Source organism: Cebus imitator, unplaced genomic scaffold (assembly GCF_001604975.1).
Source record: "Cebus imitator isolate Cc_AM_T3 unplaced genomic scaffold, Cebus_imitator-1.0 Scaffold222, whole genome shotgun sequence".
Lineage (NCBI taxonomy): Eukaryota > Metazoa > Chordata > Mammalia > Primates > Cebidae > Cebus > Cebus imitator.
In genome coordinates, this window is record NW_016107537.1 from 2319842 (window position 1) to 2464020 (window position 144179).

At 44.7% G+C, this 144179-nt stretch overlaps 1 long non-coding RNA gene across 1 annotated transcript; it reads left to right on the top strand.

Moving 5' to 3' along the window:
* The first annotated feature begins 22704 nt into the window (after positions 1–22704).
* LOC108318654 lies at positions 22705–90085 on the top strand. Its single transcript, XR_001831220.2, has 2 exons — positions 22705–23033; positions 89778–90085. It is a non-coding gene; the product is annotated as an uncharacterized LOC108318654 (long non-coding RNA).
* The last annotated feature ends 54094 nt before the right edge of the window (positions 90086–144179 follow it).

Consider the following 144179-nt stretch of genomic DNA (forward strand, 5'->3'; position numbering starts at 1 on the left):
AGCTCCTGGGCTTCTTGAGGGGTAGAATTTTCTCTGAGCTCTCTGTAAGACCCCAGCCACAACCACTTAACTACTTAATGCATTCAAGCAAATCATATAAAATGCCCACACAGATTTTTCTCTGAATTTAAAACTGGATTTAGAGAATAGGTTAAGAAATATTGTCTTTGTCATGTGAGTCACTTTTGAGAGAATCATGTCCTCACTGTATGGTAATGCGGCAGATCCTGACCATGCATATTTAGTGTGTCCTTATGCTCTCCTGGGGAGACCATCCCATCAGGCTGTATATAGCCTGGAGCTGTCACCCATCTCCCTGCTCTGCCATGCACCCTCCTTCTTTCCTGTTCTTTCTGCTCCCCATGGCCAGCCCCTCCAGCCAACATACTTTCTATCTCTCTTTATTTTGCAAAATCCTTTCTCCTGTCACCTCCAACATAAACCTAGCATTCATCAGACAATCACATGTCGGCATAAAGCTCTTGAATTGACCTGCTTTAGATTAAAGCACAATATGGGTTTTATAGTTTGCCTCAGGTGACCATTTACATGTCTTGAATAATGAAAAACTGGACAGACTAAAATAAGAGACCTGTCTGCCTGTGACAGTAAAGAACAATCCCTCATTGCCTCTCACACAGCTGCAGTTGGGGTTCCCACCACCCTTTCTGCTGATTCTGAAATCAGTCCTAGTCCATAAATTATCAGGGAATTTGGTGGGTACTCTCTGTTTTCTTTTTTGAGACAGAGTCTCACTCTGTCACCCAGGCTGGAGTGCAGAGGTGTGATCTCGGCTCACTGCAACTTCTGCCTCCTGGGTTTAAGCAATCCTCCTCTCTCAGCCTCCTGAGTATCTGGGATTACAGGCGCACACCACCACGCTCAGCTAATTTTTGTATTTTTAGTAGATATGGAATTTCACCATGTTGGTCAGGCTGATTTCAAACTCCTGACCTCATGATCTACCCGCCTTAGCCTCCCAAAGTGCTGGGATTACAGGCGTGAGCCACCATGTCCTGCTGAGTTTTCTCTTTTAATGTCAGTCTGTTTATTTGATTTGTAGTTTCTGGCCTTAACACATCCTACTAATGTGTTGTTTAGTTGAGCACAATAATAAGTAGAACTTTTGTTTACTTTTGCACCAAAAAATAAACATTGAGTGCTATTAAAAACTTTTCTAACATAATAAGGTCTCCAATGAGGAATTTTCTTTCAGCAAATCATAAAACTGGGTCTGGAATTGCCAACCCATGTAAAATTACTGATTAACTAATTATAGTTATTTTTCCTTCATCTTTCCCATGTGCTTTGTTTGACACTTACTGAGGATACAGGTGCTGAAGACCAGCTGGATAAGACAGGCTCTGCCATGCATTAACTCAGCCACCCATTCATTTATTCACTCATCTGTTGAGCATCTGTTATGTGTCAGGCTCTATGCCAAACATTCTATTCAGGAGCCAATGTCTCAATGACTATAGTGCAAGCTAAGACATGCAATGGAATAGACTTAGAGAATAGATACCAAGTTGAATATTAACCCAAGTAAATTGTTGGAAAATATATTAGTTGTCTAAAATCAGCTTAAAACAATAAACATTTATTATCACAGTTTCTGTAGGTTCAGAATCTGGACATGGCTTAGCTTGATGTTTATGGCTCAAGACCTCTTGAGGTTTCAATAAAGGTGTTGGTCAGGGCTGCAGTCTCATCTGAAGGTTCAACTGGTTGGGGGTGTGGTATCTGTATCTATATGGCTATTGGCAGGTCTTGGTCTTCACTACACTGGAGCTCTTCAAAGGGTTGTCTCATGCCACAGAAGCTAGCTTTCCCCAGGGTGAACAATGTAAAAGAATGTGAGAGCTCTCAAGACAGATGCTATAGTTTTTTTTATAACTTAATCTTGGAAGTGATATTCCACACTTCTGCCATATCCTTTGTTAGAATCAAGTCAGTAAATCCAGCTCAGACTCAAGTGAAAAGATTCCACAAGAGTGTGAGTACCAGGAGGTAGGGAAATGGGGAGCCATCTGAGAGGCTGCCTAACACAGATGGCCTGTCAGTTAGGAATCGGGTTCAGCTGCTGTAACAGGCTTGACCTAAGTGGCTTAAACACAGAGGAGTTTTTTTTTTTTTTTTTCTAACGAGAAATCTGGAGGCAGTTGCTGGCCTTGGCTCAAAGGTTGAGAGCACTGTGGTTCTTGTAGCCTTTCACTTATGGCCCTAAGCTGCTGGAACTCTTGCCATCATGTCTGCATTCCAAGCAGCAGGACAACAAGAAAAGAAAGGGAGAAGAGAAAGAGGGCATCAGCCCACTGACTATCCTGTTCATCCCAGGAAGTACCGCTCAACAGGCTCAACTCTCATTTCCACAGCCATCTCTAGCTGCTCAGGAGTCTGAAAAAAGAAATCATGGGCACCATTATCCCCAAGTGCCCCACTGCCTCCAGCCGCTTTCCACCTTTCAGTTATAGCCATAAACATCCAATTAACCATAAACATTCAGCTAATTCATGTCCAGATTCTTGACCTGTAGAAACTGTGATAGTAAATCTTTGTTGTTTTAAGTCTATCTTAGATCACTAACATATCCTCTACCTAACAATTCGCTTGGGTTAATATTCAACTTAGTGTCTATTCTCAAGTCTTCTGTTGTATGTCTATGTTTGTACCCTTCTCATGGAAACATTGGCTCCTGATTAGAATTCTTGATTACCTTTCTTTTATACCACCAGGCCTGTTCCTCAAGCCAGTTTTGTGCTCTGCAAGACAGCAATACCTCTATTAATGGTTGTCCTTGTCTTTTATGAGTTCACGTGACTGGGTGGGGGAGGTTCAACACCCACACTAACACTGCCCACTGTCAAGTAAACAAGCCAACATTAGAGTCTCAGGGCTATTAATGGGAACACAGAAATCACAGTGAAACCTCCCAAGTACAGGTCAGGAATCTGGGTTTAAATGTTTGAAAGCAGTTTGAGGAAGTTCCCAGTGTGAAATGAACTTAAGGACTGGGTCATTCATATGTCCATTCAACATCTACCTTCTGCATATCTGGAGTGCACATGGCATTGCCTGGAGCCACTGCAGTGAATAAGAGAGATGAGAATCCAGACAACTCTGAGACCCAGCCCCACCTGCTTTCCTGGCTGGGGCTTAGGATGCAGTCACTTTCCATTAAAGTCAGAGTTGTGGAGTCCCATCTGCTTCGCTTCTGGATTCCCTACAGTGATGAGTGGTTAGAAGTCCAGGTTCCAGGGAAAGACTGGGTGTGGGTCCCTAATTTGTCACTTCTGTGTCCTTTTGTGTGATATTTCTGGGCATCAGTTTCCTAGTTTATAACATGGTTGCCTGTCAGAGGATTACATAGGAAGATACATATTGCTAGGAATAGTGCCAAGGACATAGGAATAGTGCCAAGGACATAGTAATAGCCCAACACTTCTTAACACGTAGATGATAGCTATGGAGTTGATGGTGATGATGACAATGATGTCAATGATGACAATGGTGATAATGATGGTTCAGTTTCTATTCTAAGGTTTCGTTATAGTTTCCTAACTTTGGGAGATATGCCTATCTGTATATATTACTGCATAGTCTCTTTCTCTTACTGTAGAGAAAACACCTTCACATTGCAGATGGACCACTTGGCCTTCCTATCTCTCAGGGTAAAGGAAACTCTGGAATTCCTTTTGACTGGTCCAGATGCCCAGAAAATTCTACAGACAAGTAGCACCCAACTTATGAGCATACATGTGGTCCAAAATATTCTTTTAAAATCAAAGCTGTCATTGCATTTTTTTCTAGAGGTAAGACGATGTAAATTGTGCACAGCACTGGTTGCCATACTTCACTCTTAACACAGCTGACCTTTAAACAGCATTAACAGTACCAACCCGAGTTCTGTGTCCTGGAGGAGATAAAAGAATAAGAAACGGGGAAAGAGAAACGATTGGAAGAAGACGGATGTGCTGAGGCCACCTTTTGAAATTGAGAAGTCTATGATCACTTGCACCTCTGCCCCATGGGTAGTGTCTACATCCTCAGTCCCTCTGCCATTCTTTTGCTGAAGCCATGCCCACCTTCACCTTACCATGGGTGCGGGGCAGTGAAGAAGCAGCTAGCTGACTAGGCTGAGCCATACCTGGACAGAGTGACTGCTAAGTCCTCGTGTCCCTGGAAGCATTTGCTCCTTCATAAGGAAATGCTTGGGACCTCAAACTGGGTTCTAATTGCCGACATTCAAGGGAGCTTACAAAAAGAGTCATTATTCAATAAACGATACCAAATACTTCAATATGTGCTCTGGAGACACAGTAGTAAACAAATAAGCAAAGCCCCTGCCCTGTCATTGCATTTCTGCAGAAAAGATATTTTGCTTCAGAGAAGCCAAATCACTTACCAGGAGCCTGGCCCCAAGTCTACGAGTCCACTCGGGTCAACACCATGGGCTGCCCAGTGGGCTGGGTCTGCTGTTCTCCTGGTCGCCGTCCGCAGGCTTTTTGAAACCTCCAGTGCACTCACCGTGTGGAAAGCAGGGGTGAAGGCTGCTGGGCAGCCTTTGTCTTGTCTGTGAGTTAGGATGACTCTTTTCTGGAAATTAAAGTGAGCAGTCCTGCTATCTTGCCATACAATCACTGGCTTAGTTTACTTTTTTATTCTGTGTCTGGATTTTTCCCCTGGGGGTGCTGCAGCAGTGAGCCTGCTTCCTTGGTTCAAAGCCAGTGTGTGTTTCTGCAAGAAAGAATTCTGGATCAGCAGGACCCTCTACTTAGCAGGCTGCAGGCTGACTCCTGGGAGGGAGCAGGCAGCCAAATAGTATTTGGCCTGTCCTTCCCCTCCATGACAGCCTTAGTTCTGGTTCCTGCTTGGTAGGCGAGGGGCAGGCCAGGACTTTGGAGGGAACCTGATAACTTGTCTTTGTGTGATTAAGGCTGGGTGGCAGAGCCCACTGAGAGCCACCTAAGCTTCTCTATAAGAATAGACCTTGGCTCTGGGTACCAGGGAGTTTTAATAATGTGGGTAAATGCTTATGTTGTCATGTTAAGTGAAATAAAGTAGAGTACAAAGTAATGTATACAGTATAACTACAACTATGTAAACAGAGAGAGCAGAAGGAGAGAGAGGAAAGTATTAATAGTGTGTGGCTTTGGAAGGTGGGATTAATATGCTCTACTCTTCTACACTTTCTAGGTTATCCCCAGGCAGCATTTATAACTTTTATAATCATACAAAAATAAACCTTATATCAAAATATGCACTGTTTCTTTTTTTTTTTTTTTTTTTTTGAGACGGAGTTTCACTCATGTTACCCAGGCTGGAGTGCAATGGCGCGATCTCGGCTCACCGCAACCTCTGCCTCCTGGGTTCAGGCAATTCTCCTGCCTCAGCCTCCTGAGTAGCTGGGATTACAGGCGTGCGCCACCATGCCCAGCTGATTTTTTGTATTTTTAGTAGAGACGAGGTTTCACTATGTTGACCAGGATGGTCTCGATCTCTCGACCTCGTGATCCACCCGCCTCGGCCTCCCAAAGTGCTGGGATTACAGGCTTGAGCCACCGCGCCCGGCGCACTGTTTCTTATCTTAACACTTTTCCTCAGCTTTAAGAATATCTGATAAAAGAAATTTATGTTACTCTAACCAGTAATTGCTATCATGGTTAATTTGTATTTTTTCACAATTAATAATACAAACATTAAACAGAAACTGGTGGGAGCAATTGTCTATTGGATAACCAGTGGGCGAAATTGCCCACAAAATGAAAACAAAGGAAAAACAATATGAAAATAAAACAAACAAATCCACAAACTACATCAGAAATGAAATTCCTCTTTGAGACATGCTGAAAAACATCCTGGGTAAAATCAAGGCATTTTGCAATTATTTTTCAAGTAAATATTGTACAGAAGGATGCAGTGATCAATGCTGCTCTCCTCCACTGCTTTGCAGGTTTGTCTAGAAACTTTAGTGACCAGAGAGGCGGACTGCAGGCTCAGGGATAACTCTCTTGTCAACAAGGAACTTAACAAGTTCAAGTTCCTTATTGCAGTTTCCTACTGTGAAAATGTGCGGTGGTACTGTGGGACACTGTTAGTGTCCTAGTCAGATTTTGAAAGATGTAAGAGAATAAGGAGGTTCACCAAATCACAAATTATGGTGGGGTTACAGCTACACTGCAGATTTTTACAATGTGGTACCCAGAGTTGATTAGGACGGAACCCATTGTATCAATTACACTTAGGGTTGGTTGCATATAGCAGAACCCTACAATAACACAGGCTCAAATACAACACATTTTATTCTTTCACATAAAAGAAATCCAGAGGATAGTGAGTCTGGTGTTACCCAGCTGCTGCCTATCCTTGCTAACTCAGGCCCCTTCACCTCTTCACCCTTCCATCCCCCAGTGGTGGCCACCCCCAGCTGCGAGGGCGATAACAAACATTATAGGAAGAATTATTTTGTGCCCAGCTGAAACTCAGGGGCTTGATTATCAGGGAAGAAGGGAGAACACATGTGGGGTTAGGCAACCAGCAGTCACTGCTGTGTCCATATTGAAATGTGTTGAATGTTCTGAGGTCTCCAGAGGGTACATGGCAGTCAGTCTCAGTAGTGTGCAATGTGGCCTTTCTAGACCCAGAGGCCTATAAACAGATAATAAAGCAATAAATTAGCTGCCTCACACAGCCCAGTACCCTGCAGTAGAACAGGGGCAGGATAATAGCAACAGCACCACGATTCCCAGAGGAGTAGACGGGAGGCACACAAGGACCCCAGCCCAGCAGTAAACCTTCTGAGCATGCAGGGGGAGGCCTTTCACCCAAATCTTCTGGTTTATCCCTGGAGAGCCTCCCTACCTACTGTTTTCTGGGGTCCCTAGCTTGTGCTCAGAGAAACCCTCTGGCCTCTCATGCTGGATAGCTGTTATGATATGGGATTAGGGACATGCCCTTAGTGGGGGCTGCACAGCTCCTCCTGCCCACTTGCTGCTGCTAAAGGTTGGAGGTTCCACAGTTGAACAGTCAAATGCTTTCAAAAAAATTTGAGATGTGGCAGGGCACAGTGGCTCATGGCTGTAATCCTAACAGTTTGGGAGGCTGAAGCAGGAGGATCCCTTGAGCCCAGGAGTTTGAGAACAGCCTGAACCGCACAGTGAGACCTCAGCTCTACAAAAAAATAAAAAATTAGGCAGACATGGTGGTACATGCCTGCAGTCCCAGCTCCTCAGGAGGCCAAGGTGGGAGGATTGCTTTAGCTCAGGTGGTCAAGGCTGCAGTGAGTCGTAAACTCACCAGTGCACTCCAGCTTGGATGACAGAGCCAAACACTGTCTCCAAAAGAAAAAAGAAGAAAAGTTGGGGGACAGTGAATTCAGGTAACATAAAATTGCCTTTAAAAATGAACAATTCAGTGGCATTTGTAACACCACAACATTGTACAACCACCACTTCTATCTGGTTCCAGAACATTTTCCTCACCCCTAAAGGAAACCGTGTACTCATTAAGCAATTATTTTCATCCCACCTCCCCCAGCTCCTGGCAACCGCTAAACTACTCTGTCTCTGAATGGACTTGCCTATTCTGGATATTTCATATAAATTGAATCAGATAGTGTGTGTTCAATTTGCATAATGTTTTCAAGGCTCATCCATGTTGTAGCATGTATTAATATTTCATTCTTTTTATGGCTGAATAATATTCCATTTTATGCATAAAATATATTTTTAACTCATGGTTTCTTTGACAACTCAGGATCCACAAAAACATAGTCAGCTTCTGATCTACGTGATTCTCATCAGCTCCCCAGCTGCAGTCACACTGAATTCTTGCCAAGACCTAGGCCTCAGACCTGCTTTATTTCTTTTCTTTTGTGCCCCTTCCCCTACTCTCATTTGATGGAATGGTGGCTACCTTGATTCTTCCTGGAACACAATATGGCAAAGGCCAGGCCTTGCGCTTCATCTCTTTCTGAGCCACTCAAAGGCCAGCACAGTCTCATCTCTTACTATTTGGAAATTATATGCAGTTGACTTATCTGAGTTTGCAAAGTCCTGAATTTCTGAACTCTATTCCTTTCCTAAGAATAACAACTCCATTGGTTTCTATACAGCATTGGTTGTACCACCAAGGGGAAAAATAAGTAAACCAAAAAAAAAAAAAAACCCAAAACCTCTGCCAACTAAACCATGTCATGCCATATAATGCAAGTGCCATTGCGATGTGAAAAAGAAATCTGCATCGCAGAGTTGATAACGTGCAGTAAAACAGTACCAACATGACTGGCTGACATTAGTTGAGGTCCTATGATGCATCAGGCGTTGTAAATCTTTTGAGAGAGATGTCACTATTATCTTTACTTTACAGAGGAGGCGGTGGGGGCAGAGTGAGGTTCACACCCAGCAGCCCTCGCTCAGAAGGCTTCTGCTTGAGTAGAATTTGCATTGGCCACATCTCATCTACTTGCCATTCATTCAGTCATCCAGTGACAAGTGTTTATGGTCTCCTGCAGGAGTGTGTGTGTGGGGAGGGTGGAAAATTTCCCTTTTGGTGTTTCAATCTAGTGGAGGGATAAAGTCTTGCAGCAAAATGTGAAAGAGACCATTCAAACATTTAGGGACTCAAGTGAATATAAAGGAGTTGCGGAAAGCTCCACTTAGGAGGTGACATTTGAATCAGATCTTCAAGACTAAGTAGGAATTTGCTTTTAAAGAGGGGTTGGAGGAGAAAGGACCAGGCTGGGGGTGAGGGAAGCACAGGTATAGGCAGGGTGAGAAAAAAGGGGGCTTTTGGTCTGAGACCCTGTGAGGAGGCAGCATGGACAAAGGGGCTGCAGGGAGCTTTGGGTTGGGAGAGGATGCAGCTGGAGGAGTCACTGATGTCACCTGGGTATTATTAATGTCAATAATAAGCTTATATAGAATGACCCGATCACTACAATAAACAGTCCTAACCATGGTACACTAATCAACATGACAGCATTGGAGAATTTATTCAAAGTCACTTGGGTCTAGAGGTGATCACTGTTTCCCCAGCCGAAACCCAAGGGCAGCCTCGCTTCTGGTACACACTCTCTCCCTCCCCTGGCTCATGTTCCTGTGTGACTACGTTCCTCCAGCTCATGACCCAAGGGAATGCAGACCATCTCTCTGCCAGTGTTGGAGACCAGATCCCATGGAAGGGCACTCCTGTCCATGTCCCCACTCTGTGGGGCCCCATGCCCTGGCAGACACTGCTAGTTGCCAACAGATACCCTTCTCCCCTTCTTGCTTAATTTAAAAAAACATTCTATTTCGGATGGCAATGTGTCAGTGAAAAGACCACATTTTCTAGTCTAGTCTGCAGCTACGAGAGCCCAAGTGACCTAGTTCTATATGTGGAACCATTATGTGGAATTTTCAGTAGGCTCTGTCGTGATGGGAAGGGGTGGTGTTCCACACTTTTCTATCCTCCCTCACTTCTTCCTACTGTCAAAATGGGGAATATGGACTTGCTGGCTGGAGTGCCAGCAGCCATCCTGGGCTATAAAGTCACTTTGAAGATAAAATCCAGGCTCCAGGATGGTGGATCAGGAAGACAGGGGCCCAATTTCCTAGTAACACTTTGAGGCTGCGCCATCGGCCTCTGCTTCCTATGCGAGGCTGCTTTTACATGAGAGAGAAAAGGAGTCCTAACTTAATGCCTTGCTGTTTTTTTCACAGAAATGTGCAGCCAGATCTAATGATAGGCGGTTTAGGGTGGAAAGCAGAGGAAGATGACAGAACCACAGGACCACATGAAGGGAAGGAGAGGGTCCCCCAGGAAAGCCTGCTGTTTGTTAGACAGAACGATAGCATACCCACTACAAGGAGCTGCTGTTTGCTGGGCACTGACTGAGGGCCTGGCCCTCTGTGAACCTCACCACCTGCATCATCTCACTTCATCCTCACGAGAGTGGGGGCACGAGGACTCTCTTATGACCACGGCTATTCTCAATTTACAAACGAGGAAACAAAGCCTCAGAAAGGGCTCTTTCTCAGGGCCACGAGTTGGGAGCTAGATTCCACTCTGGGTCTGTTTGGCTCAGGGACAAACCTTGAAACACAAAGACCCCGGGAAGCTGTGCAGATGTGAAAGCCGAAGTGGCCAAATCAGATCTGTGGTTTTGTGTCATCACAAAAGTGAAAGAAGCAGTTCACAGAAGGGAGTGGGGCATGCAGGGCAGAGGCAGGAAGGACAGGCGGACCCTGCGATGACAGGGGCTGCGCAGAGGTGGGCGATACCTGGGGTGGGAGAGTGTGTTGGCCCAAGTGCTGACCGGAGATGCTCCTCTCAGGCCCTCAGTAAGGCTGGCCGCTGTTAGGGATTTGACTCACTGGTTCCCATTGACAGCCACTATAGATGAATGCACTCTATCAAGTCCGTGTCTGATTAAATTCAAACAACTTGGGAGTAGTGCTCAGGAAGTCTGCTGATTTTTTTCAATACAGGTCAAGTTTTAAATTATGAACTTTTCAGAGGGCAAACTCAGATTGCTTAGTGTGCATGTGTCCTTGTAGTGTTTTTGAGGGAGTCATTAGGGGCATGGGAGAATGAAGCAAAAATTAAGAATCTATTAAAGAATCACTCAGCTAAGAATCAACATGGTATATCAGATTAGGCTCCATTTGATCTCATGGCAGTATGCATTAGACCAAAGTGTTATTTAGGTGTCAAGGATTTTGTTTTGCCAATTATCAAGCGTAAGAAGCTTCCCAGTTGCACCAAATCAAGGAAAACGATGAATCGACCTTTGCTTACAACAAAAAGAAACCATGTATAAGTTCCTCCTGTTAGGCAAAAATGAAGGATTTAAATTGCCTTGGTTCTTAATAATAGTTTTACTTTATGTTTTTCTTGCTAGTATTTCAAATACATGGTCCGTCTTCACCAAACTAGAGATAGCTTATATCAAGTAAAACATGTTTGCCTGGACTGAATGGTGTCATTGCACACTCACGGACCATGCACTCACCTAATTCCATGCTGTCCTGCCTTCCCCATTTATAGGATAACTGCAATACTCAGAAGCTGGTGGGTGGAGCCCAGGCCTCTATCATTCAGTTGCCATCACTGTACTTGGTGGGGCCTCAAAGGATGCTCCAGACCCCATTTTCCTGCTTCCCTTTTTGAAAGAGTTGTCTGTGGGTGCTACACCCACTCCCTGCAGCCAAGCGTCTGTGACTCACTCAAGGAGACTGCCGGGGCCATCCCCTTGGTCACCATGGCCTCCCTGTGACCAGGTCAGCGTATCCTTTTCTGTTCCTGTCTGACTTGACCTCTCAGCAGTGCTGTCAGGTGGACCTCTCCTGCCTTCTTGAAACCCTCACTCCTTGATTTCTGAGCAGTGATTTCCCTGGTTTTCTTCCAGTCTCACTGCCTGAGGATGCTGGGTTCCCTTCTCATCTCTCTCCACATGTTTTCTCTCTCTCATCCAGGTCAGGTCTTTTTAATTCCATCTGTAGGACATTAACTCTTGAATCTGCCTCTAACATTGACTTTTCTCCAGAATTCCAAGGCTACTCTACATCTCCACGTGGATATCTGATAGGTATGTCCAAATTAAGATGGCCTAAACAGAATCTGGGATTTCACACCGCCTGTCTCTGTAAGTGGCACTCCTCAGTTACTCAAACCAAAAATTGAAGAGTTATGCTTGATTCATCTGTCTCCATCACTGCCCTCAAACTCAATCCATCCAACAACTCTATCTCCAAAACATACTCAAACAGATCCTTTCTTTCCATCTCTGCTACACTCATCAGACCACAATGGAACCCACTGGACTCGCTTTTTTCCACCTGGTGCTATGCAAAGGCTCCAGCAGTAAGAGTTGTCTTAGCAGTAAGAGTTATCCTCAGGGGCTGGGCACGGTGGCACATGCCTGTAATTCCAGCACTTTGGGAGGCTGAGGCAGGTGGATTGCTTAACCCAGAAGTTTGAGACCAGCCTGGGAAATACAGTAAAACCCTGTCTTTACAAAAACTACAAAAATTAGCCAGGCGTGGTGGTGTGTGTCTGTAGTCCCAGCTACTTGAGAGGCTGAGGTGGGAGGATCGCTTGAGCCCAGGAGGTTGGGGTGCATTTCGTCATGACCATGCCGCTGAACTACAGCCTGCAACAGAGCAAAACCCTGTCTTAAAAAAAAAAAAAGTTATTCTCAGAAAACTCAAATCAGATCATGTCACTCTCCTGTTTAAAAGCCCCCAGTGTCTCCTCATCACGCCTGGCACAAAATTCAGACTCCTTCCTTGCCACCTTCTCCAGGCCCATCTTGTCTTCTCTTGCTGTTGCTTATTAAGCAGCAGCCATCCTGGGTTCTTTCCTGCTCCTTTTGTCTTGGGGTCTTGGTGTCAGCTGCTCCCTTGTCCTCAAATGCTGTTGGCTGGCTCCTGGTCATCATTCAGAACTCAGCTTAAATGGCACCTCTCCAGAGTAACCTTCCTAGATGACCTACCATCTCAAGCACTTCCCTCGTACCCTATGCTAATGTTTTGCACTGTTCATGTTGCTAGCTTGTACTTTTCTCGTGTACTTATTTTCTGCCTCATTCTCCTAGAACGTAAGCTTCATGAGAACAGGGATCTTTTGTGTCTTCTTCCTGCTGTGTCCCAGGACCTGAGTTGGCGCTTCGCATTTGGTGTGTGTTCATTAAAGATCTGTTGAATGCTTGAGTTCCAAACTGTCTTTTGCTCCATGTGTTCTGATATTCTCTTTATTATGGTCTGCTTTGTTGAGTAATGTGTTATGATAATCGAGGTTTATTCATAGGCACTGAGTTTCAAAAGATGATGCATATTTAGTGTATGATTCATTTATTTAAAATTCTAGACTTTTGAGTGCAGCCTATGACTCAAATACTGTATTGGTGGAAAAACTTTCAAATCATCAACCACACATATTTGGATTTTACCAGCTCCATGGCACATACAAAAAATAGCCAGTATTTAGAGATTGTTCTTATTAACATTCTAGACATTTGTGGATATTAATTTTTAATTCTCATATAATCCTATCAGTATGAAACTCTTATCCCCATTTTGTAAATTGGCTGAATCTGTTAGTTCTCTAATGCTGTGTAACAAATTCCTGCAAATGGAGTGGCTTTAAAACAAGCCCTATCTACGAGTTCACAGTTCTCTAATTATGGCCAGACTCCATCGGGTTCTCTGCTCAGAGTCACAAAAAATCAAGATGATCAAGGGGTAGGGCTCATGTCTGGAGGCTTTAGGAGAAAATCTACTTGCAAGCTTATCAGGGTCGTTGGAGAAATCCAGTTCCTTCTGGCTACTATACTGAGGTCTCTGTTTCATTGCTGGCTGACAGCTGTGGGTTACTCTTAGCACTTAAAGACTGCCTGAACTCCTGATACATGACCCTCTGCTGCTTTGGGTCTCTGACTTCCTCTTCTGCTTTCAACCAGAGAAAACGCTCTGCATTTTTTTTTTTTTTTTGAGACAGGGTCTTATTCTGTCACCCATGCTGGAGTGCAATGGAATGATCACAGCTCACTGCAGCCTCTCTGAGTAACTGGGACTATAGGCACACACCACTGTGCCTGGCTAAATTTTAAATGTTTTTATCGGCAGGGTCTCACTATGTTGCCCTGGCTGGTCTTGAGCTCCTAGACTCAAGTGATTCAGCCTCCCAAAGTGCTGGGATTACAGACATGAGCCACCACACCTGGCCAATGCCTTGCTTTTAAAGGGCTTACCTGTCTGGGTCAGGCCTACTCATCTATTCTCCTTATTTTATGGTCAATTGACTCAGACTTTATTATACTACAAAATCCCCTCACATTATTATCTATTAGTGTTTGACTAAAAAAACAGAGACAGGAATCTTGGGGAAGTATCTTTAGAATTCTGCCCACTGCACTGAGGTTCAGAGAAGTTAGGTGATTTCCAAGGTCATACAGCCAGCAGTGGAGGCCAGATTCAAATCAAGGCATTCTGGCCCCCAGAGTCTATGACCTTAAATAATACCCTACAAAGTGATGAGAATCCAGTGCTGCCTTGGAAATTCTGCTGGGCAGATTTTCTAACAATCTGATGTAGCCGTGCGGGTGAGAGGCACTGGGCTACTTTGTTCATAAGGACGAGAACTATCAATAGTGCCTCGTCCACTCACTCCCACCAGCTCTGATATAACTGAAGACAGACATGACCAAAAAAGTCGGGATTCTGCTTTTCAATGGTTGGGACCCATGGATGCTGCACTGTTTTCCACGAGTCAGCAGCACCATTTTCAGGTTTACACTGCCCCCAGAGCTTGGTTACCCCTCAAATCCTTTCATCATCAGCATGAGTGAAATCAATATGACTCTTGTTAACAAGAATATTATTATTTCACACATGATAATTAAGCCCAAAATGCAATCTGTGCTCACACATGACTTTAATTAGAACATCTTCTAGACAGCCATATCAAGTGTTTAGTTTTCTTTTCTTTTTTTGCCACTTGACTGTGACAGGGATCACTTTACAGCAACAATATTGTCAGTTCAAGTCCAGATTGGTACCTTTTGGGGTGAAGGGTAAAAGATGAGGAGCTAGGGTTGACTTTGATCAGTTCTAAGATACAACACCCCCGCCAGCCCACTCCTTTCCAGCTGTGCTGGCACAACACATCTTGTTCTTAGTGAATGAATCCAAGTCATCCAATGAAATGTGACTTATTTGAGTTGATGTTTCCATGAGATGTGTGTTTGGATCATTCAGAGGAAGAAAGCCACTTCTCTATGCCAGCCTGAGCTTTGGCTTCTTGGAAGGCCCTGTGCACGATGCCCAGGCTCCTTGTGACATGGTCGGGACTTAGAGCCCCAGCTCCCCATGGCCAAAGTTACTGGCCAACAGCCAGGAACAACTCTCTGCCCTGCCTTGGGCCATTCTTTCCTGGAGAACTGATGCCCAAGAGGCTGCTGGACCTTGCCATCGGCCATGATATTCTCAATTCTGAGGCTCCTTTATATTTTAATTCACAGGAAGAACAGATGTAAACTTGGAATTTGGATTCCTTTTGTACCTGTTACTTCCTAATTTGCCAGATGTTACCTTATCCCATGGTGTGAGTCAACAGAGATGAATGTTTAAAGCTGCAGTATACCTTTAAGGTCACTGGGTTCAGGGATTCCAATCCCAACATCCCTGGACATCTAAGGAGTCTAGAAGAGCACAGACAGGCTCTGTGCACAACATTTTTTGTATATACTTTTGCTGCTTTTCCTGGAGAGCAAGCTGTAGCTTTTATCAGATTCTCAAAGAGATCTTTAGATACCCAAGGTTAAGAACAGCTGAACCAATCTGACCATTTACAAATGCAGAAATAAGTGCCTCTTTGAGGATCTCAAATGGGTGACCAGCTAGTTTTGGTATGAAAAACTCGAGGGATAAGGACACTCAGGAGGTTTGGTGATGGATGGATGCAGTGGTGTGTTGGCAGTGACTTGTTCTGGGTTTTGGAACAAATTTACTCCTCTCTGCCCAACTCACTTTCAGTGACATCATGCTAGTACTTTGCAATTGGCAACTGGGGGAGAATTTGTACTATAGAAATCAGCAAATTCTACAAATTAGGATTTACTTTATTTATATTTGGAGAACTGGTTAACACTCGCCAGCACACCCCTGGATGGATGGATAGATGGATGGATGGATGGATGGTTGGATGGATGGTAGATGGAAGCAGTGAGAGCTAGAAGAGCTCATGGATTTCGGCTTTCACAACTAGAAGCATGGACATTCTGGGAATGCTTATGGAGACATGGAGGGAGGACCCCCAGCATCAGTCCGGGAGAATGATCCTTGTGTGCTGGGAGGTGAAGTATCTAAATAAGTGAGAAGAGAGGTGATTTGAGCTAGGAATCTTGGCAGATATCCCCAGGGCAGAGGCAGAGGAGAGGAGAAAAAAGAATCATCAGGGCCAGAGGGATCAGTGGAAAACTGCAGGCCTCATAGAAAGCAAGTGCCTTGCTTGAGCAGAATGATGCCTCATGAGTTTCTTAAAAAGGAAAAGGTAGGGGTAAGGGGCTGTTTATCTATTAATACTTCAGCCCACTCTCAGCACCCAAATAATAGGGTGGGTGCATCAAGTCTTGGTAGCTAGCTATATATTTAAAAATACTTGTAGGAGTTGTTTAATTTAGGACCTTATAAAGACAATAAAATGACTTATTGAGAGTCAATAAAATGACTTATTATCACTAAACCAACACCCTGTAATGAAAATATTTTTTAGCTCATATAGAAGGAAACACCAAACTATAATGACTATATAAATGGAGAGATATACCATGTTTATAGATTGGAAGACTTAACATAGTAAAGAAGTATATTCTACCCAAATTCATCTTTAGGTTTACTGCAATTCCTTTCAAAATTCAAGAGGGAACATTTTGTAGATACACATGAGCTGATACTAGAATTTATATAGAAAAAAATAACACAAGAATATCTAGAACAATTTTGAAAAAGAATAATAAAGTTGGAGAAATCATACCTGATTTTAAGACTTAACATATAGCTGTAGTAATTGAGATTGTGGTACTGGAAAAGGGATAGACTGGTAGATTAATGGAACAGAAAAGAAAGTCGAAATATAAATACACATAAATATGGCCAAGTGATTTTTTACAAAGTCCCAAAAGCAATTCAATGGATAGGCTTTTTAACAAATGGTGTTTTATTGGCTATCCTCAGTAAAAAAAAACACCCTCAATCTAAGCCTCATATATTGTGAAAAAACACAGAATTGATAATATGCCTAAACATAAAATGTAAAACTCTTAAAACTTTTAGAATAAAACAGGAGAAAAATCTTTATTACTAGGGTTAGGCAAATATTTTTTAGAAGACCTAAAGCACTATCCATAAAAGAAAGATAACATTAATTGGACTTCATCAAAATACTTTTATTATGCAAAATATATTGTTGAAGAGGATGAAAAGACCAGATATAGACTGGGAGAAAATATTTACAAATTACATATTTGATCTAAAAAGTTGTACCTAGAATGTATAAAGGTAGCTCTAACCTCAACAGTAAGAAAACAAAGAATCCAATTAAAGAATAGAGAAAAGATTGGGATAGACAGTTTGCCAAAGAGACCCAGATGGTAAATGAGCACATGAAAAGATGCTCAGCATCATTAGTCATTAGGGACATGCAAATTAAAGCTATGAGGAGATACCATGACACACACATTAGAGCAGCTAAACTAAAAATACTGACAATACCAGCAGGGGAAAGATGAGGATCAACTGGTCTCTCATGCATACATTGCTGGCTGAAATGCAAAATGGATCGTATGCTCACTTTGGAGAGAGTCTGACAGTTTCTTATAAGGGTAAACGTAGATTTACCACATCGCCCAACAGTAAATTACCTATTTTAGATAAAAGAAAAACGCACATCCATACAAAAATGTGTACATAAGTGTTTACAGCAGTTGTGTCTGTCATAGCCAATGTGGAAAACAAAACAAATTTCCCTCCACAGGTGAATGGATAAACAACCTGTGGTATAAACATACAATGGGATAGTTCTCAGAAATCAAAATAAATAAAATCCTACCACACCACCAAAGGGGGCCTTAGGTTTATCTGTAACGTTTTAAGGTTTTCGTACAGACTATTTTCATGTTCTGTTTGTTGATGAATTTTTAAAATTGATGTTTCTTCTTTTACAAAGCATGAAAACTAAAAGATCATACCTCCCTGCCTGGTCCATGTCCGGTCATGTAGATAGGCTCTCCCTCACCAAGGCCAACCCCTCTCCTTGAGCAATAGGTTCTAGCCTCCCTCCTACTCCACCAAATTCCTTCTCATTCTCTCTTGCATCATCAGCTTTTCTCTTTCTACTAAATTATATCTATCAGCAAGTACACAGATGGGCTATTAATTTCCCCATCTTAACAAATAAAGAAATCTCTCTTGACCCCATTTCCCCCTCCAGTTGTAGCCTTATTTCTAGAAAGCAGTGTCTGTTCTGTCTTCAGTTTCATTCCTTCTTTCTCTCCTCTCTCAATTCAGAGCTTTTCACACCCTCTTCTCCAACGAATCCTTTTTTGCCAAATCCACAGATGTTCTTCTGTCTCCACTTCACATGGCCTTTTAGCAGTGAATATGCAGGTGATCAGTCTCTCCTTTTTAAAGCGCCTTCTTCACTGGCCCGAAGGTGCCATAGTGTTCATGCTTCCCTCCCACCTCACCAGCCCTTACTTCCCCATCCCCAGCTTTGCTGGCTCCTCCTCATCCCCTGACCTCCTAAAACTGCAGAGCCCCAGGGTTCAGTTCTTGGTTTTTTCTCTACATTCATTTCAGTGATGAACTCATGCAATTTCCTAACTTTACAGACTACATTACCTCTAATTTAAGATGCCCTCAATTATAAGATGCACCATTAAGTTAAAGTTCCACTAAGGAAGAAAAAAGCACTGTCAATCAAACTTTCTTTTTTTTTTTTGAGATGGAGTCTTGCTCTGTCACCCAGGCTAGAGTGCAGTGACACAATCTTGGCTCACTGCAATCTCCACCTCCTGGGTTCAAGTGATTCTCCTGCCTCAGCCTTCTCATTAGCTGGGATTACAAGTACACACGGCCACGCCTGGCTAATTTTTGTGTTTTTAATAGAGATGGAGTTTCACCATGTTGGCCAGGCTGTTCTCAAACTCCTGACCTCATGATCCGCCCTCCTGGCCCTCTCAAAGTGCTGGGATTACAGGCGTGAACCACTGCGCCCTGGTGCCAATCAAACTATTATATCTTATCATCCCATTTCAGATGTCTCTTTGTTTTCAGAGTCCCTGAACTGCTCTGGGATGAGTGATGATGCTTCTCCTTCCCAGCACCCCTCTTGGGAAACAGGGTTCACACTCTTCCTTCTATCCCTTTCCTTCTGACTCTCTTCATCACGCAGCCTGTGGAATCCTTATACGATCTGGGAATGGTATCACCTGTTACTACACCCAGCTTTGCCACATATAGTTGTGCACATCACAACCTGTATGAATTTATTCCACTGGGTTGTGCAGTATGTAATCTGTACAACTATACATTGTTGCCTGACTTCACCCATTCTTCCAAGGCTTTTTTTCCTCTTTATAATATGGTCTTAGTCGATTTTTTGTTGCTACCATTGAGCACCTGACGCTGAGTAATTTATAAAAAAGAGAAATTTATTTTTTACAATTCTGGAGTGTGGGAAGTCCAATGTTCAGGGGCTGCACCTGGTGAGGACTCTCTGCAGAGTCCTGAGGTGGCTCAGGGCAACATGTGCTGAGAGGGCTCACCAGAGATGGCCAAAGTGACTTTCATATGAGACCCACCTTTGTGACAACCCATTAATTCATTAATTTATGCATGGGTCCATTCATGAGATCAGAGCCCTCATGACCCAATCATCTCCCAAAGGTCCCACCTCTCAATATTGCTGCATTGGGAACCAAGTTTCCAACACATGAACTTTTGAGGAACACATTTAAACTACAGCAAATGCCTTGTCCTGGACTTTTGAAACTTGAAAGCAAGAAAGAGACGCTTTAGTTCTGTGCATTCTTCTCTGTTGTTTCTTCCCAGAGGCAACCACTGTAGTCTTGGGCTTTTTGCTCCAGTTGAGCACCCCTGAGCTTACCTCTGTGGCTAGAAAAAACATGCCCTAACTGACATGGGCTGAGAGCCCATCTAGGAGCCATTCACAGTGGCAAGGGGTGGCCCTTGTTTTGCTTAGCCAATCAGAAGGCTCCCCTGGTTATGAGGGTGGAGTCCATCTTAACCAAATGTCAAGGCTGCTACCACTGGGGGAGGAATGGAATGAATGTGGGGGCACCCATTGGGTCTACTCCATAGGGTCAAGGGCAGGGATGGAGTTATTGGGATAAAAGAGACTCGGGCCTGTGCTTAAGTTCACAGACAGGGAGTAATTAAAGATATCGGAGGGAAGAGCCTAAGTGTGGTTAGGAGCAAAATCCTAGAGAACAAATGAGATGTGGGGGGAGGGTCTAGATTTGAAATGAGGGCATGAAACTTCTTCTGGATGGAGGATGATGAAGAGACCGGCTATGAAGGCGTTAGTGAAGGCAGGGATGTGAGCGCCTCTCACGGCCTTGTTGCCTCCAGGTGGGGGAGCAGTGCAGCTGGAGATATTGGTAGCATGGGCAGCTTCATGGTACTTTCTGGGAAGTGTCCAATGTATAATTTTAATTGGCTCTTTTCATTAAATAGAATTGATATTATTTTAAGAGCTAGGTCACTTGAAAATTAGGATTTTCATTCACTTCTCAAATGAAGAGAATGTGCCTTTGCCACATGTATGTCTGAGGAATTCGGAAGAATAAATCATGACTTCAGGGAATGTGTGTGCGAAGATGTTTAAAAAGTCACTTGTGGGACTTTGCCTGGCTTGGTGGTTAGGAATGTGGACTCTGAAATCAGGAGGCCTGGGCTCACATACAGGCTCTGCAACCTCAGGCAGGCTCCTGAACTCCTCTGTTTCTTTGCTAAAGTGTGGGCAGGATATCACTATTTTCGGTGTAGGCCTGCTGGAAGGATCAGAAGACTTAATACCTGTGTGTGTTTTGGAGTTACTGGCACATATTAGATAGGGTTACTGTGAGTCATCAGTATTTATAATTCTATGACATGCTGGAATGTACATTGTCTTTAGAAATGAAACTTGTTTGGTTTTCCTAATTTCATGAAACCTACATTTTTCCAGTGCTATTTTCTTTGGGGAAGGAGCATGTAGATGTTCAGTGTTTCAACGTGGTGATGTTTAAAATGCCATCATTGTTTCCTTTCTGGTGGAATAGTCAGAGCCAGCTTAAAGAGAATCTACTCCAGAAAATTCCATATTAGCAATTATGTAGGGGCTGGTGCTCATATGCCTTAATGAATGACTTATTTGTTAGTGTATTGGGAATGGCTTCCCCCTTCTCTCACGAGCACCTTTTCCCCTCCGCTTTCCAGCCCATTGCCAAATGAGAAGGACTGAAGTCAATTAGGAATTAAGATTTAGCGTTTATGGGATTATCTTCAAATGCAACACTGCCCTGGGGGGACACAGTTCCACCCACCCTTCATGGTGGCAGTTCAGATTGCTCCTTTGGGAGCAGGCCTGGCTGTGTCTCAGGCCCCAGAATGTTCCAGAAGGCTCCTGTAACAGTGCCACTGTGGAAGAAACCACTGCTAATGTGGCAGGAAAGTGTGGCCCTACTTGGAGCCCATGTTTTCTAACTATTTCAAATTTCTTTCATTCATTCCTAGTGTAATTTTTTGAAATTAATTTTTATTTTCAGTTCTCCCAGGAATTAACAAGTTGATTTAATAAAAGTCTTCACAAAGAAGGTAAAGGCTGGCGTTCCACATAGAGAACAAACACAGCAACCCACAGACTCTGCAGAGCTCCTGGTTAATGCATTCTTCTAGTGGGGCCACCACACCCTTGGGGCCTCAGACAAGCCTCTTGTGGATGACAGGGCTGGGCTGAAGACAGTCTCTGGGGCTGTGCCTCCTCCCAGTTCCCCACTCTCCTCCTAAAGGAAATGCACTGTGATGAATTGCACAATAAAGACATTCCTAAATACTGAAAAACTAGCAGGCTTTGAACTCTCCTGGGGGAAAAACCATAAAAAACAAAACTGCAAGGAATGAGACTATTTGGCCAAATGGCCAATATGCTACAACTTTCATAGAGAACTCACAGCACTTGGTGTTGCCAGATGGAAAAAATGCCCTGAATTTCACTATAAAAGATCTGAGATACGGAAAAGGAATAAGTATTTTTTCTCTAAGATGAATCTAGCTGTAAATGGAGACTGGGTCTCATGTCCCCAACAAAATATGTTTTCCTTATTTGCTCTAAACCTTTAGGAGTATCAGAATATAGCCTGCATAGCATCAGGTACTAAGCCAAAAAAGGCTTCAAGGGCATCATTTTTCATCTATGACCTTGCCCATATCACCCCCCCAGAAACCTTGAGTTGGCCGAATGCAATCACGGCAGCCTTTCGTGGCTCCTTGAGCAGCTGCTAAGCATCACATGGATTCTGCGCATTCTCAGTGCTTCTCATACTTTAAAAATGCTTGAAGCCGTGGGAGGCTGCCCAGCCCTCTGCATCATTCAAAAGAAAACCAGGAGGCAGCAACAACTCTTGATTCTTGCAGATAAACATTCTCCAACAACTGTTAAGAGTGAGATTGCTCTACCTTCATTTAATTCTTTGGTGCTTTACTATTTGAACCTAGCATATTCCTGAAGTGCGAGAGATGGATAGAAAAGATGTAAGCCGTATATACTTAAAAACAGGGCACCAACCTCCCTAACAGACAGCTTTGAAGAGATGATGATTTTAGCTCTCTGAATTGTTATGTCAGAGGAATATATGCAGAAGGAAAGAGGCACTGAAATAGGTTTTACCAGAGCAAAGTAAACCTGAACACTTACAACAACGAGAAATATCTCATCCTTCTTTCTACTCTGAACTGCCTTGAAAAGAGCAAGAATTTCACACACGAGCCTGTAGCACATTACAAAATCCTAGTATGCGTTTGAAATTCAAATGCACATAAAGTTCATGTATTTTATTTTCCATTTGTTCTCAAGACTCCTAAATAAAGCATTTCCCCTGTGTGGGCGATCCTTGGGTCCCATGTGGGGTCAGTGTTTGGGTCTCTCTGAGAGGATCAGGAAGGCTGCTCTTCCAGGAAGGGCTGCAGGGACCCTGGGAACCGGACCAGCCCAGCTCACAAGTATGAAGAGAATGTCGGGAGAGGAAGTGGTGGCTATGAGTCAGCATGAGTCATCTTGTTCCAATGAGAATGAAGGCTGAGGTGTGCGCCTTTTTTTTTCCTTCTTAGTCGTGTGGACATCACTGGGAATGGAGGGAAATGAATGACTGTATGGTTGCTGCTTTTTAAGTTTCAAACTGACATTCTAGGCAAGCGGTGCCCAAGCCCGTGCGTGTCTTCAGATCTTCACAGCACAGTTCCTGAGAAGGTGGAGCCACCAGCCTCTCCCTGGTGAGTATGCGTCTGTCATTTTTAGGGTCACTTCTGCAGTTTGCCTTGGAGTCTGAGCTATGGGAAAGGCTGCTGCGTCCTGGGGGGCACACTGCATTTCTTTCAGACTTTGAAGATCTGTCTTTTTAGAAAAGTGGCTGCCTGTGCCCTCAGGCCCACGGTTACTGCCGTGCAGTGTGACTGTCAGGAGGTGTTTCTCAGTTCGTTGTGAGGATGCAGATGCCGGTTGCACATTATGTTGTCTTGGAAGAGATTGCAGTGCTTGGCTGGAGAATAAGCTGCTCGGGACTCTGAGAAGCCGAGGTGAAGCTTAGAGATGGAAGTGGGTATACTTGTGCTAACCCAGGGGTGCTGAGGTTGGCTGAGCTTCCGCTTCGCAGGGTGGAGGAGAGGCAGCTCATGAGCCATTTCTGGCCCCGTGGTCTGAACTGCCCAATTTCAGTGCAAGAAATACCAGAGAGGCAGAACTTTGGCTGCCTTCTCTAAAAGCATTTGAATGATTGCAGGAGTTAGTTTACATCCCTTCCTTTTTCTTAACATTGAAAGTCACAAACTGTGGTAAAATCAGGAAGAATGTAAAAATGCTGGGGGCCAGTGCTGGGGGTGGGGGGCTGGGGAGGGCTGAGGAGGGGGCCGCTCAGTCTTTGAGCCTGACTTGACCTTGATAGGTATTTCTCAGGCTGTTAGTATTCCGATGAAGCTTAGCTTTACTGTCAAGTAAAATACAGGAAACACTTTTTTAAAATGTTGTTCTAGTTACTGTAAATGAAACGGTTAAAATGTCATAAATACCTTATGATAAACATTTTTCAAATTTGCTTAAAAAGCAGCACATCAGTAGGCAGGGCATGACAGGGAGCTTTTTCAGTACAGTCATTTGAGTGTGTGGGCTTCCTGGGTTAATAATGAGTCAGCACCCAATTTCTAAAATTGGAGCAGCTAAGAGAATGTTCAGCCTGCCCCTTAGTACAGCACGGTGGCTGGCCGGTCCCCGCAGGAAGGCTTGGCTGCTGGATCTTTGGTTAAAATCGACTTTGGATGCCTCCCTTGTGTAAGTGACCAGCTCCCAGCTTGGGTCCCAGCTCCTCTGGGCTGCGGCTGAGAGGGCCCTTCTGCTAAGGGATCTGTATCTAAGGCAGGAGTGCGCACATTTGGCTTCCAAACTTTGGCTGATGTTGACGATTTTTAGGTTGTCTTGAGGGAACAGGTTGAACACAGTTTTTGAAATGAAAAATGTAGTGTTTAAGGCTAGGGCCGCTGAGGGCTCAGGCTGCATCTGAAGCCTTGAGATGTTCTGCTCGCACGTCACCCTCGCTGAGGGATTGGGCGGGAGACTCGGTCACCGAGTGAACTTCAAAGTTGGCGCTCTGCATGTGACGCATAGAGCGTGGGAAGATTAAGTCAGCTTAAAATGAGAGAGCAAGGTTCCAAGGAAGAAAACCTCCCCAGAACCTTACTCTTTCATAGATAAAGGAAGACAAATATTGAGAAAATTTAAAAAATAACATGAAACCACTGAGCTGCAAAGCAGCAGCTCCAGGATTAGATGCAGCCCTGGTGAAGGCATCCCCCACCAGGCTCTGTCTGGCCCGCTCAAGACTGTTTTTCTGTGTGGAGATAACTGTGGGTGAGGTCTGTGCTCTCCGGATCTCAGGCCCTGCCACACCCTGATGCCACAAAGCTTGGAGAGTGCGATCAGAGGGAGGCTCAGAAGCTGGGCTGAGGGCCTGCCAGCCTTGTGGGGCTGCCGTGAGGACCCTGTGGGTTAGCATCCGCCTGGCCCCCAGAACAGGGCCTGGATGGAGAAAGACCTCCATCAACACTAACTCTGCTAGGCTGTCTTATTAATCTGCCCTCTGAAGGCGTTTGGGATTTTGGCTCTTGAGTCTGCCCTATGGCTTTTTCAAGAAAGATCCTGCAGATCCAACGTGGGCAGTGGTTGTTTCCAAGGCTGCTAAGAATCCCGGCACCAACTGGGAGCCTCTGCAAGTCAGGCACCAGGCGTTTCTAAGCCGGGAGAATGGCCCCGCTTGTCTCTCTTGGTGAGTCCTCTTCGTAAGCCCTCGAAGACCTGCCACCATCATGAAGATGGGAGCCTGTAAAAGGCAGACTACCTCAGACAGCGCCTCAGTGTGTTGTGGACACCAACACTCTCTCATGCTTGTTTCAGAGATGGCGCCGGGCCCCAGACACATCCTTATCACCGGGTCCCACGTCCTTCAATCCTTTAAAGGGTTTTGAGGTGGCTGATTTTTATCCTAGACATTGATCATGTTCTTTCATGCAGAATTCGGGCAGCTATGTGGACACTAGGAGTTGAGTCACCTCTTACCCATTAGAAACAAGCCTATGGCGGGGATGATACGATCACTCTGTCATCAAGAGATAAGGCCTTGGGCATCCCTGAATATAGAGCATTTATTAACATGATTTGTTGCTTGGTCATGTTTCCCCAGCTACCAGAAGGAGCTGATGGTTAAGTGTGGATACAGGCAGGGGGTACAGAGTGAAACCTAGGGTAGAAGCTGAGCACGCCTTTTAAAGGCCATCGAACTGCAAAAATGAAATGCAGACAGCAATGACAGCTGGAAGTTGGCCAGCGTCCTGTTGTCGTGGTGTCCTCAGCCTAGAGACTGGCCTGTGGCTCACTGGGCCTGTCCCCCATGCTCTACCTGTCTCAGCACCTGGGCCTGGTGTACCTGGTCTACCTCATGCCCAGTGTTTTCTGAAGTACCTGATGGGTGTTCCACCCTTGGTTGTTGTGTGGTGAGCTCATCCCCATGTTGGGCAAATTACTTCATTCCTTGGTGTCCCGCCTTCCTCATTGTAAAATGAGAATACTCATAGCCTGAATGTTATGAGTTCTTGTGAAGATTTTATGACGAGCACACAAGTTACAAGGAGACACAATAATTGTTACATACATACTCATTCATTCGGAAATATAACAGACAGCTTAGTATCTCTACCTGGGTCCCTCTGCCCTGTGGGAATCCATAAAGAACTGATTCTCATCCTCCGAAAGTGAGATCCCTCCTGTGTCATCAATTACATGGCATGTTCTGCACTCACAGGACATTTATTTATTAGGTAAATGGGAAATCCTCCTTGGTTCTCTCCAGGAAACCCTGGGGTTCTAGATGTCACCATCATCATCATCATTGTCATCCTCACTGACAGCATCACAATAAGAACTCTCATTGCATTCAGCCCCAACCATATGGTGGCAACTTTATGGACATTCCCTTTAACCTCCCCCCGCCCCAATATCCACCCTGGAAGATAGGAGGGATGGCAGGTTCCTTAACTCACTCACGGCCACGGGACTCTCCTGCAGGTATCAGGCACAGCAACTGCTTCAAAGAATGCACCGGTGACAGGGGAGCCCCTTGCACTCACTCAGGACAGGAGAATCAGGAAAAGCAGGAGATCTGCAGGGCTTTGTGTGTAATCCAACCAGGCTGACGCCACAAGCCAGGAAACCCAGGGCAGTTTGCCTCAGACCTACCCTGGAGTGGAAGCAGCTGGATTCTGTCCTCACTCTTCCTGTATAAAGCCAGCTAGAGTAAATTTCTAGTCATCTAGATTCTGGTTATTTGGAAATGATCACAATATCTGGAGATGACTCATATTGAAAAATATTAACTAAGATAAACTTAAAACTGAACCCAGGGTGAACATAACATGGCCCTTCCTCGTCAATTCTGAAGAAGATCATTGAGGTTTGTGCAGTGCCTCAGAAGCCAGATGCTCTCTTCCATTCCGTCAGGGTCCTGGCGGGTCCTGACGAAGTACTGCTGTGTCCTTTTGATCACTCCGCCTTCTCCGGTGTCAACCTGTTAACGTGAAGCATTGAATGCTTTTTATGTCTCCATTCTGATTGTTTAGGCTTTGAATGCTGAGAATGATTGGCACTTTGTTGGTCAATTGTTGACGGTGCTAACTTGTGGGGAGTTTTTTTCCTGCTACTTCCCCCTTTGCCATAATCCAGAGGACCTCCCTCTGCCCCCAGTGCTGTGGGCCTGGCTCAGAGCTGCTGGGCAAGGATTGGACTCCCTATAGGTTCTGGAGGGTTCTGACTAGATCACAGAGCTCAGGCAAGGAAAAGCCAATAATAGATCAGAAGGAAGTTAGGCCATCAGGAAGGAGGAGTGGGCAGGATGCTTGGTGGTCTCAGAGGATTCCTTCTGGTGAAAAAAAAATAGATGTTATTGTACTTTGTGTAATCAGAAAAGCTAAGGGTGATGGCAGATCTTATCCATTGTGGTTTTCCTGCCTATCTTTTGCTTTTGGGAGTGATTACCCTGCAAGCGAGGGTTTCTGCTACAGGGGCTTTTAGCTCTTCTCTTCATCCTGTCCTTTTTAAAATACATTGGACTAAAAAATCACAGGATTTTCAACTATGGCAGAAAATGTATTATCTTAGTTGTTATCACTGGACAAATCACTTACAGAGCGTGAGAGGAATGTTTCTATTAATTCAGCTAGATACAAAGGAAAATTTGTAAAATAGCAAGGGCTCCAAAAAGAGTCAGGCTTAATTTCTCTTACACAGAAAAAGGGTTCTGTTGTCCTTTCTGTCCTGTCCTCAAACAGGAAGCAGATTTTCTGGGACAAGGGTCAACAGGCAGCCAGTTCATCCATCTGCCTACTCTGCCATCCTTAGCACTGGCTTCCTCCCTCCAAGTTATCTTATGGCTTCAAGTAGGCTGCTGGAGCTCCTGCCATCACCTCTGCATTCCAGACAGAAGAGAGGAAGGAAGTGGGGGACAAAAGGCAAAGCCTCCTAGATGTCAGACTCCTTTCCTTGAATCCCCAGCTAACCCTTTCAGCTTAGCTTTTCATTCACCACCCTATCTGTAAAGGAGCTGGAGGAGAAAGATGGAGGAGTGAGACAAGGCCCTGAGATGATGCAGAGCAATGAACGCACAGGAGGGGACCCAGGTCGAAGATGAAATAGCATCAAACACCGTCCTTCCAAAACCCACTGCCTCCACATGAGCACTGATTATGCCAATAGATAAGTGGTATGTGACAGTTCCAGCTTCTCTGACCTTTGATAAGGTTGAGTTATGTGAATAGACTCCATGTCCTCGGAGATGAACCTGTTCTAAAAATTCTAAGCAACCAGCCATTTGGCTCATTGCTGGAAAGTACCCTGGCTTTTGAAGCCAAGTCGAGACCATTTCTTTGCTGCACTCAATGGACATGGTCTTGACTCAGGAAGAGTTGGCTTTGAGGGAAGGGGTGGGTCTTGAACCCAGTCACAGTGGAGATTCCTGGTGTGCTGCAGAAGGCGAGAGTAGCCCCATCTCCCTGTGCCGGTCTCCTGGGGGAATTCATGATGGCTTTACATAATTGAGCTTATATATGTTTCACTAGAAAGACAAAAATAGGTGAGACTTTGTCTGCCAATTCACCACCACCTCCTTGGGGTCTAAGAGCCAGGCTGTTGGTTCAAAGCTGGGCTCCTCTGTGTATTAACAGTGTGGCCCTCAGCTCATCCATAACACCTCTTTGTCCCAATTCCACATCTGAACGATGGGGCTGATAATCATAGACTCTGCCACATATGGTTCTGAGGATTAAGTGAGACCACATGGGCAAAGGATCCGGAACCATGCCTGGCCCTCAGTCAGCCCTCAGTCAACAGAATGGTGTTTGACTTGTTTTTGTTATTTTATTGAGTACATGATAAATATTGGTTAAATGCATGAATGAAAATAAATCCTACTTGATTTTAATACAAAAATCAGACAGGTGATTTCTAGCTCTTTAAGTTATCCTCCTCCAAGTTGTCCAAAGTCCTTGAAGCCACCATCTCCCTGGTACCCTTCCTGATGCTTCTGGTGTGGGCAATGTGGTTATTTCACAAGGCAGACCCTGGTTACAGAGGCGCTAAATGATTTGTCCCCAGGTCCACTCACAGGACAGAGTCCTGTGATCCAATATCTGTCTGGTTGTCTTCAGTGCTCTGTTGTAGAGACTTCTAGTATGCATTCTCTTCAGCTTCCTCTGTTGTCAACCACAACCCTGTGTTGTTAGGGACAACAGTGTACCCGGTTTAAAAATGTATTTCCTGGTCTCCTTTACAGATAGGGTGGGCAATGAAAGCTGTAGGCTGAAAGGGTTAGCTGGGGATTCTAGAAAAGCTCTCTAAAGGAGCCTGGCATCCAACTTACCTCCTTCCCCCCATCTGGAATGCAGAGGTGATGGCTGGAGCTCCAGCAGCCTTCATGAAGCCGTAAGACAATGTAAAGGAAGGAAACCAGAGCTATGGATGGCAGAGCAGGCACATGGTCACAGGCCTTTGGGTGACCAGATACTTTGCCTGGAGATTTGACTATTTTTAGAGCTGGATGCAGATGGAGGAGGGAAAAATATTCCTGCTGAAATTCAATCTGCAGGTGTGTTTGTGATGGTATCAGGGTCACCTTTGTGTGGAGCTGCCTTTCAGGTCTCTGGTATAGAGGGTAAGGGTCATGGTCTTGGGGTAACGTCCAGGGACCCCAGTGCTTTGGTCTTTGCAGAGTACTTTCTTATGAAAAAGCAGAGTGTGAATTCCCTGGCAGAAAGATAAATGTCATTCAGGCTGATTCATTATTATACATTCATTTTCATTTATTTGTGGTTTTCCTCTGATTTTAAAATAAATCAAAATTAAAACACTTTTGCAGGCCCCTAACAGTATCACAGGCTCCATGCACTGTGCCCAGTGTGCCCAGTGGACATGTACGCCCCAGAAGGGCAAAGAGAAACCACAGAAGGGCTTGTGCTGGGCAGCATAGGCTGGTCTCTCCAGGGGCGGCTCCGGAATTGTGGATTACCCAGAGCTGTGTGCCGAGAAATGTGGACCTAACTCTTGCCTCTGAGGACGGCAAGTAGGCTTGGTTTCATGTACTGTTGGTGAGCCTGACGTCTTCAAGGCTCACTCAAGCTTTGGAAATGACAAGCAGGATTTTAGAACAGGATTCTCTGTCCTGTCCCTGTTTTATTTTCATCCTCCTTATTCCCTCTGTAATAATGTGCTATCCTGGCTCAATGTATTTGTTTAGTGGGTATGAATTCCAGTCTGTAATGCTAAGGTATCAAATATGTGCCGTGTCTTTAATCTAGAAATCTCTAAATTATATTAAACCTGCTCCAAGCTCACCCTGCCCTACCTCACCCCCTCCACCTGGTTATTGGGAGATTCAGATTCTGTCATTACTGGGGATCCTTGCTTGTTGCAATGGTCCAGGTGTCGTCAAACAATCTTGGGTTTAGGTGATGCCAGGAAACCTGTGTGGGAGCATCCATTGTCTGCGGTGGCTGCTACCATTGCAACTTTGACCCCTGGAGCCTCAGTGCGCTGGGGGCTCTGGGAGCTGCTCAGGCCTGCTCCAGCTGGGTGAACCCCACACTGCTCATGATCTGTCCTCTAACCACAGGCTCTGCTGCTGCTGGAAATGTGTCACTGTTCTCCTGGCCACGGTGTGAGCTCCCAGTCTTAGCAACTGCATCAAGCAATATCTGATGGGGCACCCTCTGTGTGCCTTGTTCTGCTTGCTGCTGGCTGCTGCTGGGCCTCTCCCAGCCTGGGCCTCCTGTCTCAGTCCAAAGGCCAAAAGACGGCAGTGACAGTAGAGGAGGCAGAAACAGAAAACTCTCAGAGGACCAGGGGAAGTCACAAGGTGGCTTCCTGTGGCTTCCCAAACCTTCTAGCACAGCACTGTCAGATAGAACCTTCTACAAGAATGGGAAAGTTCTGTATCTGTGCTGGTTGAGGCAGTGGCCACAAGCCACATGTGGCTACTAAGCAGTTGAAATGTGGCTACTGTGACTAGGAACTAGATTGAAAGTTTTATCTAATTTCAATTAATTTTAATTTAAATGCCACAGCCTCATGTGGTGAGAAGCTACCAGGTTGGACAGCACACATGTGGAACACAGACTCCTGATCTGGGAGCTTTGAAAGATGAACTGTCACTCTGATGAGGTGGAGGGCCTGAATTGAGCCCTGTGTGGCACTCAGTAAGTGTTCAGAGGGGCTGGGGACCCCTCCAAGATGCACAGTCCCTGGGTCAGGAGCAGTGGCTAGTCAGGTCGGGGTCCTTGGCCTCTGCCACGAGTGGCCATTAGTGGAAGCCTCAATGTCTCCACCTCCAGTGGGCTCTCAGGCCTCACATGCCTGTGCCAGGGTAAGGGAGCCTGTTGAGGAGGACGCCCTGGCACCCAGAGCATCTCTGCTCTTTGTCGTGAGGGTTCCCTTGGGCTGGGGGCCTCAGATGCAGGGCACATGCAGCCAGCCTGTACAGCCTTGTGGCACTTGCATGTGAACTTTCCTGCATGGGGTCAGCAGCCTTATTCTTGTTTGTGTAAAGCCATTCCAGGAACTATAAATAGTTAGATTGGCATACAGAAGCCTCAGGCTTTGTTCTTATTAGTAGCCTACAAATTCCCCAAACTTTACTCTTTGGGTTTTTTAAGGGAAAAGCATTACACTATGTTCAGGCACAATTGACAAGAAACATACAAGCTGTGGGTGAAATAAGCAGACCCGGGACCCCAGGCCTGAGCCTCTTTTCTCTCCCATGCCCTGCCTGCTAAACTTACCTTCAGCACAAATGAGGTCCTTCTGTGTGTGGGATCACGGACTGAGACACGGGGTTGTCCCTTCCCTGAAGTCACCCCTCAAGTTCCCCACATGATTTTACTCCTGACTACTCCCCAGTTTGCTGTAGTTTGCTGGTCCATGTGATCTTGGAGGGGCTCACGAGGCACAGCGATGAAGCCACCACGAGGGCTGAGCCTCAGCTCAGCCAGCTGCTCACTGCACGCATGGCAAGTTACCTAACACCTGCTGACTTCAGTTTCCTCACCTGTAAACTAGGAATAGAGGAACAATGAGCACAGAGAGTTGTTCTGAGGATGAAAAAGTTCTTGCATGAAAAATTCTTAGGAAAATGCTGCACGTAGTAGGTATTCAATAGCATTAGCTATTTGGATTGGAATTAGTGGCTTTTTGCCATTTACTCCTGACCATAGGAATTGTTCTCTGGGCCCCAGGTCTCTATTCCAACAATGATCTCTCTCCTCCAGCTCTGGTATTGGAGGAGCACCGCAATCCTGCATCCGTGTTTCATTTGATGACACACAGGGGCAGCGTTAGGTGTAGCATAATGGACATCTAAGGGAAGAGGTTCAATTGTCTGTGTGTTTAGTTATTTATTCATTATTCAATTAATGTTAACTGAGGCCTGTCAGGACAGGTGGTAAGCAGTGCGGTTGTGAGGGGGGCTGTTAGGAGGGGAGACCCAGGTGCTTGTGTGCTCTCCTATATGAATATGGCAGCTAGTGCAAGGACATGAAGAGGTAATCAGGGACACTCTGAGGACGTTAAAAACTCTATTGATGTGGAATCAGAATCCCTGGGCCAGTCCTGCCTTCCTCTTGCTGGCTGTGTGGACACGATCGAGGGTCCTCTTTGATTCTCTGTGATGCATGGGCGAGGTGACCCACAGTGGTGGATGCTCAACCATCCAGCATGGAGTCATCATCATTACTTAGACCCTCTTCACTTGGAATCACCATTGTCAGTGTGAAGGGCACTTCTCACCATAGAAGCCCCTCTCTGTGAGCCCTCAGAGGGCTGTCTAATCCATAAGCCCTTTCCCTCCCTCAGACGCAGCCCAGTGCATCACTGCAAAGCGCCAACTAAGAAGACGATCTATACATTTTCCAGACCCTATTCTCTGGCACATCCATGTTTTGGACCTAGCTCTGCCCCCGAGGTCATATAAGCATAGCTGTGATGGGAAGGATGGTCATAATTCAACATGCTCATATATATCCATGGAGCACATATTCTGTCCCAGAAACTGCTGAATGCTTGCATGAGCCCCAGCTCCTTCCCCACCAAAGCCCTTCCAATTGCATGGGCCTCACCACTTGTGTTCAAGCTCTTCCTTCTCATGGTTCCTGGAAAGACTCTTTACATGCTGAGGCGTTTAGCTACCCTTGACCTTGTGCTGCCTTCCACAGCATCTACTTGGCCATTTCCAAAGTCCCTCTCCAGGTGGGCACAGTGACCTCCCTTGTCTGGTTTTTGGCATCCATACCCATCTGCTGGACCCGGGCACTGCACTTGCACTGAGCTGACCTCCCTGCCTCTCTGTGTGGGAACATGCTACAAAACCACATCTCTCTAATTCTGCATTTTTTTGTTGTTGTTTTTTAGAGACAAGATCTCACTCTGTCACTTAAGCTGGAGTGCAGTGAAGCAATCATAACTCACTGCAGTCTTGAACTTCTGAGTTCAAGTGACCCTTTACCTTAGCCTGCTGAGGAGTTGGGACTACAGGCATGTGCCACCATGCCTGGCTAACTTTAAAATACTTTTTGGTAGAGAAGGGGGTCTCTATGTTGTCCAGGGTGGTCTCAAACTTCTGTCCTCCAGTGATCCTCCTGCCTCTGCCTCTCAAAGTGCTGGGATCATTCTGAATATGAGGTGGTGACTTTTAAAAAAAAAAAAAGTTTTTATTTTTAAACCTAAGTAGAACTTTACGTTACCCTTGGTGTTGTCTTTTAGATTTAGTCCATGTATTCTCTAACATAAAACATGAGGCTTCGTGTCACCTACAACTTGGAGTGGTATCCCCTTTGCATCTTCACCAGAAGACCACTTGGATCAGTGAAGATCAAGAGCAGAGGCCTGTGACATCCACTAGCCATTGTCTTCACTGCTGCCACTATCCCAGTGCTCCCTTGCTGCACAAGTTTCACTGAGGGGGTAAAGGGGGTTATGAAATATATCATGTGTCTGTGATCGTGATCCCACAGACAAATGGGGCAGGTGGGATGATTTAGACACTCAGCCAGCCTTCTCCTGGCAGACGCCCGTCCTTCTCTGCTATTATGTCTTTCCTCCATCCTCAGGCACAGGGAGCTTTGAGTGAGGTTAGCTAACTTCAGGGCGGCTGTGAATTAGATACTGGCTGAAAGTTACCTCCAACACCCAGAGCATTTACATGCTCGGCTGTCAGGGATTGTTGTTTTCATTGTTTGTACATAGTCACACCCTCAGTTTATGGGGGAACGCATTTGATTCAATTCAGATATGCCTTTCCAGCTGGCCCTGCTGAGCCGGGCTTGACAGGCACATGGCTCATCTCATCTGCATTTGGCAGTCTCTTTGAAGTCCCCAGAAGTGCCTGCTCAGAGTCATTCTCTGGAGGAAAGAGGTGAGACACAGAATGAGTGCAGACTGCCACCCAGCCGCAGGAGAGGTGACTGCACACAGAGGTTCCTGGTAAGGAAATGACTCACCCGCCGACTGTCTCACCTGTCCGAAGTGTGTGTCACCTGCTCTGTGTTCACCCACTGGGCTCATCAGAGGGACACTTGGACAAAACAGGAATGGCCACTAGAGAGGGGAACAAATACTGCCCCCAAGTCCTCACACGCCCTTTAGAGTAACGCAGCCCCTCTCAGCACGTCCTCACTCCCACCTGCCCTCCACTTGCCAGAATTATCAGAATCTCCCAATTCTAATTTCTACCATTCTCTGTGAAAATGAAAAGTTAGTGGCAGGCAATGGACACCTTACTGAAGTAGAAATTGTTCTTCACATGTCAGAAAGTAGTCCCAGAGTAATCAATCTGGGAGTAATCTGAGCAAACTGATTCAAAAGATTCTTACAATCTCCCAGTCTTCTGCAGAAGTGGCACTGTTAGATCCTCATGTTTGAGATTCCAATTGCTACCTGATGCAGGACTTGCGAGAGATCAGTCATGCTGCTTACACTGTGTGCAGTGAATCTGTGTCATTCTGAAGGGCCTCCTAGAAGCAGCAGGGATTGGAGAATGTATGTCTTTTATCACAGTCATTCACATATCCACCCCATGGGGGTTGAGGACTATTAACTCATGTTGCAGATGAATAAACTGAGGCTTTTGAGAGTTTGAGGGTGCACAGCTTGAGGTAGAGTTGGAAGTCCCAGCATCATCCAAGACACCATGAATCTCCAGTGGCTTACACACATCCAGGTTTGCTGGATCCTACTTTCCAAGACCACGTGCAGATTAGGAGCCTTCAAACAAATTATTTCCAAGGGTGGACATCTTTCTTTGTAACCCCTACCCTGGCAATTCTCCATGACCTCAGGGAGTCCAGCCAGAAGCTCTGTGATGAGTCCTGGGAGCTCTCCTGCCAAGACAGGTTCTCTAGGTACTCATCTGGAAAAAGGCGCTCATGACAGGTGGTGCCAACCTTCCACGGATGCTTTTCAGCATCTCTTGAGATCAGCATACAGAATTTCTCTTCTACTCTGTAAATGTGATGAATGAGAGAATGGAATTTCCAGCTTGAATTTTTCTGAATAAGATCCAAAAATGAAACTGTATAAAAAGGTATCCAGGGAAAAGCGCACACCCATCCCCATCTCCCTTCCAGTTCCCTCCATAATTTTGTTCTCAGTTTCTTATATGTCCAGTCTGAGTTTCTTCATGCAAATATAGTAAGGAAAAAAATTGGGGGGCCTTTTTCTTTTTCTTCCTTATTTTCCACAAAAGCTAAAAAAATCTGTTTTGTTTTGTTTTGTTTGGAGACAGGGTCTCACTCTGTTGCCCAGGCTGGAGTACAGAGGCAAGATCAGGTTCACTGCAGCCTTGGCCTCCCCAGACTCAGGTGATCCTCCTCCCATCTCAGCCTTCTGAGTTGCTGAGATTACAAGCATGCACCACCATGCCTAGCTTTCTATTTTTTGTAGAGACAGGGTTTTGCTGTGTTGCCCAGGCTGGCTGGTCTCATCTCCTGGACATAAGCAATCTGCCTGCCTCAGCCTCACAATGGTTTTTTTGTTTTTTGCTTTTGTTTTTGTTTTTGTTTTTAGATGGAGTCTAGCCCTGTTGCCCAGGCTGGAGTGCAGTGGCACGATCTCGGCTCTCTGCAACTTCCACCTCCTGGGTTCAAGCAATTCTTCTGCCTCAGCCTCCTAAGTAGCTGGAATTACAGGTGCACACCACCATGCCAGGCTAATGTTTTGTATTTTTAGTAGAGACGGGGTTTCACCATCTTGGCCAGGCTAGTCTCAAACTCCTGACCTCATGATCCACTCGCCTCAGCCTCCCAAAGTGCTGGGATTACAGACATGAGCCACCGCATCCAGCCTCACAATGGTTTTTTAATGTCAAACCTCTTTTTGTGTTGAGAGGCATGGCTTGCATGTTTGAGTGCAGCTGCCTACCTTTGCAGCTGTAAATGTCAGGGATCCAGGAGGGCTCGCTGGGCCTCTCCTCCTCCCCTGTTGGGTGGGTAGGGCCCTGAGCTTAGCCAGGCATCCCCAGGTGAAGTGTGGATTGAATGGAGGGGCAGGACCTGGCCCTTAGGGAATGTGCTGTGTGTGGTCTTCCATTCCCAGCAAAGCCCCAGGAGGCCAGAGCAGGGAGTTGCCATCCTCAGGGGTTCAGAATGGGGAGTCTCCATCCTCAGGGTCAGCCGTGGTTTCAGTTTCAAATTGAGCTCCCAGGGGCCGAGGCTCCATTCCCCAGGGGGACAATCTGATAGCCAGAAATGAGAGCAGTGACTTGGATGCTGTGTGCTTCAGGAGGGTCCCAGTCCCTCAGAGTCACTTGGACACCAGATTGTATTTACAAAACAGATGGATGAGGAAATGGAGATGGGTCCTCAAAAGAATTAATCTTAGATTTTATTTACTTATTTAAAAATTTTAAATTTTTCCCAAATACCCTTTCCAAGTCAAGCATTTGTTTTAAAAACAAGCCTAGCGAAGGCAAATGCTGTCTATGGCAGAAGGTACTGCAAGGAGCCGAGGCTAACTTCTTGCAGGTTTCTCCTCTGGGCTAGGCACAGCTCTAAGCAGTTCACACACTTTACATCCCTAGTAACCCTACATGATCAGCCCCATTTCTTAGGGAGGAAGCAGAGCCAGCTAACAAGTGGGGGAGCTACAGTTCCAGCCCAGGTGTCACTGGGCCCTGCCTGCCCCAGACGGCTCCTCGGGAGCACGCAGCACCCCACGCGCTTGCAAAGCAGCCCCAGGGCCTACAGGACTTCCTGGGGTTTACCCTCAGAGCACCCATGAGGTTAGAATCAGAAAGCCCGGGAGTCAGGAGACTGAGGGCAGCTGGAGTTCTTTGCTAAGGCACAGCAGCCCTGTCTGGAGGTCTCCCTGAGAACTACTTCCTGAGGAGTCCAGTGGATGTTGAGCTGCTTTTATAGCAACCTTTCCTCTGACTTCTCCTTAGCATAGACACTGGCACTGAAGGGAAGGAAAGCAAATGGCCCATGCTTAGCGTGAAGGCAACTTGCTTTCAGGGGAACGAAGCTGGGGGAAGAGGACTGGGAGAAGACACGACTGAGAAAGTGAGTAGGAGTCCAGACCTGTATGATTCATCGATTAGGGCCTCCGTGTGTGTGACGGGTTGACTTGTGTCTCCCCAAATTCACATGTGGATGTCCTAGCCCCTGGCAGCTCAGAACATGACCTTATTTGGAAATAGTGCCATTGCTGATGTCATTAGTTCAGATGAGGTCACTCTGGAGTCAGGTGGGCCCATTATCCCATACAACTGGTATCTTTATAAGAAGGGGAAATTTCGAGGCACACACACACACAGGGAGAAAGTACACCATGTGAAGGCCGGACTTACACAGCCACAAGCCACGGAACCACCAGAAGGCGGGAGAGAGGCTGGAACAGAGCCTTCCCCTTGGGGGCAGCCTAGGCCGGCTGGCACTGTGATCTCAGACTTCCAGCCTTCAGAACTGTGAGACAATATTTTATTGTTTAAGCCACTTATTTTTTTGGTACTTTCTTACGGCAGCCCTAGCAGATACTAATCCAGTGTATGTCCTGACAGGTTGAAGGCAGCCCCGCGGGGCAGGTCTGCAGGTCCCAGGTCCAGCTTAGTGTGGTTCAGCTACTTGAGAGACATCTGTGCTAGTGGATGAGCAATCAACTGGATGCAGGAAATCATTTTTTATTTGGATGAATACAATATTCTCATTTTGTTTTAACTTTTCCTAAGCCGCAGAAAATTGAGATTCAAAAGCAAAATTTGGTCTTTACATGTGCTAAAAAGAAGAAAAAAAGAATAATTTTTTTATCTTTATATGGGATGTGATCCATGCTCTGGTGGGCTACAGGGTGTGTCCCTGTGTCCCTGTGCAAGTCCCGTGCTCAGCGCGAGGTCGGCGTCCGAGCAGGACACGTGAGCGGGACAGCACAGTCTAACCTCACAGCGAGAACCTCGGCCGACCATGGAACTTTCACCCACGTTGCCATTTTCCCGCTCCCTTTCCCTCCTTCAAGGTTCACACTTGTCTCTCCAAGTTAAAATTTTCTTGGAGAGGACATGGAGGCTCCCAAGTGGCCACAAAGTCATATTTTATGTGAGACCTTTTTGCCTCATTTGCTAGTTATTGAACAAAGGTGACTGAACCTAGCAGAAACAGGGGTTCAACACACAGCTCAGAAAAACAGGAACCATCAATTCATAAGAACTTAAAGAAAAAAATAGTTTAAAGAACTGAGAAGTTGCCACATTATAGTGAAAGAATGTTGGGTTTTGGAAATGACAAAAACGAGCAATCTTCACCTCGAAAATCCGGTGGAGTCAGTTACACAAGACATAACCGCACACAAACATGGCATTTCTGATAATATAATGGCATTTACAGTCAAGAAGCTTCTTTCAGAGTATTTCATGGAAAGTTATTTTAGTAGCAAGGGTAGCCTTAAGCAGTGAGTATTCGTCAAGAGAGTGAAACCTTGACTTCAAAGTCAAGAGGCGGAGGAGTGAGGACTCAGATCTGGAGGCGACCTGCAGGGGGGTGCCCACGCACAGGTGTCCCAGCTGTGGACATCCCACGTGCACAGGAGTGGGCTAAGGAGAGGCCCATAGATCCCTGCCCATCTCAGAAACGTGAGCAGGCAGCTCAGACTCCAGCCGGGAGACCCTCGAGGCTGGGCAGGGGATGCAGGCACCACAGGTCGTGGTAGTTTGCTACAAGCGTCAGCTTCTAAAAATTTAAATAATCATCTTGTTGTAAAATTGAGGGCATTATTTGAAGCAAAGCAAAAACCAAGTAAAAAAATGTCTGTAGGATGCGAATGACATGTTTCTTTAAGGTAATATCTGAAGAAAATGTAAAAGCATCAGGTGAAAGACACCTGGGAGCAGAGATGCCCCTGAGGGTCAACTGCCCCAGGGCAGAGAAGGGCTCTGCTGGTTCCCAGGTGGCAGTGCCTGTCTTGATGCCAGGTGCAGGGGTTTAGAAGAAAAGACAAGGAAGAAAATAAAACTCACCGATGTTCCTACCACTAGAGCTACTCACTGTTCCCAGTCAGGTGTATTTCCTTCCAGTCCTGTCCTCTGTGTATATTTGATAATTGTGTAAATCATCTCTCCCATAATTAATCTCCTTTAAAATTTGGAATAATATAGTTGTTAGAATAATACAATAATCATGCAGAATAATTTAGCATATTGTTATTTAGAATAATTTAGAATATTTTTTATAGTCATGTTACTTTGCAGTCATGCATAACTGATCTCTTTTCTAAAGAACTTCATTTAGAAGGTGTGTTTAAAATGTGCCCTCTCTGCTGAAGAGTTGGTTTTATGGTAAAAATCCAATAAAATTGTAGCTAAGCACTGAAAAAAAGTAAAGGATTAAACTCAGCCTCCAGAGATACTGATTTTATATATATTTGCTCTGGGGTAGATTGGTTTAAGACCTGTAGCCTGTTAATTGCTCTTTTATAAATTGCCTTCTCATATTTTTTGCCCTCTTTTCCCCTCCCTCCTTCCTTTATTCCCTCTGTACCTTCCTTTTTCCCCTCCTCTCACTTCCTTCCTTTCTTCCTTCTTCCTTTCTTCCTTTTTTTCATTGTTGTTCTGGGGGATATTTTCTAATATCCTGGGTTTTAAGCCTTTGATATATATGCTGCAAATATTTCTCTCAGCCTGTCTTTTAACTTTCTTTACTGTGTCCTTTATGTTACGGAACGATTTCACTTTTAAGTAGTTATTATTTTCCTTTTAACACCCAGATTTTGTCTTGCTTAGAAAGTCTGTTCCTACCCCTAGATTCCAAAAATATCCTCACATTTTTTCTTATAATAATTTATGATTTTATTTTTGAAGTTTAAAATGTCAAATCCACTAGAGCTTATTTTTGTTTATAATTTGAAGTAAGGGGATTTCATTTTTCCCTAAACGTGCAGCCAATTTTCCCAGACTATTTATTAAGTCATCCACGTTTTTTCCTGCAGAAATTATGATATTTTAAGTTGATAAGTTTTATGTGCTTGCAAGGTGTGAAATGGGCAATTTCCATTTGGAATGTGGGATTGGGTAGAGCTTGGACATGACGTCTGTGTCTTTCAGACTCCCATGTGACTTCAGGGCAAAGAGGTAGAGGAGTGGAGCTCAGAGCTTTTAGAGAATATGGGCCAGAAACAACAGGAAGGGATCGGGGGGATAACGGGATCACAGACAGTGAGCACAGTGGAGGGCCATCGGAGCCAGAGCAGCTGAGAGATGTCAGGAGGCGAGCTTCAGAGAGCCTCAGGAAAAATCGATCCCGGGTGCAGTTAGCTCAGGGAAAGACTGAAACAGGGCTGAGCACAGGTCAGGCAGGTCCCCGGGAGAATCACATTTTAGTATCTGCATATTGAGAAAGTTTGACCTTGACTGTGAAGTGTAGACAAGCAACCCAAATAAAAAATAGGTCTGATTGGGGCCAAAAAAGAAACAGATTGATGAAAATAATCTCAAGAGTAGGAATGGACACAACCTGCAAGGAGACTGACCCCAGCAAGTGTGGAGCTTGAGTCAAACCAAATGGATTAGAGGCTGTCAAGTCGGCCCAAACCCTGAGGGCGTGGGCATCCAGGCGGGCACCGAGGGCTGGGCTGAGAGCCTCTTTTCAAGGAAGTCTTTCCAGGATGCTGTACTTCTGTCTTGCCACCTTGCGGGCCTTGCAGTGAGACCATGATGACTCTGGCACTCTCCCTGCTGGGCCCATGGCCAATGCTGCTCGGCTGGCCTCACAGGCGTGTGTGCTCTGTGCAGTTGCTTAGTACCTCCTGTGCGTGGAAGGGCCCAGCTGGGTTTCATGCTCCGCTGTTACCATCTTAAAATTCTTAGTTTTTGAACAAGGGCCGCACACGTTCATTTTGCACCATTTTATAATTACATAATTAAAAACTGTGATTTTTTTCTTTCTTTGTTTAAAAAAAACAAGAAGGTCAGAAATTGCCCCTTTAAAACTGTAAAACAAGAAGGCATTAAACTCTTAATATTTTAGGTCAAATTTGACTCTGTATCTGGACGTTCAGGTGGTCTGGGCATCCATAGGTCTTAGCCCCTTTCCTGCTGAGCCCAGAAGATGTTTCTGGTCACCTAGCATAGGTCTCTAGGGAGCCCCTGCCACAAGGCAGGGCCAACGCCAAATGACACATAGTTGCCTTTGATGACTGGGACTCTCCACCACTGCTTTATGTAACAGCAGGTCCTGATTTATGAAATGTGGCTTAAAAGCAACTTAAAGACATGAAGGGTCAAGGATAGAATATGTGATGAGTTTCTGACCCCATGAAGCCTCCAGCCCCATGGCTTGCTGTGCTTGGGCTGTGTTCTCTGCGCTGGAAGAATCCATGGAGAAGGCAGCCTGCCAGCAGGAAGCCTGCATGCTCCACCAGACTGACGGCACTTATCCCACTTGGTTCCCAGAATTAGAAGGCCAGGGGCCCTGAAGGATTAGTTGTAGGAGAACTCTCTGTCTTAAGTTAAGCCATGCTCTGTGGAGTGGGGCTGTTGGTTAGCCTTTCCAGTTTACCCACCCATCCCTGGGATCCCTTGGGATTGAGAAACTGAGTTTCTCCAGGGTTCTTCTCTCACCACCCATGTCCTGCCACCTAGGGTCCTCCCTGTACTGTGTATCAGCCTGGTCTCAGCATTCAGGGGTTCAGAGAGAACAATCAGAGGTGTATTTCTGTCACTATGAGGACATTAGACTCAGATCAGCAGTGCAAAAAAGCACCCTACTTGGGGGAAACTTGCTGTCCACTTGTAAAGAAAGCACCAGGGGCCATAATGCCCACCCCACCCCTGTTCCACCCAAATTCTCCTAAACTCACAGCTCCCAGACAAGTTCTGTGTTGCACAGGTCAGGTTCCAGCCAAGGTGAGCTCACTGAGGTCAGAGCTTACAGAATCTGGGAGCTCAACCAACATGATGGCTTCAGAGATGTAACGCCCAGCACGTCCAGCTGTCGTTGCCCCATAAGGAGCAGAGGGTTTGCTATCACTTCTCTACTGTTTTTATGTTCAGGTGACCTGTGGGTCAGTTGTTCAGCATGTGGTGATGCCTGTACAGGGAGCACTGGAGGTCAGGGGGTGCCAGTGAGTGGTGGAGACCGTTAGAAATACTATGTCCTCAAAGGGTGTACAGTCAAATAAATATACCATGGGAAAAGCCAGGTTGACCCAAAAGAAACATGTATGCCTAAAAATCTGCAAGGCTTCTCAGAGCCTTTGGTCATACATTTTAAATATCCAAATACGTGTTTTGAAAACATGCGAAATAGCATAACAATAGCAGGATATGTTAAATGTTGATGACGGTGGAACTTTCTACTATTTTTTTCTTAGAGAATTTCATAGGACCACAGTGCCAAGAAACACAAATGTTTTGAGGGCACAACATATGAATATTGTAGAAGATTTAGAAGCAATAAATGACTATAGGCAGAAGATAAGTGACACTGGATTGAAAGTTTTAAAATGGGAAAATAATTGCAAATGGAGGAGTGGCAGGGGCAGAGGCGGAGTGCATGTGCCCATGGCACATCTGGGCTCCCTGGCTCAGACAAGCTGCAGGGGAACAGGAGGCTGTGGTCGTGTGTGGAGAATCCCAACTCCCAGATCACAGAGTTGGGCTGGGTCTTTCACCTGCAGGGGTGTGTGTGTGTGTGCTACTCACAAGTTGTTGAGCAAAGGATGGCATGATGAATGTGCAGCTTTAGAATAATGACTTGGTGAGAAGAATTGAAGTGAAGGAACACTGGAGATCTGTAGCCCTCCTAGAATTACTCTCAGCATGGATCTTGGTGTGGCCTGGAAGGAAAGGACCTGGCTTGTGGGAGGCAGCGGCAGGATGGACACATGAGAGCCACAATCAAGATAGACGTGGCAGATGAAGAACTGGCTGGATTGCGAAACTCTAGGCCACCCATATCACACTGACATTTTGAGAACTCAGAACAGATGGCAACACCTGGGCCCCTGCCTGTGCAGATGGGCCAGAAGAACATGACACGTGTGAGGGTGGGCATGGGGTGGCAGCAGTTTCTCTCACCCAAGCGTTAAGAGTATTACAGAGTAGCATTGTTATTACAGAATTGGTGAAGCACTTGTGGGGGACTCCCCTCCTTCCCCCAAGTGTATGTTGGCTAAGTAGCCACCAGTCACAAATGGGGACACCTGCATGCCCCTGCAGCCACTGCAGTGTGGCCAGCTCCTCTGCTGGGCTGTCTACATGGAGGCTGTGTAAGTGACCAGGCCAATGTCTCTGGCAGCCATGGAAAAACAGGTGGCCCAGCCAGGTCCTTTCACTGTCTGTGATGGGCAGCTGGCCATCGCTGGTCAATAGCTGCAATTCCAGATAGTGTTAGGTAACACATAATTAATAAGGAATATTCTAGTTGATCTGGTTCTTTTAAAACAAGGAAATTTCTTGCTATTTGGAACCCACCAACTCCACTGCTCCCTGAATTGTATGTCCTGAAATCTCACAAATTTGCACACTGACGTTAATATAGGAACAGGAGTAATTTAAACAAGCCCTGTGGTTTGGAAGTCACAGGTTCTGCTGCTTCATGTTCATGCATGAGACTAAGAGCCTTTGAGGAAGATCACTTCCTAGACCAAGGCATTATGTTTGGATTAAATGCAGCTCCTCCAGATCAACTTCCGAGGAGATCCAGACAGCCTCTGTGCTCTGTACTGTCCCTGTCTTCTCGCCTCATCCCATGCACACATTTATGTGTTCACATTTATGCGTGGACGTGCTCTAGTGTGCCCTCTAGTGCAGACATTTTGTTCATGAAACTTTAACCCCTCTTGCATCAAGGCATATAAGCAGAACAGATGAGTGGAAAGTTTTTAGTGCTTAGAAGGGCAAACATTATAGTCACTGTACATTATAAAGAACACCAAATGATTGTACTTTGGAATATACCACTGGGAATGTTTCTGCATTGCAATTAGAAAGTAATGACATTGAAATGAAGTGAAAAAAATCATAGGTATGTAATTCCACACTGAATTGATGAGGACACAGAGGTGAACTAGAAAGGCATCCCAATGGAAACCACTGACAGCCCCACAAAAGTAAGATCTAATCAATAGGGGTATAAAAAAGGAAGGGAAACTGATGAAGATGGCCTGGGGTGACATGACCTGAAGTTCAGGGAGGGACAGGGACTTGCCTTGGACTCACCATGGGTGTTCATGAAGGAGGCAGCATTTGGACAAGGCCCTGAGAGGCAGGTGGATTTGAATGTGCAGTGGTGGTCCCGGTGTGTGTGGTTCAGCATGTGCAAAGGCATGGAGGTGGGCAAACCAAGGCTGAGCACATCAGAGGTTCACTGTGTGTCTTCTGGCTGGCCAGTGAGCAAGTGGAGGTAGAGGCGCACAACTCGGCAGGAGACAGGAGTTGGTTTGGATCAGGCCTGCTGTGGCATAAATACGTAAATGATGTGATCCCTCGTGGTAGCACTTACAGGATGACGCACTCTTCTACCAAGGTTGATGTTGCCCAAAACATGGCTGAACATTTTTGGGAGGGGTACCCTGGGAGCCCGTTTAGAAGCCACAGTGAAAAGAACCCACATTGTTTCAGCTTTGAGCCATCCAGGCCCTACCACCTGGCTCATTTCACCTGACAGTTTCTGAAACTTCTCACAAGGAATTTGTCAGTTTATTACACCTCCATAGAATGCCCTGAAGAGCTATTCCAAAGGAAAAGCTTGCAAGTCGAACAGTACGCAGAAAAACAGTGACTTCTAAACCACAGGGTTTGTCCGAATTATCAACTTAGTACTTTATTAACAATTTCGAGGTGCAAATCTGTGAGATTCCAGACAGGCAGTTCAATGAGCAGCTAGATTTTGCTGGTTCCAAAGAGCAAGGAAAATTCCTTTGTTTTAAAGAGCCAGATCCCTTTAGAATAGTCTTTTTTCCCCCACATTTGGAAGCATGAACATGACTCTAAGGTACCTGCTGAGGGTCCTTCTTTTTGTGACGGTGGACACCGCTCCGCACTGTTGTGGGCTTGTCACAGGGCTCATTGTGCATTCTGTTGCTTCTCTCCATAATGCCTCTCAGCTAACTCTGCTGCTTCTGTGCTCCTGGGTTGTTAACGTTCAAGTCTTGGCTCTATACCATTTCCTTATCATTTAGGATTCCACTGGGAGGACATCACTAAGTTTTGTGAAATCCAGCTTCATATGTTGGCTGAGATCACAGGGGTTGAGTGTCTTCTGAGCACTTGCAGGTTGGGGGAAGACAGAAAATCTGGACACCTTGCAATCGTGTGTAACCAAGGGGAAAAGTAGTTTTGATTTGTGCATTAGTTTACTTGGACTGCTATAATGAAATACTACAGACTCTCTACAGACTTGGTGGCTTAAACAACAAAAATTTCTTTGCTTATGGTTCTAGAGACTGGAAGTGCAAGGGGAAGGTGTTGGCAAGATCGTTTTTTTCCTGAGAGCTCTCTCCTTGGCTTGCAGATGGCCACCTTCTCTCACAGTTTTCCTCTGTTTCTTCTAATGTCTGTATCCTGATTTCCTTTTCCTAGTAGGACCAGTCAAATTGGATTAGGGCCTATGCTAATTACCTCATTTTATTTTATCTCTTTAAATGCTGTATGTCCAAATACAGTCACATTCTGGGATGCTAGAAGTTAAGATTTCAACATGGCCGGGGCGGTGGCTCACAACTGTAATCCCAACACTTTGGAAGGCTGAGGTGGGCGGATCACGAGGTCAGGAGATCGAGACCATCTGGGCCAAAATGGTGAAACTCCGTCTCTACTAAAAATACAAAAATGTTAGTTGGACATGGCAGTGCACGCCTGTAGTCCCAGCTACTCAGGAGGCTGAGGCAGGAGAATTGCTTGAACCCAGGAGGCGGAGATTGCAGTGTGTGGAGATCGCACCACTGCATTACAGCCTGGGAGACAGTGCGAGACTCCATTTCAAAAACAAAAAAAATGATTTCAACATATGAATTTGGGGAGACACAGTTCAGCCCATAACAATTTGTCTTTGGTAATACATTTAAAAGACTCATTTGTTGGTTGGGGGCAGTGGCTCATGCCTGTAATCCTAGTACTTTGGGAGGCTGAGGTGGGAGGATCACTTGAGCCCAGGAGTTTGAGACCAGCCGGACAATGTGGCAAGTCCCTATATATCTATATCTATCTATATGGACTTGTGTGTGTGTGTGTATATATATACATATATACACATACATACATATATATACACATACATATATATATATATGCACACACATAAAAACTTAGCTAAATATAGTGGTGTACACCTGTAGTCCTAGCTACTTGGGGAGCTGAAGTGGGAGGGTTGCTTGAGCCCAGAAATTTGCGGTTACAGTGAGCTCTGATCATGGCACTGCCCTCCAGCCTGGGCAACAGAGCAAGACTATGTTACTTAAATAAAATAAAATAAAAAGACCCACTTTTATTTATTTCACTCATGGATAAATTGTGCAGCAAGTAGTTAGGTGAAATGTGAAATGTCTGGCCAATTATTATCATCATGCTCAATTATAGAGACATAGTATGCTCCCCTTTGTGTTCTTGATTGCTGATTCTGTGCTTTACATCTGGCAGCTACAAAAATTTAGTATTTTGCTAGCAGGTGCATCAAAGCTATTTCTGGTTTCAAACAATGCACTTTTTGTTTCCAGCGATTCTGACCCATAGTCAACAATTGCAAGTTCGTGGAATGTGATTCTTCTGCTTTTGGGAACAAGGGAGCTCCCGGTTTTCTTGGCAGGATCCAACGCTGCCATCATAAAAGCTGCCTCACCTGTCTGTTCCTCCGACACCTCAGTCAGAGCCCCTGGGGTCAGCTAGGCCAGTTTCCACTATCCTCACTGAGACCGAGTCATTCTGTAGACACACTTCATTCTCCGAGGCTTGAGCTTCTGGTTCAACCTGCAGCTCTGTCAGTATCTCCAGAAGATTTCCATCTGGCCCACCTTCTGTGGTTTTTTTCCATGCACCTTTCAGACCAAATTGTATACGATCATCTTCCAAAGGGTTGGCTGTCTTTGGTGGTATATTTTGGCCTGAGTTCTGTCTTGGATTTATGTTTTTTTTGTTTTATATATATATATAAAATTATATACATATATATATATGTATATAAAATTATATACATATATATATATGTATATAAAATTATATACATATATATATATGTATATAAAATTATATACATATATATATATGTATATAAAATTATATACATATATATATATGTATATAAAATTATATACATATATATATATATATATATATATAATTTTTTTTTTTTTGAGACAGAGTCTTACTCTGGAGTGCAGTGGTGTGATCTCGACTCACTGCAACCTCTGCCTCCTGGGTTCAAGCAATTCTCTTGTCTCAGCCTCCCAAGTAGCTGGGATTACAGGCATGCACCAACATCCCCAGCTAATTTTTGTATTTTCAGTAGAGACAGGGTTTCATCATGTTGGCCAGGTTGGTCTTCAACTCCTGACTTCATGTGAGCCACTTGCCTCTGCCTCCCAGAGTGCTGGCATTATAGGCATGAGCCACTGCACCCAGCCGTATTTTGTGATTTTTGAGTGTAATCCCACCCACATGTTCTATTCATGTGAAATTTGCTAAGGTAAGACCAAGTAGAGATAAAAACTATCTAAATGGACAACATAGGTCTCTCTTTTAGACTTGTTCTTCAGTTTTATGCTCTTAATTACGACCCACTCGGCCTTTCCCCTGAGACCACTGATTCTTTTGTTATTGGAGTCCCAGAGATCCAGGTTTGAACTAGCCCACCACTTACTGATCATGTAGCTTTGGACAATTCAGTTTGGATCCCTAAGCCCCAGTATCTTCATCCATAGGATGGAGGTAACACAATGGCTGTCTCATTAATGTGTTAACTGTGGGACACTTAACACAGAGCGAGGCACAGACAAGGTGTGCAGGAAACATCAGGTGCTTTTTATTCTTCTGCACTTGCTGTAGCATTCTGCAAAGCTATTATTCCTTTCCTACACTCACATCCAAACTTATAGAGGACCCAGCACCCATCTTCTGCAGCCCCTGGAAACCTCTTAACTCTTCTGTGATGTCCCCAGTGAACCAGCAGCCCTGGCCATCTTCTGATGGCTTGAACATTCTGGTCTTCATTGAACCAGTCTGTATATTGGAAACTTGCCAACATCCACATTCCAACCTCCATCCACCTCCCTTGCTATAAAATGATTCAATCTGTCTATCTCCTTTTCTGCTCCACCAAGATATTCCAAGGCCCAGGGTTCCTTGGCCAATTTACACCTAACAAGTTCCCTCACTGTCTCTCACTCTCTGCTGAATATTCTAAACTACCTCTGTCCTTCTAAAACTGTAGACCTGAGAACAATAAGATGCTTCAGGTGAGCCTTGATCAGCCCAGAGTAGAAAGGGGCCACCACCTCCCACCCTATAAGACCCTATGAGTGCACCTTGGAGCCCTTTGCTTGGCTGGTAGCTACATACACTTCTGCTAATGATGGAATTCCATAACATTTTTCCTCTTTAATTTCTGCTACAAAACATAAAAGTCTTAGCCAGGTGTGGTGGTGTGCATCTGTGGTCCCGCCTACTCAGGAAGCTGAGGCGAAAGGATTGCTTGAGCCTGGGGGGCAGAGGTTGCAGTGAGCCGAGATGGTGCCATTGTACTTCAACCTGAGTGACAGAGTGAGATCTTGTCTAAAAGAAAAAAAAGTCTCATATTTTAACTTATAGAGTTAGAGTATTTTTGGACTCCAAAATATATAACCTTCCTTTTTTTTCTGCTTTGAGATGGAGTCTTGCTCTATCACCCAGGCCGGAGTGCAGGGGCATGATCTCAGCTCACTGCAACCTCTGCCTCCTGGGTTCAAGCGATTCTCCTGCCTTAGCCTCCTGAGTAGCTGGGATTATAGGCACCTGTCACCACACCTGGCTAGTTTTGTATTTTTAGTAGAGATGAGGTTTCACCACGTTAGCCAGGCTGGTTTCGAACTCCTGACCTCAGATGATCCACCCACCTCAGCCTCCCAAAGTGCTGGGATTACAGGCATGAGCCACTGTGCCCAGCCTACTACCTACCTTTGTTACTTACCTTTATTACATAATCTACTACTATCTACCTACCTACCTTTATTAAATCTGATGTTGGAATATTTTAGCCATTATCCTATCCCATCAAAGTCTTCTGGCATCCTGTTTGTGATCAGTGAATTAACATCCCTCCAGGGCCTGGGTCATCAATAGATCTAGACATGGTATTATTATGTCTATATTATTATCAAGTCTCTGAAAAAGTATGGACAGGGCAGAGCGGAGGCATGGAAGTTGGCAAGCTGGAGAGGAGGCCCACCACGTGCCACCAGTCAGAGTTCTTGGATCAGTCGACAAACCAAACTCACTAAACTTGTTACTGAACATAGTTCTCCATCTTGTTTCTAGAATTTCCTTGTTGGGTGCCTTGCCAAAGTTGGTATACACTGCTTGCCATATTTCTTTGATTTACCAATCTTGAGACTCTGCCACAAGAAAATTAGATTAGCTAGATGTGACTTGCCTTGCTAACCCGGCTGGCTCCTGGAACTCACCACTTCCTTTCCTAAGGTTTTCTAAAGAATGTTTTTGGCAATCTATCTTAAAATCTTGTCAAAGGTGGTTCAGGGTTTACGGAGTCACCTTCTGACCCTTTAAGGCCACCAGAATTGCTGATGTCTTATGGACTCCTGAGAAGCTTGTGGCGATGATTCTTAGAGCTCAGCATCTGGCTGCTGGGCTGCAGGTCACTGGGCAGAAACAGAACTCAGTTCTCATCACCCAGCTGCCCTTTCCTACTCTCCACCCTCTCCTGGGCTTCAGTTGCCCCACATAATGTCAGTCTATTTGTGATGATTAGTTTTATGTGCCAACTTTGCTAGGCCATGGTACCCAGATATTTGGTCAAACACTATCTTGGATGTTTCTGTGAAGGCATTTTTTAGAAGATTAACATTTAAATCAGTGGATTTTGTGTAAAGCAGAGTGACTCCATAGTGTGGGTGAGCCTCATCCAATCAGTTGAAGGCCTTAATAGAACTTGATGAACCTCCCCAAAGAAGAGCGGGCTCTGCCAGTTGACCCGAACTGCAACAGGGACTCCTGGGGTCTCAGCCTGCCAGGCTGCCCTGTGGATTTTGGACTTGCCAGCCCTTACCATTGTGGAACCGAATCCTTAAACAACTCAGTCTACCCACCTTCTCTCTCTCTCTCTCTCCCTCCCTCACACACACACACACACACACACACACACACACACAATTGGTTCTGTTTATCTGGAGAACCCTGCTAATGCAGTCTCCTTCTCAATATTAACATTTCTTTCTTGGACAGAAAATATAGATAAAATAGAAGTCTAGAAGTTCTGCTTTTTCTCACAACCAAACTCTTTCGTTTCTCCTTTAACCCATTCAGATTGGTGGGTCTCGGAGAGTGCTCTGAGGGGCTCTGTTGAGTTCCATGGTGCATTGAGCACCCGCTACGTGCTGGGCACTGGCTCCCAACAGGCAGCGGGCACCTTTTCCCTAATGGACTGTCTTTCCGGGTTTCACTCAAGCTCTGTCAGACCTCTACCATATAGCTCTGCCAGTACCCTCCTTTCTTCCTGACTGTCCTGGTCCATAAACTCCCCAGTCTCTAATATCTAAAATTGTGAAGCCAATTGCATCATTAGATCTACAGTATGTATAAATAACATTTATTTACAAGAATATTTTTATAGAATGTATGTAAATATGCTTACATACATTTCTAGAAATATATTTAAATTCCTAAAGACTTGTTTGAGGAATTAAAAAAAAATGATCCAGTTTAACTTCCTATTACAATTAGAAATTTGGGGCAGGGGGCAAAATTGCCTAGTCTATGCACAGTGACTGCAATTAGAACGTGCTGCGGAGTCAGAGGAACTGCGCGGCAGTGCAGGCACTTGACCATGGACTGGGTTCGTAGCTCCCCAGTGCCCACTGAGAAGTAGGAGAGTGTTTCCTGCACAATCGTGACTTCTAGGAGGAGGAGGTACCATTGTTCACTGCCACGCTGAGCCTCTGAAACTCTCCTAAGCCTTCTCTCCTCCGGCGCTTCCTCTCCCTGAGGCAGCCTCGCCTCTTGCCATCTCTCCCCGGCACAGCCCTCTGTAGCCTCCCTCTGACTCAGCCCTCCGTGTCTCTCTCTTTCTCCCCAGCTCGGGGTCCTGCCACCTAGGCCTCTCTCTTTCTTCCTAGGTGACTGGCAGTTGCTCTTTCCTTGGTTTTCTCTGATCCTTCAAACCTACCACAATCACCCTTGACATCTGCAGAATCCACCCTCCTTGGAAGGGATGAGGAAGGGGATTTTATAGAACTCAATTTAATTTGTAATGTTTCAAATGGTATTTTTTTTTCCAGGAATAATTGGTGTTGGATTCTAAACTACCTCTTCTGTCATAAAGAATGAAATCCTGTCTAGGTGATGGGGCTCGATCTTTCTCTGTTGCAACAGCAGCAATGTCCAAAACCATCAGAGGCATTTTCCACCGTGCCTGAGCCATTCAGTGGTTTTGACCTCTGCTCCAGATTACCCTGGGTTATCCAGATGGGTTAATGCAATCTTAGAAAGCTGTTCCCCACCTTGAGAGTAGATTGGTGGCTAGGTGTCGGTGCGGAGCTGTTTGCCTACACCTCAGAAACACGGCAGCAGGTTCCAGGCAAAGTCCCTGGGTGTCCAGTGAAAGCTGGCTCGCCCTCCCTGGCGGGGCTCTGAGACTAGCAGAACTGACAGTAGCATAACTTAAAGCACAGGTATGCGATATTTCATAGGAGTTGGTGGGCAGACCCATTCACGTTCCAACCAGGAATGCAAATGCAGGGGACCCTTCCTCCTTTCCCACATCAGCCCAGGGCTACAGAACAGGAATCTGGAAGCTCCTCAGGAGGCAAGGAAGGGAACAGAGAGGACAAGAGTGCCTGCAGAGTGGGAAGGACACACGCATTCTTAGATATTTATCCAGGGTAAGGGTAAGAGTTATTCTGCAGTCCAAGACATTAGAGAGAGTCCTAAAGCAAGAGCCCACCCTTGCCCTGATATCAGCTGTTTTTATTGACCGAGCTGCTGGAGAACATGATTTTGGTGTGCAGAAACAATGAGATCTCTAACCCCACACCCTTGAACCCAGCAGATGTATCCACATCCACCAAAAAGGACTGGGTAACCACAAGCCTGTGTGTGCATGGCAGGGAAAGGAAAACCATTTCTGAGTAAGTGGTGTTCAGAGGTTGGGCAACATGTGTATATGGTGTTCTCCTATAGATATAATGGTGCACAAAGGTCAAAAGCAATTGCTTTCATGGGGCAAGTTACTGAAGCTCTCTAAACCTTTGGTTTTATGATCTGTAATGGAGACAGATCCTATCTCATGGCTCTGCATGTCATGCAGCCATGGTGCTCAGGCGACTGCCTGGCAGGTAATTAGCAGATAGCCCGGGTGTACTTTAGCTGTTCAAGTTTCCTCAGCCTGGGCTTCTAGTTGTGACATTTCATCGAGGTGCAAATCACCTATGAGTTTGCACGGAATCCCTGCAAGGAAGTACAAGGATGTTCTTGTTCTTGACTTACATTCGAGTTGGTTGGTCTTACAGTTAAGACGGAGGGCCATTTTAAGTGGGGTGACAAGTCACTAAGGGAGTTGTTGGCATTGTTTCTTATTATTCAGGGCTTTCCAAGAAGGGACAGTGTGTCTGTAATTTTCATCACATGAAGGTTTACCACCTGCAGTTTAGTTTACTATTATTTTAGGGGCTGTTTATAAATGAACTAGCTTGTCTTTGTACTGAGGGTAATTCACAGAGCTGTCAGTGACTTCATTGCAGCTGTGAGCTTTACACGAACCTCGCAATCCATCTTGAAAAATGAAACTGAGTATAAGTGGGGACCAAGGAAGAATGTTTTTGAGGGAAATAGAAATTACTATCCTAAAAATGGTTCCTTCTGTGTGTCTGCTGATAGAAACCCTTGACATCTTTAGAAACAACCGCAAAATTATTCATGATGATGATCTGAATCTCATAAATAAAATAATGATTACAGCTGAATGAAATTATTCAGGTCTAAATTCATATAAACATACCCCTAACTAATCTATTTACCATGACAGTAAAGGAAAGCATAGCTTTGTGCACCCCGCCCCACACGCCCCACCCCTTGCAAATTATACTAACACTGTTTCTGGGTTGGGAATTTTTTTGTCTGAGTCGGTACCTCAAATCACTTAAGTTAAACTGCAAATGAATCACACATAATGCAGATAAAATGACTGCATGCCCTAATTTCTAGAACGTGACCTGAATGTGAACTGCATATTCGTTTTCTTAAACCCCATGAGACCTGAGGATTCTTGATGTGTATAGCGAGGATTGAAAGGGCCCGAGGCTGTCTGTCCACTCTCCGTGGGCCTGGCTCCCCTTGGACCAAATCGAATGCCTGGGAACACACCCCCCAGTTGTCTTTCTCCTGTTTTATATAATTCTTGGCATGTGCCTTTCAACGCTCCATTTATGTTAGAAGTTTGGTATTAGCCTCGGGGCTTTACTCTTGACACTGCTAGTAATTCTCTACTTTATATTCGTGATTGCCCTTCTGAAAGGAGAATCTTGTTTCAGAATTGCACCTGGGCATTTTAAAGTAAATAGGATGCAAATCCTTAGTTGGCCTCTTGTGTACGTTAACTTCAGAGTGAAGAATGAATATGTAAGACAGTGGTGGGGGATGGGGAGTTGAGCAAGGAAAATAATTTGCATAATGGTGTTTGCTGCCTCGTGAAACTGAAACCCAGCCTGTGTGGGTGGGGCCTTGTTTCCTAACGTCAACGCTGCTGCCCATGACGGCCTGCACCAACGCACGGTGCCCTCCAGCCGCCCACAGAGGCCGGTGTCTGGCCAGGGGCAGGGGCTGGGGGCAGCAAGTGTGAAACCAGCTGAAGCACCTGCAGCTCAGGCGATGGCAGGCTCCCTGCTCTGCCCTGTGGAGAAGCACACATTGTCCTTTCTTTCCGAAGAACATTTGAATCTCTTAGTGGGGTCTCATCTTCTCTGACATGGTAAACCTCAAAAAACGGGAGTAAATTATTTCTAAAGGGCTTAGCCAGGCACAATGACTCACGCCACTAATCCTAGCCAGTAATCCTAGCACTTTGGAAGGCTGAAGTGGGATGACTGCTTGAGCCCAAGAGTTCACGACCAGCCTGGGCCACATAGTGAGACCTCACCTACACACACACACACACACACACACACACACACACACGAGCTAGATCTGGTGGTAATTCCAGCTACTCTGGGGGCTGAGGTGGGAGGAGGATTTGAGCTCAGGAGGCTGAGAGTACAGTGAGCTACGATCTCACTGCCGCACTCCAGCCTGAGTGACACAGTGGGATCTTGTCTCAAAAAAATAAATGAATGAAAAATAAAAAAAGAAAGAGATTCTGATTTCCATCCCCCACTGAGAGTCATTTTCTGAGTCAGCTGGAGTGTTTCAGAGCCTAACACCCGACAGGCAGTGCTGGGACGGTGCCCTGTTACAGGGGATGGCTCAGCTCTGGGTGTCACAAAGGGTACCCCATGGACTACCACCTTTTCTCTGTTTGTTCTGTACCCCTAAAGTACTACAAGGCATTTTTGGTTAGCAATAATTTGAATACTATGTGATCTTGTATCTTCTACCATGTTTGGCTAGCTAATCTCTCTAAGTAGCTATTTATTTTTTTTTGGACAATACCAGGAGTATATGCTGATATAGGACTCACTTGCTCTAAGGATCAGATTTTCCACTGTCAAATGAATACTCCTTATAGGGTTGTAAGAGCAGAAGCCCTCCGTAGCCATGTTTCTTTTTGCTCCCTCTTCAGCCAGCGGTTGCCTGGATCTTTGCTGGTAGACAGAGGGGAATGTTCTCCTTGAGGAGTGGTTCCCGCTGGCTGCCTCAGATCCCACCATGTTGGCAGGGATGCTGAAATCCACCTGCCTGTCAGCCTTTGTAAATAACAAAAATCACAAATGGCTGTAGCATTTATATATTCTATGATATTGGTGGGGCTCTTCTGGTAAAAACAATACAAATTCTTTTACATGCATAATTCGATTTACACTGTGCTTTATCTTTAATTACCAGATAATAAAAACATAACTACTCTCAGGAAGTGTAGGGGGTGGTGACTCAGGCTAAGGTGAGCCTCGCACGCAGCCTGGAGGCTGGCTTTGGTGCTGGCCAGGAGAGCCGCAAAGACATGCTATATGCTGCCAATGAAGGTGCCCTCCAGGAATTTTCAGTTAGAAGTTTTGATCATTGTTCATTTGGCCTCAGGATGAACATCATGATACTGCTTTTCCTTCTCTATAATTAGTATACTTTTCACAGTCAACTTTGCATTTGAAAGTATTTATTTTATGGGAAACACTCAGAAGTAGATAATTGGCGCATGTGCAAATCTATTTGGCATTTGTGGGTGTTTGCCCTGAAAACCTATGGATGAAGCCCAAAGACAGCAGCTGGGGTTTCATTTAGTTAACTTTAAAGTTTTAATTGGTCTGTGTTACTCTTCTCGTTACATATTTTTTAACGCCTTAAGGTGAGCAAGTTACACTTTAAATTAAGGAAGAAAAACCAGTTTTAAAAGTAGAATTGAGTCATTGCACGTGTTTATTTCCACAAACATTAGCTGTGGGATTGTTATGTCCCAGGCACTGCGCTATCCTAAGGAATAGTGCCCTTGCCCTTGGGAAGTTCACAGTTTGGAAGGGCAGATAGTTGGGAAAGATAACGTAGATATTAACATTCATGTTTCCCGGGGGCCAAAAACATTCTAGCTTCTGGGTCAGGTTAATTACCTGAATTATCTCATTTCATCCTCACATTGGGAGCCAGACGCCCCCAATGCCCTTCAGTGGCTTTTTTGGTGGCTTTGAGGAAAAACAAGGCACAGAGAGGGTTATGTAACTTGTCTAAAGTCACACAGCAGGTAGATTTAAAGCCAAATAGTTAGATCCCAAAGTGCACACTCTTAATTACTATGCCACTAAACCACACTCTGAACAAAGCACTCTGGGAGCACAGAGAAGACCTCTGAGGGTCTGTCTGTGAGTCTAGGGCATATTCAAAGAAAAGCTGATGTTTAGCCAGCAGGGAAGGGCAGGGGCACAGCATTGGATACACATATCAGGCGGCACTTATTGCTGATGACAGTAGGGGAAAAGTGTAAAACAGGACAATTTGTTCACATTTCAGGATGCATTAAGTTTTTTGGGTTCTTTGTTTTGAGGCAGAGCCTCGCTCAGTCGCCCAGACTGGAGTGCAGTAGCATGACTTTGGCTCACTGCAACCTCCGCCTCTCGGGTTCGAGCGATACTTGCACCTCAACCTCCCAAAGGGCTGGGACTACAGGTGTGTGCCACTAATTTTTTGCCCAGCTAATATTTGTATTTTTAGTAGACATGGGGTTTCACCCCATATCAGCCAGGTTGGTCTTGAACTCCTGACCTCTAGTGATCCGCCTGCCTCAGTCTCCCAAAGTGATGGGGTTACAGCTGTGAGCCGCTGCGCCTGGCCTCGAGATGCATCAAATTTTAAAGGCCCCTGGTTATTTTTCACCTTCTGAGATCTCATTACAGTGTGACATGGTTAACGTCAGTGAGGATGGCATCCTGTCCCACACAGAAATAAAATGTAAAGTGTCAGTGAAATCTTCCTTTTCACACTTGTAATTTGGGGCAGAAAGCAAGTAAAAATATAAGGCTTAGAAGAGTATTTCATTATGGCATGCTGATTGGGGATTTTACTTACTGATACAAGAAAGGCTTTGCATTCCAGAACATGATGAAATTGGTGATATTTATCTGAAAGACACAGGTGTTGGAGGAGCCAGACACCCCCAATGTCTTTTGGTGGCTTTTACCAGAGAGAGAGCAGAAAAGGAGAAAGGTGTTTTATTCCGTGAGAAGGAAATATTGGCTTGGTGCCTACCATGCCCAGCCTTGCACACTAGACCGTCCAGGCAGGTGCTCCCTGGAGAAGTTTACAGGGTGGTCAGGATAGCACGGGGAGGACATGGTCTACTCGAGGACTTGGGGAGGGTGAGCCACAGAAAGGGGATGAGACTGGGCCTTGAAGGACTGACTATATACGGAAATAGAGGAAGCATCAGAGGCCACTTAACAGAGGCAGGAGCTGGTGCCGGGAGGGCAAGGAGAAAGTCATGCCATCCTCCTGTGTGAACAGTGGGGTTTTGTCTGCCGAGGGCAGAGGCCATGTTTTATCCATCTCTGTCCCCTTCTGTGTCCCTTTTTCTCCTTCCTTCCCCATTCCCTGGCATCATATTAGAGCTTGTTAAGGGCTGAATTGTGTCCCATCCCAAATTCGTCTGGTGCCACCCCAACTCCAGTACCTTGGAATGTGACCGTATTTGGAGAAAGAATCTCTGAAGAGGTAATGAAGGTAAAATGAGGTCATATGGGTGGCCCCTAATTCAATATGACTGGTGTCCTTATAAAAGGAGATGAGGATACAGACACACACACAGAGGGAAGACCCATGTGACAACACAGCAAATAGGTAGTCATCTACAAGCCAAGGAGAGAGCGAGGCCTCAGAAAAAACCACCCTGCCAAGAACCTGGCCTCAGACTTCCAGTTATCTGAACGGTGAGGCAACACATTTCTGTTGTCAGTCTCTAATACTTTGTTATAGTAGTTCAGGCAAACGAACAATCCAGTGTTCAACGTATTTTTGTTGAATAAAAGTACAAAGAGATTCATGAGAGGAGGGAAAGGTTGCATACTTAGAGTCGAAGCAAACCACAGAGGTCTTTCTCAGCCTGGGCAAAGAACATCGACTCTGTGTTGGAGCCAGTAGGGAGCTCTATGGGTCCTCGGACAGGGGAATTCCATGGCTCAAGCAGTGTTTTAGAGAGACTGGGATGTTAGGATCCGGAGCTCTGAGTAAGTGAGATGGGCCTGGGAGCCATAAGACTTGACCGGGACTAGTGAAAACCCGTGGCACTGGAAACATGGAGGGGGATTCTTTCTTCCCTTTTATGTCAGAATCGTCTCCTAGAGGAGCAGATGAGGACCTCTGATGGACCAGGAAATTGGAATTCTGCCTGGTAGGCAAGCCCACAGAGGCCTTTATCTGCTTGGACAGAGAACAGCTCCCTTCACCTGTAAAATGAGAGTGAATGAGCTGGTGTCTAAGAATTCAGAATCCACACCCATGGAAGTCCACAGGGCAGGTGGGATTTTGCAGGGACCAAGGTGTCCCCAGTGCAAGAAAGAGGCTTTCACCAAGGGGCTGGAGCACTCCAGATAACCCCTAGGGGAATGAAAAGAGGCTGAACTGGGGTCTCCACAGTCAGAATCCATCCATTGACCCAAGAGGTCAGGAAGAGGGAGGCCCGTAGGCAGCAGAGGTTTAATGGTCTCCCTGGCCTGACTCGGCCACCAGCTTTCTTCAGTTCTGTAGCCGCTGCCCATGGGAGGCTAGCTGGCATCCCTTTCCTGGCCCTTAGCTTGCATGGATCATGGTTTCACATTAAATTCTAAGCCCAATGACATGGCTTTTTTTATTTGAACTCAGTGCTACACAATGATGAATGAATGAATGAATGAATGATCAGGGCAAATGAAATGTCAAACCTCAGCAGATGCCCTTCTAGTTAGAGGTGTTTCTGTGAAGCAAATCAAAGCTTATAGTATCAAGAATTTTTTTAAAAAGTACACTTCGGTCAAAGTTGGATGTTATTTCTAAGTGTAGTCAGGGTGAACACCTCCTAAAAGTCCTTATGTATGCTGAGCTGCTCTGAACCTCAGTAAGAAATCAGTGATGTCAAGAAACTTACACATAATTATTTGCTTTAATATAAAAATCCAGGGCTCTTCAAGCATCATTCTTTCCTGGTTGGTCAGATTCTGCAGGAAAGAACACTGTGCCCAAAACAAAATAAATTCCTAGAGTTGAGGAAATTTGTGTCTTATAAAAAAGCTGAATGAGAAATAACGTTAAAAATGGAAGGAGGCCTAATGATGACATTATATAGTCTCTTGTCATTACTTAGTCTTCTGTGTTTCAACCATTTAATCTGGTTTTCTTTTTTTTTTTTTTTTTCTGGATGCTTAACTTTTTCTCTTTATTTTTTGTTTTAAGCAATTGAATTATGATGTAGTCTATTGTGGTTTTCTCACATTACCTTTGCTTGGGGTTTATTGAGTTTTCTGGATGCTTTAACTTCCACTTTAATTTTCTTTATAATTGTTATGCAATATAAAAGGGAATCAGAGGGACCTGCCTTGCCAGCCTGGGGTAATATCACTGGGAGCAGAATCTCTCACTATGCTAAGAAGCAAAGTCTCTAAGACAACTGGATTTCACTCCATTTTGTTGGATCTTTTGGTGTATACATTTCTGTGACTTTAGTTAAATGGCATGGACTGTTGCATAACACTGAGGAGGAGGAGTCTACACTTGTAATAACCTTCTCCTTTAGGGGTTGGTAGTATATAATTGCAGAGGCATTTCTGATTTAATTAATAGTTTTTTGGTTAAAAGTGACAGAAAACCCAATTCAAAGTGTTTTAAGCAAAATCCAGAGTTTTACCATCTCATGTAAGTGAACAATCTAGGAAAAGGCTGGCATAGATACGGCTCAAATGAAGTCAAGATGTTTCAGCTCTCTCTTCTCCTCCTGGTTTGGTTTCTATTGCATTGACCCCATTCTCAAATACACTCAACCCTCTTGGTCCCGAGGTGGCTGCCGTTTGTCCTTTCAGGTCCGAATCCAGCAGGAAAAAACTTTTGTCACAGCATTCCTGGAAAAGTGCTGAGGTTCACCCTGATTGGACCAGATGAGGTCACATGCCTATCCATGAGCCAATCACAGTGGATAGAGGACTGTGATGTAGTCATTAAATTACCCGCCATTATCTCCACTCCTGTCCTGAGGGTGGAGTTATGAAGCCTGCTAGTGGGACACTAGGGAAGTGTCCCACAAGTGTCCACTGGAGTTTATTCAGTGACATAGGTGACCCACTAAATTTAAGCATCCTGGTGTGCAAAGGAGCCATTTGTTGACTTGCAAGTAACCACCTCTCACTTACTTGTCACACTAGCTCTTACTTTTGTAGGCTGCCTGGGAGAGGGATCTCAGCGGCTTTCAGAATCACCCCTTGCAAATCAGGCCTCATGCCTATCTTTCCATCTCCCGTGTGATACGGTGGCAGCACAGTTCCTATTCAGACACTTGCCCTCATGCCTCTTCCCCCGTCCTCCCAGCAACTCCAGCTCCTGGTTCCCAGCGTCTAGCTCCTTCCTTCTCAGCACAGGAGTTGCTTTTTGTGTGTTTGTGTTTGAGAAAGACTTCTTGTTTTGTGCATGCACATTTTCTTTCTGTGAAGCAGACTCGGGAGCTTTGCCTTTCTGACTTATCAGTGAAGCGAGTGAGGTCAGTGAGTGGCTTCAAAAATACTTTCCTTTTTTTGTTATTATTATTATTTTTTTAATTGTACTTTGGGCTCTGGGGTACATGTGCACATCCTACATTTTGCAGGATTGTTGCATAGGTACATACATGCCATAGTGATTTGCTGTCTCCATCCCCCCAACTCCCCCCGCCCCACCACATCACCGACATCAGGCATACCTTCCCCATCCTCCCTGTCCCCCATGTCTCCCCTCTCCTCCCCTCCCCTTCACTCCCCTGCCTAGCCCTGTGAGTGTTGTTCCCCTTTCTGTGTCCATGTGTTCTCTTTGTTCATCATCCACCTATGAGTGAAAACATGCTGTGTTTGGTTTTCTGTTCTTGTGACAGTTTGCTGAGAATGATGGTTTCTAGATTCATCCATGTCTCTACAAAGGACATGAACTTGTCGTGTTTTATGGCTGCATAGTATTCCATGGTGTGTATGTGCCACATTTTCTATGTCCAGTCTATCATTGATGGGCATTTGGGTTGGTTCTAGGTCTTTGCTATCGTAAACAATGCTGCAATGAACATACATGTGCATGTGTCTTTATAATAGAACGATTTATAATCCTTTGGGTATATGCCCAGTAATGGGATTGCTGGGTCAAATGGAATTTCTATTTCTACGTCCTTGAGGAATTGCTACACTGTCTTCCATATGGTTGAACTAATTTACACTCCCACCAACAGTGTAAAAGTGTTCCTATTTCTCCAAATCCTCTCCAACATCTGTTGTCTCCAGATATTTTAATAATCACCATTCTAACTGGTGTGAGGTGGCATCTCAACGTGGTTTTGATTTGCATTTCTCTAATGACCACTGATAATGAGCATCAAAAATACTTTCTTTTTTTTGAGACGGAGTTTTGCTCTTGTTGCCCAGGCTGCAGTGCAGTGGCATGATCTTGGCTCACTGCAACCTCTGCCTCCTGGGTTCAAGCGATTCTCCTGTCTCAGTCTCCTGAGTAGCTAGGATTACAGGTGCCTGCCAGTATGCCTGGATAATTTTTAGTGTTTTTAGTAGAGATGGAGTTTCACCGTGTTGGTCAGGCTGGTCTTGAACTCCTGACCTCAGGTGATCCGCCGGCCTCGGCCTCCCAAAGTGCTAGGATTACAGGTGTGAGCCACCGCATCTGGCCTTTNTTTTTTTTTTAATATATTAACAGAGTCTTCCTCTGTCACTCAGGCTGGAGTGCCATGGCGTGATCTTGGCTGACTGCAACCTCTGCCTCCTGAGTTCAAGCCACTCTCCTGCCTCAGCCTCCCAAGTATCTGGGATTACAGGCATCCGCCACCATGACTGGCTAATTTTTTTGTAATTTTAGTAGAGACTGGGTTTTGCCGTGTTGGTCAGGCTGGTCTCAAACTCCTGACCTCAGGTGATCCATCCACCTCGGCCTCCCAGAGTGTTGGGACTGTAGGCATGAACCACTGCTCCTGGCCCAAAAATACTTTCTGATGCTGATAAAATGTTTTGTCTACTCTTTAGGCCAAGGAGCAATTCCTACCTTAGCAGAAGTTAGTGGTTAAAAGTTCCTCTATGTTTGCCAGTCAAGTATGCCACAGGGCCAGCCTAACTGTTCATCAGCGAATGAGGGGATAAATGATAAATAAATGCAGCACACACACATATATACACAATGGATACTATTCAGCTTTTTAAAATGAGGAAATCCTGACATTGCAACAACATGGATGAACCTGGAGGACATTGTTAAGCGAAATAAATTAGGCACAGAAAGATAAATACTGCATGATCTCACTTATATATGAAATAGAAAAAAGTTGAACTTACAGCAGCAGAGAGTAAAATGGTAGTTACCAGGGGTTGGTGTGGGGCCACCCGTTGTTACTTAAGGCACTGCGCTGCTTTTTTGTCTCCTCTGTAAGCATCCCACCTCTGTGTCAGGGCCTGCAGAACTAGGCCTGGAGTTATGGCCCAAGGGGTTGGTGGGGTTGGGGTAAAGGGGAGATATTGGTTGAAGGATACAAAAGTTCAGTTAGATAGGCGACATAAGCTTAAGAGATCTACTGTACAACATGTGACTTTAGTTAATAGCAATGTGTTATATTCTGAAATTGATGAGAGTAAATTTTAATTGTCTTTACCATAAAAGATGTTAAGTATATGTGAATTAGCTCAATTGAGCCAGTTCATAATGCATACTTCAAAACATCATGTAACATAGTAAATGTAATACAGTTTTGTCAATTAAAAAAATTACCAAAAAATAGAAAAAAAATGAATTCCACTGAGACCTTCTCTCCAGGAAGGGTCCTCTTCCTAGCTTTGACTGCTAATTAGGGTTGATCAAGGCCCCTTGGCAAATCAAAAACAAACCCCCATTTCTTTGTCTCCCATGTCCAAGACACACGAAGTGAGTTCTCAGAGATTACTACCAGCACACAAATGAGGGCTGCTTTATTATTTGGTGACCTTTGTTGTTTATGGTGATTGTTCCGTTCACTTTTAGTCCCTCACAGCACTTTCGGCCATTTAGAAAGACACCATTTGTTCTGCTAGAGCATTTGCAATCTGTTTCTGATTAGCTAAACTGCTCTTGACCAGTGCTAAGTTCACATTTCAGCTTTGATTTATGCCTTCTCTATCTGCAGATATGTTTCTTGTTACCCCATGCAAGAGGAGGCCTCTTCTTGTTGACTTCTTATTTTCGTGTGAAAGAGGTAGTAGGTATCAGGAATAATTAGGCAAGGCCATCCACGCTAATGTCACAGGAGACTAAGAAATGGAAGGTAAATAATAACAAAACTCTTGATTACTGGGGCGTAGAAAAAAAAAAATCTTAGGCAGTTCCCTGAGTTGATAATCCCAAATGTCTAGGCATCCTTCTCAAGTAGGGAAAACATGATGTTAAAGCTACTCAAAATAAATGAGACTCAGTGGTATTTATAACCATAGATAAAAAAGAGCAAGGGTCCTAGGGAACTGTGCCAAGGCCCAGGCCGTTGAGTCACAAGTATCCAGGAAAACAGACCGTACAGGCTGTTTTCAAGAGAAAATGTGGCCATGCAGGTCAATAGCGGAAGCGCAATGGCCATTCATTCTTTGTTCTCTCAATCTCGTGAGCCCTGAGCATTTTGAAAAGTAGGCAGAGAAGGAGCCCAAAGAACAGCATGGCAGGCAGTTAAGGTTAAGGAAGAGAAGCAGAGTTCATAGACATCACTGACAATTCTGTAATGACCTCATGACTTCACTGGAAGGATTCGAGCAGAGGCTTCGCCAGCTATTGGTCTACTTCTTACTTAGCCTAGGAACCTCCAAGGCCACCCACATCTTGACCACACACTTTCTTTTCTTACACAACCAAGCTCTACACCAAACATTAAGGGGACATTTGCATTTTCATTGTATTCGTGCGTATTTCTGGCAAAATACAAATTCTTACTGATAAAACATTGACTTGTACAGTGTAGCAAGGAATGCTGTCATACAGCTGTGCAGAAAGCAAGCCCACTTGCTTTTTTAAAATATATATATAATTCTTATAAAATAATGCATTCCATTTATTTCCTGTTGACCTCTGTCATCAGAGTCAATTGAAGGTCTGAGGTTGGTTCAATTAAAAAGCATAATGCACTTGACAAGATGTTGTATGCATGCATTGTGAACAGGACTTGACAATGCATTCATTTGTTTTCTTTTCTCCCATTTATACAGACTTTTGTTCTGCTCTTAGATAAAATACTAATAAACAGGAAGTTGAAAAAAAATGTGGTACAATTGTTCTGAATGTTGTTTTTCTTGCAAGGCTCTATGGGCCGCACCACACCATCCTATTCAAAGCAGTCCCTGTAGGTGGTGGTGTTAATAAAGAAATGAGGCTGCCTGGGGCTGCCTGCCTGAGCCTCTCTGCAGCTGCTCGCCTCCCGCTGAGGCCTCTGCCTTCAGAGCTAGAGGGGCCCTCTCACACATTCCAGTAGTTTCCTCATTATTTGTCCTGAACCAAGTTGTAGAATTTTAAGGAGGTGAAGTAAGGCGATGTCCATGGAAAATATATTTTTCTTCTTTACTCCTCATGATGAGTGGATAAGAATTTATTATTTCCCCTGAATGTTCAAAGTGGTATGTGAGTGTGTATGAAAGAACCAGGAGCAGTTTTCACAGGAATGTGCGATCTTGTGTTTATCTTTAGGACACTTAATTAGCTATAATCCGGGACTGTTGCCATTTGAACAAGTTGTTAAGAAAATCTGCCATTTTTGCTCTTTTTTAAAAGGAATGACTTTAATAGCCATAGCAACACTTCCTCAGTTTCGTGATCCACTCCAAGATTATGGGAGCAAGAAGAGATACTCCTGACAGGGGCCCTCGCCTCCCCCCCAGTCGCCTCCCCCCAGCAAATCCTGAACTGAAGGGTTTGGAAGCTGTGGACTCCAGGAGTGCCCAACAGCTAGAAAGACTAGGGTGTTCTAATTATTGAGGGGCAGTTGTCAGTGGCAGTGTGGGACCACCCCAGTTGTTATTCAAGGCACTGTGCTGCTTTTTTGTCTCCTCTGTAAGCATCCAGCCTCTGTGTCAGGGATTGCAGAACTAGGCCTGGAGTTATGCCCCACCCAAGGCTTTGCCTTTTGCCCCCTACTATGGTGCCATCTTGGGTTTCCCACAGTTGGTGGTGCCAGGCAGGAAGCAGGAGTGCAGGTTGCAGGAAGGGAGAGCAGAGGAAACAGAGGCTGCTCAGGAGGGAGTTGGGCAGGCTTCATCCCCAGCAGATTCAAGGGTCCCTGACAAAGAAAACACTTCACCTCCACCGCTCCCTGGAGGCACACAGAATGCCCCCTCCCACCATCTCCAGGCTGTTAATTCACACCCACCCTGGCCGCCTCCAGACTCCCCAGACCTATGCCAGTCAAGCCCGGTCTGCGAAAGTTGCCTGTCCTATCTACTTTATTTTTGTGTTGATTGCTAAGTGAAGCACAATGTTAAAAAAGGGAAGAAAAGGGAAGAGATGCAGTCATGGGAGTGTGAGGCTGGGCTGGAATAAGTGGGAGAAACTCCAGGGCTCAGTGTGTGGACCCTGCTCCAGGGATCTGAACAGCTCAAGCTCCCAGGCCATTCAACAAAGTTGTTAATGTCAAAAAAAAAAAAAAAAAAATGGGAGAGAGTAAACAAATCTCTCCTCTGTTACTCTGCACCTGGAAAAAAGCAAACCCCTTGGGCATAATGGGCTCTCACCAATTAGACATCCTGGGAGGGCTTTTCTGGGTTTAGCCCTTTTGGGGAAGAATGGGTGTAGATGTAAGTGTATGAACATTCACCCAAGTTCTGGAGAAAGATTCCAGAAGGAAAGAAGTTTCCATGCTGATTCTTGTGTTTAAGGGACCTTCCATGGTATAGCTGCAAAGCAACCTGAATTGCACAGGATTAACCACCTTTCCTTTGGACTGTGAGCAGTATGTTTCGCGAACACATTACACATTTTAGTGTTGTCTACCGGAGGTATCAGCACTCTCATTACTATTTTTAACAATTTATTTTCTGTTCAGGGTCAAGAACTTCACCCACCTAAGTCAGCTCCTATCACTACATGGAATGTTCCAGCACTGAAATGTGAACTTAAGATACTTGGATTAAAACCCCAAAGTTAAGTCAGGTTAAAATATTCTGCAAGAAGCAGTGAATTCCTTTTGTCTATTTGGGCACGGTTTTCGTGAATTATTTAGGCTTTTCTTAGATGCCTGAGCTCCGTGGTTAGAGAGCAGATAAGTTATTTTTCCCTTTAATGCTGAGGCATTTTCACTGATTTCAGTCTTACTCATTAGAAAATGCTGTGCTCACCCACAGCTGCCACACAACACCCTACCTTCTCCTGTAGACATTTCAGTCCGTCCTCGCTCCTCCACTGTGGCTTTCACAGTCAAATGCAAATTGACCAGTAGTCATTTGTGAGCTGTGAGTGGTTTTTTTGGAACTTGCTCCCCCCACCCCCTAGAGTCCTATGGAGGTCACGCTCATGGGTTCTGCCATCGGGACCTGAAAGTGGACATTGCTACCAAAAATGCAATGTGACTAAGCACCATTTAAAATAGCTTTTCTTATTCTTGTGTGAAATTGTAGGGATTTCCATGACAGAGGCCATTTCAGTCATTTTAAAACTTCAGCACGCTGAGCCTCATCAGCATATTTTTATTTTTGACATTTCATGTTTTCCATTGGATTGGAAACTAATTTGATCTGTTTTAATGTGGAACGTCCCTCAAGGTCATTTTACCAGCTTTTAGACCAACGTTGATCATGCTTTCATTTTAAACATAGTTATTTTCTCTCTGTGAAGTGATCACTCCTTGCATAGTGTGTGGTCTGGTGACTTGTTAATTTCAAAATTCTACGATGCAAGCGGGTTTGGGCGTGGAGCCTGGCCCGGTGTGGCTGGGCTGTGGCTCTGCCCGTCACAACAGCTGCCTTTGCCTCAAATGGCTCGAGGCTGGCAGCCGGTCAATGTTTGCTTTTGTCCAAAAGAAGGAAACAGCAGAGGACTTGGGTGGTGTAATTTGGAACTTTAGAATTTATAACTTTAGTGTTGGGTTCATGAAAGATTCACTCTCTTCCGTAAATATATATACATATTTACTCCTCTAACCTTTCTCTCCACACAATTAAGAAATCCAGATCAAGATTTGCTTTACTACATGAATTTTTCCCTTTTCCCTAGGAAGTCTGTAATGAGTTTTCTCTTTTATTATAATATTTTGTTTTATATATACATATACTGTATATTTTATAGCATATATATTTATATATGCAAACTTTCTGAGGCTTTTAAAAAAGAGAAATAATATTGGTTGATTAACTTCAATTTCTTTCAATATCAAATATGTAATAATAACCCCAAAAGGAGAGGTTTCAGAAATTAAAACAAGTTGACATTTGCCCACTTCTGAATTAAAATGCAGCATTTGACTTTCATACTGTTTTGGCTGTGAAGCGTTAGTTTTTCCCACTATCAGGTCCTTTCAGATCAAAGGTAAATATGATTTAGAATTATATTTCAAATTAGAACTGTCATATGCCCACACACACCATTTTGCTGATATATTTACAAAATGGTAAACAATGCTCTTTAATCAACAATTCATATTCTGGGTCAGTGATTTTTATCTCCATATTTGCTCATACTGCATGACATCAGTATTTTATATTGGCTTGCCTATTAAGTTAATATTTTATATAAGCTTGCCTATGAAATTCATATTTCATATTTGCTTTGCTATGAAATTAATTTTTGTGATACTGCAGTTCACCTTGTAGCATATAAGTTGAGAAAATTAGCAAGCTGCATGTAGTTCTTTATTGTACAAAAACAAATGACACAGTGTCTTGATCAACAATTGTTTTCTATTTACAGATAAATTTTAAAAATAAAACTTGTCTCTTTTCTATTAACATGGAAAACACCCCACCCCACTCCCGTTCTTGTTGAGTCTTTTTTATTTTTAAACAACAAATAAATAATCAACTTTAGTCATCTTGTTTTCAGGGGAATTACTCACTATATTTTCTACTTACAGTCACCGGGGCTGATGTTGGGATCTGTGATCAGTTTCCTGTTGTTACACATAGCTTTTCTCAGTGGTGAGAGAGAGATCATATACAGAGTACACACAGAGGGTTGAGATAGCAGCTGGTTTATCTTACTTCTGATATGACTTTTAAAATATGAATTTTAAAAGTGTGTCTTTTAGTATACCAAAATAGCATGTTCCTTATGCTTCTCACTGGATGCAATCCCTGCACAAATGCTTTCTATGCAATTAGATTTGGGGGTCCAACTTCCATTTTTTAAATCTGTGAAAGCATTGGTTATGCCAACGGCCCTGGAGAGGGCCACTCTGTTTTAGTACAATTTACATGAATCAGGACAGGACAGAAAAGGGACAGTGTATTAAAAATGAAATAAAACTGTAATCTTGTTCAAGCCTTGTCATGCTGAGGACGTTTGTAAATATAAAAAAAAAATTGTATGATTTCACTTACATGAGATAACTGGAATTGTCAGATTCATAGAGAAAGAAATTGCAGTAGTGGTTACTAGTGGCTGGGGGCAAGGCGGAATGAGGAGTTACTGTTTAATGGGGACAGAGTTTCTGTTTGGGAAGATGAAAAAGTTCTGGAGATGGATGGTGGTGTTAGCTACCAACAGTGAGTGTACTTAATACCACTGAACAGTATACTTAAAAATGGTGAAAATGGTAAATTATATGCTATGCCTATTTTAGCACAATAAAAAAATACACATTCATGGAAACAGGGCATTTAAATCATTATGTATAATAAAGTGAGAAGTTAGTTGTGATTTGCAAGGAATTATAGAAATTATAGGGAGAAACAGAATCTCAAGAAAAAGAACTCTCATTTTACAGATTCAGGAGTGGAGGCCCAGAGAACACGTGCCTTCTTAATGACAAGCACCCAGACGGCAGGACCCCCACACAGGGCTCTTTGCTGACCCTGGGCTGCCTTCCCCCCTCCCCTAGAGGGGCCATTCTTTATTCCAAGTAAACGTGCCACTGATTAGATGGGCTTCGTGATAAAGACCTGCAGTTAGGACGTTTTAATCCTTTAATCTAGACGGTTCACGAGTTCCACTGGGGAGCACTGGTGTGTCTCTGGGGGCAGGCTCCTAGATCACAGACTGGTTCCACTGTGCCCTGTGACCTCAGAGTGCCATTAGATGGCAGGCCTTTATTTCAGGGGAAAATCATGTTTGAAACAAAGTGTGTCCCTGGCAGCTTGCAGCAACACTGACTGCTCAAAAGGGCAGCGCGGGGCTTCTCAGCATGTAGACGCCGTGGCTATACGAGAGCTTTGAGCTTGGGAGGGTCTCCTTGTGCTTTTGCAACCTTAGTTTAGGTTTCATTTGCATCTACTATTTGTAAGTGCATTTTTCTAAAGGAAGTATACATGTGAGAATTATCTACATGATTTTTGTAGGTGGCTTATATTAGCTCAGGAGCTAAAAAACACCCTCACAAAACAAATATCAGTATCCATTCTATGGCCTCGGAGTATCATTTCCCATACCTTTTCTATGATCTGTCTTTATTTTTGACTCTAATATGTATCCATTATCATACAGAAAGGTTCTTGAGCCATAATTGATATATTTTAAAACTTCTACCCCAGTGGAATTAACAGTAGTTGTATTTAATTCCACGCAAACTGTTGTCCCAGTTGTAGACAGTTTACCTACTTCCTGATAGCAAATACCACACTGGCGTGAGGTTTTGTAACACAGCTGTGCCCATTTCCAGCATTAGTAATCGTGTGTGGAGGTGGCAGCAACAAGAAGACATTGCCTGAGCACGGGACCACAGATGCCTTAACGTGTGACGGGCATCTTGGTGAAACAAAAGCATGACATACTTTTTCTTTCCAAATGAGGCAGTGCCACAACTAAAAAAGCCAGTTCGCCTTTTGCTTTCTAAAATACATCTTGCTGGAGAAAACGGTTATTAAATCCCATCCATTGTCTGTTTAAAATAAATACCATTCAGAAAAGCATGGCATGAATGGCCATACTTCTGATGGGTTTATAACTGTAGGTTGCACACCATCCCATCGTGAAGCCTGAAATATCACATTCAACATCAGGCTTATTCCATGCTATTGCTGTGGTTACTTTTGTAATTCAACCAGTGGGGTGTTTTAGGCTAAAGTATATTTCCCCTAAGCTGATAAGCATTTTCCTGATTCTAGGCTCCATCTGAAATTGAACACACACATTCAGCTGGGGACACTGAGATGGAAGAAAAAGAAGAACCCAAAGTTAAGGAAAAGTCACCAAGAACAGTTTAGTGGCTAAAAAAAGAAAAAAAAAAGGCTCTTAAGAATTAAGAATGTTGAGTTGCTTGAATGGAGCTTGGGCAGGAAAAAGACCGTGACTCTCACATATGTGAAGGTTACTGATACCCAGAAGGTAAAAGAAGTATTTAGCATGCTGTAAAGAAGGGTAACCAGAGTAATAGGGCAAAACCAAGGGAGGACGTCCTGGAATGTAATATTAGAAATGAACTCCCAAACAGGGAAGTGTCCATCCGAGTGTGAAATGGGTTTATCCGAAACGAGCTGCCGGCCAGTTCCACTGACATTGCAAAGAAGGTTTGAATAAAAAGCTAATGAACAGGAAGAAGAAAGAGGCAAATGGGGTGTGTGTTGAGGGTGGTGGAATATGAAGGGTGGTGTATTCGTCCTGGCCGGGGCTGCTGGCCTGAGGAATGGTGGTGGAATTTATTTTACAGAGCATCTTCTGAGCAGCAGGAGAGTCCTAGAAGCCGGTTTGACACTAGCAAGACCAGCCCTGAATCAGGGACTGCTAGATGCCCGGAAGCTCCCCTGCATTTATGTTCCTGAAGTTGGGTTTTGTATCACCTTAGGACTATGGCTTCCCAAACTTTGCAGTCAGTGTCCAGGCAAAAGCCTCTCTATTACTGTGAGGTAGTGTTTAACGGAGTCACAGCTAAGAATTACAGAGAAAATCATAATAGGTGTATTTTTTTTTTATTAAACATTTTTTGACTTTACAAATAAATTGCAGAATTCTCACGATTGTTGAAATATTTTCCATTAAAACTGGAGTTTATTAAAGGTGCCTGGAAGGATGCCCCCTGCTGCCTCCCTGGGTCATCACTTTAAATTTGTTCTTTCTTCAGAGGCCAAGATTTATTTCCGTAGCAGGGGTTTCCAGTGTTGTGCTTACAGTCCTGCAATAAGTCTTACTGGCTTCGTGTCCTGACCTGCTTTTAAGACAGTCCTCCACTGTGCTAGGTAGGCAAAGCGATACCTTTTTTTTTTTTTTTTTTTGAGACAGAGTCTTGCTCTGTCACCCAGGCTGGAGTGCAGTGGCACGATCTCAGCTCACTGCAACTTCTGCCTCCCCTGGTTCAAACAGTTCTCATGCCTCAGTCTCCTGAGTAGCTGGGACTACAGGCATGCACCATAATTCCTGCCTAATTTTTCTGTATTTTTAGCAGAGATGGGGTTTCGCCATGTTGGCCAGGCTGATCTCAAACTCCTGACCTCAGGTGATCCGCCCACCTCGGCCTCCCAAAGTACTGGTTGGGATTACAGGCATGAGCCACTGTTCTGGGCCCAAAGTGAAACTGCTATAACAAGGTAAGGGCAACTTTTCCCAGAGTTAAAGGATGGTGCTCCATGGAATAGTGAGAGTCTAGGACCAAAGCACCTTTTCTCTTTAATTTCTTCAATTGCTTTGAAAATATTCTATGTAATAGGCATCTGAGTCCAAAGGGAGGCTGTGGCTTCCTCCAGGGTCTCTTTGAATGAGGTCAGTTTTTATGTTAATTTTTACCCTTCCTTTTTCCTCTCATCCCAAACCATTTCTCCTCTTGTCATCCTCTTTTTTCTCCTCCTTTTCCTTCTTATTCCTCCTCTTGACTTCATTTTTGCCTTTTTATTTTTTGCCAATATACATAAAATTGCTTTTTTTAAAAAAGATCACAGATGAGATTTTAATATTTTTTTTTCTTAAGAAACAATACGAAGGACTGGGCGCAGTGGCTCACTCCTGTCATCCCAGCATTTTGGGAGTTCAAGGCAGGCAAATCACCTGAGGTCAGGAGTTCGAGACCAGCCTGGCCAACATAGTGAAACCCCATCTCTACTAAAAATACAAAAATTAGCCGGGCATGGTGGTGCACACCTATAGTCCCAGCTACTCAGAGGCTGAGGCAGGAGAATTGCTTGAACCTGGGAGGTGGAGGTTGCAGTGAGCCAAGATCACACCACTGCACTCCAGCTTGGGTGACAGAGAGAGACTTCATCTCAAAAAAAAAAAAAAAAAGAAAAAAATGAAACAAACAAAAAAGAAATTAGACAATAAAACCACCCATACTATATTAGTCTACAGAAAGAAAAAAAAAAAAACCAAGGTAAGAAGCAAATAACTCCAGAAGTACAACTTTTATTTTTCTAGTTGTGAAGTGACTCCAAGAGGATTCTGCTCCCACCAGGTGGGTGGCAGGCACCCTGTTGGTGGCGTGTAAAGGAATGAAAAGCCACAATGGCCAGGGGGGTCCAAGAGGGGCTGTTGCAGGGAGCCCACCCACTCAGCCTTCCCCATGACTGCAGCTGCCCACTCCCTCAAAGTGGGACTTCAGGCCAACAGGAGAAGATCTCAGGCGAGAAGAAACAGTCCAGCCAGGAGCTCCTCTGGGAAAATCTTGTAGGCTACATGCTGATGAGATAGGCCTTTCGCCAAAGGTCACCTCCCCACTCCCTTGGCCAGAAATGAGGCCTGAAATCCTGCTATTAGAGCTGCATGCACACAGGAGCTTCCTCCGGGAGTTCTCTTAACCACTGGTCTGGGAGAAGAGATGGCACAGATGGCCTCCCCGGTCTTTCCAGGGCAGAGTGCTGGGGGTGGAAAGGAAAGGAAGTGCTGACTAGTTCAGGAGATGGGGTAGGCATGGGGCTGGGGACAGTCCAGGGTCACTATGGCCCCAACCTGGCCTGGTGAGAGCCAGAGGAACAGGGAAAGAAAGTCTAAAGTAGTCTAGACTCAGGAAAGAGAATAAAAACTCTGTGTGTCTTTTTTTCTTTTCTTCTTTTCCTGCCACATATAGTCTTGTGCTCTCTCTGGGCTGTTTCTACTAGTGGAGGGGGCCCAGGGACCTGATAACAGGTGGGTGTGTGTTAAATAAGCAACTCAACCAATGAATGAATGAATCTGCCCCTCCTACCTCTCTGGACAGTTTTGCAGTTTAGGTGAAACTCTATGTATAAAAGCTTTTGTGAACTGGGAGATACTTTGCAAACCCAAAGTTATTAATAGTAATAATTTTATAAAATTATAATTAATGAAAATGCTATTCAAAAGATCAATCTAATACACATTTTTTTTGTATGAAAGAACCATTAGATTCTTTCCTTGGCATGAAAGCCCCGCTTCCCCCAACACAGGTGGACTCCCTCTACAGGGTTATTGCATCATAGACCTGACCCAGTGTGACAGACAGGTGGTTCCGAGTTACCAACGGCCATCCATCTTTCAGCAAGGGTGCCCTCCCATTTTACTTGTTCTGCGCATGAGAATTTTCAGCAGAACCTTGGATTAGGTGTGCCAGACGTGTTCTACCCTTGATTGTGAAGATTATATGCACTCTCACCTTCTGAGATAAATGTTATTAAATTGGATAAACAGCCTTTGTGTAGTTTTGCTTTTCTGTTTTATCTCAAGGTACTGCTGACATGGCTCACAGGGCAACCTGTGAATAGATTTTTATTTGTGTCTACGTCGGTGTGAAAGGCTTCATCTTGGCACATACTTATCTCTCAGACAGTGGTATGAATAAATGAAGGAATGCACTGACAAACTAATATACAGGGTGATTCCAGAAAGGCACACCTCCCAGGATAAATACAATGACAGTGGTGAGTTTGCTCTAGGTCTACTAAGTTCTTATGCCTAGCAGAGATCTGAACATCCAATGCTAAAGATAGTTTTTTGCTTTAGAAGGCTTTGTGTGCAGGAGATGGCAAACTACATCTTAAAAACTGAGAGTCCTGTTAAAGCATGCCAAGATCCATTGTGCTCCAGGCAGTGTGCTTCGTGCTTAGAGAGACAGGGTGAGCTAAGTTGGCCCTGGCATCTGTCCTGGAGAAGTCACACTCCAGTCAGGAAGGCAGGAATGTGGACCAGACCTACAGCCTCTGGGAGAGGGTGTCCATAAGCTGCGAGGTGGTAGCCACTGACTCTAATGGCAGAGAAGGCGTGGTGAGAAGGCAAGGACATCTGCAGTCCTTCTCTAACTGTTGACTTATTGTTATCTGTGGCGGATTAACCACCCCTCTGTTAATGTCTGCCTCTCTAATGAGGATATTAAGAGGAGTTGCCTCAGAAGGTTGAGCAAATTTGATAATTTACACCCTTGTGTAGTTGTCCCTTGGGATCCATGGGGACTTGGTTCTGAGATCTTCTATGAATATCAAACTCAAAGAATGCTCAAGTCTCTGATATAAAATGGCACAATATTTGCCCACAACCTATGCAGATCCTCTCGTGTACTTTAAATCGTCTCTAGATTAATTATAATATCTAATACAGCATAAATAACATGTCAATAGTTATAATATTTTTATTGACTTTTTGATTGTTTTATTATTTTTTAAAAATATTTCAATCCATAGTGGGTTGAATCCGATAACGTGGAACCCACAGATATAGAGGGCCAAGATAGCTCAGTGAGTGGCAGTTCCAGCCTTGCCCAATCCCTGTACCAATCTGTGCCAACCTCGGAACTGTGGCTGAGTCCCAAGCTAGGGAGTTGGTTCATGCCATTCATCCCACCACTGCAGTCAGATTCAATAGATGCTCACCCAGCAACAGCTCTGAACCAGACATCATTCTGGGCAGGGGCTAAGGTAAGAAGCATAGACCTTGGCCTTGCCCTCCCCACCTCAAGAGCCCAACAGAGCCAGTCTCCACACTTGGGACTCCACTACCTGAGGGTATCCTGAGGCATGTAGCCTGTGTGTTGCTCAGTGGCAAGGTCCATCCTCCCAGTGCCAGGGAAAAGGATGTGACCCTCAAACCACAAAGTAATACTTGGACTCCTCTTTAGCTGGGGTGGTGGCAACTGGAGAGAGCCCCACTTGCTCATCTGTGCCAGCTTCCCAGTCCCTGCAACCAGCAGTGGCCATCCTCTGGCCACCCCCATGAAAGCACATAAAAGGGTAGAGGAAGCCACAACCCCAGAATTGAGGTGAGGTGGAGTTTGAGGACATAGGTTGCTTTTCACTTATCTCCGGCAAGAACCTGTTATAGATCATTGCTACAGCGACGATTTTATGCTTTTGATTGGACACTAGTGAAAAATGGCAATGGTTTCTCAGTTACTTCTTGAGAAATAAATTGTGGGTAAATAACATCTGCTTAAAGCTTGGAAACCCAGTTTCCTTTGGTTTGTGTTTTTAAATGCTTTGACAATGCGGTTTGCTTTTATACTCCAAGAAAAAAAAAAAACAAGTAAATGAAGGCTGACAACTAGGTGAGATCCACAGCTAAGCTCTTCTAACAGGCTGAAGTCACCCTGGACACCCAGGTTGGTGACAAAGGGCAGAAATTCAATACAGAAATAGGACCTGCTCCAAATGCTCCATCCCCAAGATTCGGATGAAGAAAATATGTATTTCATGACAGGTCAAATGTTGCCATCCTTCTGAGGGAAAATGTAAATGAGGATGCCTTTAGGGATTATCTATGTTGTCACTAAACTAAGACATTTGCGCTTGCCTGTGCCAAGTGAAGATTGCTGCTGCTGTTGTTCTCTCGAAGTGATTAGGGCTCATTCCCTAGCAACAGGCAGCAGCAGAAAGGAAGCTTTGCAGGCAGAGACACCGAACAAATGCAGTGGGAACAGTATCAACAGCAAGCCCAGTGATGAAGGGAGGGGCACGTGGGGCATACCACATTGCCTCCCTGGCTTCTCGTCTGCACCTGGGGGCAGAGGCAGGTGGGAAGGAGACCTTGACAACGTGGGAAGTCCCTTTGATTTGCTGAAATGGAGGATTTCACATTTTATTGTGCAGGCTAGCATTGCCATTCTGGATTAGTTCCATCAGAAGTGCTTTTGTGATTTACTGTACCTCTTTCTTTATTTGTCCTCCTCGAAACCGATCCATAACTCCAATTTGCTGATTGGCTGTCCCTGGTACTTCAGTGTGCTGGCACAACTTCAGGCTAGTGTTCAAAGGAGCTGGCAGAAAGGTGTGTCTCAGCGTGGAGGACCTAGAGGCAGAGCACCCTGGTGCTTTGGGGGAGAGTGAAACCCCTTCATTCCACTCCTCCTTGCAGATCAGCTTTCCTAGTATTCATGCACTGGTTCTGATAACGTCTCAAATCATGGCCACAGCTCAGGCAAGTAGAAGAGAACTCTTAATAAATCAAGTCCAGTTGCCTTTGAATTTATAAAATATTAAAAGTTGCTCTTTCCTGCTAAGAAGACAGGTGCAGAACAGGTAATAGGCCACAGTCATTGTGTCCCCTGCTTGCTCCCTGGGCCGCTGGCCTTCTCCCTTTTCTAGCTGCTGTCAGAGCCCTGGTAGGGGATTTCACCTGGCCTGGGTCTCCTGGGCTTGAATGGCAACCTGTATGGACAGATTTCATGCTGCAGTTCTGTTTCAAACAAGATGGTTGATAAGGAAATAATTGGGTCTGGGAAGAAGACCTTTTTAAAGTAAACTATGGAAAATAATTGATGAACAGCGTAGTTTTATAAAACTCTTTTTTTCCATTACACTTTAAAAACTATGTTGCTAACTGCACATAACACTGCATTCATATCCTGAGACTGGTACACCTTGACCTCTGCCATATGAGTTAAGGTAGAAGAAGGTTCATACCGAACAAAGTTTCAAAGTTGAATGAACCTTTTTTTTCCTGGAACTTCACTGACCATTTTCATTTCTGTTCGAGAGATCTGTGCAGTCTTGTGCATGAGGTTCTGTGATTCAGGGTTGTTATTGGTTACACAGTGCCAATTTCACTTGGGTCTGTTCTGGTTTGTCTTAATTTCTCTTTTAATAACTAAACATTCACCAGATGTTATTCTTGTAACAATTAGATGGTAGTGATTCATGTCTCCATCTCTTGACAAAATATAAAGCATTAAATCTTGATCACTAAACACACTGACAATACTGCTGAACCATGTTCCTGGTTGAAGATACCTGAAGGTTGACATTTATATGGGATCTTTTGCTGCTGCTTTGATATGACTTCTGCCACGATAGCTTTCAACAAGGTAGAACATTTGCAGTCACTCTGGGTTTTCCTTGGTGTCGACAATTTTTAAGTGTTAACCGAAGGAAATCCCATCTTGTCAGAATGTTCTTTTCAATATAAGTTGCAGTGAAGTAATGGGCTAGAAAGATGTGGATCCTTCTTGATTTTAGGAAGCACATGCCTATCGGAAATTCTTTCTGCTCGTGTTTTGTTCACTGCGGTATTTTTGCCTCTGTCACCATCCTTAGGACTAGGTGCAAAAATAGGCTTATGTTCCACGTGTGAATTGCAGCTCCACCTTGTTTTTAATAGATCATAGGTGAGGAGGTGAGAGGACATGGGAAGGATTGGTATGAAGTAAATAAGAGTTAAATCTTTTAGGCCGGGGGTGGTGACTCACGCCTGTAATCCCAGCACTTTGGGAAGCTGAGGCGGGTGAATCACCTGAGGTCAGGAGTTCGAGAACAGCCTAGCCAACATGGTGAAAACCCATTTCTACTAAAAAATACAAAAATTAGCTGGGCCTGATAGTGGACTCTTGTTATCCCAGCCACTCGGGAAGCCGAGACAGGAGAATGGCTTGAACCCAGGAGGTGGAGGTTGTGGTGAGCCGAGATTGCGCCATTGCTCTCCAACCTGGGCAACGGAGTGAGACTTCGTCTTAAAAAAAAAAAAAAAAAAAAAGAGTTAAATCTTTTCAGATTTCTAGGCTGGAAATCAACAGAACAAGGTCTCCTTGCAGAAGTTGTTATATCTCAACTAAGTATAGACTGGAGATGAATCTGACAACCTGTGACATCTTTAAATGTCAAACCCACCGCACATCACAGATGACATCGTACCTGATGATCAAACTCCCTTTAAAATATACTTCATGTAAATACATTTTTGCGAAACCACAAGCTGTTTCTCTCAGTTTTGTTTTCAGCTGGCTTTGATAAGGAGATGGGTTGGCAGCCTACAGCTAATTAAGCAGCTTTCAAGCCAACATCAATGAAAGGTTTTAGGTGACTCTCAGAAATATACTCCATTCTTCATGGTCCAAGGGTATCCACCATGCCTTTTAGTTGTACTAACAGACCCTGTCATAAGAGAATGATTTTGTACTAATCTGGGTTTAAGACCAAAATCATCTTATTCTCAGTGTTGTAGATCCAGTACCTACAGCTGTCTTGTCAACTCACAATAGCATCAGCACAGGGGGCTGGATTCATGTTCTAAGAAATGCAATTCACCTTTCTAAGCTCACTTATATATATATTTGTATCTAATATTTTGTAAATTTCTTAAACTTGTTACACATTTAATTTTAGAGCTAGAAATCAATTTTATTTGTTTATTTGTTTTGTGGAAAATAGAAAATGAAGTGCAAGAGACCCTCATTTCTGGGGCAAGAATTCTGAGTTTCTGGATTTCTTTCTTTCTTGTCTGCTGATTTTTCCCCCCAGTTGCAGTTATTTATAGGTTTTGGTAAATTATTCATTGCTTTAATAGAGAAAAAACTTGATTTTCTAACTCCACAGTTGAGCTAGCCCTAACCTCTAAAGCCAGATTGCTTAAAAAAAATTGTCATCATTTTTTACATGACAGATTGGCTTCAAATAAAATGGTAAATGGGAGGAAAACTATATTTTACATACACTTAGGAATGCCTCTAAACACAACAGAGTTTTAAAAACATCTTGGTGTTTTAACAAATGCATATTGTGAAAAAGAGGAAGAATAAATTAACTAGATTGCCTGTGAAGTAATTGTGCTAAAAACATTTATTTTTAATACATGAGAGTTCACATTTTGATTCATATACTTGCAAAAGAAAAGTGGGAATTTTTTGCTTAATGCTTTGACTATTTAAGGAAAGCTTGTGTGTGGTGCCACTCTGCTTTTAAGAAATTCCAGAGGTACAGACACACTTGAGGGTGAACTTGAATTTGTTCCGTGGGCACGGCCTTTTCTGTTGTGGTAAAACAAAGTTAAAATGACAACGGTTCTGAAGAAAGTGCTTCAAGACCATGTCCTGTTTCACTCTTTCCAGATGACTAAAATCACCCTCATTTCCCAAGTCTTACATCGGGGGAAGAGGATATGTGTGGTTTAAAAGAGTGGCAAGTACTAGTTAAGGTCAGGCTTTTTCTGAATGTGAACATTCAGTCTTGCTGCATGAAGATAGGGGCAGGTATTTTAGAGTGAAATTCTCATACAGAAAATGTCTGAAAGTAACAAATTAGGTGATTACCACAGCCTCTTTATTTACTGTAATCTCTAATCGCTGTGTTTTTTTCTCAAGGCTGTTTTGTCTGTTTTTAAATACTGTTGTCTTACATAAGTCAGGCAACTTGCTTTAAAATACCAGAAGAGTCCTATACTATTGAAAAAAAATTGAAATATAAAAAAGTGAAGTATGAATTCTGAGCCACATGTTTTAGATATGGTGTTAAACAACATAACACATGATCTAGAATGGAAGATGTTATTACCTTTATGCTGTCATCAGTCAACTTAACCAGAAGCAATGCCCACCTTTCACTGAGAATCTTTTAAACTGACTACAAATGTCGCTATTCTTCTCAATGATTTAAAATGTCTTGTGCTAATTTTTCTATCAGCCAATATGTATTTTTCAGGGTTCTTCCTGAATTTTGTTACTTGCTTTTAGTTTTCTTTACTGTTTATTTGCTGGTTTATGTTTTATGAAGAAATCCACTTTCAGAAGAAATGATGACTTATTTTCTGTGGGTGTTTCCTTTCTTTACTACTTTAAGAATTTTCAAGTATAAATAAATTGTGAGAATACATATTTATATAAGGAGAGTGGGAAGAGTTAACTAATTTTTAAATTGAAATGAGAGAAATACTGGGCTGACTCTACTGGTGTTTTTCAAAGTGTTCCTCAATTTAACAAAGCAAAGCACTGAGTAGTATTTCTTTCTAATACAGATGTTTATAAACATCTTCTAAATGTAAATAGCAAGGACTAATGCTCAAAGCATTGTCTGAAAAATCTAGAAATATCTGCAGGCTGCTATGAACAGTTCTGTCTCTTTATGGAGAGTTGTTTGGGCTTTTTAGAAACTCATTAATTTGATTGTAAGCGCCTCAGTGTTATCAGGAAAAGAAGCTTTAGAAAATGGTTTCAGAATGTGTCATTTTCTCCTTGTTTTAATCTGAGACAGTGTGTGGGCATGCTGGTATTTTAAAAGGCTAAAAATGTTGTACATATTGCTGTGTCTTCAAATATGAGGGAAGATTACAAACAGAAGTTTTCTTCAGCCCTCTGTCTGAAATTCTGCTTTTCTTCTGAGTAGTAATTCTTGAATTTTTACGAAGGAATCTTTCATTCCTTTTTCTTCATTTTCGATTTGTTGTTGTAATTCAGCAAAACAAATTTTTAAAAAGCCAAATCAATTTTCTACCATTTTGATCTTAATATTTAATGCTTTATAAAATAAAACAATGTGTTTCAATTTTAACTAGTTTCATTTTTTTTTTAATGAAATGTTTTGCGGTATTAGACTGTCATTTGGTTTCAATATTAATATATAACATGAACTACGTGGGTGTCACTTATTTTCAGTAGTAAATAACTGCTTAACCGATTACTTTACTTTAACATAGTTCTATTGTCTTCTTGAGCCTCGGGATCTGCATTTTCAAACAATATTTGGTGCGTGTTTTTGCAAAATAGCATTTACATATTGTGTCATTAAAAACGGGTTTCATGGTGTCATGGTGGTCGGAATCAGGGAATGTCGTGTAGTTGGTTTCAAAATCCGTCAGTATGTTAATCATTAATTATTCTTTTTCCAGGAAAAACCTGATGAGGTTGTATCAGAATTTGAATTTTCTAGAATTCTTTTTTTTTGGTTTTTTTTTTTTTTGCATTTAAAAAAAATTGTTGCATTTTAACCTTAAAGGGGGTTAATTTGGTAAGAAGAGGTATCTTTTCTGTTTGTATTGTGGCTTGTTCATTTTCTCATAAACTGTATTTGGTAGCTAAAATGTTGAAAGCAGTTTGGGAACAAAATGTCTGCTCAAACCATGACAAAATTGGCCACAATTTGCCGATTGGGCTGATAACAAAAGCCAGCAACACAAAATAGGTAGAAAAACAGTTTGTTCGGTGATGTGAGACCACTGAAGCTCTTTTTTGCATGTTTTTTTTTTCATTCTGATGCTTATGTTGTGATGGAAATACATGAAGTTTCTGCTCACCCATAGTTTCTGATTAACCATTTCATCTTTGGATTTCTTTTAAAACTTCTGAAAATAAGCTGCTCGCCGGGCACCTGAGACAAATTTGAAATAAGAGCCAGCTCTGCACCTAAACCTTGTGTTCTCTCTCCACTGCACTTGGTTGTAACTGTCCCAAAGCTCAGATTTTGATCTTTTAAAGCAGCATTTAAAATCCATCTCCCCTCTACCCAAATCTTCAACATTGAATTGCATGGCTGTTACTACACTTTTGCCAGTTGAAACAAAAATTCTAGTTTGCAGTTTAAAAGTTCTCTACCTGGGCATATACAGTTGAACAAAAATTTTAGCAGCTGGAAGTAAATATTGACTCTCATATTATCTTCACAGACTGTAAGCAACTATTAATGTTTTACATGAGACAATACAATTTTTTTTTCATACCATAGAACGAGATAATAGCCTTCTCTCCCTTGCCTCTGCTGTGGTAACTTCTCATACCTTGTGTTGTCTCTGTGTGTGTGATGGCCTTATTTTTTTTGGTCTTAAAAATCAGATACTCCAGGACAATAATTAGGATGAGGTTTATGTTTCTACTTATCTAATCTTTGTTTTCACAAATAAATACAAATAACTCAAACTGAAACTTGATGGCTTTGGTGATAATATAATAGCAGCCACGGGGAAATTTTCTTCATTCTAATGTTCTTTCACAACCCACATTCAGTTTCGGTAGGAAAATTATTAACCTTTTCAACAGCATGCTAAAATATGGGTTCACAATAGACTCCTGAGTATGATTTGCAGGTTTTGGTTCTATTTTGAGATTTTGGTGTACAGTTTTTCTCTTTTTTCTCTGTTTCTTTCGTCCGTTCATTCTCTCATACCAATTGCTTTCTTTGACAGCAATCGCAATGACTTCAAATCCTTCAGTTGATATCTTTTCAATGTGTACACATTATACAGTGTTTGCATTTATTTTTTATTATGAGAAGGGAGAATTCCTATTTCCCACTCTCTGACTGATGGGTTCTAGGAAAGAGGACATGTTCTTCATTCTCACTGTTTTTCTCCACTCTAATCCTCATGTGGAGGTTGTGAGTCCTCCACCCCCATTTAAAAAATCCAGTTGAGCACATTTCCCTGAGGGCATATGACTCCATGTCAGGCGTCAGATCTGACTTCTGTCTGCCTCCAGTGGCCTCCTGTTGGTGTCTGTCACACCAAAGCACGTTTGCCTGTTTGGGCTTGCTGTCCTAAAGGTCTGTACAGCCTCAGGCTTCCATGGAAGGCCTGGGTGGCATTGTCTCCGTAGCTGACTGCTGCTGGGGCTGCAGGTCTGGAAGGGCTATGGGAGGGAGGTGGTCATGATCTTGTAACTGTTGTTTCTTCACCTGAAACACACACGAGGGCAGTACCTGGGGCCAGAGAGGCAGGTGAGTGGGAAGATCTCGGATAACTGTTTCTGTTTTAGGCATCCCCTTCTCCAAGCCTGGCTGGGACAGCCACACCTGCAGGGAGGGCCCTGATTGGGGTCCTGCCCTGCATCTGGCAAGCCTGTGCCTCATGTACTCACAGTCACCTTTTTTTAAAATTCTCGTTGATTCTAAGTCCCAACCCTCCCACAGTGCCCTACCCTACCTGTTCCCACTATCCCTGCAAAGTTGAACACAGAAACTGAGAAACACATATTTTATCTGTAACAAATGTGGACATTTCCAGTATTGTAGCCTGGGTTTTTCTTCTTCTTCTTCTTCTTCTTCTTCTTCTGCTTCTCATACTTCCTGTATGAGGTTAGTTTTTAAAAATGATAAACAAACTTTTTTCAACTTTTTTGGGAGGCCTGGTTGTCTAGTGCCTCCTACCTGTGCTGCTGTGAGCCTTCTGCTGGTGCTCTCTACCTGGGGACAGATATCGATGTGAGCAGAGCCTGAAAGTGGGAGGGAGGGATGTGTTGTTTTGCACCCACCTCTCCTCCCCAGGGTTACAGTGAGGAGGGTTGAGCTGGTGAAAACATTTCTATTCTCCTATTTGAGAGAGATGCCAGTAGAAATCATGGCTCAAGTGTTCTGTGCAGGCCAAGTGAGCTGAAGGGCGGGAGGCAAGGGGGATAGGAGCAGGGGTAGAGCATGGCTATAAGAGACATTTGATGTCTAGGGAGAGATCACTGGTGCAGACTGACTACCCCACAGTGCTCGGTCTCACACTGTGAAGATGAGCAACATCTGGAAAAGGAGATTAAGAGACGAAGCATGCTGACATTTCTCCCCAGGTCACCCCAAGAATGTGTTGAAAATCCTGGACTGCTTGCCCTTTCCTCCCCCAGTGAGATCTCAGGAGAGAGCGTCCGGCGAGTGGCTTGGGTACAGTTGACTAAGTGCGAACATCAGTAGCCAGCTGCATGGCCAGCCTGCAAATCACCCGTGGCCCTGCATACAAGAGTCACGAGGAGCAGATATCACTTGCCACCAGCGGTTGTTGCCTGTATCTGAAGCACCTGGGGAGGCTGTGAAACACACATCCCTAGGCTCCAGCCCCAGCGTTTCCCACTTAGAATATCTGGGGTGAGGCTAGAGAATTTGCATTTCGACCAGTTCTCAGGTAATGAGATGCTGCCAGTGCTGAGACTCCCATTGAGAGCCACTGCCTAGAGCCAGGGCAGTGCAAATGCCTAAAACCATGTCTACTGGATTCTGCAGGTTGCCTCCACGTTTTTAGTAATGTCACTTTGTGTGCCCTACCACCAACTTAGAGTCCACACCAGCCTTTCAGAAGGCCCTTTGCATTTCTCAGTAACTGCACAGCAAGGTTATCTGTCATCTTGGCCTTTTACCGTGTCCATCAGACTACAAAGGGGCTAAAATGTTTTTGAGGTTTGATTCTTAAAAAATGGGCTTTATTTTACAGGTAGTGAAAGGGTCAAGGTGTGGTGTATGGTGTGGCTAGACTAAGACACAATATACCAAGGGCTGACCCTTGGGTTGCTGCCCCTTGACTGTTTCTACCTTTGCTATAAACTGAGGGAGCTGTCATAGGTTATTTCCTACATAGAACACTCTTGACACAAGTGATGCCATCTTAGAAAAAGACTTCATCTTACGTGTCAAAAGGCATCATGCCAGCCAGGAGCAGTGGCTCACACCTGTAATCCCAACATTTTGTGAGGCCGAGGCGGGTGGATCGCCTGAGGTCGGGAGTTTGAGACCAGCCTGACCAACATGGAGAAACCCCATCTTTACTAAAAATACAAAAAATTAGCCAGGCATGGTGGCACATGCCTGTAATGCCAGCTACTCAGGAGGCTGAGGCTGGAGAATCGCTTGAACCTGGGAGGTGGAGGTTGTGGTGAGCTGAGATTGTGCCATTGCACTCCAGCCTGGACAACAAGAGCAAAACACTGTCTCAAAAAAAAAAAAAAAAAAAAGAAAAAGAAAAGAAAAAAAAGGAATCATGCCAACGGGGACCAGATTGCCATCTAATCAATAATGACCACACCTAACCAGATAGGGACATCACCAGTCCTCTTTTACTATCAGTCCTTGCCAAAGGACTTGGGGCTATAAGAAGAGCAGAACTTCTCCAGCTTGAGATGGTCGTGGTAACAGAGCCTTGCTCTGTTGTTGCTCGTGATCAGCACCCGGCATCTGCTGCCAAAGATTCTGCCCACATCAAAGACTCTCTTGACATCTGTCCAGAACAGGCCAGGACACTCTCATCCACGTTGCTCTCGTTGGATTGGCTCATTAAACTTTTCTTCTATTCCCTTCTTCCTCTTTTTGTTTTTCCAAAGCCACATTTGTGCTCTTTTAAATCCCCTTTTAACTCAATGTTAAATGTTACTGTTTGATGTGGAATGTTTAATATAGCATTTATATATTGATTAAGTACACTGCTATGTATGGTTTGCAATATTGAGTGACTTGCAGAGTGGCTTGAGCCTGAGTGCTTACAGCTCTGACTACAGATTGAACAGGATGTACTAAGGAGAATCACCTCCTTGGGAACTCCATGTAGCTTGTGTCTTTTGGGATTGAAATGGCGTCAGTAAAAGTCTGACCCTGTGGAAAGACACAAATGTGCATGGACCTGGCTATGTCTGAGGAACTACCCAAAGGTGAGTGAGCCTGGAAGACCTCAGGGGGTCAGATGTTTGAAAGGGCTCTGAATGTCCAGACAGAAAGTAGAGCCTCACCATCAGTTTGCTATGTGGAAGGCTGCGTGCCTCTATTTCCCTGTTAGTTGTTGAACTCCCTTGAGCTCATGTCCTTCCTGCGTGAGAGAGATGACCCCAATAGCCCCAACCTGAGAGGACTGGGGTGATGTTTGAAGGAAACCTTGCCTGGGGAGCAGCAGCTGGCCTGTGCTACGTGCTCAGTAAATGGTGGCCAGGAGGAGCCAGTGTGTGTCCTGACATGCTCTGCTGATGGGGGTATTGCATAGTTCCCACTCAAAGACACAGAACCTTTCTGACCACGTGTAGGTCTGTAATGATGCATGGAGCACTTTGCAGAAACTGCTTCTCAGGGGAGGCCCCTTTGAAAAGGTGCTAAGTCTGCTCAGAGATACATGGCCAGAGCTCTCGACGTGGGAGCCTCCGTCAGAGACAAGGGCAGGGGGACTCAAGTGCTGCTGCCTGGCTCCCCTGCCCTGACAGCTCTAGCAGCACACGAGTCTGATTTATACAAAGAACCCATCTTACGTCGCCCTAAAATAAGTCTGTGATAAGCAATATACTTTTTCTGAGTGTGTGGTCTAGGTTTTAATATTCTGAAAAATAAAAACAGTGGACTCCTGAGAGCAAACAGTTTGGTGATTACTGAGCAGGCTCCATCCTCCTTAGCAATTCTTTTGAAATCTCAAAGAGCTGTATTCCTATACTGTTAGAATCTGATGTGAGTCAACACGGACAGGGTGTGAGTTCCTCACTTGTCCCTTTTCTATGTGTTGATGAAGATCTTGGTGCTGCCAACAGGGCAGAGCAAGCCAAGCATGTCTTTGTATGTGGCTGGCTGGAAGCTCCGGCTTGGGCTCTCAACAGTGAGGTACTGGCAGTTCCTTGGATATCACAGCAAATCGAAGCTTGTGGTCTTCACTTCCTCCTGCCTTGAGACTTACTGCCCAGAAGGTGGAGGCTTGGATGAATCGACTTCAGAAGCAAAACAGCCTTCCTTGGGGGTGGGGCTAGGGGTGGGCATCTGTGACACTGTTTCTCTCCCCTTGTCAGTTTCCCATGCCAGCAGCCTTTCCTCTGATTGTCGTCCGGAACAGAAGGAGCATGATTTGGGAGCTAGCTCTCGAAGGTTGCCTGGGCTGCATTTTGGGCCCCCGATGAGGGCTTCTATTCAGGGTGGTACGTGTGACCCCGAGGCCATCACTCAGATCTGGGGAGAAGTGAGGTTGAGACCTACCTGGGGCCTTTTCAATATTAGACACCTGCAGAAACAGCAAGTCAGCCAGACCAAGAGTCAGAGTGGCCCTGTCTGTAACGAGAAGCTTCTTCAGGGCTCTCCCAACACTGGGAGGCACTGGTGGTCTCCGCCCACTCCCAGTGGACACTGGCATCTAGGAAGCCATGTGTGTGATCCGCTCGGAATTAGGAGCAAAACTTTTAGTTTTTAGATGAAGTGTCGTGTGTTTCTTCAGTGATAACTAGACCCCCAGGCCAACATGGAGTTGATTCACCCATGCAAAACCTCCCAGACAAGCCAGCTCAGGTCTTGCGATGGAGAGCTGAAATTCAGAGTCTTCTCAGCTTTGGCCAGAAGCCCCTAAAGACTAGGTAGGAGAGACCCAGGTCCCTGTCCCAGCTGTGTCCCTTCCAGAGTGACCTTGGGAAGGTTACCAACTTCCTTTTTCCATGAGCCTCGCTTTCTTCACCTGTAAAGTGAAGGGTTGGTTGGATGATCCTTAAGGGCTGGCCACGTCTCACTCTGTGACTTTGGCCCAAAGGTACACATGGTTGGGGGTTCCATACTGTAGCCCTCCTGGGCTATTACCTTTTGGTTTTTCGTCGCCCTTAGAAGTGGGGGTAACTGGTGAGGGGCACGGGTTGGTAAACCACCTCTCTATTTCAGTGATGAAACTAAAGAAACCAGGTTTCCCCTTCCACCCCTGTTGGCCACTGATGCATTACTTAGTTCCTGTTTCTCTTTGCCCACCCAGGAAGGCACTGCGTATGAAATCCTGGGCCCAGATGCCACATTAGAAAATGCTAGCTCATAGGACTCAAAACGGGAAGCTGGCTTTCCCAACAGATTCATCTGGGCAATGCTCCTCCCAGAATGTGTAGGGATCACAAGGCCACATTCATCAAGGCTCAGGAAGCTCGGGTTTTCCACTGTCACTAGCCAATGAGGCCTTTAAGGAAAAAACAAATAAGACTGTAGGAATTTGTATGGATCCATCAACTCACTTGTACAAGACATTGGGAAAGATACTGGGGGGTGAGGGTAGCAATACAGAGTTTCAAAAGATAAATAAAGACTGTCACAATAGTCACATGTCCCGGCATCCAGGGCTACGGGCTCAGGAGAAGCTTTGCTCCCTGGCCTGCAGTGCTGCAAGAGACCCTAGGAGCAGGAGAGCGCCACCAGGCCCTGCAAGCTGGGCAGCCAGCCCTCAGCCACATTTCCTAATGCCACTCAGCAGAACCCTGCTGGCAAAGGCCAGTGTGCAAAAAAAATGTTCTGCCCTATGTTTGGGAAGCATACAATAATTTAAACAGCTTTCTTATTTTTTAACTTCTCTGGGTACAGCGTGAATGAATCTCAAGAGGAAAGATGAAGCTTTTCCAAAATTACATCCCCTCATCTCATTTTACAGAAAAATTTGTGCCTAATATTAACCAAAGGAAATGGGGAGTGGGTTTTCATGGTGAACTGAGGGTTGCATCTTGGACAGGTTGTATGTGGAAGGGACAGCAGGGTTCTTGATGCTTTGCATGGTCATGGGTAGCACGATCCCTTCTTCATCCATAGTGAATATGGCTGGGAACAGCGGGCCATCTTGGCTTTGACATCCCTCTCATGGGGGTGCTGTCCCTGGCTCTCTCCTGGAAAAACTGCTTTCTCCCCCGAGTGTGTCTGAGCAGCAGATTTAAGCATGAAAGTGGTTTTGTGGGGCTACAGTATGGACTTGGGGAAGATGGCACCATCTTTATTTCTGATTCTACCATCCCTCTGTCTGTCTTTGGAAGTATCCTTTCACTGGTTTGGTACACTGAGAATGATTTTCTGCAAACAATGAGCCAAACCATGCTGGTCTCAAGCAGCAGAGCAATTATTAACAGAATCACATTCTTTCTGGAGCTGCTGTCAGCCCTGTGCTGTCCTCAGGGCCTCTGCTTGGTCAGGGGATCCACTTCTCATCTGCCCTTCCCTCTACCTCACCGAGGCTGCTTGGCCCAGACTTACTGTGCTTATTCGATGTACCGGGGAGGCTATGTCTCCTGGGGAGGCTCAGGACCTCATCGGGTTGGAATTCCATGGAGATCTCTCATCGAGTCTCTTTGGGCCCTTGGAGAGTGGAGCTCAGGGCACCACCTGGGCAAATACCTGTGCCGTCCTATAAGTCCTTGTGTGACTTTCCATCCAGGTCAACAGGGGCATGTAGGGGAAGCGCCTCAGGGCCCATCAGGAGTCAGACCCCGACCAGGAAGTCAGAACTGAGTCAACTTTTCAATAAACACACAGGATGTGTTTTCAGTCTCTTCTGAATTCTGTTTATGTGGACATCCCATGTCCCGCACCACCATTGCTGCCAGCAATGTTTGTCGCTTGTCAATATTTGAACAGATGCTGATAAATCTGATTCTCTGGCTTATTGTGACATTCATGATATGTCTTTCCCTTTTCAGTTTCCATGTACTAGAGTGACTGTCAGTGTGGTTGGCAGTGACCTGTGTTTTTCATGCATGTTTTTGTTTCAGAATAACTGGGAGATGAAACAGGAAGCTCTATGACACACTTGATCGAAAATGACACAGACACCGAAAATCAGGACTCAGCCCCCTCCAACACCTCTACCTGTTGCCCGCCGATCACAGCCGGAATGCAGCTGAAAGGTTTTCCCTGGGGCCTGGTTCCGACCACCCGCTGTGGACTCTGAGGCCTCTGCATTTGCGGGTGGTCTGCCTGTGATATTTGGTCTAGTCTGGTCAGTTTCCCATTTGTCTGGACAGTCTCTATGTGTCTTAATCCTTTGTCCTTCATTAAAAGCAAAACTAAAGAAAACAGACTTGTTTGCTTATTAGCTATCTTTAAACACTGATTGAAAGGATAGTGACTAGTGTTTGAGGGAACCCTGGCATTACCACACGGATCATCTGATGTCTTTAAATGTGTGTTGGGCTTGACTCTGTCATAACTCAGCCATGCTTGCATTGCTGCTTCTTATACCTCTCCAGATTGCTGTAGAGTCAGTGTGGGCAGATTGACATTTGAGAGAAACGTCGGGCTTCATCTGGAAGCCTCTTTCCACACCCACCCTTATCGTGGCCTGTAAACTGTGACTCCAAGATCTCCATTAACCTTGTGCTTTCCACAGGAGACATCCACCAGCTCTGCTGCCTCCCTCCCCTCACACACCTGTTACTGCTTGACTTATTCATTCCATAAGGATTTCTTGGGAGTCTGCTGTGTGCTGGGTTCTGGAGACAAAACAGTGGGTGGGACCAACTCAGCCCTGGTCCCCACAGGAGCGCTGCACAGTTCATCGTGGTAGAAGGCTCCGTCCCATTTCACTTAGATGCCCCAATTTTCTAAATGCACTCTTGAACTCTGACTCTTTGGGACTGGCACCTGTGTGGGCTATATACAATGGCTAAATGTCAAAGAATTCCTTCTGTGGAATCCCACTGTTTTCCCCAGCCTCAAGCAGGACAATCTGACCCCCTCCTGAGGACACGGCCAGAGAGACCATTAGGAGGAGCCTTACAGAACTTTCGGGCAGTCTTCACTTTCAAGCTTAGCAACATCCAAGAATAATTTTAAGTGACCACGTTTACTGCTTTGTACTTGTTGGAATTAGTTTACCAATAGGCCATGATGATGATCACAAACCCCCTATGTGCATGGCACAGTGTTCATTGCAATGCATATCCAGGTCTCAGCCTGAATATCCCCTACTCAGGGAGAACTCCCTGAGCACCATGTCCTTCCTCCCCACCATTTCTAGCTTGTGATTTGATTTCATTTTATTCATAGACTTACCATTGTCAGCACTTATCCCGAACGTTCAATTATTATCTATCTGCTTCTCACTCCACTCCCCGAATTCTGCTCTAAAGGCAGAATAAGGTCTGTCTTATTTCCCAATCTGTCCCTCCCATCTGAGATCTGAGCCTCATCAGCAGCTATACGCCAACTTGGATCATCCTCTTATTATTTCTCAGGCACACTGCAATGCTAAGCAGCCCAGTGCTCTGATCCTGTTTGGTGGATAAGGAAACTGATCTGTTTCTGAGTCTGGTGAAAGGCTTACTAGGGTGAGGACCCAGGCTTTCCTCTGGGACATCAACCAGCAGAAAAGGGTGATCACGAACTCTCTACTGTCTGAATAGTCAGGTTCTCGTCAGAAACCAAGCTTTGCCTTGCTGATAAACTTCCAATTTTTATGTTATTTGTCCCCATCCTGGAAGATAAAGACCACTGTGTTGTGGAGGGAAATAGCCTCAGCTGGGTGTCTCTGTATGCTACTTTCCCCAGGAGAACACTAAGAACACCAGATGAGATGAATACAAAGATTCCACCCTGCCCTGAGATTCTGCTGGTTCTATCTGGCTAGGTTCTGGCAGAAGAGAAGGAAGTATACAAGGGTAATGTGTGCAAGGGCAGTGACCAACGGTAACATGGGCATCAGGGACAGGCCTCCTGAGGATGTGGGGAGCCAGCCCAGCTGTGGGTTGGCAGACCTGCCCCAGGGGTAGCTCACACACACCTAACTCCACCCGCTCTGGACACACCATTGCCCAGGTGCAACAGGCTCCATTTGGAAGAACATCACCACCCAAGTGATCACTCTTCCTTTGTGCTCTTGAGCAGGATGAAACTTCATTCTCTACCCATTTCCCAGTCTTACCCACAGGGTTATTCATGACCTCAAAAAGATGGAAGTTACAGGAGCAGGGAGAACCCGACGTAATCCATATGGTGCCTGCAGGATAGTTAGTTTACAAGCATAATAGCAGAAAGAGCAAAGGAGATGTGACTGCACAATTCTAGATGGTTAAGGCAATAGTTCTGACCCTGGCCAGACATTAGAATTACCCAGGGGTTATGAAAAGTCCAGACACCCAGGACCCACTGGGACCAATCACATCAGAATCTGGGGAGTCGGGGATGTATACATCAGTATTTTTTACAACTCCGCAGGTAATTTCGATGCATAGCCAGGACTGAGAAACATTGGTCTTTCAATGTACCATCCAATATGGTAGCTGTTAGCCACAGGTATATATGGAACATTTAAAATGTGACGTGTGCAACCAAGGTACTGAATTTTTAAATTTAAATTTAAATATCCACATGTGACTTGTGGCCGCCATATTGGACTGTGCAGACACAGAACATTCTATGATCGCAGGAAGTTCTACTGGCTAGTGTGGTCCAGGGGAACCTGGAGGCCTGTAACAGCCAAGTAAAATCCTGCTGAACCTGAAGGGACTTTGAGGTAGTTTTCCGTCTGTTAACTTTACTAACAAGCCCTCCTGTTTTGGGCTTGCTGCATATTTTTCATCTATGTTTCAAGCCAGGGCTTGTGCAGCAGCAAGGGTGACATACTTTCAAAGCACTGAAAATACAGTTATTCACTCATAATGATGTGTCAGTCAACAATGGGCTGCATAGACAATAGTGGTCCCATAAGATATAATGGAGCTGAAAAATTCCTCTCACCTAGTGTTGTGGCAATGGTTAAAACGTAGCACAATGCATTATCTTTTCCATGTGTAGACATGCTTAGATGCACATATTCCTGCCAATGTGTTACAATTGCCTACAGTATCCAGTACACTGAAATGCTGTACAGGTTTGTAGCCCAGGAGCAAAAGGCCATACCATATAGCCTAGGCACGTAGTAGGCTATGCCGTCTAGGACTGTGTAAGTATACTCTGTGATGTTCCTGCCACAATGAAATTGTCTAATGATGCATTTCTCAGAATGTATCCCTCTCATTAGCAATGCATGATTGTATCTATAAAACCTAAGGCTCACACCTAAGTCCTTTGGTGTTCGTTCTGTTGGTTTCCTCAGTTTGCATCTTTGAAGACCCAGCCCTGGAAAGGAGTTTTCTAAATTATTCTTTAATTAGTGTAATCCAATAATTTAGGAGACTTTTGGAAAAGTAGAGAACTAGAAATACCACATTTCGGAGGTCACAGGCTTAGTCAGGTAGCCCAGCAAACTCAGCTTGTTGGGGCGAGAGATGGAGAATTTGAACCAAAGCTGAATCACTTTCTGCTTATCACTCATAGACTGCCAGATTTTCTTTTTTTGATGGAGGGAAAGCACCTTACAACAAATAATAATACTATTTTGAATTTCAGAGCTTTCCCTTTTTCAAAGCACTTTACCATCTCTGACTTACTTTGTCCTCCCAGTGAGGACATAAGATAAGCAGGGGAGGGCTTTTGAGAGCCTGTCTAACACCCTAAGGCAGAGCTCAATATTGCTGAAAGAATGTAAAAGTATAGGTTTTGTTTTCTCAACCCTGGCCACACTCAAGTACTTAGTGGCGTAACTCAAGGCAAATGGACATAGATTTTTAATCCTACAGTGGACTGTGTTTTTAATGGACACTAAGGCTTTGCATTTGCTCTCTTTTATTTCATCCCAGGTTTCTAACCCTTGTGCCTAAATGTTGGGGAGCCATTTCTTCCTCAGAGCTTTGTGTGATCTGCAAATTTGGTAAATATGCCTTCATTTGCCATGATTCCTTCCAAGGTGTTTTCTACATGGCAAGTGGGACAGAGCACAGGACAGAGCCCCATGACTCTCCATGAAGAAGGTCCTGTGTCACTTCAAAGGACATCCCTGGTGCAGAACCACCCACACCAGGCTGACACCCTCACTTTTGGGTCCCCAACCTTCTCACGGGTAGAGCTGCGGAGAGTCATGTCAAACCACGCTTGTGGGCAGAAAGCACAGAATTGTCTTTCCAACTGGGGACTCAGGGACAGCCTGGCTGTCTGCAGCAGCTGCAAAGGGAGCAAAGGCAGGCAGGACTTCCATGAGTCAGGAGGTGGCCTTCTTTGGAGATGGATGTCCTGCCAATTACAAGTCCTCCTGGTCACACCATCATCTGGCCCATCTGTTATATCTGAAATAGGATAGGGTGAGAGGTTTTCAAATGTTTTACTGAAATCAAGACACACTTTCTGGGGCAATCCCCTAATCGACTGTTCTGGTGAAGCTCGTCAAAACAGGAAATGAGGTTAGCATGGAATGACTTTCTCTTAGAGAACTTATGTTGCCTCCTAGAGACCACCACTTTCTTCCCAAAAGCTAGTGAGCTTTGTTTCATGCCTCTTGTGGGTTTTCTTGGAACTACTTGAGGAAGTCTAATCTTCTGTAGTTTTTAGAATATATTCCTCTGGAAAATGGTGGTGGTATTTGCTAATTCCCAGCCTTCCAGATGCTCTCCCTTTTTTCTCCTTATCTCTAAAATGTTTGCCAGTTTGTCTGAAGTAAGATCTGCACATACTCTAACTACAGCAAGAATGGGATTGAGCCACGTGCTCTGTGCCCATGCCTAGGGTGACAGGGCCACATGTGGGTCCCCTGGCATGGGTATTAGGCAGCTCCTTCCCATAAGAATCTGTTGGATCCACACGTTCCCACTTTATCAAAAATGCCAGGAAGAGAAAACTAACCTGGTGGAGATGAAACTAAGTGGGAACACTCCGCTTTCCTCCCCTGTGCCATGTGTGAGCACTTGGCTGTGCTCACACTGAGCACTGTGGCTGAGACAGCCCAGCCTGGCTTCACCTAAGCCAACCCCCATGTTGAGTTTTTTAACTCAGTTATCAAAGCAGCGAGGGTTTCAGATCTAGACAAGCTGTATCATGCTTATTTTTGCTGAGGTTTTCTGACAAATGGTTCTACTTGAAATTTCCAGATTTACATGCCTGTTTTGCTAATACTAAAGTCCTTTTGAGTCATATTTGCTTTTGTGCAGCAGAAGAGAGTTCATGGGAAGGAATAGCTGGCCTTGCCTCACAGGTGTTTAGTGAGGACCGCTGTCTCCAACGTGAGACCTGAATTGCCTTTTGGAGATCCACCTACCCATATATTATGCTCTTGTTGTGAGAATCATGGTCTGTTTCATGCTTTACATGACTCAGGAGGACCTTGAAAGCTGTCCTGAGTGCCCATGCTGGAATGGGGTAGATTCCAGTTACCTTTCCTTCAGTCCCATGTGAACCTTAGCCTCACTCCACGCAGGGCTAGGGTACTTCGTGTGTTCAGTGATGACTGTCTACACAGATGTTTTAATAAATGTGCACATTTATAATCATTCCAGCTACCACCTAAGGTTCTAGCTTGCTCTGGAGACATTTTTAGTGGTTTAAAATGTTATTTTCCAGTCCTCATAGCAAGCCCCAGAGGCAAGGTGATCACCTCTTTGTTTTCGTTAAGAAAATAGAATTTTAGTGAGGTTAATCAATTTTTCCCATATCACAAAACTGGTCATGTGATGCTGCATCCTGGATTGAAGTCCAAAGTAGTGAGCTTTTCCCCATCCCTCTGTCATGCTCCCATTTTGCATTTTGTAGATTTGTAAAAGCAAAAGCCATTCTTCCTTAAAAAGGACCGTGTACGATACGCAACAGTTGGGAAGGGTGTCACCAGACAGTGGCTGAAAACAGGGCAACTGGAAGTTGACTGGTGGGTGCTGAGCACTCGGCACCCCTTCCTGCTGCAGACCCCACTGGAGTCTCTTCAGCAGGGGACACTGGTGGCCCCCATTGGCCCTGTCTCCTTCCAGGCCTGTGTGAGGATCCACAAGGGCTGGGATGAGGGTGGATGCTGTTCTCTGAAAACTGCCCACTACTCAAAAGTGATGCTGCCGGGTCAGACAGGGAGAGACCCCACCCTGGTCCCCTGGCACTGGAGTCTGCATTTCAGCAAGATCTCAGGGGGCTGTCACAGTTGCTAGCTCTGCTCTTTACGCTCACCTCAGCTAGGTGCTGAGTACCTGTTGGAGGAGCGCTTCGGTCTTTATTCTTCAGAGGCGCTGGTCAGAGGGTGGAGACACCAGACAGGGACCCCTGGGGCCCCAGGCAGACCTCCCCCACCCAGCTAATGGGGATGGAGGCAGAGGTGTGCACATTTGAGAATCACCAACATGCAGCAAGGAAAGTAGTGAGAAATGAGTTCCACCTGCCAGAAGGGAATTTGGGGAGGGAATGCACAAATTAGGAAAATATACCATCAAAAACTACTCCTCTTCCACCTCCAGCCCTTGCCACCAGTTTCTACCCCATTATTTTTTTTTTATCTGAGTGGCCTGATAGGCAGCAGACACACTGATAGGTAAGCACTGTCCCTGGTCCCTGCAGGTGAGGTGACCATGTATATGCGTTTGATCAGGGTGGTCCTTCCATGCCTATTAGAAATGAGTTTATAATTCCTTCAGCTCTGCCTTTCACTCTCGAGCATGACCTCACTTGACAATGCCTATCTGGCTTGGATACCCTCGCTTTAGATTACCTTATATCTGCTATTATATTTCCCCAAGAAGTTGCTTTACAAACATTGACTCCTCAACACAGGGTCATCTCTAAGAGGAAGGGTGTTTGGCAGTAAGACTGTCTTAGTAGAAGCAGAGTCAGTCATAGGGGGTGAGAATGCAAATGTGCACTCAAGCATATGTGTGTTCCGGTGTGTGGGTATGGGTGTGTAACATGGTCATGTGGGTTCTGTGTACCTGCACGTGTGACACAGGTGTGGGTGAAGAAGGGGACATGGGGTAAGTGTCTGGTGCATGGGTGCCCGTGTGCATGGGGGTGGTTTTCTGTGTTGTGTGTGAGTGCACGTGTATGGTACGTGTGTATGTGCATATGCTTGTGCATGCATGCCTGTGTGTTTTGCATGCATGGTGTGGTATGGTGTGAGGGAGTGCATGGGTGTCTTGGTGGATGTGTGCATGGATGTGGTACATGATGTGGCTGGATGTGGGTATGACACGTGGGCAGTGAGTATAGGTTTCTGTAGCTTGTGTGTATGCAGTATGTATCTTTGTGGTACATGTGCATTTTGTGTGGCTGGGTGTGGATGTCTGTGTTGCATATGGGGTGAGGTGTTTGGGATGTGTGTGGGTGTGTGCGGTGGGTATATTCTGGTACCTGTGTGCATGTGTGTATGTGTGTGGAGTGGCTGTAGGTGACACAGTGCCATGTGTGCTTCCTGAGTTTTTGTGAGGTTGTTCCCCAGACACACTGCAGACTCAAGCATGGCTCCACGTGGCACCACCATGGGAGAAGCCTCTGTGCCCTGGGAGCCGGTCGGAGGCAGGATCTTACCCTTGCCTGTCCACGGGTATCCACTGTAGCTGCAGCCACTCTCTGGGAAGCCCCTGGGTGCAGTGGTGTTGCTGTGTGGGACAGGGCCTCAGGCCCACAGGCAGTGAGCATAGACCTGATCCACCCAGCACCCTGACTGTTGAGAATAGGCCCTGGCTGTGTCTCCCCAGCCCAGCTAGCTCCTGCTGCACTGTAGGCCTCAGGAGGGATGTTCCCAGGGAGGAATCATTGAAGGGAATTCCTTCCTCTTGCCCTGCTCAGATAGGGGCACTTGTGGATGCTTCTGGCTCCAACTTTTGGGTCTAGTGGCTGTGATGGAGAAGTGATGAGTTCATTCCTCCAGCCTTCTGAGCTGCTGGCATCCTCAATATGCCTTCCCCTGGGGACACTCTCAATGAGGCCAATTCCAGGATGCTGGGATATTTCCCTCTGTCACTGTCGGGCCTCCACAGGGTCTCTCTGGCTGCAAGATGCTGATGGGTGGAGGGCGGCCCACCTGGCCTCCAGGAGCAGGAGCACCCTGCCCCTGCCTGCCTGGCCCTCAGCCCTGGCCCTCACCTGTTGCCCTTCTGGAAGAACGTTGTTCTTGTTAGTTAAGGACCTTGATCTGTCTCTCCCTGAGGCAAGAACGACCCAGGAAAGTATGCCTGAAGACTGAAGATCAGTGCTGGGGCCCCTCTTGGAGGGCCGAGGAAGTGGAGTGCCCAGGTCTGGTCTGCCTGGCCTTCTGCTAGTTGTTGGAGCTCTCTGAGCCTTGGTTTCCAAACTTATAAACTAGGGAGAATGACACCCACCCCAGCAGTGCAGGGGGATCTTTGCAATAATGTGTGAACGCACTCAACGGGATGGCTGGCACAAACCACAAAGCCAATAAATGGTGGCTATTATCACTATTATTTTAATTCATAGATTCAAATATTAAGAATGAAATAAATATATCAGGAAGTAGTAGCATCATGGCATCAGAAAAATACTCTGTAGGGTCCTAACGATCTTAGCTATGAAAATAAAATATCACAGAAAGACAAGACGATCTAGAAAGAAGCGATGCCGGCCGTCTTAGAAAAAAAACAACAACAACAAAAAACCAAAACAACAAAACAAAACTAGTGGCGGAGAGTGAGCAACAGGAGCAAATATAGGGCCAGCTGTCAGACACTACTTCCTCTGCTTGTGACAGGCAGGATAGTGGCCCACTCCCGAATCTGCAGGGCAGACGTGGTAGGTGAACCTGTAGTGATTGCCTGAATGTAAATATTGTGATGTCTTTCTTTTCTTGAACTTTTAACCTTGCTGGTAAGCAGGGTGCATCCAGAATTGTTTTTCTGAGAACTGACTGAGGAAATAGGGGGAAAAGTAGTTTTTATTAGCTAATTGTCAGCAGTGTGCATGACTAAACCTTATTATTCTGTTTCTTAACTTTGCTTCAGGAGACACTTGACCAAAAAATAGCTTTGTTTTTAATTGATGAAAGAGAAAAATCACTACAATATGTGAGTATGCCAATTCAAATACAGCCAAACTTTCAAAGACAAAAGCGGGGGTGGGAAAGTCATTCTGAAGAAGGCTTCTGAGACAAGAAAAACGACCAATCCAAATTGCCCTTTGTGTTTCTTCTCTTTTTTGAGATGGAGTCTTGTTCTATTGCCAGGCTGGAGTGCAACGGTGCGATCTCGGCTCACTGCAACATCCACCCCCCAGGTTCAGGCAATTCTACTGCCTCAGCCTCCTGAGTAGCTAGAACTACAGTCACCCGCCATCATACCCAGCTAATTTTTGCATTTTTAGTAGAGATGGGGTTTCACCATGTTGGCCAGGCTGGTCTCGATCTCCTGACCTGGTGATCCACCTGCCTCAGCCTCCCAAAGTGCTGGGATTACAGGCGAGAGCCACTGCACCAGGCCAAACTCCTCACACACCATTTCCCTGCTAACCACAGTCCTACCTTGACTACCTTGCTCCATTTTCATCTGTTATAACTTCTGATATATTGTAATGCAAGTAAAGAGTAAGCTTGAGATACACTCATCATTCAAAGTGCTACCTTCTTTTCTCCAAGCAGGAGGCTGACACAGCCGCCTTTATTCACAAATGCCATAACTTGCAGGATCCTTTCATGAGAAAGGAGAATAATGGCAGGAACTATCCCAGCAAAAGGAAGACCTGGGCTCCACTGCCAGCTTTTCTCTCAAAGGTGTCATTTCACCTCTGCCCTGTGGTGTCCTAAGCTGTTAAATGAAGATGTGACTTCTTGGCTTCCAAGCTCCATGGAGGTGTTGTCCAAACACAGGCTCCATAAAGTGCTTTGTAAGGTTTGGAGGAATAAAGAAACCCTCTTGATCCAAAGCTGTGATGGAATCTCATCAACATTGTAGCCGATGATGGCAAGTGCTGGAGGGTTCATCAGACCTGACGGCAACCCCAGCCTTTGAACCATGCTCTCCCCTCACTATTTATACCTGCATTTGTGTCTGTTCAGTTGAACGCTGGCAGTCCGTCTTTCAAATAATGCTCCTATTGGAAAGGAAACAGGACATTGAGAATAAACATCTCCAATCTTCTAAGCTGTATGGCAGTTTTAATGGGACCTCTAAGAAAGTTTCTCCCTTCCATCTTAGAAGGAGTAAGGAGAAGGAAGCAGGAAAGATGGAAAACATTGCCATACCTTTCTAAAAGACGGAACTGAAATAAATCACAAAGAGTGTTAAAACAGGCCGCTCGTGGGAAGTCAATTGCAAACACTCTCAGGCCCTATCCTTTCCCCCTCCTCTTCCTTTTAGAATAAATTAAAGAATGGGCCCCAATCCAACTTGTGTGTGTGGTATCTTTATCTGATTGACCTCATACTCCTAATAATATCTTATCTTCACTTGTAAATCATTAGCACCCCTTCCTGTTCTTCTGGCATGTTACTTCTTTAAATGTTATGAATACTCACAGGAGTCTGCTCTGCAACAAACATAGCTGCTGGGGGTCCTCTGCCATTCCTTTAGCGATTTGGTCCTGAAGGCCTCAGCTGGCTTTACTAGCGAAGTGTTTCACCCATTCCCATAGCCTCACAAACAGCCACTCCCTCAAATAAAACAACCTGAGACATTAGGTAAACACTGAAGAATGGAAATTTCATTCATTTTCCTACCTGCATCCTCTCTAGTTGACAGAGAGTATCAGTCAATGCAAGATTTGTTGACAGTGGTCCATTTGAGGATTTATTTGTACACTGTGTTAATAAACTTTTGAGAAATTCAGTTGTATCTAATTAATGCTTTTTTCCCCCTTTGATTCATTCCAAGCTATTTAAATTGGAAAATTGTGCACTATTTCAAGATGCACTTTAAAACTCATTTGGTTGTGATGGTGCTTGTCGTCACTGCTTTTTGTTGATTGGCTCTTGTTTCTGCGAGGCTCCCTCCTCTTTGAGGTCATGTGGGTACAGAGGACATTCACAGTTTCCTAGCCAGATGATCTGTAGGAGTTTTTCATAGGTTGCATGGGCAGTGTTACCGAACATAGTGCATATGCGTGTGTGCACAGATGTGTGTTTCTAACCTTGCAAGCTCCTTCCAAAACTACATAAATACTTGTATGTAAGTTGTGCTGTGCATGTGAACATGCCTCATTATCAGAAAGGCAGATTTTAAAGTAGTCTGTCTCTGGGTAAATAAGTCTTCCCTGATGATAAATCATTACAATTGCTTTCACCTTCAAAGGCTCCTTTCTCCTCTCCCATTCAGCCCCTGTAGAAAAGGCCTCCCTTTATTGACTGCCCTACTTGTTGCAACTTGGGGGGCTATTTAAGTCTAACTTAATATTTCTTATATTTAGTTGAAACTGAAAAATTCTCAGAGGGAAGTAGTGTCTACTTTCAATCTGTTGCAGCACACTGACTTAAATGATGAAACAAACACACAAGACTGGAAAGTCAGAGACCCTCTTAAAGAAAAGCCCCACTGTAGGTGGGGCTCATATCCTTTATCTGAGTGTCACATGATGGGGTGGCATGTCGATGCCCAGAGCCTGCAGAATAGAGATATTTGTGGTTTGATATGTCAGCGCTTATGACTTTGACATAAAATAGAGTCTCCTTTGTTTCTCCCCCAAATTCAAGAAGTGCATCTTTCCATAATATTGAGAATATAACCTAACATTTATTAAAAATCTATGAGCATATTTTGTCTTAAAAAAAAAAAAAAAAAAAGCACTTCCACATTCTCAGCAATGGCCCAGTGAGGCAGAGAATAGCTTCATCCCATCTCACGATGATGAAATGAAGATCAGAGGGAGCCAGTAACTTACCCAAAATGACCCCCTTAGGAGGTGGCAGAGCCCATATTCAAAGTCGGTTTGTTTAACCAAACTGCTTAAAATGTCAACTTAAGTTTGCGAAACAGCCCTATGCGGTTAGTGGTATTATCTGCGAATCATCACCAACACACCAGGCCCAGGGCAAAGCTGAAGCAAAGCTAACAGACAGGGTGACCAGAACTGGGTCTCATCCCTGTCTGACTCCTGCTACACCTGTGCCAGGGAGAGAAGATGAACACTCTGAAGTGCTTTCATGCACTGGGGGGCCTCCCTGTCCATGTGCAGTATAAATGTTCTTTGTGCCACATCTTAGAGAGATCCTCTTACAGAAAGGGCTTCCCATCTGAATGGCAAGACCCAAGGCCAGTATGATGACTCTTCCTTCACTATGTGAGACCTGAAGGCAATGTCTGCCTGGACTGACAGAGACGGGTGTGGTCCCCGTCTATCTGTGTGTCATGACAGAAAGGAGATGGGAAAACTTGGAAAATGGGAACCTCACTTTCCTAAAATTCCCAGCAATCAGTTCCAAGAACTGTAACCATGAAGCACGGGAAAGCAAGACCCTCAGCCGGGAACGTAGAGGCTTTTGCCAGGAATTCTCTAAGGTCCTGATGAGGTGGCACAGTGACCAGATGTTCCAGATACAACATCAAGGCCGGTGGGGGTGGCACTGATCACGTCAGGAAGAGCAGTGTAGTCAGAGAGCGTGGCAACCACCATTCGCCTTGTAGACAGCTCATTCCATCCGCCTTGCACATTTTCCTACTTCCACTGAGCTCAGAATGGGGAAGATCAAATACAGTCTGCTCTTATCACCCTGAAGACTTTTATAAAGGCTCTGCATACTCACACAAAAATCGGGAACTTGATCACTGTGGCCTGACAATGTGTTTTGAAAAGGCGGGGGTGGGGGGGTCAGTTTTTCCCTGAAAGTTCCCATCCATTGTTGAATAAACATCATAAATCTATCTCAGAGAGACAGGCTGCCTGTACTCAAATTACCTCCTGCTACAATTTTAGCTTCAAATGTTAAAGCCCTAAACATGAATAATGTCGTATCCCAGCACAGGTCTGATTAATGAGGCAACTTTGCCAACTTCAGAGTCGGAGAGCGGCTCCCCACCCCCTTCCTTTTTTTTCTCCCTGTGGCTTAGTAACCATTTCAGCAAATTTCCCCATTAAATATACAAGGCGGCTGAATGCAATAAAAACTAAAGGATGTGGCAGATAAACACCAGCGTCTCTCTGGGCAGCCTTTGCTGGCTAACAGAGCAGGTTAGCTCAGGTTTGCCAGGAGGAATCCAGAATGTTCCATCACAAATTCCAGCATAAAAGGCATGCATGCACTGCCATTTGCCATGGGTCATTTTCAGTCTGTGGGTTATACTTACCGGACCGTCTGCTTTCCGAGCGGTCATGTGGTTTATACATGGAACGCCACTCATCCCCTACTTGCACGTAAGGTGACAAACGGCTAGCTGAAGGTCACATTCAGGAGATGACCCAAATTAGTAATGTAATTATTCTGTAATTACAGGACTTCTCAGGGCTTTCAATATGCTGATGAATATGAATCTTCCTAGATATTCCGGATCTCTAGGAAGGGAAGGTTTGTGTGCAGAACATGTCTGCACAATATTCTTTGGGAAGACTGCTCTGGCTCCCGTCCTAAAGATTTTCATGCTATCTTTTTCTTCTACGTTTTTTCTCAACTGTTCCCACTTGAGGGTACTGGCCTGAGTTGCTGTCATCCATACAATATCCAGCTTCATCCTCAGAGCTGCACTGTGGTCCACTGGGGACTTTGGTGGCCCTGCCTTCCTGCAACCCCATGTACTCAGTTGGGAGGGTGTGGAGAGGGTAGGTTGCAGTGCAGGTTGGTGTGTCTCTTTCCTTCATTTTTATCACCAGCTGCTGACCATGATTGCTTAAAGGTCTGGTATTTATGGTCTCCCAGAATCTCCCAAAATCTCACACAAATACCCCCAGACTCCTGGTTTGAGAGCCTAGATTGAAGCCCCCGCTGGAGGACACAGGCCCAGAGCTTCCTGGAACTGAGGCAGGAGCAGCCTGGTCAGGGAGTGTGAGGACACTGATGGGAGCATAGATGTGGAACACTCATGGGTGGAAGGCCCTCACCACCAGAGACCTCGGTGAGGAGGTGGGACTTGGAGGAAAGGAGTCCCTGCCATAGTGGAAAAACCTGCTAGGGGAGGTAGTTTTGTATAAGACTCTTAACTCTGCAAAGACTTCTGTTTACTATCTGCAAAATAGAAATGTCTATCCCAGCAGCCTAGATTCAGAGTGCGAAGGGCCAGCTGAAGGGTATCAGAGAAAGTTTTGGAAAGTTGGCTGGGCACAGAAGGCTGAGCTATTGTCTGGATCAAAACTCTCAGACCTTTCTGGGCCCTTCTGAGGAGAGAGGCATTGAGGCAAAGTTTGAGATTTGACTTCAGGGACACCATTCTCTTAGCGTGTGCTTCTGTCACCAGCACCGAACCCACTCTCAAAAGGTAAGTAGTAGCAATGAAACACTGAAAAAGTTCTACCAAGACTGCAAAGACCTACAGCAAATAGAGTGCAGTGGCTGGCTTGGGGAGGCGCCTCTGTCCAGGCAGCAGCCAAGGAGTTCTTGAGCCTTATTTATCACGTTGTAATATTTTACAAGGAGACTATGCATTATTTCTCTAATTGAAAGTTACTTTTTAAAACTGATAAAGAGAATCAGGAAAAATGATGTGAGCCTTTTAGGCCCAGATCTGTTCCTGTTTCAACAAGACGCGTGAGGGTGATGAAAACGTCATTTAGTTGAGCTGTGGCCATCACCCTTCATTGTTGTTCTGTGTGTGTGTGTGTGTGTGTGTGTGTGTGTGTGTATTTTCCTCTGAGTTTCCTAGTAGTCATTGCCGAGAAAACTCCTAAACTTACTCAAAACAATGACAAAAACAAAAGCAAATGAAAAGACCCAATCGGCATCGGCATCTGGGCCCTCTTGGCTGACGGTGTTCACAGACTGTGCTGGTGTTTCTGGATGTCATGCTTCCTTTTCTCTACTCACCAGGTATTACTGGGAGTCCTTCCTTCTTGCTCTAGGACCCTGAAGTAGACACTGGGGTGAGACTCGTATGGGTCTTGGGATGCCCATTTCCAGGAGAGTGTGAGTCCCAGGAGGAGTGACCCTTCCCAGCTGAGGCTTCCTCTCTATCCAGGCCAGGGTCCTGGGCCTGAAGCCGGTTTTTAGTGAAGGCCTTTGGTGGGTGTCTCCCTTGCCTGGGAAACACAGGGTTTCTAGGCTGAGCCTGTTTGTGGGGAGGACAAGCCATTTCTTTTTTTTTTTTTTTTTTTGAGACAGAGTTTCGCTCTTGCTACCCAGGCTGGAGTGCAATGGCGCGATCTCGGCTCACCGCAACCTCCGCCTCCTGGGTTCAGGCAATTCTCCTGCCTCAGCCTCCTGAGTAGCTGGGATTACAGGCATGCGCCACCATGCCCAGCTGATTTTTTGTATTTTTAGTAGAGACGGGGTTTCACCATGTTGACCAGGATGGTCTCGATCTCTTGACCTCGTGATCCACCCGCCTCGGCCTCCCAAAGTGCTGGGATTACAGGCTTGAGCCACCGCGCCCGGCCCTAAGCCATTTCTTAGAGGAACTCAGTCCGTAGGGAGGACACTAGCCCATTAGGGCGCCTTCATATTTTCAGCTTAGAGAGCACAGTTCTTTGTTTCCTTCTGGGACATGAGAAGTTGCTTCTAATGCTTCATCCACACAACCTCACTTCCCCAGCTCTGATTTGCAAATGGGCCCAGAGAGAGGTCCAAGGCAGTGAAGTTGAGCGCGCCCCCCGCCCCACCGCTGTGAGCCAGGCAGAAAAGCAAGAGAAACAGGCAAGAGCCCAACAGGCCAGAGTTCAGGTCGCAGCTCTGACCCTGACTAGCTGTGTGACCCAGGGCAACTCACCCAAACTCTCTGAGCCTCAGTTTCCCCATTTAAAATGGAAACAAGACCAGCCCCTGCCTGATGGAATTGTCATGGGAGAATTGAAGTGGTGGTGCCCATGCAGGGCTGGTGCCCAGGGAAGGGGCTCGGGTGCCAGGCCTGACAGCTCATCAGGGAAGCCTGCTGCCGGCCATCCTGGGGAGACAGTGCCAGATCAGAGGGAAGCTCAGCAAGCCACTTAAAAGGGACCTTGACTCATTTTGTGGTAACCAAATGTGCAGTTCAGGAAGTGCTTCGCAAAAGCAAACTGGGCTCCAGCCGCCCCCTCGTCCCCCTGCCCTCTGCTCAGGATTCACTGTGTGAGGACGACGCCCCAGGCTGCTCCCATCTGACACCACCTGATGCATGCCAGCAGCCTGGATGGCAGGCCCCAGTGTCCTCGAGCCCACGGAAGGCTGGTGTGTGTCAGTTCTCGGACAGACAGCCTGACCTCCTGGACTCAAATTCCGCTCCTCAGGTGTTCCCCCTCCCTGAGCCTGTGTTCCCTCCTCTGTGGCTGGCACCACCATGTGCTGGAGCTGGTGCAAAGTCCTTGGCAACCAGGTATCATTTAATCCTCACAAGTAGCTCTAAAGGCAAGAACGAAACTTCTTGCCATTTAAGTATGGGGAAGCTGAGGGCACCCTGAGCTATGCCAGGGCACATGGAGGGTGAGTCTTGGAGCTGGGATTTGAACCGGGGGAGTGGCACTCCTGGACCTTCCCTCCTCACCCCTGGTATCTAGAACATGGATCGTAGACCTGATAGTAGGTCTTGGTGGTTCCTCACATGGATGGAAGAGATGCCAACTTCTACCAACCTCGCATGCTGCTGCTTGGCAGGCAGGTGAGGAAGTGGCCTGAGCATGGAGGAAGCCCAGGACAGGGCCCTGTTTGCCTCCCAGTGAGATGTCCTGTCTGCCCTGGGAGGAGATGTGTGGTCTCCACACCCACCTGGACCTCCAGCTTCCCAGAGCCTCTGACTGCATATTAAGAGGGCAGTGGCATCAGTAGCCCCTGGGCACAGTGCACAGAGACTGGTCTAGGAGAGCCGTAGGGGTTACCCATTGAGGAGGCAGGTCCCAGCAAAGACTAGAGACTGAAGAGGCTAGAGGGAGGCCAGAGGGAGGAGGAGGCCGCCCTTGTCATTAGCCCAGATCCATCCCCCACGCTTCTCCCCATCTCCCTGTACTTGCCCCAAGGGGGTTCCCAAAGAGAGGGAAGTAGAGGAGGAGAGGAGTTTGTTGACACAGGAGAGCGAGTGAGCACCCCAGCCCACAACAGTGCTCCCAGGTCCTGAGATAGGCCCATCTTCTGTCCCCTGCTTGACAGGCCTTGGGAACAGGGAACTCTACAGGCTGAGCGGCATCCCTGCTGGGAAATGAGGGCCTGTCTTAGTTCCTCATTTAAGGCACCCACCCTCATTCCCAAGGCAGTTAAAAGCCCCAAGTTGCCCAACTCAGTCAGGGGAAGCCTGTCCTCTCAGCCTCACACACCCAGAAGTTGTCCGTCTGGCCTCCCAGGCTCTGTGTCCCTGAGCCCGCGTGTAGAGGAGGAAGCTGCGAAGCCGATAGCCCAGGAACATCTGTTCCCCATTTGTCACTGTCAAACTCTGATGTCTTTTGGGACTAAATTTGAAGGACAGTTTTTACTGTTGTAACCAAAAAGGCAAAAGGAAGCAAACAATTAACAGGCCCCCTTTTTTTTGGGACTTTTTTCTTTGTCAGTAGAAAGCCATTTCAGTAAACAGGAGCTGTTACGAAATGTACCTCACCCCACAGTGCGCCTCTAAAGCATTCCCCTCCCCCACTGCACAACCCATTGTACAAGAAATACAGAGATAGATACCTTTGAGCTGAGGCTGGAACAAAATAAGCCGTCAGGAAGCATTCCATTTTCACCTGGACTTGTTTCAGCGTCTTTTGGAGGATTTCTGCAACCCACAGCCCACAGTACGGTGTTTTCCATTCTCTTGATAAGAACTTCCAGGGCTCTGGGACCATCTGAGCCTTGAGCAGCTCCCACTCTGATCTGGATGTCTCTGATGTGTGCTTGTTCAAGCAATTGATGAGCCAGTCATGGGCCTCAGACTCACGGGAACTGGGGGAGTGCCCAGGTCAACCCTGCTTGCTTTTACAGCTTTCTTGTAAAAGCTTCTCCACTCTTTGCCTGGGCAAGCCTGAGCCCAGATCTCCAGCACACACTCCGGCTGCTGGTGTGGGTAGGTGCAGGGGGCAGGGGACTACCTTCATCTGGAGCCTACTCAGCCAGCCTGAGATTCAGAAGGTCCATAGAACACTCTACTTGTTGGAGCTGAGTGTGGGTGAACCCACCCACTTGGGGCTAGCGAAGGATCTCAGCTGGTCCCAGGGCTCTGCTGGACCTCGGGAGAGGTCCTCAAATCCCATTGCCTTTTTGGGATTTGAGGGAGGTGTTCCAGACTAGGAGACAGAGAGAATGTTTCCCAGCAGGCGGCAGAGGTTGGAGTTCCTGGGATGTGACTCCCCACAGACCACGAGGCTGACACGGTTTCTCTCTGTCTTCCTGCTTTCCTCATGCAAACAGTACCCCTTACTCATGGATGCTCTAACATACATCGTAGCTTAAAAAACAACACAAATGTATTCTCTCACAGTTCCGGAGGCCAGAAGCCTGAAATCAGTTTAAGCGCTAAAGTCAAGGTGTTGGCAGGGCTTTGGGAAGATCAGCTTTCTTATCTGTTCCAGCTTTTGTAGGTGGCCAACATTCCTTGGCTTGTGGACCCTTCCTCCACTTAAAGTCCATCACTCCAGTGTCTGCCCTGTTGTCACATCGCTATCCCTTCTTTAACCTTCTTACCTCCTTCATATAAGGACCTCAGTGGTTACGTTAAGGGCCCACTCAGATAAGCCAGGACCATCTCCACATCTCAAGATCTTCAACTTAATCACAGCTGCAAAGTCCCTTTTGCCATTTAAGGTAACATTCCCCCAAGGATTTGTGGTTGTCTTTGGGGGCTATTATTCAGACTCAAATAGTTATAGTGAAGACCTATGAGACAGCCTCCTGCATCCCTGAGTGGTACTTGAAGCAGCCTAGCAACAAAGAAAGCCAAAAAAACAAAAAACCTCAGCCAGGAGAGCTGAATGTGTTGGGGGCCACCCCATATAGACCTTTACCTCTACAGCCCCTGCACTTATGTGATACCTTGAGGAGGAGTAGATCCACATGCCAGCCTACATGTGAGCCAGAGGGCTGCCGCTTCCTCTCCTTTCTTGGTACATGCCAGTATGCTCTGTGTCTGGGATGCTGCTCTCTGAGACTTGGGAGCTTACTTATTCATCTCAGCAATGACCCTCGACCACATTTTGCCATTCCTATTCTCAGCCCTCTAGACAATCCCATTCCCAAACTCGATGACCCAGTCTTCCTCATGGTTCAAAGAACTGCTGGCACGCTTAGCACCTAGGCCTTCTGCTGGAGTTCACAGATGCAGATTCTGTTGCTTGCACTCCAAATCTGTGACACAGGATTGTCTGCTATGTGGAATTATTCAGGACTTGAGGAATCCTTGTAGTGCCACCTTACAAATGGGGTGGTATCTTGGAAACCCAGTCCTGGCATCAAGGGCCTGGCATCCGTCAAGCAAAAGTGTGCCTGGGGTGCGTTGGGGGAGGGGCAGTGTTGGAGCTGGTGTCACCGATTTCTGCCCCTGGCTCTCTATTGTTCAGCAACAGGTTCTTCTATTCCTTAAGATGAGAGCATTATGGCCAGATCCTTCTATTTTCTCACAAAACTCCCATTTACACAGCTGTGTGCAGGACACATCAGATACAAAAATGGATGAGAGTTTGAGCAGTGGCAGACCACAGCCCTGATGAACCCTGGCAGGGTTTTTGTTTTGGTTGCATCTCAGAAGCACCTTGCCAAGCAATGCATATGTGTTGAATGAATGAATGAAAGAATGAATGCTGGTGGGCTGACATGGCCATACAGAACTGTAGTCACCCTTCAGAGAGAAGCCTCTGCAGTGCAGCTGAAGAGCAATGATCATCTACACGTTCTTTCTTTTCTCGTTACTACGTTTTACCCAACAAGAATGCCCACTGACCAGAGACCAGAAACAACCAAAAAACTCACGTTTCCGAATTCACTTTTTATTTGAGGGTAAGAGCTTGGAGTAGTGAAGTGAATGTTGGTACCATATCATGTTCAAGCATTTTGGAATTATATAGCTCTAATTCAGATAACAGCAACAACAAAGCAAAGAGACTCCATCAGCAGAATTGATAGGTTAGTAAATTTACAGATAACTCAAAGATGTTAAAACAAAACAAAACAAAAAAACAAAAAACTTTCTGAACTCTCAGTCTTCTTGGGAAGTAGCCTGCTGTCGTTGGGCTAGAGATACCAAGAAGAGCCAAAGCAGCAGATTGTGGTTGAAATTTAACACAGTGTGGGGGTGGGTAGGCTGGCCCCACAGGGGCTGCCATCAGAGATAACACACAGCCAGAGAACCAGGGTGCAGATCAGTGCATCAGAGCCCTTTCCAACCGTCAGGGGAGGAGGCAACTGCCCTGAGGGCAGGGAGGACCTCTGACCCACAAGTCCTGACCTACTGGCAGTAGGACCATTCCTGGTTTGCTTGTGTGGGACTGAGACATTTCCGGAGATGTGGGACTTTCGGTGCTAAAACCCAAATAGCCCTGGGGAAGCTGGGATGGTTGCTCACCCAAGTTCCAACTTGTCTATAGAATTATCTGGCTTTGAAAGAATGTCATGCGCTTTTATCTTGAATCTAAGGTCACTGGCATGCCCCTCTCATCCACTGATTATTCTTGGCGGTAGGGGGTGAGGTGGGTAGCTTGAGGGGAGGGTAAAGGGGAGGATTCCCCTGTCATTGCTTCTTGGAGAAGAGACAAGGGCCCTTCCAGGTCTTTGGACTCTGACATGGAAGAAGAACACTTAAAGACCTTCAGGGTTTTCTGAGAATAACAAGATTTTATTTTAATAATAAATTTTAATATTTGAGAAAATGTAAACATATTGTTTCTCAGAGCCCATACGGAGTCAGTGTGGAAAACAGATTTTCTCTAGAGGCAAAATTGCACTGATTAACTTGAATTACAAAGGGAACACTGCTTACCTTAAGCTAAGACAGCTCAATGAGGCCTGCTGTAGCATTTTTATTACCAGGATATACCTGGTGTAAAGGAACCTGAAAATCTAGAGGTGGAGTGCTTGTGGTCTCCAGCCACTCAGGTATCTCCTTCTCCTCACCTCCTCTCAGAGGCCATCGCTGATTTTTAGATCTTCTAGAAACTTGCATGTAGCTCAGCTGCATGTCAGAAGTGCAAAAATATTTAACTTTCATTTTTTACATATATGTCTAAACTCATCTTACACTCAAGGCCCCTGTATTAGTCTGTTTTCACGCTGCTAATAAAGACATACTTGAGACAAGGTAATTCATAAAGGAAAGAGGTTTAATGGACTCACAGTTCCACATGGCTAGGGAGGCCTCACAATCATGGCAGAAGATGAAGGAAGAGCAAAGGAGCTTCTTACATGGAGGCAGGCAAGAGGGCATGTACAGGAGAACTCCTCTTCATAAAACCATCAGATGTCATGAGACTTATTCACTACCATGAGAACGGCATGGGGAAAAGCTACCCCTAAGATTCAATTACCTCCCACCTGGTCCCTCCTATGACATGTGGGGATTGTTACAGTTCAGGGTGAGATTTGGGTGGGGACACAGAACCAAACCATATCAGCCCCTTTCTATTGGTGGCAACAAAATATTTCATTTTATTGACTAAAGTTTTTTTTTTTTTTTTTTTGAGTCGGAGTTTTGCTCTTGTTACCCAGACTGGAGTGCAATGGCGCGATCTAGGCTCACCGCAACCTCCGCCTCCTGGGTTCAGGCAATTCTCCTGCCTCAGCCTCCTGAGTAGCTGGGATTACAGGCACGCGCCACCATGCCCAGCTAATTTTTTGTATTTTTAGTAGAGATGGGGTTTCACCATTTTGACCAGGATGGTCTCGATCTCTTGACCTCGTGATCCACCCGCCTCGGCCTCCCAAAGTGACTAAAGATTTTTAATGTCTACTGTATTAAAACTTAGAATCATTAAGGTTCTAAGTTTCTGATGCCGCTCAAGGATTCCCCACTTCCCTCCTTTCCCAAAACGCAGTCCAGGTGCCAAGAGAAGTGGGAATGTGTGCCCTGTGGCATTTGGGGAGAAGGGGCTGGCCTCCCAAGGAAGCAGAGCTCCTCCCTCCTGGTCTTCAGGTGCCACACTCATGGGGTCCCTGCGTGGGTGTCTATGGCTGGGGTTCCTCATGGCCTGTTCTCATCACAGGTACAACACTAAGGTCCGGTGAGACTTGTCTGTGTCCCCAGATTGGCCGAGAAGTAATTCATTGTAAAGCTATATAGTTTGTTTAGTCATTCTCCTGCTGATGGCCATTTGGGCTATTTCCAATTTTGTAGTGCAGTAGTCCCCTCATTCACAGGATAGGTTCCAAGACTCCTGGATACCTAAACCTGTAGATAGTTGTGACCTCTATATACACTGATGGTGGCTAGTACTGACACTATCTGTGGATTTGACAACTGAGAGGGCTACTAGGTGACTAGTGGGTGGGAAGTGTACATGGCGTCTCCATGTACAGGAATCTGCTGGACAGAGGGCGGATTCCTGTCCCTGGTGGAATAAAACAGGACAGCATGAGATTTCGTCATGATACTTAGAAGGAGGCACAATTTAAAACTTATGAATTGCTTATTTCTGGAATTTTCCATTTAATATTTTTGGACCATGATTAACCACAGGTACTGAAAACCATGGAAAATGAAACTGTGGGAAAATGGGGACTACTGTATTATGAATAAAGCTGATAAGAACAAGCACAGTTCATTTCATGGACAAGTGTTTTTATTTCTCTTGGGAAAGTAGGAGAAGTATTGCTAGATCATACATAAGTGGGTGTTTAATGAATAAGTAACTACTAAAAAAGTTTTCCAAGGTGGTGTGTGTTCTCACTAACAATATATGAGAATTGCTTCATGTCCTCACCAACATTTTGTGTCTTTAGTCTTTATAATTTGAGCTATTTTAGTATATGGGAAATGGTGTTTAGTTCTGGTTTTAATTTGCAGTTCTCCAATTTACTCATTATGCTGACTACCTTGGCAAGTGCTTACTGGCCATTTGTAAAGTGTCTGTTCTAGACCTTTTTTAAGACCTTTTTCTAGACCTGTTCTAGGCCTATTTTTATATTTGGCCATGTATTTTTTATTACGGATTTATAGAAATTCTTTATGTATACTAGATACAAGTCCTTTGCCAAATAAATATATTGTGAATATTTTCTCCTAGTCTTTGGCTTATCTCTTTTTCAGTTTCTTTCTTTCAAAGAGAAGAATTGATGAAAATCAATTTATCAAAATAGTGCTTTTTGTATCCTAAGAAATCTTTGCCTAACCCAAGATAGTAAAGATCTTTTATGCTTTCTTCCACATTTTATAGTTTTAGGCCTTTATTTTTAAGTCTATATTAATAAGCCTAAAAGTGTGCTACTTAATTTTTGCATGAAGATTTTTAAGATATTTTATGGTTGTTGATTTCTAACACTCACTTGGTTAGAGAATACACTTTGCATAATATGACATACACAACAGAGAAAAGCAATTATCTTTTAAAGAATAGGCAATTATCTTTTAAAGAAATTATAGAAAGACAAAGAGAGCAGTCTTGTATGTTTACTCATGTATTTTGCCTCCATGGTTGTCAATGTCCTCGTATCTTCTTTCCATTCTCAATACCCAAGTTTCCATCCGATGTCACTTCTCTTCAACCTAAAGATCTTTCTTTTCTATTTCCTGGTGATGAATGCTCTCAGCTTCACTTAACTGAAAATGTTGACATTACCTTCATTTTTTTTTTATGATATATTTTACTAGACATAGAATTTCAGCCTTTATTATTTCATTATCATAAAATTTTGTCATCTCTGACCTCATTGCCCCTAATGAAAAAACAGATATGATTTATATCATTGTCCTCATGTATGAAACATGCCTCTGGCTGGTCAAGATTTTTCTCTTTCTTTTAATTTTTCCACAGTTTGACTGTGTTGTGCCTCTGTGTGTGTGTGTGTGTGTGTGTGTGTGTGTGTGTGTTCATCTTCCTTGGTGTGTTTTGAGATCCTTGAGTTTATAAGCTAGTGCTTTTCATCAAATATAAGACATTTTCAATTACATTCTCTCTCTCTTCCTCTTCTGAAATTGCAATTACACATATATTAAACTATTTGATATTATACCAGATATCACTGATACTCTTTTCTTTAAAAAATATTTTCTGTATGTTCTTAAGATTGGATAGTGCATATTGACCTGTCTGCCAGTTCACTGACCTTTTCTTTTGTTGCCTCCAATCTGATGTTAGGCCTATCCACTGAAATTTTCATTTCTGAGTCTTATCAGTTCTAGAAGTTCTATTTGCTTTTTTCCCCAAAGTTGTTTCTATTGTTCTTCTCTGATTTTCAATCTGTTCCCCCATTATGGAAATATTTTCCTTTATGTCCTTGAACATATTTATAATAGCTACTTGAAAATTCTTGTCAGCTAATTCCAACACCTAGAGTACCTTGGAGTTTGTTGCTACTGATTAACATTTTTCCTTCGAGTATGAGTCACCTTTCTCTGTTTCTTTGCATGTCTTTAAGTTTTTATTACATACTGTGTTTTGTGGATAATAGATTTAGAGATTCTGGATTCTATTGCTTTCCTTTATTGACAACATCAATCAATTAATTATGGAATATCACCATAAAATTGTAGAAGCTTGGTTTTATACTTTTTAGGGTAGACTTTTTAAGATTTTTTCCTTAGTCTTAGGGAGGATCTTTAATCCTGGGGGCATAGTCATTACTCTTAGGTATGACCCCTTCCTAGGATTTTCGTGAAATGCCCAAGATGTGTCCAAACAGCTCTTTTGGAAAAATTTATAGGATTTAAACTCCAAAATCTGTCTCCCAATTATTGAGCAATGGACAATTGGTTGATATCATTATTTAGCTTTAGAAACTTTAACTCTTTCCAGGATTTACCCCCCTTAGTTTCTAGCCACTCTGCAGCCTGAACTCTGTCCTCTGACACCTCAAGCGATAAGATCACAGCTTTCTGCCTGGCTGACTGGAGAGAGCCCTTAGAGAAAAACAGTGTAAGCATAGGTATCACTGGTGCAGTTCCTTCTTTCAAAGGTCAAACTCCAGTTTCTCTCTGCTTCTGGTTGCTCTCCAGTGCTTTCAGTTTTTTTGTTTTGTTTTGTTTTGTTTTTTTAAATAGTTTGCTCAGAGTTTATAAATCTTACCTGCAGGAGGATTGGGCCAGTGAGAGATACTCCATTATCATTAAAACTAGAACTTCTTCTATACCCACTTTACAGTTCTTAAAATGTATTGCAAAACTGACCTCCACAAAGATTAGACATTCTCACTGGCAATAAATGAGAGTCTCTGATATTTTTTCCTCTTGACAGCCAGAATTTCTTAGACCAAATTGCATAGAATGCCAGAACCTTAGAGAATACCAGACCCAGTACTTTCCAGCTCAAGGCTCCTGAATCCCAAAAGGGTTCATGAGGGAAGTACAGGGACGAAGGGCACCTTCTATAAGTTATAAGCACTATGTATTTCCAAATATAAAATATAGAATTATTCCTAACACAAATCTTAAATGCCATTACTTTTGGTTGGAATTACATCATAGTTTTCCTGGGGACATTGGTTTCCTCTTGCTCATCAGAAGCAGTTTTACAGTTACATAACAATGTTGGTCAACCCAGAATGGCAAGATGTGTTGTTATTGATAAGTGACATGTGGCTTTTGGGACTTGGGAACCTCAGAAAGAAAGCTTATTACAATTCTTGGTGGCCCTGGGCACTTTGAGTTGTGATGAGTGTTTCTGGTTGACACATTTATTTTTAATCATTGGATATATCTTTGTCTATTAATGTTGCTATAGCTTTAGTGTTGCTATTTGCTGAGGCCCCAGGAGATGAAAGCACTTGCCTGGAGTGACACAGACTAACACCCTTTGTAGGTTCAGAGATCAGAAACTAAGATCAGACTTTGTTCTGAACATAGCAGCATTTATAACTGTGAAGGACTAATTCTGATACCTACCATGTTCCAGAGACAAAATGTAAAAGGGTAAGCTTTAGAAAGAGCATTTTAGAAAGGCATCCAGAGAGAATGTTGATGATTGGATGGACATGGCTTTTTGAAATGCCTGTGATTCCTGTTCCATTATTACTGAGGAAAGAATGAACTAATTGGAATTCAGGTGAACAAATTTTGATTGAGCACAGATTCATCACATCTTGCCAGGTTTTCCTTTATTTGTCTACAATCCTGATGCATGTGGCTTCACATCAACTCCATCCACTACACTTACAAATGCAAATGCTTCCCCATGCTCTGTAATCATGCAGGAAATGTATGGTATAGGGCAGGCACGTAGATTGTTTCCTTTATAACTCCTGTAATGTCCAAGCCAATGTTACATATTCTTTTAATATATATTTTCTGTAACAAAATTTGGATTTATTTCACCATATTTTTTCCCAGAAAAGTCAGCGTCCCCATTTGAAGAAGCAATCACAGAAACATGGAGAAATTCATCACAGTCTTAGGGCCTCAGAAGGACGTAAATCAACTTCTAATTACCTCCACCTGGAGACACTTGGTGCATTATGCTGTGTGTGTGAGGCTGAATGTGTGTGTATGTCTGAGATTTAGTGTGAGTGTCTGAGGTGTGTGTGTGTGTGAGGTTGGTTGTATGTGAGATTGTGTATGACAGTAAGCCATGCATCTCTTCTGTCTCCTCAGAGCCATTTCTTTTCTAATTGTGCTCTCAGACAACCAGCCAGCTAAGCAGGGTCTGGCGAGTCTGAGACACTCATGCCTGGGGTTTGCATGATGCTTGTCTCCAGGAACCCAGGACACAGTTTAGATCTGCTCAGACCTATCTCAGAAGCCTGGAGTTATGAGGACCAGATCCTTTGAAAGGTAAAGAAGCTGCTGCATAGGAAACAGAAGTGAGTCCATTTCTGGGAAGTTGCTAGAGTTTGAATATTTGTTCCCTCCAAAACGTGTTGAAATTTAATCCTCAATGTGGCAGTATTGAAAGGCAGGGCCTTTAACAGGTAATCAGGTCATGAAGGCTCTTTCCTTATGAATCATAGGGTTATCATGGGAGTGGGACTCGTGGCTTTATAAAAGAGGAAGAGAGACCTGAGCTAGCACGTGTGCACGCTTATCCCCCTGGTCATTTGATGCCCTGTGCTGCCTCAGGACTCTAGAGAAAGTCCCCACCAGCAAGGTGGCCTCACCAGATGTGGCTCCTGCACCTTGGACTTCTCCGTCTCCATAACAGAAAACATAAATACCCAGTTTCAAGTACTCTGTTATATGCCACATAAAAAGAGAGGAGTGGAGAGGCTTATAATCCCCAGGACGGCCACAGGCTTTTATCCCTCTTATTCTCAGGGGCAACCCTTGACTACCTGTTTTTTCATCCAGCCAGACCAGCACTGTAGCAGACGGAAAACCCAAGGGCCTCATATCCTGGCAATGCAGGCAGGATTCACATCCAGAAAGATACTGGGAATGGTGCTGTGACTGCACAAAGTGAGTCGAAACAGCCTGGCTGCAGAGGGAGGAGTCAGGAGGGGCTTCCCGGAGGACAGGGTGGGGCAGGGGTGGGGTTCAGCCAGCTTTGATCAAAGGCCTAGGGCAGCCTCAGCAGGTGTTCTTCTCTTCTATTGGGAGACCAAGGTGGGCAGCAGATGTCACCAAACACTCCTCCAGTTGTGCAACGCTAACCTTGAGAGCAGGGCCAGGCTGAAATAAACACAGAGCCCAGCTTCTTGCAAATAAGACATGAAAAGAATCTGTTCCTCGTTCAGGTCCTGTGGTACTTTTAGCAGAGATGGATATTTCCAGCTGGGGATTTGCCTTCATTTATTAGAGACGCTATAATAAAACACCTGAGACTGGGTAATTTAGAGGTAATAGACATTTATTTCTCAGTTTTGGAGGCTGGAAGTCCAAGATCAAGGTGCAGGGAGATTTGGTGTCTGGTGAGGGCCCGCTCTGTGCTTCATAGATGGTGCCCCTTGCTGTGACCTCACAAGGTGGAATGGGCAAGCAAGCTCTGCTGCAACTATTTTATAGGGGCACGAATCCCATCTAGGAGGCCCCCACCCTTATGACTTAATCACCTCCTAAAGGCCCATCTCTTAATACTATTTATGTGTCTCCACATGTACATTTTGAGGGGACACAGTCAGGCCGCACAGGGCTGGAGATCTCACCACTCTGTCTTCTCCTCTGTCTTACCCCTTCTCCCTTCTCCTGAAGCTTCAACTGCGAGATGCTTGATTTTGGCCTCTGCTTTGTCCTCATTGTCATTTGTGACAAATGAAGAAATTCTATGTGTGGTGAGGACAGCACCATGGAGCCCCTTAGACTTCAGACCTGTCCATTTGGTTCTGTGGATATGGGCTGTATTTTCTCTACTTTTCTTTGAGCTCTTCAAATCAAAAGATTTGAGAATCTGAATGCATTGGTCATGTATTCTACAGGTATACAGAAACATGCAAGGACTCTGAAGCCAAACTCTCTGCTTTAGTCCTAACTCCAACACATATTAGAAGTGTGACTTGGACAAGTTACTTAAATTCTCTGGGTCTCAGTTTTCTCATCTGTTGAGAAAGACAGCGATATAATAGCAAAGATATGGAATCAACTTAAATGCCCATCAATGATAGACTGGATAAAGAAAATGTGGCACATATACACCATGGAATACTATGCACCTATAAAAAAGAATGAGATCATTTCCTTTGCAGGGACATGGATGGAGTTGGAGGCCATTGTCCTTCGCAAACTAATGCAGGAACAGAAAACCAAATATCACATGTTCTCACTTATAAGTCAGAGCAAAATGATGAGAACATATGGACACATGAGACGGAACAGCACACACTGGGTTCTGTTGGGTGGATGGTGGGGTGGAAGGAGGGAGACGATCAGGAAAGATCTAATAGGTACTAGGCTTACTTCCTGGGTGATAAAATAATCTGCACAACAACCTCCCCATGACGCAAGTTTACCTATGTAACAAACCTGCATTTGTACCCCTGAACTTAAAATAAAAGCTAAAAAAAGGCAGTGATAGTACCCATCTCAGAGTGCCGCTCTTGGAATTATATTAGCCATTATATAATTCTTAAATAGTTCCTGGCGTGTAGAAAGTACTGTGTAAGTGAGAGCCATCTTTGCTTTTGTAATGAGTATTTTGCTTTTTTTCTTTTTGTTCATTACATGTTCAAATTTCTAAAAGAGATTCCAATGTCTTTATTATTGAGGTGAGAGAAAAGCCTGAATCAACCTCCCCCCCTCTTCCCAGCCTTGCCCCTCACATCCCCAAACCTTTGCTTTGCTTGCCAAGGACACACAATTCTTGTCCTTGTGCCTGGGAAAGGGTGTTGGGATTCAGGGCAGATGTATTTACTGGACTGTGGTTTGGACTCCTGTGTTGTTTTTAACTTATAAAGTATCTGTATAATTATTTTTCATTACTAGCAATGACATTCCCTTGTTATAACTGCTGTTTTGAAAATGAACATATGCACATTGTAAACAATTTCAAGTGCAACCCCCCAACCCGCCATCCCTTGTCTGATGGCCAATCTCCCTCCCCTCAGGGCTGACGCCACTGCTGGCCAATTTTGGCATAAAACTTGAAACCAATGAGTGTCAAGTGACTGGGTTAGCTTTGATTCCCCCTAGGTTGTCTTGGCAATCCCAAACAGTTCCAGGAGAAGATTGTTTTTTGAAGGGTGGATGGCAGTGACATAATAACAATGGTTGTCAACCTTTATTGAGCAGGAATTGTTGGCCAGGCACCCCACCAGGAGCTTTACCTGAGGGATCTCGTGATCACTGTGATGAGCTACCCAGGCAGCTACTGCTGCAACCTGGGATGGAGATGCCCAGGTGGAGGCCCTCAGAACGGAAGGGTCCTTCTAAGGCTTAACTAACAAATAGGGGACTTATATCTGTTCCAGAGGAGTAGTTGGTTCCAGAGTCCACATGCTTGGAATCTGAAAAACTCCATGAGGACTAATTCAGGAGCATCTCAGAGCTACTTTCCCTAAAATTTCCTTTCTACAAACCTAGGAAGGCCTTTTCCCCCCTTCGTCCTAGCAAGTTCTTAGCTTTTTATGGAGTAAGAAAATGCACAGAGTCCCTTTCAATCCTGGACAGGCTCCTTTGATGTGAGCCATGAGGCAGCATGAGCTGGGTCGTCTGTGGCCTCTGCAGGTGGCCGCCACATGTCTTTGGGCTTCCCCAACCACCTGGTCTTTGGTCTTTTCATTTGAAAAGCAAGGAAAGACTGGACTCACCTGGCTCTTCTCCAGGGTTCTTTCTTTTACTCAGAGATTATCTAGCTAAACATGTTTTTAAAAATATCTATTTGCACTGGTGAGCCATGGCCATGGTGGAAGTGGGGGCATAGGTAAGCAAGAATCCACCCTGCCCCATGGAACTCATGTCCCGCAGGAGTGGAACACACAGCAGCCTTGGGAAAGGCACCTCTGGCCTGCCTCTCACTTGCTTTGCACCTGGTCTTGTTTCCCTTACCCCCAGTGGCAAGTGCCCCAGGAACCCCGTGGGTGACCTACTCAGTGGTGAGCTATGTCTGCCTGCAGGAGGGACCAGAAGGCCACCTGGGGCTATGTCTCAGGCATGAGCCAAGGGTCATATTATAAAAGCTATGCCAAATTCTTCATAGATGATCCTGTATCCAAAAACTAGGAACTCTTAAGTCATAAGATGAGTCAAATCTTCCCCCTTAGGACTCAACATAGCTATGTTCATTTTTACTGGAAAAAAAGTCACTGAAAAGCAGGTTTTATTGTTTACTAAATCTCTGTTATGCCCAAAGAGGTGGTTCAGCCCTGGTCTAAGGCACGGCTCATTTGCTCTGATATGCAGTCTTCAGCGTCATAGTGATGATGATGATGATATAACAAAATAGTAGCAGTAACAAGAGCTGCCTCCTCCCAATTGTGAATTTACATATGTGGGTATCTGGGACTCACTGTTCTCTTGAGGAATGACCCATGGGGGCCCATGGCTCCCAGTCCCCAGTACTGCAGGTAAAGCAGTGACCCCATCTCCAGAAACATGAGTCCCACCAGCACAGTCATAACTTAGATGGGGCAAAGGGTGCTGACTCCAGAAGCAGACATCAACACCAACTGTGTTGAATTTGGAAATGGGGACAGAAATGTTCACACACTCATGGGCTTTGCAGAGAGGTGATCAAATCTCACTGCTTCTTTTTGGTTGTAAAACCCCAAGGATCCCCCTGCATATCTTCCCTTTCCACCCCCATTGTTTAAGCCTCAGTTTCTCCTTTGAGTTGCCTGGGATTCTGATGGGCAGGATTGCTCTGTAACCTCTAAGCTCTGTCCACAACTCAGCCATTTTGTGTCTCTGGTTTGCTTTGGATGGCAGTTTTCCCCTCATCCTGCCCAGATTTTCAGTATCCAAGCCCGTTGTCTTATTTTCTTCTTTATAACTTGTATTCTTCCAAAGATTGGGAAGAAAAAATGTCAAGATGATAGATGAATATAGATAGGTAGAAAGATGACGGTCAGTTTTAATCCCTATTTTGCTTTTCTGTATTTCCAAAATTTCTGCAATGAACACTATTGCATTTGTCATCAGAAAAATAGTCTAATGAAAAGCAAATTGGGACCTTCATGTTGAGTGTTTTGGTTGAATGTTGGCTAAGGATCCAGTCTCCCAGAGATTAGTTAAAATCTCTTTCTCCAGCCCTATGACTGCTGAGGTAACAACCCAACCCCCTCTGGTCATGAAATTTCAGAGGGTGATCTTTGTCCTGAGCCCAGGCCTCTGTGAATCCAACATGGGCAGGGCTGTTTAGCAGTGGAGATTTGACAGCCCACTGGCTCCCAGTACTTGGAGCTGCAGCATTTCTTGAGGGCTACTGTGTGGCACAGGGCCTGAGTGCCTGCCCCCATCTTCAGAGACCAGCTCCCCAGTCTGGTCAGCTCACCTCATTTACAGTGGCAGAACTGTCTCTGCTGCATGCATTTTCTGTGTGGTGTGTTTTTCTTTCTTTTGTAGCTCATAAAATCCCCCTATCTGTGCTGGGCCTCCTAGTTTTTAATCTTCAACCTCTGCTGGAGCTGTCCCTGTTTCTTTTTAATTATGCCTCTTTTTTATGGAAGTTTCCTATTGAATTTTTATGACTACATAGAGCTATGGATAGACTCCAACAAAAATGAAATCTTTATGGAATAGTCATTTCTCTCCAGGAGCCCCTTGATAGATGCTCCTCTGTGGATAGACATGCATGTGTGGTGGGGGCGGGGAAAGTCCCTCTGGTCTTGGCTGCAGCTCCTTGTCAGGATGCGGGGCAGGCAGCTGAGCTGCTTATTCCTCAGCGTGAAGGCTGCTGGGGGTGTGGGGTGCAGCTCACCTAAGAAGGGGTCGGGGTGATGTGGGACACAGAGGATGAGAAGTAAATCTTCCCTAGGTGCAGTTTCTTTGTCTTGGTATCTGCTTAATTAGCACTGCTCCCTAATCCCAATCAGGCTACATGGCTGCACATGAGTAGAGACATGCTCTGTTACTCCTTATTCAGAACCCTAATGGCCAGGCACAGTGGCTCATGCCTGTAATCGGAGGCCAAGTGGCAGATCACTTGAGCCCAGAAGCTGGAGACCAGCCCTGGCAACATAATGAGATCCGTCTTTACAGAAGAAGAAGGAGAAAGAAGGAGAAGGAGAAGGAGGAGGAAGAGGAGGAGGAGGGGGGAGGAGGGGAAGGAGAAGAAGAAGAAAAGAAGGAGGAGGAGGAGGAGGAGGAGGAGGAGGAAGAGGAGGAGGAGAAGGAGAAAAAATAATCTGCCCTGTTCTGCCAGCTGAGCTTGCAAAAATGTTATCCTTGGACCTAACATGCTATATTAGTTTATTTTCATGCTTCTGATAAAGAAATATATCTGAAACTGGGAACAAAAAAAGGTTTAATTGGACTTACAGTTCCACATGGCTGGGGAGGTCTCAGAATCATGGCAGGAGATGAAAGGCACTTCTTACATGGTGGTGGCAAGAGAAAAATGAGGAAAAAGCAAAAGCAGAAATCCCTGATAAACCCATCATATCTCATGAGATTTATTCACTATCACGAGAATAACATAGGAAAGACCAGCCTCACCTGAGTCCCTCCCATAACACATGGGAATTCTGGGAGATAGAATTCAAGTTGAGATTTGGATGGGGACACAGATAAACCATATCACATCCTAAGTGACTGTCTGGTGTCACTGGACCCTGGCATGCTTCTCCTGTGCCAGCTACCAGCTGTGTGGTCTAGGAATGGCTTAGGATCCACAAATAGCTCTCCACGGGGGTCAGGGACCAGAGTTTCTGTTGCAGGGTGTGAGTCCCCATGCCAGGGAGGGAGGGAACAATCATTCATTCATAAATAGGTATTGGCATTTACCTACATTGAGTGCTGGGCCCAGATGAGGGCACCAGGGATTTCTGAGTCATAGTCCCTTGTCCCATGGAGCTGATGTTCCTGAAGGAGGAAACAGAGAAAACTCAAGTAAACACGTAAATGGATGAGGTGGTTTTAGATTGTGGTGAATGACAAGGGGCAAACGGAGAAATTAAGAGGGCTGCTGAGGGGGGGGAGGGAGGGGCTCTGCTTTCAACAGTGTTCAGGGACGGCTGCCTGCTGGGGTGATCCTGGAGCTGGGACAGGATGATGAGTGGCTGGCACACTCAGATCAGGAGCAGAGCCTTCCAGGCTTTTATTTGTCCTCATTGTGTGTGTGTGTGCACGTATGCGTGTATGTTTAGTTTCATGCTATCTTATCCCACGGTTAGGTCTGTGTATCCATCACCACAGGGTTCTTCTTATTGCCTTTTTATAGCCATACCTCCTTCCATCCTCTTCTCCTTAACCCCTGGCAACCAATAATCTGTTCTTCATTTTTATAATGTTGTCATTTCAGGAATCATAGACTCATGGCATGTATGCCTTTTTTTGCTCAGCACAATTCTCTGGAGATTTATCCACACTGTTGGGCATATCATTATCCAATACCACATTTTCTTGTTGAGTAGGATCCAGTGGAGTGGCTGCTCCACAGTTTATTTAATCAGTCACCGACTGTACAGAGTGAGACTGGAGAGAATGGCAGGTGAGAAAGGGAAGAGGTGGGGAAATGGAGAGAACTACAAAGGGCAAAGCTTACAGGTCTATGATCACCCTCTCAAAGATGCCTCAAGATTTCTGCAATAAAACCTATACTCTCAAACAAAAACTTTCTTGGTGAAGTCCTTTCTTCTTCTGAGAAAAGAGGCAACATAAACGGACTCAGATCACCTGCCACATACACATGTGTATATTGACATGTCCCCCTTATGCACTCATGCATACACATTTTTGCACATACATACACACACACACACACAAACACACACACACATGCCTGTGAAGAGGCCAGCCTCAGTGTGCAGCAGCTGTGATGGGGCTCTGCCCCTCCTCTCCTAGAGTGGAATCTATGTTCCTGTGAACATAGGGAGCGACATTTTCTGATGTAGATGAATGTGAACAGCTTGTGGTCACCAGCCCGCTTGCCCACTGATGCCTCTTCATGGGTTGGTGAATGAGAGGGATACAGCCACCTATTCCTAGCATCCTGAATTAAACTTGAAATTACTGCCCACTAGGAATAAGGCCTGGAGCACAGAGTTTTATTATTAAAATCTGTGGAAACTTGTAGGCCTCCAATCACCCCAAAAACATTGTGTCTGGGGGAAAATGCACCTTGAGTTCCATCTTACAAATGGATGTGTATAAGTTTAGATTTCATGTAAGCTGTTCACAGTATCCTAGTGATACATGTTAATTGTAAAAAAAAAAATGTTGAAGGGTAAAGAACAAACATTGCCCGTAATTTTTTACTGTATACACTTTTTAAAAATAAAAATGTTATTCTATTGCACATAGTGTTTTGAATCATGCCTATTTTTATTTGGCAATTGTATAAAGGCAGGATTTTAAATATTGCCCCCAACATTCTGTGCCTAAGTCTCAGAAGCCACGCTTATGAAGAGCAATCATATTCATTATTACATTAATGCAACATTAGAAAATTAATATAGTCATAACCCACAAGCGTTTTCCATGCCAGGGACCTTTCTGATGTCTGGTTTAGTGACTGCAGAGTATGCCATCACATGGTTGTCTCATATTTTGGCAAGCATCCCTTAAGGATGGACACTAAATCACCATGGGTTTAATACTCTTATCCACAGAAGGGACTTCCAAGCCAGTCCTCACATATCTTGCTCTCATTTACTAGGGCAGAGTGTTCTAAGAATTATCCTCTCATGGGCCACTGCCAGAGCAGAGCAAACTCATTGTTCCCATGCCTGCTGGCTCTTGCTGCCACCATGCCTTGATTTCAAATAACCACTCCACCCATGAGCTAACTGACCTTAGAAAGATATACTTTTAAAAAGCAGATCCTCCCAATTTCCAATTAAGGCTAAAGGGAGTAAGGGAGACCAAATATATCCTCTTTCATGAAACAAACAAAAAATAACAAAAATACATGAACTGACAAAAATATACTAGAATAAGTTAATTTAGAAAGGGTACAAGCTATAATATCAATATTTTAAAAGACAGTTGCATTTATATGGTTAACAATGAATAATCAGAAGGTGAAACAGAGAGTGCCGCTTATAATAATATCAGAAATATAAAATGCTTAGGATAAATTTGACAAAGAGTCTGGGCAACATGGTGAAACCCCATCTCTACTAAAAATAGAAAAAAATTAGCTGGGTGTAGTGGTGCACACCTGTAATCCCAGATACTGGGAAGGCTGAGGCAGGAGAATTGCTTGAACCCAGGAAGCAAAGGTTGCAGTGAGCTGAGATAGCACCAATGCACTCTGGTCTGGGCAACAGAGCAAGACTCTGCCTCAAGGAAAAAAAAAAATTAGTAGGGGTGCTGATGCATACCTGTAGTCCCAGCTACTCAGGAGGCTGGGGTGGGAGGATTGCTTGCTTGAGCACAGGAGGTCAAGGCTGCAGTGAGCTGTGATTCTATCACTGTCCTCCAGCTTAAGTGACAGAGTGAGACCCTATCCAAAAAAGGAAAACGAAAGAAAGAAAAGAAAGACTATTGATACATGCAAGAATATGAATGAATCTGAAAACAATTTTGCTAAGTGAAAGAAAGCAAAGGAAAAAAACATACAAGCAGCATGATTTCATTTACACAAGTTTTTTTAAAAATGCAAACTAACCTGTAGTGACAAAAAGCAGAACAATGAGAATTTATAATGTTAAACACACATATTTATTAGGAAAAAAAGATCTACAGTCAATTGTTCAAGTTTCTACCTTAGGAAACTGAAGAAAGAAGCCTAATTTACTTAAAGCCCAAAGCAAGAAAAATAAGAGAAATAATAAAAATTAGAACAGAAATTAATGAAATTGTAAACAGGAATACAGTAGAGAAAATCAATGAAACAAAAGCTGGTTCATGGAAAAGATCAATAAAATTGATAAAAATCTAGTCAGGCCAGTCAAGAAAGAAAAGACATAAATTATTAACATTAGAAACAAAAGAGAAGTCATCACAACTGATCCCATAGACATTAAAAGGATAACTAAGTAATACTACAAACAACTTCATCCTCGTAAATATAACTAAGGTGAAATGAAACAATTCCTTGAAAGACACAAACTATCAAAACCCCCCAGAGGAGAGTAGTCTTATATTCAAAGAGATTGAATAATTTAAAACCTTCTGGAAAAGAGAGCACTAGGCCCAGATAGTTGCACTGGTACATCCAACAGAACACCCAAAGTGGAAATAATAACAATTCTCCACAGTATCTTTCAAAAAACGGAGGCAGAGACAATGCTTCCAAATTCATTCTAGGAGGCCAGTTATCTTAGTCCATTCAGGCTGCTGTAACAAAACGCCACACAAACTGTGTGGCTCATAAACAATAGGAATTTATTTTTCACAATGCTGAAGGCTGGGAAGTCCATGAGCAAGGCACTGGCAGATTTGGTGTCCAGTGAGGGCCCACTCTCTACTTGATAAATGATGCCTTCTAGCTGTGTCCTGACATGGTGGAGGGGATGAGGGATCTTTCTTAGGCCTCTTCTATAAGGGCACTTAGGTCTCTTCTATAAGGGATCACCCATTCATGAGGGCTTCACCCTCATGATCCAATTAATTCCCAAAGGCCCCACTTCTTAATACAATCACCTTGGAAGTTAGAATTCCAACACATGAATTTAGGGGAACAAAAATATTCAGACCATAGCACAGTATATCATCCTAACACTAAAACCTGATAAAGCCCTTTTAAGAAATGAAAAACTGCAGACCAATATCTCTCATAATCACAGATGCAAAAAATGTTGAAAAAAAATTAGTGAATCATATTCAGTAATGTATAAAATGAAATATATACCATAGCAAGTGGGATTTATTTCATGTATACAAAGCTGGTTCGACATTCAAAAATCAATGTAATTTACCATATCAATATGCTAGAGAAGATCAATCACATGACTATATCAACTGATGCAGAGAAAGCTTTGAAAAAATTCAATACCTATGCACAATAAAAATATTTCAGCAAACTAGAAACAGAGGGGACTTCTTCAGCTTGATAAAGAACATGTACAAAAAGCCTGCACTTAACATCATACTTATTGGTGAGAGGCTGGGCGCTTTCCTCCAAAAATCAGGAATAAGCAAGGATGTCCTCTCTCACCACTCCTACTGAACATCATACTGGAAGTCCCAGCTACAGCAATAAGAAAAAGAATTAAAAGAAAGATATACAGACTGGAAAAAAGAAATAAAAATGATCTTTATTAGTAGATACATTGTCTATGTAGAAAATGACAAATAATTTACACACACACACACAAAAACGTGAAAACCTTATGGGAAAAGGTGAGTATAACAAGGACACAGCATGCAAAGTAAATATACCAAAGTTAATTGCTTTCCTTATACAATGAACAATCAGAATTTAAAATGAAAATTACATTACCATTTAAAATAGCATCCCCCGAAATCAGTACTTAGTTATAAATTTGACACAATCTGTATGGACACTGTATGCAAAAAGCTAGAAAATACTGGCAAAATAAAATAATCTAAATAAATGGAGGGATAATTATTTATCTATTGGAAGACTTGGTATTGTTAAGACATGAAGTATTTCTAACTTGTTCAGAGCAATTCAATTCAAAATCCCAGCAGGTTATTTTTTAGATATTGATAAACTGATTCTAAAATTAATATAAAAAGGGAAAAGACGTAGAATAGCTAACACAATACTGAAGAAGGTCAAAGTTGGAGGACTCAGAGTCCTCCATGTCAAGAATTATTATAAAGTTATAGTAATCAAGACAGTGTGATATTAGCAAAAGAATGGACACATAAATCAACAAATGGAGAGGGCAGAAATAGACCCAGGTACACAACATAATAAACTGACTTTTGACAGAGGTGAAAAGGCAACTCAACGGAGCAAGTGAAGTCTTTTCACCAAGTGGTGCTGGAACAACAGGATGTTCAGAGGCTGAATGAATCTGAAAACAGAACTTGCAACTTACACAAAAATTAATTCCAAATGGATCATAGGCCTAAATTTAAAATGCAAATTTATAAAACTTCTAGAAGAAAACATAAGAAAAAAATCTGTGTGACATTGGGTTTGGTGAGAAAGTTTTAGATACACCACCAAAAGCATGATCCATGAAAGAAAAAAAAAATAGAGAAGTTAGACTTTATTAAAATTAAAAACTTCTGCTCTATGAAAGAATCTGTTAAGATAATGAAAACACAAGCTGCAGACTGAGAAGAAATATTTGCAAAACATAAACCTGATAAGAAACTTCTATCCAAAATATTTTGAGATATCTTAAAAGTCAACAAAAAGAGAGTAAGTAATCCAACTGAAAAAAAAAATGGATAAATCTGAACAGACACCTCACAAAAGATGATATTTGTATGTGTGTGTGTGTATATATATATATACACACACACATAAGGCATATACATATGTACATATATGTGTGTATATATATATATATACACATATCTTATGAATGGTAAATAAGCGTATGAAACATCATCTGTCATTAAAGAAATGCAAATGAATACAACAATGAGCTTTCAACGCACACCTATCAGAATGGCTAGTATACAAAATACCAATTGCTATGAGGCTTTAGAACGATAAGAACCCACATTCATTTCTGGTGGAAAGGCAAAATAGTACAGCTTTTATGTTCCAAAGATGTTTGTAAGTTGCTTAAGAAGCTAAACATTATTTTACTGTATGAACCAGCAAGCATACTCCTAGATGTTTACCCAACTAATTGAAAACTACATCCACAAAAATCCTGCATGCAAATGTGTGTAGCAACTTTATTCGTAATTGCCAAAATCTGGAAAACCAGGAGGTCTTTCAGCAGGCGAATAGATTAATAAACTGTAGTACATGCATACAAAGGAATATTATTCATAGATAAAAATAAGTGAGCTATCAGCCTATGTAAAAACATAGATAAAACTTAAATCCATATTGTTTACGAAAAAAAGCTTACCCATTTATATTATGTTCTAGAAAAGGTAGAACTAAAGAGATGGTGAACCGATTAGTGGTTTCCAGGGCCCTGGAGAGATGGAGGAGTAGAGTTGGGAAAGCACATGAGATTTTTTTTTCACAATGGTAAAACTGTTGTGTATGATATTGTGGTGGTGAATACATGACACTGCATTTTTCAAACCCCGTGGAATTTTACATCACAAACAGTGAAACTTAACAAATTTTAAAAAATTATTAAAGATGTTGGGGGATTCCAACATGGGATGCTGAATATGACAGAAGACTAACTGTATTCCAATTGTATGGAATAATTCCACTGAAGGGGTGGGAGTAAAATGTGCTGACCAAGTGGCATTGGAAGTGAGTGGAGACTGTAAGACTAAAAAAGTAAGGGACTCTTCACAACACTGTATTCTAGTGGATAAAGCTTTTTCCCAAAAGGATATAAATCCCCAAGCCACTAGTCACACACTCTGAAATGTGAAGTCACTGCATGGAGGATGGTGGGAGCTAGGGTTCTCCTTGTTGGAGTGAAGGCTACAAACAAGCAGGGAGGGAAGGTTGCAGTGATTCATATGGCAGTGGTTAGTGTGGGGACACCAACATGGAATCGAGTTCAGCTCAAAATAGGTGCAGATGGAGATGTACAGAATACTTACAGATATGCGTTGGTATACGTTTCCCTGTTCTCTCAGCTGAGAGGGCCTGAAGAAGTGTCATCCCAGTAGCAATGAGCACACTTAGTGTTTCGGTCCTAGTTTTTAATGCCATTCTTAATACCATTTAATACAAGGAACTAAGCCTTCTTGGGGAAATGGCTGATTCTAGGACAGGCAGGGAATGTACAAGATGAGACTGGAGGAGCATTTTACAGTGCCAGGAAGCAAGAACATGCTCAGAAGAACAAACAATAATACATAGGTCAAGGGGCACAGTGACTATGTGACAAAGCTTTCAATGGCCAAAGCTGGAACAATTTGAGCAATAAAGTAGTATTGGATTATAAATAACCCATGTATAAAATAAATATGCATGACTCCACACTGATTTATATTTATGTATTTAACCATATACATATGAATAAGTAAATGGCAGAGAATAGGCAAATCTCCAGAGTGTGGTGCAATTTCAGGTAATTTACATAATACTCCACCCCCAAGGAGGTGGAGCATAACTCCCCACTCCTTAAGTATGGGTTGCACACAAGTGACTTCCTTTCAAAGCGTACAGTGTGTGGAAAGGAGGCGGGGGAGAAACTTCACAATGAAGACGTCCAACAAACACTGCCTCAGCCAGATAATCATGGTCAACATCAAGAGTGATGTCATGTAGACAGTATGTGTTCCTGATAGAATGTGATGAAAGTGGCACTTTACCTCTGTGGCCTTCTCCCAGAAACATAAAAGAAAACACCAGGCAAATCCTAATGTTGGGATATTCTACAAAATACCTGACTAGTCTTCCTCAAAATTGGCAAGGTCATCAAAATCAAGTATAAGAAATTATCACAGCCAAGAGCAGCCTAAGGAGACATAGCAACTCAGTGTACTGTGGTGTTCTATGGTAGAAGGACCCTGGGTCAACTAAGGAAGTCTGAATGAAAGACAGACTTTAGTTAATAATAATGTATCAACATTGGCCATTAATTGTAACAAATTTATCATATTAATGTAAGAGAGTAACAACAAGAGAAACTGGGTGTGATATCTAGGGAAACTCTCTGGACTATCTAGGAAAATGTTCTGAACTATTCTCAACTTTTCTGGAAATTTAAAACTATTATAAAATAAAAAGTTATTTTAAAAAAAGGCAATCCCTCTTCTCTCCCCTCCCTCTTTCTCCTTTCCCTCTTTTCCCTAATTTCTCCCCTTTTCCTCCCTCCTCTTCCCCCTGCCCCCTCCTCTTTTTCTTTAACAATAACAATAATGTATTAGTCCATTCTCACACTGTGATAAAGAACTACCTGTGACTGCATAATTTATGAAGAAAAGAGTTTTGACTCGCAGTTCCACAGGTTGCACAGGACACATGGCTGGGAGGCCTCAGGAAACTTGCAGTCATGGCGGAAGACGAAGGGGAAGCTAACACATCTTCACATCTTCACGTGGCATAGCTGGAGAGAGAGAGAGATAAGGGGGAAGTGTGACACACTTTCCAACAGCCAGATCTTGTGACAACTCTATCACAAGAGCAGCAAGGGGAAAGTCCGCCCCTGAGGTTCACTCACCTCCCACCAGGCCCCTCCTCCAACACTGGGAATTGTAATTCAACATGAGATTTGAGGGGGGACACAGAGACAAACCACATCGAATAGCGACACACACGTGGCCAGTACGCTGTCGTTTCCAGCTCTCTTCCCTTGCATTATTCCGCAGGAGCCCTGGCCACAATGCAGTGCTGGGTGTGGTATTCCAGAATTCACAGATGGGCCAGGGAGGTGAAATGGGCTGCCTAGGAGGTAGCATAGGTGCTAGCAGCGTCCCCAGGACTCAGAGTGAATTCTCCTACGCCCGCTCATCACCCTGTCACACCACTTTCCAGTTTCCCTCTGATCACGAATGACTCGGCACGCAGTGTAAGTGCCACACTTTTATGCCAGAATTTGACTTGTGCTGTCCTCCAGACTGCAAGTACCCTCTTGTTGCTCCTTTGCCTTGAAGAAAATACACCATCTCAAAAGAAGGCAACCAGGAGCTGGCAGTGGCACTGGAATCCCTCCCTGGGGACAGAATTGCTGCTTATCTGCCCTGTACCCAGCACTTTTACAGGAAATCTCATTCGGTCAACCCCCCAAATATCATAGAAGAACATTATTATTTTCTCCAGTCTGCAGTCAAGAATGCTGAGGCTAGAAAGCGGTTACTAGTAAAAGCAAACCCTTTCTCTCTTTCCCATTGCCTATCCACCCTGACTTTGGGCTCTGACTCACACCCACCTGCTCAAGGTCCCAGTAGGAGCTACCCACTCTTTCAAGTATGAGCTCACTCATATCCATCACCATGTGTGGCTTGATGTGCCCTCACCAATAAGCAGGTCTCACCTGCCCTGTGCACATGAATGTGCCTTAAGAAGCTTATCAAATCCCAAAGGAGAAATCACATCCTCTAGGGAAAATACAGTGAGGTGACTGTCCTGTATCCCTTACTAGCTCTGGACCACAACTGAGTTCCCATGCGTGCACTGTGGCACCTGAGAGTGTGGGCAGAGGCACTTCTGCTGAGTGGGATGAAACATCTTAAGTGCTCTGAGGGTTGAAACTTTGAAGAGGTTGAGATCTGTGAGAGCTGAAGAACCTTTGAATCTCCCTTCAGCTCTCCCTACCCCAACCACAGCCCTTCTCTTGATGTAAAACATGTGTTCAGATAGAAAACAATGAGGCTTACTTCTATGCCAGTAGGATTGTTTGGCTTTAAGCTTCCCCAGTGGTTGAAAACAGCAATCTCTGAGATTTGCACAAAACTTTAAATGGAAGTCACTCCCATGGGTCACATCTGTGGATCTGTGAGATAGGGCAGGAGGCTGTGTCTCTGCCACCCAGCAGTGGAAGCAGGGTCTGTGCAGCCTGGTTGCATTGGGGGCAAGCCCCTTGTCCAGCTGCCTATGAGGATAACCTGCAGAGAAGATCAGATGAAGGTACCTGGACTTACGCAGAGGCATGTTTGGGTTAAATAGAAATACCCAGGGGCCAATGGAGGAAACCTTCCAACGAGTGTCTGAGTTGACCCCTTGCCCTACGCTGGCCACCCAGATGACATCTTCATGGAATGATGAACGGGCTCACTTCCACCAGAACAGCTTCCTGTGAGGCACTGCTGCTGGGGGACTGTGTGGCCTTGGATGGATAACATGGCGTCTTACTAAAGAAATGGATGGAATACTTTCTAAAGAATCTTCCAACTCTGAAGTTCTGTGACATCTTCCGTCACTGAATTAATAGGAAATCAGCTCTGTTTAACATTCCAGGTTTGGTGTACGCTAGGCGACAACCTCTGTTGGTGGGCTGACTAAATGTCCCAAGTGGGAAGGATTTGGGGACCAAACAGGTAACAAGAGTAGATGAACACAAGAAATTCAGGTTAGGAATTGACCTTCGACAGGTATTTACATTTATTACCTGTAAGTCACTAAAGTCTGGGAAGGGGAAATGGATAAAAGTATGATTCTTTCTCTGAAAAGCCTCTATTCTAATTGATGTATTAAGTAATGCTCAGTGGAGGAACAAAAACCCAGGGCTTGTATAAACAAAAGGAAACTCTGGGGAAAGAGTAAGGCTACGAGAGAGGTTATCTGGGAGGCAATTTCAGAGCAGGTAGATTTCAGGTACAGGACAACCAAAGCAAAGGAGAGTGGCATTCATGCATCAGGTCTGATAATATGGCCTTATTTTACTGTCCACCCGAGTACTGCAGAATTTAGCTGTAGGTACCACCAGGTCCAAAGCTTCTCCTTTAAGCTCCACTTTAAGAAGGGGCTGTCAGGGTGCCAGGAATGGCAGCAGGTTCTGTGCGGACTTCCCTGGTCCGAGAGGATGTTGGAGTCACTGGGCTGTGAGGACACTGGAGAGACAGGAATGGAGTTCCACACTGCCATGAGGAGGTGGAGCTTGATGCAAAGCCACGGGGAGACTGGAATTGATGGAGGAATTCCTGGAGGAATTCCCACCCAGTGGGAGAGTTTTACATTGAAGACTACATACTTGGTCAGGGTATACAAGGCAAAGTGGACACCCACCCCTGACGTGTGCCTCTTTACCAAATTTCTTTGCAACCTTTTTCCCTACGTAGGAGAGCTAACACTTTAACCTCTTGACCGTCAATTATACTTTAGTCATGTGAATGAGTTTTTAGGTCTTCTCTCGAAAGCAAGTTGGGATACCGGGAAAGTTGACAAGAGTTTGAGTCTCTATGTTGGTTGGGAAAGAGTGATGTCTCCACATGTAATTTGCAGAGGATCCCATCAATTTCCAAAAGAAATTGAGACATTTTAGGAAACTTAGACACAATATAATTTCTATTGAGAACAAAGTAGGGTTAGGATTTGGAGACGGAAGACAGATATTTTCTTCTCTCTGCTAAAGAGCCAGTCTGGAGTAGAGAGCTTGAGGACTGTGTTTACAATTGTGGAGTACTACTCTTGATTCAAACAATAAAACAGAATCGATGTCTATGGAACAGAGCTGGAAGGGGCTTCATGGTTGGTTTTCAAGGTAAACTAACTATAGACATCAGTTTTCTGCCCCTCAGCCTTTTTAGTGTCTGGGTTCATCTTCCAGGAAGGTCATAACAAAGCTCCACAATCTGGGGGTCTTAACAACTGAAACTGATTGCCTGGAAGTTCTGGAGGCTGAAAGTCCAGGGTCAGCTTGGGCAGCTTTGGTTTTTTCTGAGCACCATGAAGGAGAACTGTTCATGATTCTGGTGTTTGCTGGCAGCTGCTGATGTTCCTTGGCTGGCACTTTCACAGGGCATTCTCCCTGTCTGTGTGTGTCTGTGTCCAAATTTTGGCATTTATTTATTTATTGAGATGGACTTTCACTCTTGTTGCCCAGGCTGGAGTGCAATGGTGGATCTTGGCTCACTGCAACCTCTGCCTCCCAGGTTCAAGCAATTCTTTTGCCTCAGCCTCCCGAGTAGCTGGGATTTCAGGCATGTGCCACCACATCCAGTTAATTTTATATTTTAAGTAGAGACAGTGTTCCTCCATGTTAATCAGGCTGGTCTCAAACTCCTGACCTTAGGCGATCCACCTGCCTCGACCTCCCAAAGTGCTGGGATTACAGGCATGAGCCACCGAGCCTGGTTTGAATTTTGCCCTATTATAGGGATACCAGTCATGTTGCATTAGGGGCCCACCCTACTCTAGCATAATTTCCTCTTCACTAATTACACCTGCCATGGTCCTATTTCCAGATAAAGTCACATTCCGAGGCACTGAGGGTTCAGACTTAAACATATGAATTTGGGGGAGGGGACATGAATCAGCTCATAACCACATTCTTTCTATACAGGAAGTCCGAGTTAGAAAGCCCATCAAATCACACAGGGAAAGGAGATGAAATGCCCTGGGTCCATCACTAAGGCAGCCCTAGACACACGCTGAGCTATTGTCCCCACTTTGCCAAGGCAGACTACACTTGTGTCCATGGAAAAGCCCAGTGGGACCTGAGATCACTGGACATCCACCTTGCTGCTGGGGACCGGGGTCCGTGCACAAGTCCCAGGCCCAGCCTGAGGAGAGCGGGCTACACCAGGTTGAGGATGGCCCCCATGATTTGGGTGCACACTCAAATGTGCAAACTAATGCCTTCACTAGAGACTGGCCTGGAGCTGCGTCTGTCCAGAGGGCTGGACAAAGGGCTATCTTTGAACCAGCTGTTCCCACTCAGGCAAAAGGTAGCTTTACTGGGCCCCCACTTCCTCCACTGTAAAATAAGGGTGATGCCCTGCCCTTCCAGGCCTACTTAGGGTCAGTGAAGATCAAGTGGGATAACAAAATAGGATGCCTTTTAAAAGACACACACGATGGTGGCATGCTGTATTGTCCTATGACTATCCTATGCTCTGTGTAGCCCTGACTGTTACATGCTAGCTGGCTGTCTCATCTCCTCAAGGTGTCCTGCATGCCTGCTGGTGGGGACGATTCCAATGACTAAAATGTATCTGGTCTCCCTGGTGCCCAGCTTACATGCAGTAGAGGCTCAGGCCACCCTTGATGGCAGCCTGCCCCCTGCGGGCCTGCCCGGCTGCTCAAAGCAGAGGCTGACACGTTCCCGAGTTGCATTCCAGAAGTCCTGGCCTGCTTTCTTCACTTGGTTAGCTTTGAGCAGTGAGCTTGGAGCAGCCCTTCTGCTGGGTTCTGGCCAGGTGAGCCGGCCCGCGGGAGGAGAGGGGGAGATCCCAGGCACGCACCTGTGGCTCAGGTTTCTCTCTTGCAGCCCGCTCTCTCCCCATTGCTGTTTTCCAGAGCACCTCCATCCTGCAAGATTGACAACTCACTCTTGGTAAGGAACAGAGTGTAGCAAGTGATCTTTTCAAACTTCCCTTGCAGCTCCGCCTGCCAAAAGCCCCTCTACCAGTTGCCGTGTTTACTCTGGCTGCCAGGCCTCTCTCGGCTGCCCTAAGAAAACAGATTACCAACCAGAGCAAAGCCCTCGTGTATTTCCTTTCTGGAGACGAATCAAGTTCTGAAAGAAAGGTTTCCTGTAGCCCATTACATCGTTTCTGTTTGTTTTATCTGTCTCTACCTGCGGAGCAGGGAATTAACCTGCTGCCCAGGGCCAGGCCAGCTAATGCTTGGAAGGAAAGCAAAGCGCACGGTGTGCGTTTTTCGACAACACACCATGGCCTTGTTCTCCTCAGCAGAGCATTGTCCCCGTGAGGCCCAGGCCCAAATCTGAATAGGACTCTGTGTAACTTGATCTGTTTCCCTTCTTGGCTATAGTCTGTGTGTACCAAATTTAACTGTGGTCTGTATATATAGTGTTGCGGGAGGGTGGGGGTAGACCAGGGAGGTGGGGGAGGGGAGTGCATCCATGCGGTTTCTTTCCTGTCTTCCTTTTTTTTGTGCTTGCCTGCTTTGCTCACTGTTTGCTATATATAACTCAACACGACTGACTGTCCTCACATCTCCATTCATTAACCCTTTAGGGAACCAACGCGCTTCTTCACACAGGCCCCGAGCGCCCGACTGGGAAGCACTGGCGCTGTTGGAGTTAACGGCTGGCTCCTGGAAAGTGAACTTCCCCAGAAGTGCTTGTGAAGCAATTAGCAGGGCCCCCACTCAGATAGCAAAAATATCCCCTGGCTTACGAACAAACAGGGAAGGGCCTTGGGAGCCAGAAGTCACCACGGTGCCCCAGGCCTGTGGTGGCCGCTCCCTCTTCAAAAGTCTTGTATCTTAGACTTTCCAGAAATGCTACAAAAGCTGGTGATGCAGCAAGTGTTCCAGGGGAGACAGAAATGTATGATCCAACTGAAAACAAGAGGGCTGGGCCTCTCTCAGGAGATGTTGGAAGTGAACCAACCCAAGGGTCATGGAAAGAGCTACTCATGGTGGGCTTGGGGTGACAGTGACCATCCTGGGTGAACAGAAGCCTCACTTCACTGTGCCGGAGGAAGAGAGTAGGCCAACAAAATATTCTGGAATCTCTTAAAGGTTGACTGCCAAAGGGAGCTCCTCACCAGGGCCAGCTTGCCTGGGCTCTCCTTTCAAAGGGTCCAGTGTTGCCTGCCGGACCTAGAGTCCCTGGGCTCAAGAAATGCAAGTGAAGGGCTTCAGGCTTTACTGTCATTTCCTCAGAATCATAGAAATGCTGAAAATTACAGAACCGTGGTCTCCCTGCAAGGGACTTAAGACGTCTTGGGTCATCTTGGGCTATATTTAGAATGGAAAATGTATTGGCTGTGAGGAAATAGGGCATGTGCCCTTCTCCAAGCAGGGTGCTGTGAACCTTGCACTTGATCTTAGCCAAAAGGCTGAGAAGCGATGAACCTTGCCCCATAGGCCCTCCTACCCATTCTCACAGAGCCCTGACACCACTTCCAGGAAGCTTTCCCAGGCAGTGGGAAAACCCCACAGATAGGGCCCAGTTTCCCCTGTTAATCAGTTTCTCTAGCACTCTCCACTGCCCAGGGCTGGGAGGGCCCAGTGCGCCCAGTGTGGCACTGTTTTCCAGGGCTGGGTGCATGCTTGCTCCTCCAGTGGGAACTCTGCTACCACCCCTGCTTCTCCAGGAGTGATGCTGGGGACAAACACAGCAGAGAGTGGACACAGCGATCCTGGCGTGAGGGGGCAGTCACTTGTCCAGCTCACTTGTACATACGTCATCATGGGCACAGAGGGGTTTCAGTATGGTAACGGTTTGCACAGTCCTCATCAGCATCCCGTTAACTTTCTTTTTGTAACCCTCAGTGTGGTTTTAAGAACCTGGAAGTTTATTGCGTAACTGTTCTGCTTGTGAAGTTGCACATGATTTCTCAGAAAGATCAATTCAAACCGGCCTTGTCACCCCTCTCGGCCCAGGTCCCACTTCCTGCTTTGCTGGGACTAGGGGGTCAGAAGTAACATGACTAGAGACAGATATCCATCATCTGTGCTTGAGACAACACAAGGAGGTAAGAGGAGCACAGTCAGACCCTCAGCCCTGGGGGCCTGTTGTGAGACACTCTTGGCATGCACCATTCCCAGTCCTCACAACAGCTCAGATGGGTAGGAATTATTGGATTATTTCTCCAAATGGGAAACCAGGGCTTTTATGTGCCTTATCCCTGGACCCTGCCCTCACCTTCCTCAGCCAGCGCCTCCCTGTGCCTTGCTGGCTTTATCTGTGAAATGTTTAGAGAGGCATCCTGTCGTCTCCCATCTCGTGTCTCCCACTCAACCCATGGCCCAGATTCTTACCTGTCCAGACTCCTACTCCAGACAGAGCTGGCATGATCTTTGAGAAAGGCCCATTGAGCCATGTCCTTCTCCACATTGGAACTCAACAGTGGCTTCCTGTCACTCTGAGAACAGAATGCAGCCTCCTCGAAGTCACAGCTGTGGCTCCCTGACTCTGCACTGGCCCAGTCCAGCCTCAAGGCCTTAAATTTGCCACTTCAGACCCCTGGTTTGGACCCTGGACTCTGAATACATTCTGGTCTTTTCCTAAGGGAGGACAAGGCACTGTCCTAGCTTGTGGCCTGCTCCCACACCTATTTTCTCAGGGTGGAAGCAGACGCTCCCACCCCCACACTGTGAGGCTGGCACCATTACCTCCAAGACCCAAAGCCTGTAGGAAGCATGGCAGGCCTCGCCCAACATTTTGCATTTCCCCTCGTTCCTCCAAGTCGGAGGTGGGTCATCACAGGTCCCCAAGGTGAGGGCCAGGGGCTTTCCTCTTTCACAGGCTCCAGTGGGAGTGAGCTTTCCACCAAGGGCCCTCTGGCCAGATCTCAGGGCTCTGTGGTTGGGGAAATGGCTCTCTTGTATGGGGCTTTAGGACATGAACTGACACAGCGTGTCCTAGAGACCACCCAGAGAGGATGTGGATCACTTTTTCCCGTCTTAGGTGACCTTTCTTAAAATCAACACATTGGCATGCTTTCAGCACTTAAATTGTCCTATTCTATTATGCATCATCTCAGAAGAAAAGTCTTTCATAATTAATGAATCTCAGGCTGGGTTAAACATTCAGTGGCTGCCCACACACCACTTAATCTATTGCTTCAAAATAAATTGCTCTCACTTATGAGGCCTACTAGGATGACTGTCTTAAACCAGTCACATGGTGGAAGCATCATCATGTTTCTTGCCCAGAAAAATACCCTTTCAAGGGCTTTCCTAGGGGAGCCTGGAACAATAGCCAATTCTAGTGGGGCCTTTAAGACAACAATTGGTCTTTTGCCCAGGATAATATTTGAGGCCCCTAAAGGGCAAATAGGAGTCCCTCTATTCAACCTCCCCTCCGAGTCCCACCAACCTCCCCACTTTGGTTCCATACAGCTTGGATTATTGCCCTACTAGTCCAAAACTGAAAGTTTCAAATAAAAACCAAAAGACAAATGTTAGGTCATATTGAATTGATAATTGAGACAATCTGTCAAGCATCTTTTGCTTTCCTGATTCTTTTTTTAAAGGCCCTAGTGTTGCACCTTCCTTGTCATCAGTTTTACACGTTAACATTTTTTTAAATTAAACTTCGGTGTCATTGAACAGGTCATACAGTGTGAGCAATATTCTCTTCATTCTAAAACTCCAGATGTAATGAAGCTGCCATTCACAATTGTTTTCTGCTGGGCTGCTTATTTATTAAAAAATGATTTTGATGAATAAAAATAGGTGCATTTTCACAGCGTGGGGTCCAGCAGGAATGAAAACCTTACAATCACAGCCTGGCCCCTCGAGGTGTGGGAGGAGGTGTTGTCAGATGTCAATTTGGGCTGATGGTTTCTGAGGCCATGGGACTACTATTTCTGTGTCCTGTGGTGCATTTTATAGACTGATGTCACTTTTTTGAGATAAATTATTGGAGAAATGTTTATATGTGAATATATATTTCACAATGTGCCAGAGTTGCGGAGTCTAGTGAAGTTCAGAAGGTAGGTAGGGATGAGGGTGCGGAGCTGCGGAGCCTGTGGCCTGTGACAGAGACCTTCTGCACCAGGAGGCAATAATCCTGATAGGCAGATGCCCAGTCCCCAACCAGAGGGGTTCAAAGCCAGTGCAGCCCCTTCCTCCCACCTCTGGGGACACCAAAGGATCCACAGCGGGGATTGAAAACTATAGCAGGGGCTGTGTTTGGGGTTTGTTTTCGATATGTGAGCCATCATGTAAAAATCTAGTGATTTCTTGTTCTCCATACAAAAACCAGAGGATCTGGGCCACAATGTCTGCATTTTCCTCAGTATCAGTCTGCTACAGCCCCATATTAGCTGCCTAGGGCCCCCCTCACTCCTGCTCCTGCTGGACCCCGTGGATATGTGAGTCATGACCTTGCCTCAAGGCTTAGTCACTTATTATTTGTTCGTTTACTTATTTTATCTTTTTGAGACAGAGTCTTGCTTATTGCCAGGCTGGAGTGCAGTGGGATCCCGGCTCACTGCAACTTCCGTTTTCCGGTTTCAAACAATTCTCCTGCCTCAGCCTCCCAAGTAGCTGGGACTACAGGCATGCACCACCAGGCCTGGCTAATTTTTTGTATTTTTTAGTAGAGACGGGGTTTCACCATGTTGGCCAGGATGGTATCGATCTCTTGACCTCGTGATCTGCCCGCCTCGGCCTCCCAAAGTGCTGGGATTACAGGCACGAGCCACTGTATCCGGCCTGTTTATTTATTTTTAATAGAGGCAGGGTCTTGCTCTGTTGCCCAGGCTGGAGTGCAGTAGGACAATCACAGCTCACTGTAGCCTTGAACTCCTGGGCTCAAGTGATGCTCCCATTAAGGCATATTTAGATAAGAGGAAACATCTTTCTTCCTTTAGAGCATCTAATTATCAGCATGGCCCTGGACAAATTATCCTAAAGCCTGAAGCCTCAGTTTGCTCATCTCTGTGAGGGGGATGACAATGCAACCTCGTAGGGTGGCTGCAAGTACTACATGGAAAAGATTCTGGAAGGAGCACAAGGCCTCCATTGGGAGCCCCTCAGCCAGCACTCCCTCCTTGCTGTCTGCACAAACTCAGGAGACCATGGCGTCCTTTGCGCTGGCTGAAAACTGCAGGGAAGACAACTGTGCATTCTCTGTGCGAGCAGTGTGCACACTATCTTCCTCCTAAATGGCTAGTTGGGGAAGTGAAGACAGACTCACTCAGAAACGGGTAATTTCCTGGCCACAGTCTTCCCTCTGATAACAAAGGACTGGGCCTAGATTAGAGACGAGGTGGGAATAATGTGCTGCAGAAAGGCTGTGGGGACATCTTGAGTTTGTTTGTAGCTAATCTCAAATCATTCAGGTCTTTTCCATTTGCAGCAAATCTGATTCCCTCAACACATCTGTGGTAAGATGTTACCAGTACAGAGACCAAGTGTAGAGAGGCTTTTTTTTCCCACCACCAAATCCATAGTTACCCTCCAAGTTGTAATCTTATCATATTTAACTGGTTCCACATAAACAGATCTATGTATATTTTCAGTAGTTTCAGCTGAAACCTGTTAAGAACAGATGTGCAAATGGTTCCTTGGCATTGATCCATTTAAATATATTTTTTTCCATGAACAGCTTTTTCTCTCTCCCTTTCCTTAGAGGGGAGAAAAAATATGAAAGTGGAACCACCATTAAAGTGGATATTACATGCTTCTGGGTTCTCTGCAACCAGTGTTTGGCATTGGTTTTCAAATAGCAATTTGGCACATGAGGCTATGAACACAGAGTATGCATTTGACGGACAGTATTTGCTCTGAGACTGTGGCTGGGAGAGTGGGCTGAGAGCTCTGTAGCTGCCACCTAAGCCAGGGTCAGCCAGGGTCAGTGTTTCCCCACTGCTGCTGCCAAGCAGCCCCTGGGCAAAGGCTTCAGCAAGCCGTCTGCTTCTTTGAGCCTTTAGTTTTTTCAGTTGCCAAAAAAAAAAGGTCCAGGGATTGGGAAGATAAAGAACTCCTACAACTCCCCAACAACAACCTGATTAGAAAATGCGCAAAGGACTTAAACAGACATTTCTACCGAGATGATATATATTAATAAATGGCCAACAAGCTTGTGAAAAGATGACTGGCATCACTAATGATTAGAGAAAAGCAAATAAAAGCTAAACTGAGACATCACCCCACACCATTAGAATGGCTAACAGCAATAAGACGAAAAATATCAACTGTTGGCAAGGTCATGGAGAAACTGGAACCCTTGTACACTTTTGGTGGGAATATGAAACGCTACAGCCACTGTGGAAATCAGGATGGCAGTTCCTCAAAAAATTAAAAATAGAACTGCCATATGATCTAGAAGTTCCACTTCTAGGTGTATATCAAAAAAACTGAAAGCAAGATCTCAAATAAATATTTGCACACAGTTACTCAAATATTGCAGCATTGTTTACAATATCCAAAAGGTAGAAACAACTCAAGTGTTTACAGATGAATGAATAAACAAAATGTGGTCTGTACAGACAGTGGAATATTATTCAGCCTTAAAACGGAAGGCAACACTGCTATATGCTACAGCATGGAAGAACCTGGAAGGAGTTATGCTAAGTGAATGAAGCCAGACAAAAAAGGATAAATACAGTATGGTTCCACTTATATGAGTTACAGAGTAGTCCAGTGCATAGAGATGGAAAGCAGAATGGTGGGCTGGGCGTGGTGGCTCACGCCTATAATCCCAGCACTTCGGGAGTCCAAGGCAGGCAGATCACTTGGGGTCAGGAGTTCGAGCCCAGCCTGGCCAACATGGTAAAACCCCATCTCTACTAAAAATATAAAAATTAGCCAGCTGTGGTGGTGCACACCTGTAATCCCAGCTATTCAGGAGACTGAGGTATGAGAATTGCTTGAACCCAGGAGGCAGAAGTTGTAGGGAGCTGAGATCACACCACTACATTACAGCCTGGGTAATGGAGACTCTGTTTCAAAAAAGAATGGTGGCTGCCAGGGGTTGGGGAGTGGAGAGTTGTTTAATGAATACAGAATTTCAGTCTTTGGGGATGAAATGAGTTTTGGAGATTGGTCACATGACAATGTGAATGTACATAACACTACTAAACTATATACTTAAAATGGTTAAGATTGTTTAAAAGAAGAAAATAGGGGAGAGGGTCTAATTGTGACACCAACCTCATCGATGGGTGAGGGATTCAAAGCAGAGTTGCACATTTAGCCAGACACTGAGGCTGCTGCCCGTGGAAGTTATGCCTAAGAGGAAGGAGGTAGGAGGGGTTAGGTTTTCTCAGCTTTGAATTCCTTTCTCAAGAACACTCCTCTGTCCACCTTCCCATTTCCCACCTGACAGAGTCCACCTGGCTTTCCAGCATGCAGCCATCTGCAGGAATGTTCTCACTGGGCACCGTGGGCCATGCCCTGTGTCTGTGACTCTGGGGCACAGAACTCTGTCTCACTGGCCCATGTTTCCCTTCTGGCTGGAACACAGAGTGAAAGGGCCCTGTTCCATCTCCAGTGGCCTCTGAGTAAACCACACGTGCCAGTCTGCAGATTTCCATCTCACTGACTTTGCCCTGGCACTGGGGCGGCGGGGGGCAGTGAGGGCTTCAGGTGGGGGTTTGATGGCAGATGAACCTCAGGGGTTCAATGTCAGTTGGGAGCAGCAAGGCCATTTCCCATCTCAGTTCTGC